Source organism: Camelus dromedarius, chromosome 23 (genome assembly GCF_036321535.1).
Source record: "Camelus dromedarius isolate mCamDro1 chromosome 23, mCamDro1.pat, whole genome shotgun sequence".
Classification (NCBI taxonomy): Eukaryota; Metazoa; Chordata; class Mammalia; order Artiodactyla; family Camelidae; genus Camelus; species Camelus dromedarius.
The window spans coordinates 782908-922668 of NC_087458.1; the positions used below are offsets into that span (position 1 = coordinate 782908).

At 50.9% G+C, this 139761-nt stretch overlaps 4 protein-coding genes and 1 long non-coding RNA gene across 9 annotated transcripts in view; 4 read left to right on the top strand and 1 right to left on the bottom strand.

Annotated features, from left to right (window-relative positions):
• The first annotated feature begins 20254 nt into the window (after positions 1 to 20254).
• Positions 20255 to 75808, top strand: ZCCHC14 (zinc finger CCHC-type containing 14). The gene is made up of 13 exons (XM_010998428.3): positions 20255 to 20836; positions 43023 to 43146; positions 52149 to 52222; positions 60730 to 60801; positions 63502 to 63611; positions 64383 to 64477; positions 64560 to 64614; positions 65831 to 66110; positions 67618 to 67709; positions 68045 to 68172; positions 68984 to 69124; positions 69206 to 70681; positions 71760 to 75808. Exons 1-13 carry the CDS (start codon positions 20285 to 20287, stop codon positions 71813 to 71815), a joined length of 3255 nt encoding a protein of 1084 aa, XP_010996730.3. The 5' UTR covers positions 20255 to 20284; the 3' UTR covers positions 71816 to 75808.
• A 1055-nt stretch (positions 75809 to 76863) lies between these two features.
• MAP1LC3B (microtubule associated protein 1 light chain 3 beta) lies at positions 76864 to 87338 on the bottom strand. Its single transcript, XM_031436628.2, has 4 exons — positions 87177 to 87338; positions 81438 to 81493; positions 79257 to 79363; positions 76864 to 78644 (listed from the first exon to the last, which is right to left on the bottom strand). The coding sequence occupies exons 1-4, from the start codon at positions 87214 to 87216 to the stop codon at positions 78470 to 78472; spliced, it is 378 nt and encodes a 125-aa protein (XP_031292488.1). The 5' UTR covers positions 87217 to 87338; the 3' UTR covers positions 76864 to 78469.
• Positions 87339 to 93893: 6555 nt separating this feature from the next.
• Positions 93894 to 126559, top strand: FBXO31 (F-box protein 31). 5 transcript variants are annotated; one of them, XM_031436626.2, is made up of 11 exons: positions 93894 to 94278; positions 105184 to 105255; positions 108428 to 108514; positions 113359 to 113435; positions 116041 to 116208; positions 116740 to 116814; positions 120278 to 120387; positions 120993 to 121146; positions 122241 to 122605; positions 122794 to 122884; positions 124558 to 124750. In XM_031436626.2, exons 1-11 carry the CDS (start codon positions 93930 to 93932, stop codon positions 124603 to 124605), a joined length of 1596 nt encoding a protein of 531 aa, XP_031292486.2. In that variant the 5' UTR covers positions 93894 to 93929; the 3' UTR covers positions 124606 to 124750. The 5 variants fall into 5 exon arrangements, with proteins under 5 accessions (XP_031292486.2, XP_064333737.1, XP_010996728.3 ...); XM_064477667.1 differs by having other exon boundaries at positions 124183 to 124701; XM_010998426.3 differs by lacking the exon at positions 122794 to 122884 and having other exon boundaries at positions 93895 to 94278; positions 124558 to 126559.
• Positions 99273 to 101600, top strand: LOC116148178 (uncharacterized). Its single transcript, XR_004131711.2, has 2 exons — positions 99273 to 100060; positions 101206 to 101600. It is a non-coding gene; the product is annotated as an uncharacterized LOC116148178 (long non-coding RNA).
• Positions 126560 to 131668: 5109 nt separating the features above from the next.
• C23H16orf95 (chromosome 23 C16orf95 homolog) overlaps positions 131669 to 139761 on the top strand; it is an 11698-nt gene continuing 3605 nt past the window's right edge. The window contains exons 1-4 of the mRNA XM_010998448.3: positions 131669 to 131929; positions 133345 to 133399; positions 134177 to 134317; positions 139469 to 139615. Coding sequence (XP_010996750.3) covers positions 134177 to 134317; positions 139469 to 139615 — 288 coding nt within the window. The 5' untranslated portion in view covers positions 131669 to 131929; positions 133345 to 133399. The remainder of the gene's footprint in view (positions 131930 to 133344; positions 133400 to 134176; positions 134318 to 139468; positions 139616 to 139761) is intronic.

Consider the following 139761-nt stretch of genomic DNA (forward strand, 5'->3'; position numbering starts at 1 on the left):
TGCATGTTATTGCCATTTTGCAGATTAGAAAACTGAGGCTCAAACAGATAGAGTAATTTTCCCAAGGTTACACAGCTCTTTTGTGGTGGTGGAGCCAAGACTCAAACCTGGGTCAGTGTGATTCCAGAATGGAGGCCCTTAACCGTTGTGTGACAGGCACAAACTTCACCAAGAGCTCTGCCCCTTCACACAAGACGGCACCTCAGGACAAGAAGGGACGTCCAGATGTCGGCCACGCAGAGGGCCCCTTGCACTGCCTAAAGGCTGAAGGCAGGAGGTGAGGACTGGTCTCTCTGGTCCTGAGCCATCAGTGTGTTTTGTGACATGAAGTGAGCACGGCTGGGCCAAGAAAGCTGATGCTGCCAGCCCAGCCGCCAGCCTCTCCTGGAGGCAGTGTTGGCAGAGGCAGAACAAAGGAAATGGGTATTCCCATGGCGCCACGCTCGCACAGTTTGGCAGCCCCCCTGCACCCCTTCTGCAGTTTCTTCTTGTTCTGCTGAAAGGAGCTCCTCAGCTTCAAGAGATACACATTCCTAACATCATTTTTTTCTCAGCTGGGCAGCCAAGAGAGCAGCTGGGACACCTCCAAGCAGGGAGGAGCGTGTTCGTTTTCTGGAATTCAGCTGAGAATCTTTTCTCCAGGAGACCCCAAGAATGCGTTCCAAACAAACAAAAAGGCTGCTGGGGAAACTGGTCGCTGGGAACTCAGGAAGGCCGGCACAGCCCTGGGGAACAGGACGGGGTCAGCAAAGGCTGGGGCTGCGGGCACTGGGCATCACTGCGCTGCGCGTCCATGGCAACAACCCTGCGAGGGGAGGGGACCGGACTGTCCCATCATCCAGAGGAGGAAAGCAGAGGCTCAGAGAGGTCCCACAGCCAGAGCCCAGCCCGAGCTCAAACGGTGCTTCGCCAACCCTTATTAACCTCCTCCGGGTCTCATGAGGCTAACCTGGGATACGGTGAAAGCTACGGCCCTGAGCTTTGAAAAAACGGGTACAAGCATTTACATGTACACGTTGTGTATAAATTCAGGGAAGTCAAGTTCTCCTCGAAAGCCCTCAATAAGAATCCCTACTAACCATCCAAGCACATGAACCTCCACGTTCCGTCCCCCAGCCAGGCATGCGCTCCGGGGGCAGGAGGGCTACCGGTCTCTACTTCCCACCCCAGCCTCCAAGAGAAGGGTCCAGAACTGCGTTTCCTCTGCACAGGTTCTGCACAGTTAGGACTGAAATTCCATGTCGGGTAGGGGAGCCAGAGCTGCCCCCCACTTCTGGCTATTGGAAGCTCTAGGCTCCCCTCCACCCAACCCTCACTCTGCTAGGCGGGCGCAACCCGAAGTGGGGGAGGGACCCCTTTGTCCAGTTCTAATAAGTCAGTAAGCAGGCAAAACCCTCTACCAAACACGTGCTCTATGCAGCAGCCTCTTCCCACCAACGAAAACCTTCCTCCTGTGCCTGGAGTCATCCCCCTTACGGAGTTCTCGATGACATAAAACATCACGCTAAAATGTCTCCTACAATCCTTGTTTGATTTGGGGTTTCTGTTTCCGTTTTCGTTTTGACAGCTACTAGACATGAATCCCTTAGGGCAGCCGTCTCCAGAGTATTTTGGGGCATGGATCCTATCAGGCAAACACCTTTCAGCACAATATATGTGCATTTTTAAATTTATGAATTATACACTTGCATCTCTGTTCTCATACTTTGTGCAGACTTGTTAGCCCCATATCAGTACGGAAATTTTAAAGTGCTGAGTAAAGGATTAAACAGTGTCCTTAACGTCCTGCTGATTGTGTCGGCTTCCATCATCACTAACAAACACCTCAAGGCGGAAAGACGCCTTCGGGTGAGGACTTTTGTTCCTGATCGTGGGCTTTTGAAAATGTGTTTCAAACGGGCTTCTTGATACTTTGGAATTTGGGGCTGTCTTTGAGTTCCGATCAGACGTGTGTCTCTGTTCCCTCTGCGGGCTGGGACAAGACAGTCGCCTCCGCCACTTTCTTGCTCTTGACTCGTGCTCCATTCTGCAGTGTTGCTTTCAATGCAGCTTCTCTGCAGGGATCTTGCTAAGGTACATGTTCAGTTAGGACCAGAGGAGATCGGTATGTAACCTGCAAGTCCACTTTATGAAGCCCACACTTCACAAATCTCTGTTACAATATTCTAGGAGCCAGCAGCCAGCCGCAGGGACTTTGCTGGGGAGGTCTCACTCCTCCCAAAGGACATGCGTTGGGAGACAGGCGAGGGGTGCCCATCTGTGGCGTAACTGGGCTCCAGGCCCAAGTTTGTGCTGCCCCCTGCTGCCGCAGGCCCCCGTCTGCCTCTCTGAAGGTGGCCTTCAGCACTTGCTCAACCAACATCCTGTACTGAACTCTCCTGCCGCAATATCCAGTGTGGTCCACTTTCCCATCTGGACTCTCATGATACAGAGGGCCAGTGTCAGTCTGTAAAGCCAGGTCTCTCTCAGTCGTCAGAAGTAACTAGGATCCCTTCCTGGTCCTCAGCAGTTGGGCTCACCCCAGGAGCGTGGTCACTGCCTGGAGCATTGAGCATGTCGGACTTTTAATGCGCCTGTGACCCCCTCCACCACAGGCTTGCTGTATTTGCACTGCAGCGGGTGAACAAAGGCCCCAAAGATGACCACGTCCTAGTCCCATGAAGATGTCACTTTCATGGCAAAGGGACTTCGCAGATGGGATGAAGTTAAGACCTTGAGATGGGAGATCACCCTGGATTATCCAGGAGGCCCTGTATCATCACATCCTTATGAGAGGGAGGGAGGCAGGAGGGTCCAAGTCAGAAGAATGGGATGGGGGGACGGAAGCAGACACTGGAGGGAAGCACTTTGAAGATGGAGGAAGGGGCCACAAGTCAAGGGATGTGAGCACCTCTGGAAGCTGGAGAAGGCCAGGAATAGATTCTCTCCTGGAGTTTCTAGAAGGAATCAGCTCTGTGACACCTCAAATTTTAAACTTGCAAGACTCTTCTCAGACTTCTGATCTCTAGAACGCTGAGATAATAAATACATGTGTTGCCTTAAGCTACTATGTTCGTGGTAATTAGTTATAGCACCCAAAGAACGTTAATACGCTCACCCAGTAGGAAACATAAGTCCACGGCATCTTTCCCAGTTCCCTGGACAAAGCAAGGAAGCTCCCAAGACCTCGAAGCCTGCACTCACAGGAAAACGTAAACTCACGTTTCAGGAGGATTGTCGGGTGACTACTGAATCAACTCGCTCATTCGAACCCACCTCAGCCACACTCAAGGTGCACTAAGAAATTGGCTTGTAGTTCGTAAAACTCAACAGCTTCATATCGGAGCCTTGACTTCATCCCACTTTTACTGGCCCCAGTCCAACGATAACGACATTCACGGCCACCGCTCCTGGGTGCCAGCCACCAGTCACGTCCCTGAGCCACATAGCAGCCCAGCAAGGCAGCACCCCACTACACAGGCAAGAAAACTGGGTGCAGAGAGAATAAGTGACATGCCCAAGACCAAGGCAGGAAAGACAGAACCCAGGTCTCCAAAGCCCTGGGCTGTCTCAGCTGTCGCACCTCTGACATCACTCCATGTTAATGACCCAGACGGCATGAAGGGGTTTCAGCACCATCATCTCAGGACTGAGGAGGGCACAGCTTGTACCTTTGCTAGTGAAGGCAGCGATGAGGATGAGAAGCTCACTGCTAAGCCACCCAGTCCTCCTTTACCTGCGGCCACAGGGCCAGCGATGGGTTGGAGGGCGAGTCTAGCACCGTTCCAGTCTCGTTACAGGCAGTGCCTCCATCCTTCTCCCTCGTCAGACTTCCCAGGGCATGCTGATGAGGGATGCGGACCCAACAACTGCCTTCCCAGACCTGGCGTAGTGGCTTGCTCTTGGAGCACTAGCCGAGGGGTGGATGGGAAGGAAGAAAGCGCAAGAGGTCGTGGAGTCCACCTCCGAAGAAGTGGAGGTGATTAACCTGGCAGGCTTGACCTTCACACGATGGTGGAATGAGCTATGTGGTTATCTGGGGCGAGACTGTATCTGCCCAGCTATAAAATGAATGATTACAGAGCATCTGTACACTCCAGAGCTGGCTCTAATGGAGTAGGATGGCCACCATGATTATGACGGTGAGAGGGTAATAACCACCCTGTTGTGATACAATCCACCCCATCCACCCTTGCCACCTTGTATAAAGCAGCAGGGTGGTCTAGTGGAGAGAGATCTGGGGTCAGACAGATCTGCGTTAGAGACCTGGCACTACAGCATTCCAGATGTGACCTCCTGCAAGTTATATAACCCCGGTGTGCCTCACTGTCCTCGTTTGTAAATAGAGCTGTGACCATATTCCAGCTTCTACACTCTGCACATCCATAGACTTTAGGAGAGGCTGGCTCCAGCCCCAGAAGGCATATCCTCATTGGTCAAGGGAAATCATGATGACTCTATTCCTCTTGCCTGTGGTTAGCTGAAGCACAGGCAAGTGACACAACCTGGTCACTGAGCTAAGGGCCTTCAGGGGAAGATTTTCTGGGTTTTGCTTTTGTTTTTTGCCCTTAGAATTGTTACACAAAGAAAGATACTCTTTCTTCTTCTGCTGGAGCTGGAAGTGATGCCTGGAGTGGCTGTAGCCACGTGTGAGCATGAGGAGAGTCAGACTAACACCAAGGCTGACCCACCAGGGAGGGCTGACTGTGCAGACAGAAGCAGCCTGGGTCCTCAGGGGTGTCCCTGAGCCAATGCACTAACCTGGGTCCTCAGGGGTGTCCCTGAGCCAATGCGCTAACCTGGGTCCTCAGGGGTGTCCCTGAGCCAACATGCTAACCTCTTCTAGCCTTTTTGATGAGTTTCCTTTTTGTCTAAGCCCTGTTGAGTTGGGTGGTCTGGTACAGTAGCAAGAGCATCCTCTGTCGTGGCAGGGCTGTGCTGAGGGCTAAACATACAAGTGCCCACTGTCACGGCTGGCAGCCAGGAGCTTTCATTGCCATGTTAGGTAGCACACATAGCAAGCCTCCATGATTCCAGGGGCTTTCTTCATTCATGTGTGCGTGCTACGCTCCCAGCTAGAGGCATAACCTCCCTAAGAGAGGCAGTGTCGTGGACCTCTGTGCTGCGCCCCAGTGCCTGCTTAATAAATGCTCTGCTACTGACCCAGGGGTAAACAATGAGGTTTGCCTCCTGTATCAGGTAACCATGGCCACAATAATGCTGAGTAAGAGATCATCACAAACAGCAATCATTACTGTTGGCCAAAGGGTACAAACACTCAGGTACAAGATGAATGAGTTCTGAGGATCTAATGTACAGTGTGCTGATTAGAGTTAATACTGTACTGTGCCCTTGACATTTGCTAAGAAAGTAGATTTTTAAGTGTTCTCACTACAGACAAAATAAAGGTAACTAAGACGTTGATGAAAGAAACTGATGACAAAACAAATGGAAACATATATAGTGCTTATGGACTGAAAGAATGAATACTGTTAAAATGACCATACCCCCCAAAGCCATCGACAGATTCAATGCAATCTCTATCAAAATACCAATGGCATTTTTCATAAAACAAGAATAAACAATTCTAAAATTTGTATATAAACACAAAAGACCCCAGATAGCCAAAACAAACTTGAGAAAGAAGAATAAAGCTGGAGGTGCCATGCATCCTGATTTTAAACTATACTACAAAGCTACAGTAACCAAAACAGTATGGTATTGGCACAAAAACAGACACATAGATCAATGGAACAGAATAGAGAGACCAGAAATAAACCCACAATTAATCTACAACAAAGGAGACAAGAATTTACAACAGGGAAAAAACAGCCTCTTCAACAAATGGTGTTGGGAAAACTGGACAGCTACAAAAAAAATCAAACTGGACTACTTCCTTAAGCCATATACAAAAATAAACTTAAAATGGATTAAACATTTAAAACTAAGACCTAAAACCATAAAACTCCTAGAAGAAAACAGGCAGTACCCTCCCTGACAGTGGTCTTAGCAGAATTTTTTTGGATCTGTCTCCTTAGGCAAGGAAAATATGCAAAAATAAACAAATGGCACATCATCAAACTAAAAAGCTTTTATACAGCAGCTATCAGCAAACTATCAACAAAATGAAAGACCTTTTACCGAACGGGAGAAAATATTTGCAAATAAGATATCTGATCAGGGGTTAATACCTAAAATTTACAAAGCACTCATATAACTCAAAACAAACAAACAAACAAACAAAAACAAATAACCTGATTGAAAAATTGGCAGAGGACCTGAACATTTTAAAGAATACAGATGCCAATAGGCACATGAAAAGATGCTCAACATCACCAATCATCAGGGAAATGCAAATCAAAACCGCAGTCAGACACCACCTCACACCTGTCAGAATGGCTGTCATCAAAAGGACAACAAATAATGAGTACTGGGGAGGATGAAGAGAAAAGGAAACCCTTGTGCCCTTTTGGTAGCAATGTAAATTGGTGCAGCCACTATGGAGAACAGGATGGAGGTTCCTCAAAAAATTAAAAATAGAACTATGATATGGTCTAGTAATTTCTGTAATACTTTTGGGTATTTTTCTGAAGAAAACAAAAACACTAATTTAAAAAGATATATGCACCCCTACATTCATTACAGCACTGTTTACAATAACCAAGACATGGAAGCAACCCAGGTGTGCACTGATGAGTGAATAGATAAAGATGATGTCACACACACACACACACACACACACACACACACACACACACACTGGAATACTACTCAGTCATGAAAAAGAATGAAGTAATGTCATTTGTGGCAACATGCATGGACTTAGAGGGTATTAATGATAAATGAAATCAAGCAGAAAAAGAGAAACACCGTACGATTTCACTTATATGTGGAACCTAAAAAATAAAAGAACAAACATACCAAATAGAAACAAACTCATAGATGCAGAGACCTGGTGGTTGCTGGAGAGGAGGGAAGTGGGGGGAAATGAGTGGAACAGTTGAGAGAGATTAAGAAGCACAAATTTCTAGCTACAAAATAAACGAGTCACGGGGAAGAAATGTTCAGTGTGGGGAACATAGCCAGTAATATTGTGATGACTTTGTATGGTGACAGGCGGTAACCAGACTTATCATGGTGATCACTTTGAAATGTACAGAAATATCACATCACTATGTTGTGTACCAGAAACTAACATAGTGTTGCAGGGCAGTTATACTTCAACTTTAAAAAAAAAAGGTAACTATGTGAGGTGATGGAAATGCTAATTCGCTTGATTGTGGTAATCATTTCCCAGTGCATGTATACACCAAATCATCAGGTTGCATGCCTGAAATGTATTTAATTTTGTCAGTTACACCTCATTCAAGGTGGAGAAATACCGACACGTGCTACAACATGGATGAACCTTAAAAACATTAAGCTAAGTTAAAGCAGGTCCACGACAAAGAGACCACATATTGTACAACTGAATGTATGTGAAGTGTCCAGAACAGGCAAACCCACAGAGATGGAAAACAGGCCAGTGGTCGCCAAGGCTGGGGTTGTTGTGGATAAATGGAGAGTGACAGTAATGGGCCCAGGGTTTCTTTTGGGGGTGATTAAAAGTGTCTAAAATTGGAGTGATGGTTGTGCATGGTTGTACTCTTTTAATTCACTAAAAGTTACTATTATTGAAGTGTACACATCAAGGGCATAAACTGTATGATATGTGAATTATATCTCAATAAAGCCATTATAAAATTTTATATTCAAAAACAACCACCAGCAACATTAATTCTCATACATCAGCAGGTAGGTCGAGGGTCAGCTGATCTAGGTGAGGCTCAAGGGCAGCTCTGAACTTGCACATCTTGGGGTCTGCTGGAGGTTGACTGACCCAGGCTGGGTTTAGCTAGGCTGGCCCTTTACCACCTGTCCCTCATTCTCCTCTCAGGACTGGCGGGCCAGTCTTCTGGTGGCATGCTTCTCTCAGGGCGACAGCAGAGGTGCAGGAGAGCAAGCCTCACCACCAGCCTTTGGTCAGACCCTGAGCACTTTCTTTCCCCACCTCCTTTGCAGCATGGACAGCCATTGGTCCACGTTGGAAAATGAGATTTAAGCAGAAATCTAGGGTTTCTCAGAAAGTGTTTGCTTTCCCACATATAAGGAGCATCTGCTGATTTCTTCCCTTCCTCTCTTTTTCCTGTATTTAGTACGGGATGTGATGCCTGGAGCGGTGGCAGCCATATGGATACCACTAGAGAAAGCTGAAGAGAATCACAGATGCCATCCCTGACATCACTCAGCATCATTGCTGGAGCGGCACTGGCAACTACCCATCTCTGGATTTCTTGTCATGTGAGGAAAACAAAGCCTATAAGTTCACTGCACTGTTCACTGTAGCCAAAGATCCTTCTCACTAAAACCCAGCGGCAACTAGACAGGACAGTCTAGTATTCATGCTAAGTGGGCCACCGGCTCAATGAGAAAGTCATTCTTGGCATTTCAATCCAAGGTTCAGCAATCATTCAGTCACCAAACATATTGATTACCTTACATGTACTGGTCACTGTGACTAAGCAAAGCTACCCTCGGGAGCTGCCAGTTAGCAGGTTACACAGATGAAGTCACATCTAATGTCAGAAGCACAGATAGATAGTGAATAGGATGTGTTATGCAAACAGTTACCACACAGGTAATACAGAAAAACTTGGTCAAACATGTAGGTGCTCAAAAATCTGAAGATGTTATGAATCACATCAATTCTCTTCAGCCCCAGCGATCACTCCCCAGAGCAGGCGAGGAGTGGGTTGGCTGGGTGATCCCTGCTAGTCCTTTACCTCTTCTCTTCATCTGCTGGCTAGGAAGCGAACCTGACTGACTACTGAACAGGTGTCAGCTCGTTGACCCAGGGTCACCTGAGCCACAGTGACCCTTGTTGCCCACGGAGCCGTCCTCCTGACCCAGCCATCTGGAGGGCACAGGGCAGCAGGGTCTGGGGTCAGGAAGCCTCTGCTCTGGGGCGAGCTCTGCCAGCACCTGCTCCCCACCCCGAGGCATGATGGCCTCCTTCGCCAGGTGAGGATAATGATCTATTGATTCAGAGCCTGTCACACGGTTAAATGAGGCATGAACGTGCTTCGTCCCTGGCGTGTCTGCTCTTCCTGCTCTCAGTGCCAAAATGCTCAACTCGGCCAGGCTTGGCAGGAGGCACAGTGAGCTGCGGGCCTCCAGGCCCAGCCTGGTCACTTTCTGTCTGTCCTCTAGCAGGTCACTCCCTGCGCTGTGCCCGATCACGGAACCCACTCCCTCAGGGCCCTACTGTTCTCTAGATGCGGGAATGGCTTGAGCCAAACTCCGGGAGCGCGTCTGTGACGTAAACACACAGTCCAGGTGAGAGGGGACAGTCCCCGCCCTGGCCTAGACTGTTCACCTGGGTTTCCAGTGCCGAGGCTTCTGTGGCGCCCCATGTACCCAGAACTCAGGGACGCAGACTCTCCTGAAAATGACGCTATTTCTTGAGCCTCCACTAAGCTCCTGCCTCACCTCATCTAACTGTCCAGCTATCTCTCGAAGTCCATATCCTTATCTCCATCTTGGGTGGAGGGTTGGGGAGGGCACTGGGAGGAAGGGGCGAAGTGCAAGCTGGGAGGTAAGGAGCCAGGTTTGGAATTTGCTCTGACTCTTAGAATCACTCTGACTTCTGGAGCTCCCAGCCTTGCCGCTCTGGTCTACCAGAGGGAAGGTGGTTCGGGAAGGCGTCTGTGGGTGGACCCCTGTGTTGGCCAGGAGGGCCTTCAGCAGCAGGCAGCAGAAAGCCCAAGGGTCCTGAATAAATACGGCTTTATTTTTCCCAGGGGAGAAGCTGAGTTGAGCGGCAGGGCAATGCCGGTTCAGGGTAACAGGATGGCAGTGTGGCCCCCCAGCCCCATGACCGTGCTGTGCTCAAGGAAGCCATGATGGGGAGGATAAAAAGGTGTGCCTAACACAGCTCTCCTCCCAGGAGAGGAGCAGAAGCGTTCCAGAAACTCCTCAGCAACTTACTTAGGTCTTACTGGCCCGAACGGGATCACAGGGTGACTCCCAGATACAACGGAAGCTGGGCACGGAAAAATTTGTTTTCCCGCCTCTGTAGTCTGAGACAGCGAAAGAGAACAGGTAGGAACGGCTTTCAGGCAGCTCACAGCAGTTCTGCACATTCACTGTGCGGCCGGCCCCACCCTTGCCTTGCAGACTGGATGGGTGTCCTGGGGCAGCCAGAACAAAGGACCACAAACCATGGGGCTTAAAACCACAGAAAAGCATGCTCTCACAGTTTGGAGACCTGAAGTCTGAAGTCCAGATGTGGGCATGGCCATGCTCCCTCTGGGGGCTCTGAGGAGGGTCTCTTCCAATTTCTGGGGGCTCCAGGCATCCCTGGACTTGTGGCCATGTCACCCCAATCTCTGTCTCCATGGCCTCTCCCGTGTGTGTTTCCTCTTTGTATAAAGACACCAGTCCTACTGGATTAGGCTCCATCCTAATGACCTCATCTTAACCTGATTATATCTGCCAAGGCCCTATGTGTAAGTAAGGTCACATTCCCAGGTGACAGGGGTTGGGACTCCAACACATCTTTTGGGGAGCATAATTCAACCCACAATAGAGACAACGTTGGCCTTCTATCATCTTCAAAAGGGGAGGTTAGGGCCACCTCTATGCCATCTTCCTCCAAGATCAGACCCCCTACCCCTGCTCTCCAGGCCTTGGGTCATTCTTGCCTGAGCAGGGCCTTCCCCAGGCCCCCCTTCTTCTCCTGCTTCACACCCCCCCCACCAGGAAGCCCTTGAGTATCCTCTGATTGCTCCTCTTCCTGTGTGAGGGGTTTCTTGGACATGTGAGTCCCGAAGCCTACCACAGACAATGGCTTTCAAAGCCCTGACTGCCCTGCTCAGCACTACTCCCTCCTCCCACCCACACCTGGCACTGCCATCAAGGTGTCCCCTCCCCTTCCCCCAATGATGCTCAGGGCTCTGGGTCATCTTTCCAGGCTGAGGCTCAGCTCCTCCTTGGCCCAGGTGCTGCACCTGTGCACTCAGAGCTGCAAGTCCCTCCTCTGGTCTCACCTTTGTGACGGGGTGGGGAGACCTGCCCTGGGTCAGGGAGACCTGCCCTGGGTCAGGCAGCTTAACAACAATGATACTGGGAGGAGGCAGTGCAAGCTGCATCCCACCTGAGAAACATGGGCCCAACTGCTAGCATCCACTGCACACCTGCTGTAAGCTGTGTCCCATGCCTGCCGGCCTCGACCCCTCAGCCCCTGCCCGAGGCTCAGCGCACCCAGCTGGGACGCGCCCGAGGCCCAGCGCGCCCGGAGCTGGGACGCGCCCGAGGCTCGGCGCACCCAGCTGGGACGTGCAAAACACTTTGCTGCTTATTCTTTCTTATTTTTATTTTTTTGGTGGGGGGAATATAATTTTCTGGGACATTATCCCAAAGGGGGAATTGACTGTGTTAAGGGACTTTATCAAGACTCCTTAGTCCTAGGAACCCATGAAACACCTGGATAGATGTGGTTAGACTCACCTGGTTCCCGGGTCTTCAGCAGTTGTTTGACCACGAGAGGGGCACATGTCTGATTTCCATCAACTTCCAGAGCAGAGGACACCCACAGCCAGTTCATTCCAGGGTCTTCACATTTGGTGCAGGGACCAGGAGCTCTCTAGACCTCGTGGACAGACACAGGAATGGAGGTGCAATGGGCAGAAAAAATGGACTTGCCTCATCCTGTCTCCACGTCTCCCCCAGACCTTCATCAAGAGCAGAGGCGTGTTTGTTTCTCTTGCAGCAGCACAAGTTACCACAAACTTAGTGGCTGGAAATAACACCCATTTATCTTCTGATGGTTCCGCAGCTCAGAAACCTGAGCAGGCTCCACTGGGCTCTCTGTTCGGGTCTCCCAGGTGAGACCCCAGGTGTCCCCTGGCTGCGCGCTCTTCTGCAGGAATGTCTGCTTCCAAATGCATTTGGTTGTGGCAGAGTCCGCTTCCGTGAAGCTGCAGGTCTGGGGTCCCATTTCCTTGCCAGCTGGAGGCTGGGGCCACACTCCACCCTGGAAGCCACTCACATTCCTTCCCACGTGGCTCCATCTGTCTTCAAGGCAAAAAAGAGGCGTTACCTCCTTCTGACCCTTCTAACATCTCTGACATCTCCTTTTGCTTCCAATCAGAGAAAACACTCTGTTTTCACAAGATTCACCTGATTGGGTCAGGTCCACCCAGACAATCTCCGTCTCTTAAGGTCACCTGACCTGGGACTTTGCATCTGCAAAAATTTCTTCACAACAGCACCTGCATTTGTGTTTGGATAACCAGGGACGTGGGATCCTGGCATGGGAGTGGTGGTGGGGGCATCCTTAAAAGTTCTACCTACCCTAGGAGGTCTTCAGGGGAGAGAGCTACAAAGAGAGCTCTGCTCTAGATCTCGGGCAGGGAAGACACCACCCTTCTCCTGCTCTGGCATGAAATGGGCCCACTTTTGGCACAGATTTTGTATGAATTCACCCCTTACACTGAAGGAAAAAGCACAACAGAGGCCTGGCCTGCAGGGGGAAACCCAAATATTTACACTGAACAAGCCTGTCTTCTATAAGCTGTTGGACAGGCTGGCTATTCGTTCAGACTTAGGAGAGCTGGCCACTGGCTCCTTTTTTCAGAACATTTTAAAGTGACAAGCTGGCAATGCTTTTCAAAACCGATTCTCAGAGTGAAGTTTGATGAACTTCCGAATACGGCAGACCCTTCGTCACTAGGCACGGACGATCCCACAGCAGCACAAGCTGTCTGGGCGGCAGGGGGAGGCGGAGGTCCCCGGGATCTCAGCATGCAGCTCCGTGCAGCTCCATGCGCTCCAGGTTGTTCTGCTCTGCCCTCCTGTGACCCCAAATTCACATCTACCTGGAGCCTATCAGCGTGACTTTGTTTGGAAACAGGGTCCGTGCAGATGTAGTCAAGTTAAATGAAGTCCCACTGGATTAGGGTGGGCCCTAAATCCAAGGATTGGTGTCCTCACGGGAAGAAGGCAGTAGGGACACAGACACACAGGGAAGAAGGCCACGGGAAGACAGAGCCAGAGATTGGAGTGATGTGGCCAGGGGCCAAGGGACACCAAGGATGGCTGTCCATCACCAGAAGCTGGGACAGAGGCCTAAACAGACTCTCCATCAGAGCCCTCAGAAGGAACCAGCCCTGCCGACACCCTGACTTCAAACTTCTGGCCTCTGGAACTGGGAGAGAATACACTTCTGTTGTTTTAGCCACCAGGTTTGTGGCCGTTTGTTTCTGATGGCCCCAGGAAAGTCACAGGGCCACTGTGTGGGTGTGTTTTTAGGTGTAATCTCTACCTAGCCAGAGACCTCACCACTCCCTATTTTATTACACCATTTCGCTTTGCTCATTAACTTTCTGCCTGGCTCTTTAAAGCATTTTAATTTGCAACCTCTGGTTTAATAAACACATTTCATAAAACCGGGTTTAAAAAGCAAACAACTCACCGTATACATAAGAGCAAACTCCAAATGGGTCAGGGATCTAAATGCAAAAAAACTGAAACCATATACACAACATAAAACATGGGTGAATTTTTCTATAACCTGGGTGTAAGGAAAGGTTTTTCTAACCACAATTCCAAATCCAGATGCAGTAAAAGAGGTGAATAAATTTAACTACATAAAGAAAAAAGTAACCTTTTCAAGGTAAAAATACCATAAACAAAGTCAAAGGCAATTGACAAATTGGGAGAGTATTTTCAATATCAATCACAGATAAAGTGTTAATATCCCTAACATACTAAAAAAAAAAAAAAACCTCTTAAAAATGGACAGAAACAAAGACCCAAAACCTGATAGAAAAATAGGCAAAAAACATGAACAGGCGATTCATTTATAAAAAGACACAAAAGTGGTGTTCACACCTGGTTCTCTGACCCTGTCAGACTCTGACTTCTCTGTTATTATTTAATAAATCTGTTTCTGCTCAAACTAGACAGAGCAGATTCTATGTTTGCAGTTTATTTGGTGAGCACAGGCTGTTTCCAGATCTCAATGCACCCTGAAGCATGAAGGCTTTCCAGCCTACAGTACATTCAAGTATCATTTACACCAGACTCTGAGGACAGTTTTAAAAGATCATGTATTTTCAAGCAATCACAGTTTTATTGCAATAAGAGGACTGCTTTCCGGGGTGACTAACTTTGAAGGAGGAGGACCTACTGGGTTTGGTGAGCTCTGGTATGTTTGTTTAAAAAGAAACCTTCCATATTTTAGAGCTACCCCTTGTCACCCAAACAATATGTTATCTGTCTTTGGAATGTGTTTTTCACCCACACTCGAGTCTGGGTGTGTCTTGTGTCTTGAAATGGCACACCAAGCAGTGAAGACTATACTGGGATGGCACTGGGAAGCAACCCAGTGCCTCCGTCTTTACCCCTGCCTGACACTTCTCAGAAACCCATGTGGAACCTAGAGGAGGCGGGTCAGGCTTCAGCTAAGTGCAAAGTCCAGGGCAAGCAGAACCGCCTTTTGAAACCCAGTCAGCAGAGCATGGAAGCAACCTGAATGCCCAACGATAGGGGATTGGTTGAATAAATCATCGTACATCCAAACAACAGGCATCTGGGCTGCCCTGGAAAACTATGATTTAGAAAAGATTCCATGATATGGGTGGACATCTGGGATATGCTGTTCGGTGGAAAAACCAGATTGCAAAATGGGGAGCAGGATCCTATTTCTATGGGATACACCATTTTTGTAAAAACAGGTGTGTGCGGACACATATGAATACAAGTGTCTAAAAAGATATATTTTAAAACGTTAATGTTGGTTATGATTGAGGGGTGACCTTATTTGACTTTTATGTTGTTTTTCAGTAAAGCACAATCTCCTCACAAGAAGCAGGTATTAGCTCACAATCAAACAAAATAAGTTATAAGCATATAGTCCCCAATTTACTTGTTTTAAATACTCTAGAAAGAAAATATGTGTATTTCTCCCACTCTGGGGAGAAACAGATGAAGTAAGAGTGGCGACATGTTATCCCTGTTGGAGCCGGGCCGTAGAGATGTGGGGAATTATACACTATTCTCTTGACTTTGGGGTATGTTTGGAAACTTCCCTAGTAAAAAGGCAAACAAAAAACCCTAAACATACAAAACTGAGAGCAGCCATGAATTGTTAGCTTTCAGAGGCTATCATTATTGTGCTGTAAGAAATGTTGAGATGTGAATAACAAGCAGATATACAGAGACATGAATAACAAGCAGATATACAACAGAAATAAGGTGACAGGGTTTAACAACGAGAATCCACGATTTATTGGCTGTGGGACCTCTTGAAGCCTGTCTCTGCACCTGTAAACTAGGGGATCCTCACAGAATGGTAGACCTGTAACACAGACTTGACTCAGATCATCACTGCAGTTGTTGACCCAGAGAAGCACACAAGAAGCCTGAAAGCATGAAGTCCATACCCCACAGTAGCTGTCCAACTTCAGTGTGCGGCTGGGGGGAGGGCGGGGGGACGGGGGGAGCAGCCACGTGCAGATCCCAGGGCCCCGACCCTAGGGAGTCTGACTCAACATCTGGGGTCAGGCTGAGGACTCTGCTTCTTAAGTAAGAGCCCAGGTGACTCCCCCTGGGGAAACTCCGCACACAGCCCAAGGCCAAAGACACCCTGGAAAGCAGGTCTGCCCTGGAGGAGCACGTGTGGCCACGCAGAAGCAGAGCCCGCCGGGGCTGGGGACAGTTGCCATTTATGAGCCTAGGTGGACCTTGTCAGCCATCACGGCTGGTTAGAACCAGCCTGCAACAGACACCTTTGGAATCTCTGTTTGGAAGACAGAGTGAATGCAGACCTGTCACCTTTGCACTTTCCTCCCTGAGGGACAGAGTCTGGGCAATTGACTTAGGTCAGAATTTAGTTCCAACATGTATGAACAGCACGCCCCCAGGCCCACAACTGACCGTCAGCATCTGCAAGGTGGGGCAGTGACAGCACTGTCAGGACCAGTGTCACTGGGTGGAGGCTGTCCCACAAGGCTATCGGGAGCCGAGGCACAAGCCAGGACCCTGCAGCAGGGATAGGGGCCCGCTTCTTAAGGCCCGCACGTTAGGGGTCCCTTTGCTTTCTCAGTCACAGGAAGGCAGGACCTAGGACAAATGAAAACATTGAAATGGAGACCACACACACACACACACACACCCCGGCGACATGCCCCAGGGGAAATAACTGGTGGGTCCATGCACAGAGCAGGCATGCATACCTCCAGCCCTGACTGTTTAAGGCACCCTTGTCTTAATCAGAGTCTCAATCATAATTGTTTTCTTTTTCCTAACCACAACCTGGCCTCCAGGCGCTTCCTCCCTGGCCAGATTCTAAACGAGAGAGAAGAAGCAGGGCTTGAGGTGCGGTGAGGGGCGAGGGGGACCGCTGCACTGGAGTCCAGGTGGCTGATCTCTTGTCTCAGCCTGGACCCTGTCTACTGCAGTGATTAGTCAGCATCACTAATTCAGACGCAAAAAGTCATCCCAGGCACATCTTATCTTCATCGCAAAATCATTTGTTTGCCTATCAAATTACCCAGGACATTTTCCACAGAACTACAACAAATAATCCTAAAATCATTTGGGGAATTTGGGGTGAACTCCAAATTTCCTTCACAAAAATAATATTAATTTAGCTTTATTCCAGCTCCATGGAAAATGCAGACAGACATGTAGCCCTACCCTAGACCGTGGGCTCCCTGAGGGCAGGGCCCACTGCACTGTCACCCCCGACCCTGAGTTAGGCATGTAGCAGGTATGGCCTGAACTTGCCGTCCTGCTCACCCCTATATGGGGAATCACTCCTTGCTGAACACATGGCCCCACCTCCCTGTTACCTGTAGCTCCCCGCTAATCCCCAACCATGGGCCCGTAGCCCCTCCACTTTGTAGACAGTGGAGAAATGTGCAAGTCCCACTGAATGCCAGTGGTCACTTTTTGCAGAGAGGGGGAAAGTGAGAGGCTCAAAATCGCCCAGGGCTGGAGGCTGCTTTAGGGAAGGAGTCCTGGGTAGGAGAGTAGGAATAGGGAGAAAACCACAGCCTCAGGGCCAGACCCAGGAGTCACTGTCCCCCCTCCCCCCTCCCTGGGGGATCCCTGGCTGTTTCCCTGGGAAGTGAAAAGCCCTGGGGACCGGTGGCCCATCTATCTCAGAGCAGTAGGTCCAGATGTCAGTTCCTTAAAGCTGGGGGATGGGGGGGGCTGGATCTCATTCTCTTTAGAAGCTCCAAACCCTTAGTGGGGTCTGGTCCTGCAGGGCAAGGATTTTAATACCTGATGAATTAAACTGAGCTGGACTGAAGTTGAGGGAGAAATGACACCGTATAAGTGTCCCAAGGCTGCTGTAACAAATAACCACAAACTTGGCTGCTTAACACAACAGAAATGCATTCTCTCACAGTTCTGGAGGCCAGAAAGTCAAAGTCAAGGTGTTGGCAGGGCTGAGCTCCCTCTGAAGGCTCCAAGGGAGGGTCTTTCCTGCCTCTTCCAGTTCCTGGTGGCTCCAGGCATCCCTTGGCTCCAAAGTTCTGCCTCCATCTTCACATCTGCCTCCCTGAGTCTCTGCTTTTTTTTTTTTTTTTTTTTCCTCTTATAAGGACACTCTCGTTTAGGCCCCTCTGGTCCAGGATCTCTTGATTCTTCCCTGAATTATACCAGCAAAGACCCTATTTCCAAATGAACTCACATTCTGAGGTTCTGGGTGAATACAACCTTTTGGGGGACACTCTTCACTCCACTACATACCTTACAGAGCAAACTGCATGGGTGGGTGCGGCCAGAAGGCAGCTGAGAGCTGGGAGACCTTGGCCCAGTTACTTGTGGCTTGAGGGTCCCAGGTGTCCAGGGCTCCCATTAGCTTCTCTGACCTCTGCTGCCAGCTGGGAGGCGGGGCGCCTGGCTCCCTTTAACAGATGAGGAAACTAAGGCTCCAAGGGGCTGAATGAACGGCCCAGGTCACACAGCTGGCTAGAGCTTGGACTGGAATCCAGGCAGACTTGGCACCAGAGCTTAGGGGTTTCACAGCCAGGTTGTACTGGATTTGAGGAAACCCTCTGCATGGATAAGGTCCCTAGATCTTTCCGTTCCAAGGAAGTTAATTTATCAACAGAAAGCAAAGGTGAATTGTTTTGATTTTCATGTTTCTTCACTTCCTCACGTGGCAGATGTTGGAATGTGGCTACTTCCCTGAAATCACTTGAGAAAGTGAGGTCAAAGAGAATAAGGATTAACAGTTATTTGTAGAAATTAGTCTGTACTGGGGAAATAAGGTGGACAGACCCTGCTAACACATGGGTGAAGCTGCGCTGACTTTCACCTGAAGGCCTGCTCCTTCCCACACTGGCCAAAACACAGGGTGGATCAGGGGAATTCTGCCCCAGGAGTGGAGGGCAAAGAGACATAGTTCTTTTCTTGTTCCTCCAACTAGGACTCTGCAGTGTCTGCTCAACTTTGAAGTCCCAAGGCTGGAAAATTTCTTGTTAGGAAGTTTCTAGTAACTTAACCATGTCCTGAAGAAATTCATTCATTTACTCAATCACTCTCTATTGTGTACTGCCCTGAGCCAGGTTGTCAGCTCCACAGGGCGGGCAGGCTTTGTTGGTGGGGGTCTCCCAGGACTCAGAACCTGGTGAACACCAGGCCCCCACATAGCTGCCAAAGCAATGCAGGTACAGATCCCGTCCTAGACCACAAGACGTCAGGAGAAGTGTTCCAGGGGAAGGGCAGGGAAGACATGAATGAATTTCTTGCTCCTGGGCCTTGGTTTCCTTCTCTGGAGGTGGCGGACCCCTGCCTGCAGTTGCAGAGAGGTGGCTGGGCCACCAGCTTCTCCCCTGCTGGTCCCCAACCCGCAATCCGTACCAGTACAAGCCCCAGGGCCGGGGCATTCCTCCTACTCCCTGACCCTGGCTGGTGTACTTGGATCCTCCCGGTTTTCAGAGCTGAGGAAATAACCCGCTGGAAGGTGGCGGCCGACTTAACGGCTCCACTTGGGCGAGGTTTTCACACAAAACTTGTTCCCGTCACATCCCCAAGGCAGGCCAGCCGCTTCAGATACCGGCGCCAGTCCTCTGTGAGCTCACGACCTGCTCACGGGCCACGGGGAGCGGCTGTCATGACCCTCATTTTTGGGAGAGGCGCCCAGGGCTCAGAGAGGCCAAGCCATTCGCCCAAGGTCACACAGCTTCTGAGGCAGAGCCGGCATGAGGATGGCCCCGCTCCAGAAGCTTCTCGAAGACAGCCGCTACCTCCCTATTGTGACGCTCAGGAATAAAACAGCAAGGCCAGACGCCCTGCTTTCACCTACGACAATGCTCCACGCAAATCTGAGGGAACAAAAGCAACCAGGATTCCGCCCCGGGTTTTCGGCCCGTCCGGCCCGCCGGCCAATCGACTCCGCCGGCCGCCGACGGGTGGGCCGGGGCGGTTCCAACGTGATCGACAGCCCTGGGGAGGCGTGGCCACGGTGGGGGCGAGTCGGATTGGGGACCCGGCACAATCACGGGCCGAGAAGGCGCAGCCCGAGCCAATCAGCGGGGCGGGGCGGGCCCGGCTGCCCGGCTGTCGCGAGAGGCGGCCACCCCGCCCACTTGCGCCTCGTCCCGGCGCCCGTCAGCAACGAACGCGGCGCTCCGCCCGGATCCGTCCGCGGCGCGGGGAGCTGAGGCGCGAGGCCGCGGCGAGTGCCGGCGCAGATCCCTCCGCCGCCCGCTTCCGAGCGCCGCTCCCCAGCCCGCCGCGGCCTCCGTCCCGAGTAACGGCCGTCGGCCCAGCGTGGCGGCGTGGCGGAATGGCCCGGGCGGCTCCGTCGGGGGGCGGCCCGCAGTGACAGACCCTGCGGCGCGGGGGGAGATGGGGGCGGCCGCCTCCCGGGCGACGACGACGACGACGAGGAGCAGCCGCCGCCGCCGCCGCCGCGCACCGGCCGCCGCCGGGGACGGGCGCGGGCCAGGAGCCCGCCCGTGAGCTGGGGGCCCGAGGCCGCTCGCCGCCCCCGGCCGCCCCGGCCGCCCCGGGCCCCCCCAGCGCCCCGCGCGCGCCCGCCCGCCGGCCCCTGGCGGGGGTCTCGCCCGCGCCGCGCGCCCCCGGCCCCGGCCCCGGCCCCGGCGCGGCCCGCGGCGCTCGGCCGCCCTCGCCCTCGCCCGGCCCCGGCCGCGCCCCCGCCCGCGCCCGCCCGCGCCCCCGGCCCCGACCCCGGCCGCGGGTGGCGGCCCCCGGCCCCGCGTGGCGGCGCGGCGCGGGCGGCAGCATGGTGGAGAAGCGCTGCCCGCTGCAGAGGGACGGCGTGTACCGCTGGTTCTCGGAGCTGCCGTCGCCGCAGCGCGTGGAGTTCTTGTGCGGCCTGCTGGACCTGTGCATCCCGCTCGAGCTGCGCTTCCTCGGCTCGTGCCTCGAGGACCTGGCCCGCAAGGACTACCACTCGCTGCGCGACTCGGAGATCAAGGCCAACAACCCAGCCGACCTGGGCAGCCTCACCAACCTGACGGACGAGGTGGTGCGCAGCAAGCTGCTAGTGTCGCTGGCGCTGCTGGGCTCGGAGCAGCGCGAGGCGGCGGGCGTGCTCTACCGCACGCTCACGCACATCGACTCCATCATCCACAACTACGGGCTGCAGCTCAACGAGGGCCGCACGGGCGATGAGTTCCTGCTGCTCTTCACCATGGCCTCCAACCACCCGGCCTTCAGCTTCCACCAGAAGCAGGTGCTGCGCCAGGAGCTCACGCAGATCCAGAGCAGCCTGAGCGGCGGCGGGGGCCCGGGGGGCAAGAGCGCGCTGCCCACCTGCCCGGCCTGCCACAAGGTGCGTGCCCGCGTCCCAAGCTTTCTCTCCGGGCCCCACCCCGACCGGCGCCCCCAGACTCTACCCCCACCCCAAGCTTTCAATCCAGGCCTGAAGCACGGATCCGTGCCCCAGGCCCCTACTCGCACCCCAGGCTTTCACTCCAGGCCCCAAGCCCTGACCGCACCCCAAGTCTCCACCCCAAAGCCTTACCTCAACCCCAGCGTTCACACCTTCCACCCCAAGCCCCCAGTGGCACCCCAAGCCACCGCAAACCCCTACCCGCACCAGAAGCTTCCATCCTGCGCAGCCAGGTATCTCCTCATCACCTCGATCTCCCACTGCAGGGCCCCACTCGCACCCCAACCCTCCATTCCGCAGTTCACCCTGCACCTCAAACCCCACCCTCACCTCAGCCCCCTGTCCCCCCTCACGCCCCCAAACCCGCACCCCAAGACCTCGCCCAGCTCCCCCATGCCCCTTCGGCGGCGTCACAACCGCCTAGGTCGGACCCAGGGGAGGGGGCTCCGCGGTTGGGGAAAGAACACCCCGGGCAGAGTTCGCGGCCCGTCCGAGCCTTTGGTACAGTTCTTCCGCTGAAAGCGCGATAAGGCCTTTGTCCCCTTAATCTGGCTCTTGGGCGACAGATAACCGTTACACATTGTGTCGCCTTGGTTTCTCCAAATCTGGTGTTTATTATCAGGAAAGGAAGCCGCTGGTGAGATGGAGATTAGAAGGCGCTGGAGCCTTAGGAGACCCGCGCGGTGCGGTGCTGGGGCCCCCAGGGCCTGTGTGTCCATTTGCGCGGAGTGAGGCAGGTGTCCCCTGGAGGAGCTTAGGGTCGGGGTGAGCCGCAGGCCGCCGTGTGCCCGTGTATCACTGTGTGTACATGAGTACACGTGTGCATCATGTGTGCGTTGTGTGTATATGTAAGTGTGTACACGTATGTGTAGAGAATGTGTGTGTATTTTTAAACGTGTGTGTATATCTGTTTATACTGTGTATGTGTGTACGTGTGTGTCTGTGTGTGTAAGAGCAAGCCTACTGTAACAGACAGGAAGACAGGTTTGGAGCGTTCTGTGCATGTGAAACAGTTACTTCTCCGTGACCTGCCTGCCTTTGTAGAAACAAATCCCAGGCTGATTTGGAGTCGGACTAGGATTAAGGCTCTCCTGTCTCCAGATTAAACAGGAAGGGCATAGTGGGTATTCACTTAGAAATGTGAACTTTTGTCTGAATGTTTCAAAGCTATGTAAACACAAAGTGTTTGGGGCTCAAACTTATTTTTAACAGTCCCCTGGGACCCAGAAAAGGATTTTTCTTTGACCACGTGTGGTGTGTGTACTTGGATTAAAACCGACTTTCTCTGGGAAGTGAAAGATGAGCAGTCGGACCAGTGGTCTCAGTGCCCTTGACAGTGCCTGAGCTCTCTGAGAGGAAACCTTTGATACTGTCTGGTTTGCGAGTGGCGGTTTTCAGGCTGTCTTTCAGCCGTGGACCTGTGGCTTTTCTCTTTTAATGCCTTCCTGTAAGAGGTGACTGGAGTACCCACAGTGGTTTTAATCTCTGTCATATCTTTCTGGTGACTAACCTCTGAGTCTGTGGTTTTCTTTCTTGTGTGTTCAGATCTCACTCTAGATCTGTGCATTGGGCAGAAAAATGTTCTTGCAGCTACAACCAGGGGAAGACAGGGTCCTATGAAATGTGATTGTCCTTAGGGAGCTCAGGAGGCTTTGAGGTGCCAGTCCCTGGCACCTTCAGTCCCTGGGGCCGGTTGCGTGCGCTTTCAGCCTTCTGCTAGCATTACTAACACTGATAATGTCTGTAGCTGTGACTCTGGTTGTGTTCAGCCCTTGAAGGGGATTCTTTTGTGTTTGCAGACGCATCACTTTGTAAAAGCAGAAGATGGCAATTATTTTGGCAGGGCAGTGAGCTAAAGCTAGAACAAAAATATCTTTTATGAGAGAGCCTTTTTGTCAAGCCAGAAGTCCCTTTGATGAGATGCAGGGTCTTAATCTGCCCCACCTCTGCTGGTGTGGGCACAGAATTGACCAGCTTTGTGACCTTGGCCAGAATCCTCTCCTCGCGGGGCTTCGCTTTTGGAGTAGAAGGTAGGTTACCTGCCTCACAGGCGTGTGTGAAGGGTAACATGAGGTCACGTGTGAAGTGCCTGCAGACGTGAAGTGAGTACTTCCTGCTCCGCCCTGTTCTCTCTGGTTTTTTATGGAGCAGCCCTGACTTAAGCAAGGCACATTGTTATGGAGTGAAATACTTACATCTCAGAGTGGTGATATTTTCTAAGTAGATTTTTGAATACATAGTTACCTGGAGCTGACAATTTTTTTTTTCATCTGTAGGAAATTGGAGAATTCTGCTTGATCTTTAATAATGAGATTATAGTGAGTAACCCTTGCTTCTGTATTTCAAAAACAGTCATATGTCTAGTTTTACTTAGAACATCCCCCGTGTCACTGCTAAAGTAACTTCACTCACATTTATTTAATTTTCTGTTCCTTTACCGTTTTCAAGTTAAGGCCTGACACTGATACATCCTTTGCTGCTTGATGTCGGCAGCTTTTTAGTATCTCTTTAGATCTGACGTGTAGTGCGATCCTGGAAGAGTCCTGGTAAAGCTCTGTTTGCATTTCTTCTGTAAGATGTTATGTTTTGTTTTGAACTCTCGGAGCTGAGACTTTGTTTATCTTTTAGAGATGAGGATGTTGATTGTTCCATGTTTTTCATTCTATTTAAAGAGATACTTCTTTTAACTAAAGTTTCTGATACAGTCATTATTTGCAATTGTTTCACTGTGTTAGTTTAAAATGCTTATTGGTCGGAGGACTTGGAAAAGAGGTTTAAAAGTGTGAGGAATATAAAATAGACATTTTTACTTTTAGAAAGGAAAGTGTTCATAGCAGTAAAACTGATGGTGTTCATGGCAGTAAAGTGCGGTAGCTTTCCTGTGCTCGGCAGCCAGCAGGTACTGTGTGTGTGTGGTACGAACTAGTCATGATGGTTGGTTTGGACTTACACTACTTCTTTCTTTCCATTTTGTTTAAATATAAAGCCATAGTTTTGGGAAAAGTTTAAATTTATCCTTGGTAGTCTTTTATCTGTGTAAGTGATAAAGTGCTGTGGTATATACTTGCTTTTTTAAGTAGCTGCTTTATTGAGATTCAATTCACATATTGTAAAATTTGCCCCTCTAAAGTGTATAATTCAGTGGTTTTCGGTGCATTCACAGAGTTGTGCACCCCCTCACCGCTGTCTAGTTCCAGAACATTGTCATCAGCCCCTGAAAGGAACTGTCACTTCCATTCCCCCTCGCCCAGCCCTGACAGGCACTGGTCTGCTTTCTGTCAGTGGGTTTGCCTGTTGGGGACATTGCATGTAAATGGGATCACACACTCCCTGGCCTTTGGTGTTGGCTGCTCCACTCAGTGCACTGTTCTCAAGTCTCGCTCCTGTTGGAGCTGCGTCGGCCCTTCACGCCTTTTAGGTTGAGTAATATTCCGTTATGTGGCTGTACCCCATTCTGTTTGTCCATCCATCAGTTGATGGACATTTGGGTTGTTTGAGGTGCTTCTTTCTAGGCTTCTTTCCTTCGTGGCTAGGAGGCTGCTGTCTTATACCCAATATTTACCCAGTCATCTTTGGAGTGTCGCAACGCACAGCTGTCCTGCGGGACCCGGTTCTCATGGTCAGAGTGCACCTGGCGGATTGCTGGACATCATGGCAGTGCCCTGCAGGTCGTTCCCTGGCCTCCCAGAGGAACTGCAGAGGAGACAGTGGGGGCTTACAGTGCAGCCCCTCCTGCCTTGGTGTTTCAGAACCCTCATGATAGGGGTCATGAGGGTGGTTTTTAAGGGAGTGCTGAAACCGTGTTTTTAAAATGCTAGAGCAGGAGTGTGGTGGAGAGCGGTCTTCCTTTGGGTGCGTGTCCTCTGGCAGGGTCTGGAAGGAACTCCATCGGGGGTGCTCCAGGTAAGCACTGGAGGAACTTGGGGTGCAGGCAGATGCTCGTAATCTCTTGCCTGAGGCAAGGAACAGCTTGCTTCATCTCCTCGTTTTTGTAAGCTGTTGGAAATCATTGCAGTTCAGAGGTGAGAGTTGGGAAGTTTGTCAGGTGAGGTATAAATGGCTTCTTCCGGTTTCTCCTTTAACTGTAACTTGGCCTGTCGCAGCTGAAAGTCCAGCATTCTGCCAGAAGGGACTTGGGAGCAGCTGTTGTTCCCGCTCACGGGCAAAGGAGGAGCCTCACGGCCCCGCTGTTAGCACTTGTTCGGCAGCTGAGGCCTGACCGCCGGCCTCTGAGCAAGCCTGGCTTCCTTCATTACGCTGCAGCGGAGGCTATCCTGAAACAGACTGGATTTTTTTTTCCTTTGCCAGCTTTTATAGGCCCCAAGGACTCCTCTTTTTATAGTGAGGTTCATGATATAGGAATTGAGACATCCTGAGGTGCAGCTTTAATTGCTTTGCTGTTGCTGATGTGGTCATTGAAAATGGAAGCCCAGTCACATCCTCTTGGAGTCGCAGTACTGCTGGTGTTCTGTATGACAGCTTGGATTGTGTGGCACTTTAATTACTGTCCTTTGCCCTCAGGTTAAATTGAGGCTATTTTCTTTCCTGTGAGCTAGTTCACATTTGCTTTACTCAACTCGGACATTTGTACTCCTAGTCCATATTGTGTTCTGGAGTGTGGTTGTAGAAACGGGCAGTTTTATGTCATATTAGGGTATAATGAGCAATGTGGTTGTGCTGCTGATGGAAGTTAGATCATATTGCAGAGACACCAGCATTAGCCTCGTTTCTGCAGGTTCTGAAGTTTATCTCTTAGGCTTTAGTTTACCCATTTTCTCCTCAGTCCTGTGTGCTGTATTTACCTTCCTTTTGGATTGAGGACATTTTGGGTTGTCAACAAATTTTCATCAGTTTTACAACTTCATAGGAAGCTAGGAGAAGGGACCCATGCTGGTACACTTTGTTTGCTAAATTGGTGACTGCTGACTTCCTTAGAGACTGTTGGTAAGTCAGAAGAAAACTTTTATTCTGTCTAGTAAAAATAGTTTCTACGTACGTATTCTTTTTTTTTTTCCTGCCTTACGTGGATTAGATTTTCGAAAAAGATCCTTTGGGTGTCTTTTTTTTTTTTCCTGAGAAACCCCCACTCAGAACACTACTTCTCCCATTAGTTTTAGTAAGAACTGTTGCCACAAATTCGCTAATTAGTTTACAGTTTACTGAAGGTTTCTGATTTTGGACTTTAGCTTTGACATGCACAGTTTAGAAATTAGTTTCAACAGGGTAGTTTTTCTCTAGTCTCTATGGATATTTTGCCTCTGGCTCACTATTTATAATAGCCACTCTATTTTATGGCTGCCCTGTAAGACCTAACACCTTATAGAAACATTTCCTATCAAAAGTAAAAAGCAATAATCGAGGATTATTAATTTGGTTAATTCTTAAGCAGTTTGTTTTGTTCTGGGTTAAAAGGCCTGAAGTTATTTAGAGTGAAGAGAAGATAAGGGCAGACAGTATCTTTCAAGTAATTGATCTCTAGCAGCTGTCTGCAGTGCAGTCTCTGACCAGGGCGTCAGGATGGGGCAGAAGACGCTGTCCCCGAACGCCTGGCCCAGAATCACTGGAGGGCTACGCAGGCCGCGCGCTCTAGGGACGTCAGGACGCTTTTTACTCGCTGACTTGCTTGGGAGGGGTGTGTGGGGTTTGGGGCGGATGTTTGCTGGTACGTAGGAAAATTGCTAGTCCTTGAGATGTCTTATTGCACTCGTCCTGTCCCTGATCTCTCTTCTCCTGTTTCGGGGCAGAGGTTTCCTTTCTGTCCCAGGCAGTCACTCTACTTCTGTTCTGGTCACATCTTTCTTTTCCCTCAGGGACATTGTTAGGTCACATGCCTGAACTTTGCCACTTCCTGCCCTCCCCACCTCCCCCATGCCAACCTCTGACCTCTGCTGTTTCCCACTTGGCCCATTAGCACTGGTGGAAACAAGATCCTCACCCCTCCGTGTCCCCCCTGTCATCCACTCCAGTCTTGGTTCCTCCCCACAGCAGCCATGCCTGCTTTCCAGGGAGAGTCCGTTTTCATCACTTTGTTGTGTATCCTTCTGACTTTGTAGTGCGTGTAGACATGCAGACTCACACACCATTCTAAGACATCACATGCACAAATCAGATACCCATGGGAGCTCCCGTCCCTGCAGTTCTGCACACATGCCTCCCCCAAACGATGCAGGACACAGCCAGCCTCCGGGAACCAGCTTTTGCCCTCAAGCTGTTCAACTAAAACAGTTTTTTTTTAAATGGGAACTCAGTAATCTTTTACATGAAAAAAAATTTAATAGATAATGAGAGGTAGAAAAATTGAAAGGCTACAAAAGGATATTCAAGGACCGGCCCCCCCATCCCCAGGTAGTCGGAAGGACACACAGGACATTTCAAGTTTCTGACGACATTCTATTCCTTTACCTGGGTATTGAGCCTTTTATTTCACATTTAAAAAGCAAGGTTTTTCACTCTAGAACCCGTGCAGTTCCGTTCCCCAGTCTGTTCCTTGTGGAACCTCCCAGAGAGACTATTACTGCCGCGGGTAGCTGGTGTCTCACAGGTCTGCCCCTCTGGGCTCGTCCTCGTGTCTTCCTAGATGAGCATCGGTCCACAAAGCCTCTTCACTCTGTGGCTGCCCTGTGTGTCTGTTGATGGACACGTTGTTCCCATCTTCCTGTTACATACAACCCTGTCACTTCCACACTGTGTATGTGTCACCTGCATGTGGTGCACCACACGGGTGGCCTTTCACATTTTGGTTAAGTGTGTCTGCAGAGTGGAAACCTGGATGAGGAGTTGGTGGTGGGTCAGAGGGTCTGCGCTGCTGTAATTATTTGGGGGATTGCCAAGCTTCTCCGTTTGGGGTCCCCACGGTGAGTGTGGGCACCAATGTGTACATTCACCTCTGGGGTCAGCACAGCGCCGGCAGCCACGTGCACTCTGGTGGGAAACAGCGCTCAGCGAGAGGTGCAGCCCTCCGACCCATGAGGTTGAACCTGTTTTCAGTTGACCCGTTCTGTTTGGCTTTGTTGAGTTCTCCGTATTCTGGTGGGTTGTTGACCTTTTCCTTGCTGTTTTTAGGAGCTCTTTAAGTTTCAAGGAAATTGTCCTTTCGTCTCTTTAGTAGAAGTTACAGGTATTTACTTTCCAGGTTTTGTTTTTTTCCCCTTGCTTTTTGACTTTATTTTTTTCAATGTCATTTTTCTCAGTCTCGTGTGGCTTCTGGGTGTTGTGTTATAATTAGAAATGTGTTACCTATCATGTATCGTACTTACACACGTGCATATATACATTATGCTCATACACACATCATGCTTTACACATTATAGCCATTCCTTGTGGTGTTGTCTGGTGCAAAACTTGTTTGGTTTCTCATTGTATATTTAACAGAAGATACATCTGGAATTTATTTGGTATAAGGTACAAAGCTAGTCTTACATTTTCCAGATGAGGCAACCTCATCTGTCCCAGTGCCGTTTGTTGAATAATCCACCTTATTCCTCTCAGATTTGAAAGACCCTTTGTTACCCTGTGCCGCATCTCCTGCACATGTTGGGGTTTACTTCTAGACTGTTATCTTTCACTGACAACTTTATCTGGATGACTTTTACTTGCTAGATTCAGTGGAGACTTTTCAGCCCTTATCTTCCTTATCTCTCGTTTGTTCTTGGGTTCCCTGCACAGGGGAATTTCCCAGGGGGTGGTGCTAAGGCCCCGGGTGCAGGGTCTGAGCGTGGCCCACTCAGCCGGAGGACCGCGCGCCCTCTCCGCTGTTTCTCTGGCACCGCTGATTTTCTCCTGCTTCTCTGAATGTTTTCTGTTTCTCTCCTGCTTTCCTGCCTTTTTGATGATGGCATTCCTCAGACTTCTCTCCTCCTTTCTCTTCCCTTGTTACTTTATAATTTGTGACATTTTCGGCTGTGATTTTGCCACTCTTGCTGATGAACCCAAAATCTCTAAGCACCTGGGACTGAGCTACAGCTGAGGGTCCCAGGGAACTGAGCATATCCAGAGGCAAGTTTCTCTCTTCCCATCCTTGTCCTTCCCCTCTAGCCAGAAGCCCATGCCTTTTACACAGTCTGCTGTCTTTCCTATTCCTCCAGCCAGCTGGTTATCAGGTCCTAAACACCTTCACAGGTTTGTTCTCTGGCCACACGGCCAGCTCCACGTTGTTCCTGTCTATCGGCCCCCTGCCCTCTCCCTGCCACACTCGGCCTGATGGTCATGTATGTGGAGCATTTCTTTGTAAGTGGACTTAGGGTGATTTACCAGGGAGTCAGGGCGTAGATTAAAATAGTCTTCTGGTAACAAGCACAGCGCTAGCCACACTCCCTCCTCTCCATCCCAAGTCAGGAAACAGGCTGGAATGCAAGCGAGTGACGATCGCCTTCTAGAATTAACTGATGTCATTGTTTTAAGTTCTGCTGTTCTGCAGGAGACAACTTTATAACTACTCTCTTGTATTAAAATCAGTTTATAACAGACACTTTGGTACCTTAACTCTTTTTAGAAAGAACAGTGACATGTTCAAGTTCTGACCTTGACCTGGGTCCAATCTCCAGTGACACCCGTAGTTTCCCTGGCCCCACCCGCAGCCTCTAACAGCAGCTCCCGAGGTGTCACAGGAATGGTCCTGGTAGGGTGCCCGTGGGACTGTGTTCTGGTGTGCCGTCCTCAGCATGGTGTGCCACATCCCTCGTGGTCTGCCCGTGGCCCGACCCCTCAGTACCTCATGCGCGCTGTGTCCCCTCGTCCCCTGAGCCTCTGCAGATGCTGCTCTCTCAGGTGGGACACCTGCTACCTGGGGCGCCCCAGCCCCTACTTTTTGGCTCACACATGCTAAGCCTTCTGCTGGCTCCTTCTGTCCTAGACCTCACCGTACTGTGTTACATAATAGGTTTGCTTACATGTCCATCACCAGACTTCGACCTAGTGGACGGCAGAGGCTGTGCCTTTCTCTTACAATCCCAGAGGCTAGTGGTCCCTGCTACTTCACAGAGGCTATGTCCTGAGCACCTGTGAAAACCCAGTGGAAGGGACGTGTTGGGGTCTGGGAAAGGCCACCCCAGTGGAAACATCTAGTGCTGTTTTCCTCTGTGACCCTATTAGTCATATCTGTCACCAACTCCCACTCTTCCTTGATTGCCTTTATCCTGTGGCTGCTTCTCAAGCATTACATAGCTTGAGTAGAATCTAGTGAATTTTAACATCTGCACCCTACTTTCTAATTTTTCAAAAGCTGGCATGCAAAAGCTTCCACTGGGAGAAACTCTTTGAACCTGATGGTTTGGCTTTATATTACCCCAGGGCAAAACCAAATTTATGTGGACAGGACACAGAGCTGGGGACAGAGCGAGTGGTCTTCTGAGGCTCCGGTGAGCCTGCCACCAGGGGATCTGTGCACCTCAGAGTGCCGTTTGTAACTCAGAAAGTAAGACTGTTTGATTGCATTCCTTCAGGCTTGCACAGCGGTGAGTCGTGGTGAGCCTGGGTGTGTCAGTGTGCTGCAGGATGGCCGTAGGCTGAGCGACTGCTTCTCATCCCAGGTTTCAGTTTGTTTCTTTTACGCTTTGACCATGGACATCAGAGTCATTGTAAGGAGCTGGCATTATAGCATTTCCTGATTATTTAGGACTTTCACATAAGAACTGCAATAGAAGTACTAGAAAGAAATTAAATCCTCAGTTTTCTGATTCACAGCGAATCTAATTAAAGCATGTATATATAGGCACTACTAGAAACATAGTCTAGACTGGAGAAAAATAACTGTTTGGAAAAAGAAGAGAATTAATTTATGGAGAAGAGAAAAAGGCCCTTCTCCTATCACTTCTGGGCATTTTAATAAAATTTTATAAGGTTGGGAATAACGCTAACAACCAAACTATATAAAAGTAAATTAATGAGATACTTTGCAAGTGTCGGGTATTGAGGCTGTGTGGGAAGCGCTGGTGGGTGTGCCACCTGCACACAGGTGAGTATTCAGATCCTGCTTGGAACTCCGCGCTTCCTGCTGACTCCAGCTTCCTGACAGTGTCTTTCTCACGTGGGTACTTTGCAGGGTCATATTTTTCTGAAAACACTTATTTGTGCGGGTTTTTCCTTTATTTTAAAGACTGTTAGTATTTTTGTTGGGGAGCTTGATTGACAAGTCAGAATGATTTTTTCCTCCCAGGAACTGTTACTGGGGAGAGGAGTAGAGGACGGGTCATCAGCAAAGGGTGAGGCCACTGACCACTCATGCCCCCATGGCCACACACGGGGCTCACTCCTCGGGGCTCCCATGTGCGCCCAGTCTTCCTCACCACTGGTGAGCTGGGGTCTATTCTGTCCCCTTTTAGTGGTGAGAAAAGAGACACAGAGGGATTAAGACAGTGAGTGGCTTTTTTAATTTTTATTTTATTTTTTACCTCTTCATTAAAAGTGAGAGGAAGAACCTGCAGAGTATGAAACAGAAGGAAAAGGAGGCTCAAGCTCTGTGGCCTGGGTGGGAGGAAGTGGCCATTGCTGGCGCTGGGTAGCTTTGGCGCCCAGCCAGCTCTGCGCGGCTCTGGCTGCTGTTGGAGCCTCTGTCCCTGAAATGTGACTCTTCTCCCAACCGCCCCGCCCCTGGCAGTGCCTTTTTCTTCATCAGTAACCTTTAGTTGGTAATCAGTCCTCAGTAATGCACCCCAGGATGTATAGCTCAGTTTAAAAGTACGACTTGCATTTAGTGAAACATACACATTATAAGTGTATCATTTGAGTGTTTGTTTTTTTCCTTCACTTCGCAGTTGAGTTTCAGTGAATGCATGAACCTGTGTGAGCAAACCCCTACCAGGATGGAGAACGTTACTGTCACCCCAGAAAATTGCCTCTGCCTGTTTCTGGTCAGTCCCCGCCTTCACCAACAGCCACTCCCACGGCTACCTCCCACCTTTTCCTTTCTTTTTTTTCCCTTCTGCTTTTCCCCACCATTGACTAGTTCCCTCCATTCCGGAACTTCATTTCAGCAGGTGGTAGAACATTGTCGTGGGGGCTTGCCTTCCTGCACTGTCTGGCGGCTGGTCTAGGGCTCCTGCAATCTCCAGGTCTGCCTGGCTGGGGTTGGCGTGGACGTGTGGGGCCCTGCAGTTACCGCCCCCCATGCTGGCTGGTCTGGGGCTCCTGCGATCTCCGGGTCTGCCTGGCTGGGGTTGGCATGGACGTGTGGGGCCCTGCAGTTACTGCCCCCCGTGCTGGCTGGTCTGGGGCTCCTGCGATCTCCGGGTCCGCCTGGCTGGGGTTGGCGTGGACGTGTAGGGCCCTGCAGTTACTGCCCCCCGTGCTGGCTGGTCTGGGGCTCCTGCGATCTACGGGTCTGCCTGGCTGGGGTTGGCATGGACGTGTGGGGCCCTGCAGTTACTGCCCCCCGTGCTGGCTGGTCTGGGGCTCCTGCGATCTACGGGTCCGCCTGGCTGGGGTTGGCGTGGACGTGTGGGGCCCTGTAGTTACCGCCCCCCGTGCTGGCTGGTCTGGGGCTCCTGCGATCTCCGGGTCTGCCTGGCTGGGGTTGGCGTGGACGTGTGGGGCCCTGCAGTTACCGCCCCCCGTGCTGGCTGGTCTGGGGCTCCTGCGATCTCCGGGTCCGCCTGGCTGGGGTTGGCGTGGACGTGTGGGGCCCTGCAGTTACCGCCCCCCGTGCTGGCTGGTCTGGGGCTCCTGCGATCTCCGGGTCTGCCTGGCTGGGGTTGGCGTGGACGTGGGGCCCTGCAGTTACCGCCCCCCTGTGGTAGGGTGAGCGGACCTGCCACTTCTGCGCTTGCTGTGCGCCCCATGCCTAGACCCCGCTTGTCATGTTATCCCTTCAGTCTGGAAGTCTTTCCTTCAGCGTTTTTTGGAGTCCAGGTCTGCTGAGAAGAAATTCTCTTTGTTTTCTTTCACCCAGAAATGTCTGTTTTGCCTGTGTTGTGAAAGGGTATTGTCACTGGCTGCGGGATCTCTGGTCACTGCTCTTTTTCTCCCGGCATTTAGAGAGGCTGAGGCATGTCTGGCCATCTTCCACTGTGTGGTTCTGCCGTGTGCTGTTTCCTTCTGGAGCAGCTTGGGTGTGGTGTGTCCAAGTGTTGCTTTCTTGAATTCATCTTGTTTGGTGTTCTCTGAACTTACTGGATCTGTAAATTTATGTCTTTTACTAAAATGGGGAAATCTTCAGCCATAATTTCTCCATGGTTTTTACAGTTTCAGTCTCTCTCCTCTGGGACTCCAGCTGCAGGACATGTTAAACCTCTTGATATTCTTCCACAGGCCCTGGAAGCTTTGTTCTTTTTTTTTTTTTCCCCAAATCTTCTGTGTATTGGATTGGACACTTTCTGTTGATCTGTTTTGAAATTCACTGACTCTTCTATTAATTCCAAACTGCTGTTAAGTACATCCAGTGGATTTTTTAAACTTCAGAAATAGCATTTTTTTTGTTTCAGAATTTCCATGTTAAAATTTCTTTTTACTATTTTTAGACAGTTTTTTAAGAGCACTTTTAGGTTCACAGAAAAATTGATCATCATAATCACCTGGAGTCGATTGGTCATGTCAGGGCCCACGCTCGGTGTCGCACGTTTCCTGGGTTTGGATGAATGTGTGGTGACGTGTGTCCACTGTTAGGTGTCACACAGACTGTCTTCTTCTTTTCTATACAGAATATTCTCCCTGTCCCTAAGTCCTCTGCGCTCCACCTGTCATCCCTCCTCCCCTGTCCCTCGCAACCACTCGTCTTCTTACCGAGTCCGTAGCTGTGCCTCTTGCAGGATGTTGCAAGGCTGGCCCTGCAGCCTCCTCGCAGGGCCCTCTCACTCAGCAGCGCGCATCTGCGTCTCCTCCGTGTCCCTGCATGGCTTGATGGTGCGTGTCTTTTTAGTGCTGAGTCATACTTCATTGCCAGGAAGCCCACCTTTTATTTATCCATTCAGCAGTGAAGGACGTTCGGTTGCTTCCTGAATTGCCATTTTTGAAAACGGTTTCTGTGTCTCTCCTGAGATTCCCTCTCGGTTCACATCATGAGCGTGTTTTCCTTCGAGGTCTGGAGCCTGGTCACAGTACCCGCTTTGCACTCCTCGCCTCTGGTCCCGGCGCCCAACTCGTCTTGTGCCTGCTCTTCACCGTGTGTGTTTCCTTCCATGTCTAGTAATCACGGACTGCTTCTTGGACTCTCAGTGAGATGCTGTGGAAATCGAGATTCTGTTCTGCCCCCTTGAAGAGTCTCACAGACCTGTCGGCGCCCCCGGGCCTCTCCCGGTGCTCGTCAGCAGTCTGTGCGGTTGGCTGGTCTTAGCGTGACTGCCAAGAGCCTGCCTGTGATGCCCGTTTCAGGGCACGCGGGGATGTGGGCCCACGTCGTGTGCAGGCTTGGGTGGCCCCCTTCCGGGCGCTCTCCTTTCCAAGTTTCCCCCTCACTTTCCAGCTGCTGGAGCCCACCAGCATTCTGATCTCTGGTTTTGCAAGTCGGGAAGATTTGGGGATCTGTCTAGTGGGAACTGGGCCCACTGGACGTGAACTTACGGGTGCAAATTTCGTTTCCAGTGTAGGCCTGGCTCTGGTTTCTGCCTGGTTTGGGTTGTGTTAACTGTACTGTTTTATATACTCTGTCCAGAGTTTATGGTTACCTCTGAGAAGATTGGTTTGACTACTCAACCATGATTGAAAGGAGAACCTCCTGCTTTTTATAATCCAAGTGTTGTGGTGAATACAGACCATGTGTTCAAGGAGGATTAACTCTATCTAAGGAGGTGTGGCTGTGAAGGAGTGCTTTACGCTAACTGTGACATTTGTCGTTATGAAGCGTGGGGCTCTGGGCAGAAGAGAAGAAATGACTGGCCTGGCGCCTTGAAACTAGTGTCGTTTGGAGACTGTACGCGCGATGATTATTTAACTGTTCTGGCACTTAGAAGGTGCTGAGTAACAGGAGGGTCTGAAGTGTGGAAGGGTGGGCTCTGCTCTGGTGCCCATGGTCCTGGACTTCACTAGGAAATGCCATTTACCTGTCGTGTGCAGCTCTGGTTACATCTGCCGTTGGATGTGAATCTTGAATTTCTTGACCGGCGGGTCATCTCTGTTCCAGTCCTGACAGAGACCCACACGGCCGCCTGACCGGGAGAGACTCTGGGAGCACGGGAGCAGCTTTGCCTTGCTCAGGATGGGCGTCTGCCCAGTGGCCGCGTAGAAAGAATCCCCAGGGTCTGTTTGACAGAGATTGCTGGATCTTTGCTCCGTCCTGTTCTCAGCTAGGTGGGGCCTGCTTGTCCCCATCCTGATGCCTGAGTGTCCTGTGACCAAACTTAACGCGTGGCCAGCACCAGGGCTCACAGAGCAGCCGTTTACTGTGCACCCTGCTCTGCGTGGTTCATCTCAGGCCGCGGATGTTAGATCAGGAACCCAGGTGGTCACTAAAGCCCAGCTTACTTATTATGATTAGACACTGAGCCAATTCCTCAAAGAAAACCCAATATTTTAGCATACTTCTGGCCAAAATATGCACAGTAACAATACTGTGTGTAGTGTGCACTTCACGTCAAGAGTCCTGAAGGTAAAAGTAACCTACAGCGAATGCCTCACCTGCTGCCCTTTCGGCTGTGACGTCCACAGAATGAAGTTCTACGTGGTGTGCAGGGAAGGGATGACTGCAGCCCTGCAGCTGAAGCGGTGTCCACTGCTGCATGGGTCATGTGGTCTGCGTTTTTCCTGACTGGGGAGTGGGGAGGGCTGTCTTCCTGAATGTATTTTACATACACGTGGTGTTGCCTTCGCGATTCCCGCCTGGCTGTGCCTGTTGAACTTCAGCTTTGAAAATGCTTCTGCATGAGCCCTCGCCGTCGCTGGCGCTCCTCACTGCTAACACTGCCCCTTCTCTTGCAACCACTGATTTTTTAGCACTCCCCTGAGCCCACCTGAAATCTGCTGCCCGTTATCTGCTCTGTTCTGGAAGACACCTAAGCTTTTGGGATTGTTGCGAATAAGCCTTCAAATGAGAGGCTGGTAGGTGCTCAGACGAAGCCTTTCTTGCCACACAGTGCACCTCGCCATGTCACCAGCCTGGATGGTGGTGGCACCTGCCGAGCCATGGGCTCTGTGAGAGCCACTTTCTGGATGGCCCGGTGCCCTCTCTGCATCGCCAGGCTCTGGTTTACGCAGCCTGCTGGGGTGGCCCGTGGCCCGTGTGTGCGGTGGGGCAGGAGCTCCTGGTGGAGGTGGCACCACTTGGCGGGCTGCTTGTGAGGAACTTGGCTTTACAGTCCCTTGGCCGGAGTCAGCGAGTTACGAGCTTGGTACCTGTTCTGAGGTTTTTGAGCAGTAATCTTTTTTCTCTTCTTTTCTTTCTTTCTTTTTTTTTTTTTTTTTTAATGAGTAGAGCTCTAGGATAAGAAATAGTAAAAGGAATGTTTTTATGTGGAAAATGGTTTTGGTTAGCATTGGCTTCCACTTGTCCTAAGTCAGCAAATAGCTTTCACTATTAAACTATCTATTTTCTTGTTCTGGTTTTTAGAGACACATAATCACTTTTTTAGTAAAATGCTTATAAATCACTTTTTTTTTTGATTTTTATGTATTTTTTCCCATTGACGTAGAAGTATTTAGCATGTCATTCTTTCTAGTATGTATGTGGTAGTCAGAAGACAAGTTGAAAATCAGGGGCTCTGTGGATGTTGGAGTTTGTGTTTGTGCTTGAGCGTCCCCGGGGTTCATCAGCGTGGGCCTGGGAGGCCTTTCTGGCCAGCTCTCGGTGCCTGCTTCTGTCCCTGCTCTGGAGGCCCCTGCAGGTGTCCGCTTGGCTGCTCCTCCTCCAGGGAGGCCTCATCGTGTCTGCATCGTCGGGGCCGCTCAGCACCTCCGACAGCTCCCTGACAGCGCTGTCCTGAGGGGAGACGGCACAGCCAGCCAAGGGGTGGGCAGTGCGGTTTTCGCAGTTGCTTTTCTTTTACTTTTTCACGTTGTTCACGTTGTGCAGGAAGGCGCTTGCATTTAGACTTGAGAACTTCAAGTGTTTTTCTAGTGCTAATGATGATCCTCGCAGAAAAATTGAAAAGCAGAAAAATGTATTTTTTAATTGCTCAGAAGTAGTAAGCACTAATATTAATATTGCGGTGTGTTTTCTTCTTTTCTCAATGCCTGTAATGTATGGATACACACAATCGATGTATTACAAATTCTATTTCCTTTCACATATCTAAGCGTGAGCATTCCTCATGCCTTTCATTTTCTGAAATTATTTTTAAAAGACTGCATAATATTGTATTATATGGATGTAAACTAATTTACATGCTTAAATATTAGTCTTGCCGGATATTTATGTCATTTACTTTTGCTTCTTTAAAACTAAGATGAACCTCCTTGTACACAAACCTTTGTATCACTGGTTGTGTTAGGATAGATTCTTCCCAGTGGGGTTAGTGGGTCCAAAGATACAGGGGTAATAAAGTTTGTTACGTACACCTAATTGCTCTCAAGACAGGTGTACAGATCTGCACACGCCAGTTGGGGAGGAGATCCCTCCCCAGTAAGCTTGTACCTGCAGTTCAGGTGATTACATAACCTCTCACGTTGCAGAGGAGGCGAACACTGGTCATGGCAGACTCCATTTGTAAGTGGAGTGTCTATTAGAGGAGACAGCAGCCCCATATTCCAGGAAGGGGACACGGAAGCTGTGGGGTGTCTGAACCTCGTCCCTGGATGTGGTCACCGGCGCAGCGCTGCCTGCATGCTCCACTCCAGGCATGGGCAGTGGGGTCGAGCACAGACCGCCCCCCCACCCCGTGACCTCCCAGGGGAGCTCCTCTGCGGGACCTCGTGGGCCTGCCTCCCCTGCAGGGGTCCCCGTGGAACTTGAGCCTATTTCATTGCCTTCCCAGCTGGTCTGCATGTGCCACGGTCCCAGCAGCAACTCATGTTTCACCAAATCCTGACCCGTCTGTCCAGCACACTAGCTACTTTAAATGCTTTCCGTTTAATTCTCACAAAAACCCTGTGAGGCGGGTACAGTTATTCCCACTTTGCAGTGGAGGAAGCTGAATTCTAGCCAGATGGGGTCTTGGCCATGGTCGCACAGAACCGCAGCCTCCACAGCTCTGATTGGATTGAATCCACACCCTCAGCCGTGGCCTCTGCAGTGCAGGACTGCTCCCTGCCGGCCCGGTGGCCTTGGGGATACCACCGATGAGCACGAGACATTGTTGGTGTTAGAGTGGAGACAGCAGTTTCTGCCAGGGTCCCTGAGAGTAATGTGGGTGCAAGGGCCCCCAGAGTGTGGTTCTAACAGTAGTATTTTCATGATTTTATCCTTCCCAGCCTCTCATAGTGTGATCACATCTCAGATGTCCAGTGTGCACCTTGCCTGTTAAACTCCTATTTTAATAGTTTTTTCATGTTGGAACCTAGCCTTCTCACACCTACTTTGGTTTACAGCTGCCTAGTATTCCAAAGAGTAGCTGCATCCTTTTATTTAACCAGCCCCAGAATAACAGCCATTAGTTATTCCCAGTCTTTTGCTGTTACACACATCATGGTCGTGGGAGCCCTGTGCAGACGCCATCTTGAATTGTCAAGTGTAGATGTGGCAGAATTTGGAACTTCAGCCCGCACGCATGAGGGGAAGCCAGACATTGTCTTTCTGTCGGAGTACTATTCAAGTACAGGATGGGGGGGTACTCCTGATGTGGGGTCCCCAGCACTCTGGTCTGGGAGGGAGAGAGGCTGGCACACACCCTAGCCTCAGGTGCCCTCCCCCTTGACGGCTTGGGTGGGAGTGTGGTCTGCCAGCCCTGCCTTGCCGCTGGGGCTGCTCTGTCCCCACACTGCTGGGAGACATGGGGAAGAGCCTGGAAGTGTAGCACCTGCCGCCAGGACGAAAGCAGGTAAGAGACCCCTTTGGGACTTATGGTGCATGTGACCTTGTCCCTAGTGGAGACCAGGTGTTTCCATGTCGCAGTGGACGAGGCACCGTAAATACCATTTATGCTCGCCACTGCCTCAGATCATGTGACGCTCGGTTACAGAATGTGAAAGAATCTCCTTTGTCTTCTAAGACTTTGAGAACCGTTTTCAGTGTTACTAGCTTTCTTTGGAATCCTGTATGTTTTTATATGCTTAATACGAATTTCTGAGAAAGGGTTGGTAGGCTTCACCACACACCACAAAAGGGGTTATTTGTTTTGAGAAGGGGTTTGCACAAAGAAAGTTAAACCTCTGCTCCGGGTGCATAGTACCATTTTCTGCACCATTTCAAGTGCCTGTTAGGGGCCGGAAGTGAGACTTTCGGCAACTCAGACCCCCCAGGGGCTTACCTGGTGTGATCATCCCACTTGGATGACCGTAAATGACCTGTAGTGAAATCGATCTTTAAAAAGTAAAAGTCTCTTCTGAAAATTATAGCTCTGTTCTTTGAATATTAAGGTGAGTTTTAGACTCAAAGCTTGAAAGCAGCCTGTGTGACAGGAGGACTCTCTGGCCCGATGTCCTGACTGAGGTGGGCGTGAGAAGGAGGCCCCTGGAAGGAGGGGCCTTTGAGTCCCTCTGATGGGACTGTCCACACAGCACTGGGCTTCCTTTTCACATCCCACAGGAAAGGAGGCTGTTGGCTTTGAATGCTCTGACCGTGGTGAGCACCTGTATCTGGAAACACTCTGGAAACACCGGGAGCTGGTTAGAAATGCAGAGTCTCAGGCCCCACCCCAGGCCTCCTGAGTCAGGACTGCGTTTTGGCGTGCCCTGGGGGTGTTTTGTGTATTAAGTTTGGGAGCAGAGGCCTGGTCTGTGTTTAAACAGCTGTCCCGATGGGAGGACTAGCACTCAGAGAGCCAGGCATGAGCTGCTGAGTCAGGTGCCGGGATTCTAACCATCACCTTTCCCCTCGGTGTGCAGCAGATGCCAGACCGAGTCACTGTCCTGGGAGCAACGCAGCGTGCTTCAGCCAGATTCCACGCACGGCCGTAGCTTTTCAGTCCCTCGTTTCATTGGGAAGGATGCTCAGTAACTGTGTAGTACATAATTTAGACTGCAGAAATTTTACTTTGAAGTAGACACACTTTTTTAAAAATTAATCCTGAATTTCATTAAAATTTGTGAGGCAGTCAGATCTCACAGATACTCACTAAGTGCCTGTTTTGTGCCAGGCCCTGTGGGAAGTGCAGAGGATGCGGCAGTGAGTGGAGCAGACAGCCCCGCCTTGCCGAGCTCCCGCAAGTCCTCACAAGAAGGTGACATTCGAGTGTAGACATGCAGGCAGGGAGGGGCTGTGCAGAGATGGAGTTGCGGGTTCCAGGCCGAGGGCACAGCCAGGGCAAAGGCCACCAGGCAGATCCTGGCCATCCACCCCATCCCTGGTGGGGCAGAGGGAGAAGTGGGGGACCTCCGAGACCTGAGGGCAGCCCGGCCCTTGTAGGTCGTAGGAGAGGCGGCTGTGAGTGGAGAGAGATTCGCTCGGCAAGGCACGTCGGACCCTCATGTAGAGATAGAGCAGGGTGCTTGCAGGAAGAAGGCCTTTGAACGTAATGGAACACAGCCGTCAAGGTGGAGCTGGGCCCTGTCGTTGGAGAGTGCTCTCACTGCCTTCCTAGTGGCAGCAGAAGGCGACATTTGGAACTGATCAGATCCTCACGCTGGTGTCTGTCAAGCTGATGACTGGGGGGTCCTGCTTGTGAGCGTGAGTCAGTGTTTAGTGAAGCTGTTTAGGTCACACGGGGCAAATTAACTTAACCAAAATTAACCCAGAAAACAGCATTTCTGGGAAATGCAAGTGAAGACGGCTTTCAGTGTAAACAAAGGAGCAAAGTAAAGATAAAGTCTTGGTTGGAAAAAGTGAACATTTGGAAAACTAAGAAGAAGTGCGTTGGGAGAGAGGCCCAAGGAGAGCAAGTGCTTCCCCAGCGGTCAGGGTTCAGGCGCTTTCTTCCCTGCGTCTGCGTCAGGTGCGGGGCCTCCGCCTGCTCCGCGAGCTGCGTTCCCCCAACCACAGCGCCGACCGCTGGGCCTCGGGGCCTTCTGTCCGCTCCCACACCCGCCCCGTGGCCTGGGGGTCCGGGGGCTGGCTTTCTGCTTGTGGCTGCTGGGGCTGCTGTCGGGCGGGCCGCGGTCTGTGTGTGTGTCTGCTTGGGGAGGAGAGGCTCGCCGCTGGCCGGCAGGGCCGGTGCTCCCCTTGTTGGTTTTCAGGTTACTGGGCCTCTCTCCCCGTCTCTCCTTAGGAGCACGACTTGGCATCACCTTCCTCATAGCTGAGGGACCGTGGAGGTCCGTGTGAGCCGGGCCCGGTGGGCTGTGATCTGCCTCGGTTGTGTTTGTTATGTAGTTAAAGGTGTTAGTTCCGCCTCCTGAGCTGTCTCCCAAAGTGGTGCTTACTGTCTGGGAGCTGGGTCTCGCTCCCCGAGCGGCTCCTGTGCCTCTGGGTGCTGCTGTCTCACCTAATAGGGAAATTTGCTGCTGGGGTGCTCTTGACGATCGGATGATGAAAGAGACTTTCCAGGCCTGAGGGAAACAATCCAATTTGGTTAAATTACAAGTAATTTAAAATTTTAACTGTCTTGGTAACATTTTAGTAAGTGTTACCAGAATTAACACTTTGGAGGAGTACTGGGTGGTTAGGGTTTACTTCCTGGAGTTATATAAACTTCCACGTTAATCAGACTGAACCAGTGTTGAGTTACTGAACCTGCGTGGCATCAGACCCATCGTCTCGTGCTGAGTGCACAGCAGGGAGGCGTCCCTGCCCCAGAGGCTGTGACAGAGGTGGGAGCAGAGGGGCTTGTGTGTGGTGGGAGATCTCACTGCAGCTCTGTCTGCGGAGGGCTGGGTGTCCTGGCTCCTCCAGGAGGCCAGTCCAGGTCCACCCTGCGGGAGTGGTGCCACCTCTGCCAGCCCCTCACCCTCTCTGCCCCTGCCTGGGGACCCAGGCCAGGCCTCCCACGGCAGGTGAGGGCCTGCACTTGCTTCCACCTGGCATCCAGGTGAAAAGGTAAACCAAGGACACGACGGCCAGAGAGCCTCAGGACACACGTGTCCCAGGTCGCCTCCGCATCTGCGGTGAGACTGAAAGTCACGCTTCTCTTTCTCCCAAGCCTTCTCCTTTCCTGGGTGTGCAACACAGGGTTTCTCCACTTTTTAAAACCCATGTCTCTTTTGATAAACTTTGAAATCTTAACTTTTCTCTGCTGCCCTTTGAAATGTTGACATACATTAAATTGTGACTCTGAAGATGTTGAAGCATTGGTCATTTTTCAGATTGGTAAAATTTTCGAATACTGGTCATTATTAAAGGGGAAAAAAAGGGAAGGTTATTGCCAACCCCCCCCCAAGAAAACTGCCTGTCTCCTGAGGTCACTGTGGTTGAGGTTTTGCGGCATCCTTCCGGGCCCTTACTGTTTCTTTGCACACAGTCACGTTCACCTTACACCCAAGGCAGGGGAGGGGAGGAGAGGACGACACCCCCTGACTTGCTTTGGGAATGCGGTGTGCTTTGAGCCTTCTTTGCCGGCGCAGAGTGTGGGGCTGTGGGCGGACAGCCCTTGGCTTGTCGGGTCTCATCGGTGGCCATTTAGGATGTTTTCAGCTTCTCGCCATTGTAAATGCTGCAGCGAGCGCCCCTCCACACACACCTTTTTCACGTCTGAGTGCTTTGTATGATGGATTCCTAGAAATGAGATTGTGATGTAATTTTAGAACATGCTTTTTTAAATGTACCCCCAAGTAGATCCAGTTGTATTCTATTCTTTACTGCTGGTTTTAGAGAGTTTTATTATTTTTTTAAGATTTTAAAAAGACAGTGTTAAGTCTGGCTGTGTAGTTGATTATATAGGAAACTATATGATTTGAAGAAATGAAAAATAAGGTTCTGCCTTGGACGTAGGAATGTAATTCATGACAGCTTGGTTGTCAGTTTCGACCCAGAAGAGTGGGTCCCGGCACTGAACATGAGCGCCCATGTTTGCTCAAACTGGGATGTTTTTCAATTTCAGCGGTAGATGGTGGATTGGTAAAATTTTTGTCTTTTGTGGGACAAAAGATCACTTTTATTATTATTACACTAGTAATACATGTTTTATGAAAAAATTAGAAACTGCAATAAATATAAATGACTTTTAAATAAAAACGAAAACCATTCCTTATGAACTAGTTGGAAGGGAATAAGATGATTCTGTTTCTGTCCCCTCAGGTCACTCCACGGACAGAGACCCCTGTCAGCAGTGTCAGTAATAGTTTGGAGAACGCCCTGCACACATCCGCACATTCCACTGAGGAGTCACTGCCCAAGAGGCCCGGAGGAAAACACTCCAGAGGTGAGCCTGTCCATCCGGGCTCAGAGGGAAGACGCGTCGGTGCAGAAAGGAGGCTTTTGTGATGATGTTTGGTTAAATGATTTCAGATCTTTTGAAAATGCTAGTCTTAGTAGAGTCTATTATTTGTGTAAATTCTACAGGTTATACCTGAATGTATCTTGGCTGTAAAGATTTCACATATTGGTGTTGGTTAAGGGGGAAAAAATGAAAATTGTTGTGCCCTCTCCGCACCCCACACCAGAATAAGTCCTAAGTTCTAGAGCAACGCTACCTGTGGAACTTTCTACGGGAATGGTGTGTCCTCTCTCTTCACTCGCCCGGTCACCACCAGCCACACGTGCCTCTGAGCGCTTGAAATGTGGCTCATGCGACTGAGGACCTGAAATTTCCATTTCATTTCATTGCAGTTACACAGCTCAGTGTGGACAGTGGCTGCCGTTTGGACATGCAGCTCTGGACAACAGGGCGGGTCTGGGAGGAGGCTGAGCCTCCTTAGTTCTTGCGCATCTGACTTTGTGCAGCTGGTGAGCTGTGTGGCCTGAGGGAGCCTCGCCAGGAGGAGAGCGGGGGTCGCGTGTGAACCCCAAGACTGCAGGGAAGGGGAGGGCCAGGGCGTGTGGGCTGGTCCTGGTCTCTTCTGGACTGAGCCACCTCGTCAAGAGCCAAGTCCTGCTGGCCCGTCGCCTCTAGTCTCGGGCACAGATGCCGACTCCCCCGACTGAGGTCAGCGTCCGTGACCTCAGGCTGTGCCCGAGGTGTGTATACACAGATGATGGGGTGTGAGACCATCCACTGTCCCTGCAGCCCTGGGGGCGCACAGTTAGCTCCTCCATCGTGCTCTGCCAGAGGGACGGTCATTCTAAAGTCCGGCAGGGCTGCAGCTCCTGTGTTGGGTGTTGTCCCTCAGGGGAGGGTCCAGGTCCTTCTCTGAGTCACCAGGGAAAAGTGCTTCTGGGTGGGGCCTTGCTTCCTTTATCCCCACCATCCCCCATGGAAGCTGTGTCCTGTGCCCTCCCCGTCTTGAGGGCTGGCCTCTTCCTCGCCAGCGCTGCTTCCTCTGACCAGTTACCATGACCCCTCGTTCCTGTTTTTTAATGGAATTACAAATTATGTGGCTGTTCCTCTGTCCTTCCCTCTCTAGCCTGTGTGCTGTGCTGGGCCGAGAGAGCAGGAAGGTGGGTCTGCAGTGGGTCCCTCATTCTCTGTTCTCAGACATCGGTCTACCTAAAAACATCGTGAACTGAACATGGTTCATTGTCTGCAGTAGTCTCCATGCGGTGGTCATAGCACCTTGGTTCCTCCGCCCAGAATTTGACACGCAGGTTAGCTAGGTTTGTTGGCCATGTTTCCCCCAGCACTTTGCTGGGCCTAGGTTGCTGCTCTCCTGAAAGTCTGAAGCCACCCTGTCATTACAGTTTCCTTGATGTCTTTCCTGTATCCTACTTCTGTTTTGGATTTTCTCTAGGCTTCTTGGACATCTTCAGTGACACAGTTTAACTCACAAAGAGTCACACTTTTGTATTTCTTCAGTGTAAAAGCTCATGGGACAGCAGTAAGGCCAGTCTGAAACCCGACTGCCCCTGCCATGCAGCGTTCCAGGCTCACGCATTAGCCCGCCTGATCTTCCCGAGAGCCCCGTGGGGCTTACTTACACCTGGTCCCTTCTAACAACGAGCCCCACTCCACAGACGGGAGAGCCGAGTCACAGATGAGCAGCGTTCCTGAGACAAGCTGGGACCCCAGCCCCGAGCTGACGCTCTCAGCCGCTTGTGTTAGGCGGAGGAGAATAGAAAAGGGAGGTCGGGGTGGGTGCTGGAAAGCCCAGATTAGGAAGTGAAGGCATTGCCGTTTTATCAGGACGGTTGATCGTGAGGCCCCAGGGTTCCTGTGGGATGGCGCCTCCCTGACCCCGAAGGGAGCAGAGAGTAGGAGCCACCATTTGCGGATGGAGACCAGGGCCTGCACTGAGGACGGACGGGTGCAGGAGTAGGGGGAGCAGTACAGCAGCCCCAGCGTCCGGCTCCAGTGGCAGGTGACTGACCGTGTGTTCCCTGTGGAGCCTCGAGTCACGCTGCCCGTCAAGCTCTGGGAGAGTGCTGCTTCATCCAGGCCCTGCCCCTCCTGAAACTTGGGGAATCGTTCATAATGCACAGGGTGAGGTTGAAATTGCTTATAATAACATTCTGAATGAAAGGAGTTCTGTGACTTTGTTCTTTGGGCTTTGAGTAATTATTTTTTAAAATTACCCTCTGTGAGACAGTGAAGGAAGCAGAGTTTCATTCAACTTAATTAAACTGCAGATCGTTTACCAGCAGTTTGGAACCTTTTCGGTCTCAAGACTCCTTTGCATTCTTAAAAAATTGTGAACAGCTCTTGTTTATATAGGTTATATCTATATTTACCATGTGATAAATTAAAACAGATTTTTTTAACCTAAATAAATGCTTTGTGTCATGTGCCACTGAGGTTTTTCTGTTTGTCATGCAGCATTATTGTGATGAAAGCTAATAATTCAGTTAAGGTTGAATCCTGAGAGTCTTGTACTTGGTAAATAAAACTGAACTCCAAGAATTAAAACATGAATTCTAGTAAGATAAGAATTACAGTGAAACCAGATTCTGACCTGCCACTAGTGTATCACCGTTCTTGGGCTGCACCGGGGATTCTAATGTGCGCTTGGAATCGAGAAGCCCTGATAATTGTCATTTCTCTACTGCTCTGTATTCAACCTTTTATTATGAAGACTTCGAAACGTACAGTAAAGTTCAGAGGATCTTCCAGTGAACACCTGCCACCTAGGTTCCAGTTTCGCTTTACTTTACTTCTTCCCTTGTCTGCCCATCTCTCCATCCGTCAAGACATTGCATTTTTTGATGCATTTCAAAGTAAGTCGTTTTTTTGGCTTTTTGCTACACTTTTGTGCGTTATTATTGCTGTTTTTTAACTGGTTGCTTGCAGCCTTCCTCAGCCAAGGATTTTCATTTGAACCACACAGAGCGCAGAGGTATTTGAGCAGCTCTTCTCTCAGTCCCTGAAGAGAATGTTGTTCGAGTATAGGGGTGGGGCTGATCCGGCCTTAATGGCTTCTCTGGGGCCGTGGGACTTGGTTCCCTCCATGAAGCCCCTTTGAGATTCACAGGAGGGATCACAGTGCACACCTGGGGCTTTTCAAGCTTTGCTGTGCGTTGGCGGCGAGCCGCTTCATGTAGAATGCAGCAGTTTTGCAGCTGTGCTGTTGGGTGATGTCCTGACCCCTGGGAGCAATTGTCAAAGCTCAGGAATTTTTGTAGCCTCTTGATGTCACATCATTGATAGCAGGAGCTCAGCTCTGGTATTTGCACCTTGGAAATTGGTAAATGCCACAAATTAGGGGCTGCTCCGCTACCCCGGCCAGTCATGAAACATCTACCAGGGCACCATTGGTGTGGTTCTCCTGCACCTGTGCTCTGTGCTGTCATTGTCATGTGTGTACCATTTATGCAGGACACAAGCCACAGCCCCCAGCCCAGCTCCAGGAAGAGACCTTGCACCTCCGACTTGAGCGCCCCTCCCCCGAAGCTGCCGTTGTGGTGACAAATCTGCTCTCACTCTCTTTGCTTGGCCTTGGTGGTCGCCCCTCTCCAGCCTCCATCCTCCCTTGGTTTCTTTGCTTTTTACATCGTGGAGCCTCACACGTACAGAAAGCTGTGCACCATGGGCTCCTGGTGGCGCTCAGGCGGGGCTGGCTTCTGGGCTGTGCTGTGGCCACTGCTGCTCTGTTAGTGACTTCCAGATCTGTGGGTCCAGCTGGACCCCGAGTATTTCCACGGAGACGCCTGCTGGTACCTTAGACGGCATGTGGAGAGCGGAGCTGTTACTTTGTTGCCACCCATAAGATGCGTTTCCAGGACTAGTGATTGATACCAACATTCAGGCACTCAGAGCAAAGCCCCGAGGGTCTCCCACGTGAGGGATCTCTGCTCTCCCAGCCCTGACGGCTCGGCCGTGTCTTCGGGTCCCCCGGCCACTGTCCTGATTCAGGCTGCCTGTGTTTCTCCTCTCCGGTCACCTTCCAGCCAGGCAGGCGGCGGCCGGATCACGGTTCCCGCCCTGGGAAGCTGCCGGGCATTGGTGGGAGCCGCTGCGCCCCGTGCTCAGGACTCAGTGGCTGAGCCAAGGTCAGCCTGAGTCCAGCTGACTGCCCAGTGGGCTGGGGGCGGCCTGCCCACCCTGCGCCCTGACTGGACTCCTTGCTCAGGGACGGGGGCTGGGTCCTGGCCACACAGCCCTTCCCGTTGAGCCTGGCTCAGCAGTGCTCTGTGAACTTTGTCATACTTTTGTCAGTATGGCTGGTTGTGTCCCGTACACACCAGTGCTGGATGAAACGTTCACCTCAATACGTAAAGAAGTGAGTTCCTCAGGCCCCTAAATTCAGGGGCCACATCACTAACCATTAAAATGGAATATGGGTTCGTTTCCTGTTTTTCCTACATTAGAAATGTCTCTTACCAGCTTTGAGTTTTCTGGATCATGTACTGCTTTTGTTTGTATCTCTGTTTCTGGGGAACTAACACATCAAATACCGCAGGGTAGCTAAATGATAAAAAAAAAAATGGAAGAAAAAATAAATTGCAGAGTTCTTAAATGTAACATGACCTAAAAGGTGCAGGAAAGAGGACCGGCTGCCACAGCGTCATAGCGAGTGTGCAGTTTTTAACAGCAGGTAAAAGAAGCAGTGTTTTAAAACTCACTCCCGTCAACACAGTTGACGAAGTGGAGGGAGAGAGCGAGTTGACGTTTTAGGAGCATCATTTTCCAGCCGAGACTTCAAGAATAAAGGTTTTCAATTTTTTGATGGAAACTAGATTTCAGTGATAAAATTTTAAAAGAGGAAGCATCTTACAAGTTATTCTCTTCACTTTCTTTATAAAAGTGCTGAGTTCTGTTACGTAGAAATTGAGAGCAGAAGGTGTTTTGCTGGAAGTGATTTTTCAGTTTTCCCCTGTTATAAATAATACCCTTTTTACTCTGATTTCCTTTAGCATAGTTTTGGTGATTTTTGAATTGGTTACTTTGGGCACATAGAATTAAGCTATTTAATAAAGATACATTAAAATCAAGTAACAGATGTATTTGGCAGAAAACTACCAACCACCCAGTTTTTTCCAGAGGACTTCAGGGTAGAGAAGGAGAATGTTTCAGAAGAGTGACTCATTTCTGGGACTTAAAGCCATTGTCTATAGGTGTCTTGTTTGCTCAGCACCAACTCAGCAGTCAGCTCTTGGGAATCCCTTGGAGGCGCCTGGCCGTGGAGGCGGCCCCCAGGCTGTGGCAGTGAAGTCCAGGGAGTGTAGTGTGTTCCTGTCCTGTGTGGCTGCTGGGTCAGTGGTCGCCCGGACAGCGTCTGTGACCGGCCTCTCAGGACGCCTGCTGAGCTGATACCACAGGGGGCTTTGTCCTGTCTCTGCTGCACATGTCTCCTCCCTCTTCCCTCAGCTATGCTACGGTTTTAGTTTTTAAATTAAGTATTGATCCAATTACTAAAATGGTGGTTCAGTGAAATTACACATCGTAGTGAGAGCTATGTGCTCTAACTTGTGAGATTTGAGGAGAATGCCTAGTGTACATCTTGAATGAGAAAAGGAGAAAAGTTTGAACACAGAAAATTTGAAAGGAAAAAGCACACTGTCTTTTTCCATCCTGCCACGTGAGCAGGCTGGCCGGCTTCGTGTCCCCTGTCCCCCAGGGACGAGCCTGTGCTCAGGCTGGATCCCAGCCCCGTTTCTCCCCAGGTGGGCACTCCCATCCTTCCCAGCCCCACTCAGAGGGCCGTCCCCAGCCGCGGCCTGCTGGCCCCCAGGTCCCCGGCCTTGCTCATCCTGTCTTTGGCACTCTTCTCTCCCTTCCGGTGATGAGTGGGCACCCAGCCCCTCAAGTTGACGCAGGTTTGCTTGCACTTTCCAGAAAGCATTGGGCTTCGGGTGTGACTGTTAGATGGCACTGAACAGTCTGCAGGGCCCACAAGGGCGGTGGGAGGAAGGGCCACTTTGTCAGAGGGCTTTATGTGTGTCGTCAGCAGGTATTTGTGTGCGCACAGGTGTGCGCTCTGAAACCATGAAACCACGCTGCGGGAGTGTGGGGGAAACTACCCACAGTTCTGCCACCAAACACAGCTAACCCTGTCATTCTTAGTGACTTATCTGTAGTCTGGTTTTCTTTTCCATTTTAGACAACCATAGTCATGTTACAATACAAATCACAGTTTTTTCAGTTAGTATTACAAACATTTTTTCATGTTTCTATTTTTATAAGTGTGGTCTTTAATAGCTTCAAAATTGAGAGCGTGCTTAAACATCTTTTAAGCCTCATCAAACGCCACCCGCCAGCAGGCCATCCTCTTTCCTGAGAGCCCTGTGTGACCCCTGGCAATGCTGTCAGGGAGGGTGGTCCCAAGGGGAAGACTGGGGATGGGGTCCGAGCTGGCCTGTGCGGGGAAGCCCGGAGCTGCAGTGGCGAGGCCCTGACACGGCCCCGCTCCGGAGGTCTGGCAGCCTAGAAGAGGTCTCACAGCCGTCTCAGTCCTGCGGTCCAGAACGTCTATTTGAAAACAGCTGAGTAACACTCATCTGCTTCTCACATTTTCCTGTCCAAGTACGAGTCACTTCCCGCTCTCAGTCCAGTTGGGGTTTTTTCTTTTTACTGTTTTTTCATAAGTCCTAACGTTCAGTCCTGGAACTTTTAGGTGCACGTTGGTGTGTGGCCCAGAAAACGCCGAGTACATTTTTCTGTATTCGTTGACTTGGTTTATTCTGTTGTTTAAAAAAGAAAAAGATCTGTGAGGTCATTGTGGGTAAGTTTTTTAAAATACTGGTTGGGAAAAACATAAAAGCTGTTTATTTGCTGACAGTCTGACGGAGGAAGTCAGGCAGGACTGTGAGTAGATTCACTGAGGGAAATACGGAGGTGCACAGCTTCTAAATGGAGTGTGTTCTTTGTTTTGCCAGAAAGGAAGCAAACTTTTTTTTTAGAGTAATTCCTTCCTGTAATGTGCTATTTTAAACTTAAAATACTCTCAGCCGAATGGGTTCTAGTGTCTCCCAAGATGCATGTCAACCTGGCGCAACTTTACAAAATTAGGGAGGAAAGTTCAGGGCGTGGAAGGTCTTTTCCCTGGCAGCCCATAGCCTCTGTGAGCGCAGGAAGCTGGAGTGTGGCCCAGGGCACAGCACAGCAGTTGTTGGTTAGAGCAGGAACTGGCACGTGTTTTCCTGCAAAGATCCCGACAGTCGGTATGTCTGTCCGTGGGAGGTGAACGTTGACTTGGCCCCACCATGGGCTCTGCTGGCGAGGGGCAGAGTGCAGCCACGGACACACAAAGCCACGATGGGGCTGAGCACTGCAACACGGAGGCCGCCTGCGGTCGGTCTGCCCGTGCCTGGCTTCAAGCAGCGCTGTCCAGTAGAACTCCCTTCATGCCCAGGGGTCTGTCTGTGCTCTACAGTGTGGTAGCCACTAGCCATGTGTGGCTGCCAATCACTTAAAATGTGGTTAGTGCGACCAAGGAATTTGATTTTTAATTTTATTCAATTGTAATTAATACCAATTTAAATGGTCCCCTGTGGTCAGTGGCTGCAGTAGTGGGCAGTGCAGTGTTAGAACCTTCCTTCAGGCCTGGTGCACAGAGCTGCTTGTTCTCTTTTGTTCTTGTCTCTGCTCAGATACATTAAGGGAGGAAAGAGTTCTGTGGCCAAAGAAATTGGGAATTGTGGTTAATAAAAATAGATTTATTTGTTGCAGGACTTCTCAGAGCCTTTAACATGCTAATACGCATGTGCGGTCTAGAAAAAGGAATTTCTCAGATTTTTCCTCAAACTTCTGACCACAAAGCTTGCTGAGGGTGGCCCTGAACATCTTACAGAGTGATGCTCCTTGGAGAAGACTGGGTGGTGCAGCCACCAGGAGGTGGGACGTCTGCGCGACGTGTAACGTAGTAGTTTGGAGGAGTTATGTCCAGTTTGTCGTATTAGACACTAACCTTTTGAAGACCTATGGGACTCCCCACAGCCAGGCAGCCTCTAGAAGCCCTGGGAAGAAGTAGCTCAGGAAGGTGTGTGTGCTGGTCAAGGGGTAGAGTCTCTCCCTTGGTCGCCAGGGTTTTTCCGAGTTTTCCAGGAGAGCTGGGCTGTTGGACTGTCTGTGCCTGACAGAAACCCATAAGCTTGAAAAATCCGTTCAACTAGTACTTCAGGAACATTAGTGTTTGAATCAGAAATAGGACACACATGTCTTAACGTGGCTGGGGAGTTTGGAGACTGCATCACGTTGTATTTTCAGCAGATATTTGTGCTCAGGTATTTGCATCTTACAGACATAATTTGCATCTTCAAACTTAAGCAATTGAAGACATCATTGTATCATTTTCTTTCTGAGGAGAAAAAGATGCAGGGATGTGTGAAAAGGTGTGGGGAGGCGGATGGCCCCGGGGCTCTGGCGGTGCGGACGTGGGGGCTTTCCTGGTCACCACGCGCCTCTGCCCTGTCCTGCCTGTGGGGGCAGCCGGGGGACCAGCGGTGTCTCTTCCACGGCCGCTGTCCTCATCACCTCCAGCCTGGCCCTGTCCCCAGGGGGAGCTGAGAAGATGCCATGAGAGACCCTGGGCTGCTGTGACTAAAACGGTCACAGTTGAAAACGTTGCGCGTTCGCTTTTCAGAAATTAGAGCAGATCATAGCTGGTCTTCAGTGGTGATCATGGTCTGTGCTCGCGCGCGTTCAGATAAGCGTATGTTCTCTTTTCAAGCACCGTTCTCTTTCTTTTCTATGATTTGAGGGTTTTGCCTGGTTTTTCTGTTCAACTGTTAAATTCCCCTCCCTTCCTGAGCACAGAGAACGTGGCACTGGATGCGGGAGTCGCCCAAACGCTGATGATGTATTGATGCAGACTAATCACGCGTACTTCAAGCTTTCATTTCATTTTTATAATTTTGTTTGTTGTTTGTTTTGTTTTGTTTTGTTTGCTTTTACAGTGAGTGTTGAAAAGATAGACCTGAAGGGATTATCACACAAAAAAAATGAAAGAAATGTTGAATGTTCCTTTGAGGTAAGACACTAAGTTTTTTTTTCCCCTTTGCTCCTCTAAGGGATAGGAAAGAAACTTTTTCCACGAATAGATACTTTTGTTTATCTAAATAAAAAACGGGTCTTTTTGCAAAGCACTGTGCCAGTGCTGTGGGAGGTGGAAGTAGGGGCTTGTCAGGCGTCTGGCCTGCGGGACGGCAGCCTGCACGGGGGCCGGGGGGTGGCGGGGGGGGGGGCAGGCTCCAGCCAGCCTGGAGTCAACAGTCCAGTTCTGTCCCTGTTAGCTGTTTGGCCAAGGACAGGGCTGAACTTCTCTGTGCCCCACACCTCCACGCAGTTGAAGAGGGTGGGATTTGGGAGAGAATTAAATGAGACAGCCCATTCAAAGCACTCAGTATGGGGTCTGGACTCAGTAAATGCCTGCAGAGACGGGCTCTTCGGTACCCAGTGGACAGCAGGACTCCTTGGTCTGCGTGGGGAATATTCTCAAGACTGACACACTCAGCTGCTGGTGATTGGTCACCAAGGTCGGCCACAGTGGAGGATTGTCAAAATTGAGACACAAAATTGTGTTGGGGTTAGAGACCTATGATACAGTGGCCGAGAGGACAGACTACACAAGGAGGCGCCTGGGGCTGGGTGTGGCAGCTGTGCTCCGTCGCGCCCACAGGGGTCCCAGCTCCCTACACCTGCTGCTTTGACAGCCCCGGGAGGTGGCCCTTAGCCTCGTGGTCCAGGATGGCAGCTAGGGATCCAGTCCTCACATTTTCATTCCATGCAACATTCTAAGACACTGGACGAAGAGGAGGGTGAAAGGTTACTTTTATCTTTAAAGGAATATTCCTGAAAAACAGCCACTAGACATTTACGCTCATGTTTTATTGGTCAGAGTTAGTTTCATGGTCCCGCTTAGCTGTGGAAGAAGTATTCTGGCCGGCTGTGTCCCCAGAGTTGTTACTCACCCGTCACATTGTGCGAGGTCCTCCTTTGACCACTTGCATCATTGGGAACCAACTGATGAGGAAGATCTGCTTCCAGCATTGCTGGGGACTTTTCTCAGGAATGACGGTTTCTGGTTAGTATTTAGTGTGTGTGCTGCCTGCAGTTTACTAACTTTTCAGAGTGCAGCAGTGTCGGAGTCCTCTAAATACTTTCACTACTACAAGGATAAAATGTTTGTTTGATTTGGGAGGTGCTGCATTGTGCCAGTCAGTCGCTATGCCACAGATGTGACTTTTTAAAAGTACAGGAAAGACTTCCCTTCTGTCTCAGAGGTTTTTAAAGCTTGTGACTGGCGCCCAGGTATCAGCACCCGGAGAGTCTTGGAATCCCAGCAGCTTCCAGGCCTGGTAGAGGTCGGAGAGCCCAGCGAGTCCCTGAAGCCCTGGGTATGTTTTCTTCTCCCTCTGCAGGCTGCCTCTGGCTGTCAGGTGTCCCCTGCGGGGCCGAGGCAGGCGTGGTCCCCCTGCAGAGGGGCTGCCTGTTTGGGGACTGCTGAGCATCAGGCCCTCTAGGGCCGACACCCCACTCGCAGGCTGCCTGATCGTGCTGGGCTGGGATTCGCCCTGGTCCTCGGCCCCATCTCCTGGGGTAAGGGAGATGGGCTTGTCCAGCCTGAGCTGTGGAAGCTGCGCACAGGTGACTGCCGGGCAGCCTCTCTATAGAGAAATGAGCTCTGGCAGAGGAGACACATGGTCTCGCACGGCCTCTCCCCAGAGGAGGAGCTTGGGACCAGGATGGGAGGCAGCAGCCTGGCAGGGTGCGGACACCCTGGGTCTTCAGAAGAGAAACTAGATGATCCCAGAACGGGCCTGGAGCCTGCGGGCCAGTCACAGCGCTGAGGTAACGGTCACACGGGGCCAGTGTGCAGCACAGGACGTTTCTCACCCCCCACGTGGTTGAGCGGAATGAAGTGCCTTATTAGTAGTTAAGGAAGAAGCTTCGATTATCTGAAAAGCTTACTTTTCCTGATGTGGTAACTGATTTAAAAAATTCTTGTGTTTAGGAAAGTAATAATCCTTCACTAGCCAGCAGTGCAACTAGGTTTTCTTTTAGGGCACTAACTTGATCTGCCCTAAGGAGTTTATAGCCAAACTGCATTTGTTGGATGGTAATTTGAGGCACAAAAGAAAGATAATATCAGCATTAAAAAAAAATCTGTTTTCTTATTTCTAAAGCGCATTGTTCATTTGCACAGCTCGAACTGTGTGCTTGTTCTGTGCAGGTGAGTTGTACGCTCCTACTGGCAGACAGGTGGCTGCTTGTAGGGGACTGGTGCGCAGTACGCATGTACCTGGGTTCCGCACTCCTGTCACAGCAGAAAAATGAGCTGCCGTGTGGGTTGACAGCTCCTGGCGTTTACCCGCAGCCCCTGTAGCTTGCTGGGGCCAGAACTACGGTTCTGGAAAGAGGCAGAGCTGGTGGGCAGGCGTCTTCACACCTTTGTTGAGAATCACTTGACCGTAACCGTGTGGGTTACCTCTGGATGCTCACGTCCATTGTGACCTGTGGAGGTGTTTTGCCAGTGCCACACTGTTTTGAGCACTGTAGCTGTAGAGTAGACTTTAAGTTGGGGAGTATGAATCCTCTGAGGTTTGTTCTTCTTTATCAGTATTGTTCTGGCTCTCCTGGGCACCCTGCGTGTGGATTTCAGGACCAGCTGGTCTGTTCTGGCGCCAGCACCAGCAGCAGCTCAGGCACCTGCTGCCTGTTGCTCTGTGCTGGGGTGGCCCCTGGGGGCTCGGGGGCCAGCAGTGGTGACGGTGTTGTCCCTTGGGCCAGGCTTCATCTGCTTCAGGCTAAGAGCCCCGCATGCCGCACCATCCTGGTCAATTGATTATTGACAAAGGTACAAAGGCAGTTCAGTGAAGAAAGGACATTCTTTTCAACAGATGGTCCTGGAGCAGACAACCATATGAGAAGAATGAACCTTGATCAATCAAACCTCACCCCTTATATAGAAATTAACTCAAAATTGATCACAGACCTAAATGTAAAACCTAAAACTATAAAACTTCTAGAAGAAAGCATAGGAGAAAACTTTGTGACTTAAACAGAAAAATATTTCTTAGATAAAATACCAAAAACATGATCCATAAAAGATAAAATGAATGAATTAGACTTCATCAGAATTTAAAACTTGCTCTTTGAAAGGCACTGTGGATAAAATGAAAAGACAAGCCACAGAACTAGGAGCAAAATACTTGTAAAGTGCATGTCTGATAAAGGATTTGTATTCAGACTATTAAAAAGTACTCTCAGAACTCAGTGATGACAGTATAACCCAATGACAAGTAGGCTGCAGATTTGAACATTTTACCAAGGAGGATGTATGGATGGCAGGCAGCACATGTGAGCGGGTGTTCAGTGTCATTAGTCATTAAGAAAACACCGAATAAATCCACAGTGAGACAATTCTCTGTGCCTGTCAGAGTGGCTGAAATCAACAAGAAACCACTACACCAGCCGCTGGCAGACACGTGGTGGGACCGGGAGTCTCCCACACTGCCAGTGGGAGGGTGAAATGGTGCCACTACTTGGGAAAACAGTTTGGCAGGTTTTAAAAGCGTTAAACATGTCCCTAAAATGTGACTCCTCAGTTCTGCTCCTAGGTAAATGCCCAAAGGAAACCAAAGCATATGTTCACACAAAGATTTGTACATGAATGTTTGTAACAGCTTTGTTTGTAACACCCCAGATATTCGTTACCAAGAGAATCGATACGTAAACTGTGGTATCATGTCCATACAGTGGGGCGTTCAGAGTAAAGGGGAGTGAATTACTGATGGCTGAAACTCAGTAATTGTGCTGTGTGAAAAAAACCAGAACCCCAACCCCACAAAAACAGAGTTTATACTGTATGGGCTTATTTATATAAATTTTTTAAATGCAAACTAATCTTCAGTGACAGCAGATCAGCAGCTCCCTGGGAAAGGACAGGAGGAAACTTTGGGGGTGGTGTTATGTTCGTTATATTGATCAGTGAGCGTGATGGTTTGATGGATGTATACATGTCAGAACTGATTAGATTATATGCTTTAAATACGTGCATGTCGTTGTCAGTTGTAACTCAAAACGTTTTTTGTTTTTTTTTTGTGGAGAGTAGTAATTAGGTTTGTTTGTTTTTTTAATGGAGGTACTGGGGATTGAACCCAGGACCTTTTGTGCATGCTAAGCATGCTCTCTACCACTGAGCTATCCCTGCCCCCTAAAGCTTTTTTTTTTTAATTACTGAGAATTAAACCTTTATTTTTGTCTATAGAGCCCTAAATAACGAGGCTAAATAAATTGTCCTTTAGATAGGTTGTCTTTTAAACATGGAAATAAATAGCATTGTACTGTGACCAGAACAGCAAAGAACTGTGAGGAGTGTCTGCCCTGCCGCAGTGAGGTGTAGCAGTCTGTTGCTAATAGTAGGAAGACTCGAGAGATAGTCCTTTCCGACAGCTTTCACTAATTCAGGGAGAAGTCAGTGACCCCGCCCCCCGACCCCGTTTTCTCAGCCTTGTTTATCTCTAATTTTAATTTTTATAATATATCATTCTTTTCCAGGATACAAATGAAAGGTTACTATTTTACAGGAAGACATAAGTTTGAGTTTCCTGTTCTTTTTCATGGAGTTGGTTTTGTTTTTGCTGAAGTCTAATTGCTAGTTACTAGTTATTGAGGAAATCAAATCAGTATACAGGAAGCAGATGACAGAATCTTTTAAATTGTAAAATTAGTTTGTATCTATGTACATGTGAAATGTCCAAATTTTACCAGCTTTTCCAAAATTCACTGTTTAGTTATTCACTGTTGAATAACTAAGATTTAAAAAAAAAATACTTATGTAATGCTGTACACCAGAAGTTGACATGTTGTAACTGACTGTACTTCGATAAAGAAAGAGAATTCCAGACACACACACAAAACTTACTTAAAAAAAAAATATTTATTACACATGAAGGACAGGGAGGGGAAAAATATCGAGAGATTTACTGAGACCTTCGAAATGCCCAGTAGACTGGAGTGTTTACTGACTCTGAAAGAACTGTGGAGCAGCATCTAATAATGACTTTTAAAAACCCACCCTTTTTATGCTATTCTTCATCAAGAACCCAGACGTTACATTTTAGTGCTGTATCTTTTTTTTAAAAGTTTGCTTTTTCATCTCAAAACAATCTTAACTGCTCTGAGTATTTTAGCACTGTTAGCTAAGGATGAGTTTTGGCAACTATTTTTTAATTTGTTTTTGTTCTCATCCCCTCTGTGCGTGCAGAGAACCCGTTCATCCTGCATACGTCACCAGGAGCACGAGGCACTGCTCCTTTTGATACCCTCCCTCAGTGGTTGTGTGATAAGCAGCCTGACTGTGTGAAGACTGTAGGTACTGGGGCCAGATGGCCTGTGCTTAGTGCTTTTCCTTTCTGGTCCTTTGTTTTGCCTGCTGTTCCCTCTTCTTGTCTGGTTATTTGTTGCTTGGGGAAAAGTACCTGTAACACAACTTCAGTCCTGAAGTTGCCCTGATTGTTTTCGGCTGGTTTCCCCTTTGGAGCTGTGGCCCTGCTCCGACCTGGGCTCGACGGGCTTCAGCCTGGGGTGGCTCTCCTGTGGGGCTGCGGGGTCCCCCTCCTCGGGCCCCAGTCATCTGTTGTCTTGGGCTAGTATCTGCTCTAGTAGCTTCTTAGAAGGAGTACTGGGGAGGTACAGTTTCTGTGTCTGTGCCTGTTTGGAAATGACATGTGCCTAAGAGTACAGTTCTGGACGGGCGTCATGCTTCCTTAGGAGCTTGTCCTTTGGTTTTTGTTGTTTTTTTTTCCCTCTATTTTCTTTTCCTTTGTTTTGTTTGTTTGTTTGTTTGTTTTTTGATCTACCCTATGGAAGATTTTCTCATCTTCCATCTCTTGAACTAAATTTTTCACTTCTGTCCCATTTTCCATTATGAAGGACTCTTGTTCACTGACCATTCTTTTTTCATAGCATCCTGTTCTTGGCTATGCTTGCTTCTCTTAATTCAGAGACTATTAGTGATAGTTTTGAGGGTTTTTTTTTTTTTAAGTTTCCTTTTCTGCCCCTGGTCTTGTTCTATGTGACTGCTCGCCTGTCTTTGTGTTCTGCTTCAGAGCTCCTCAGCGGCCTGGTGGCGGGTCTGGTGGCACTGGGCCACCTGCTCACTTTCTGGGCGCAGCATGAGCGGTGGGCAGGAGCCTTGCCCGAGCTGTCTCCTGTGCGAGTGCAGGGAGCTCCGCTTCTTGTGCTCAGACAGTGGGTGCTGAGGACTGAGTTGGGAAGTGAGTCAGAGGAATCAGGCTAGCAGTGTGAAGAAATCCTGAGTGTGACTTACTGTTTTGTGTGTATTTTGCTTTCTTGTGCATGTTTGAGATAGGCTGAGACCTGTCTCAGTGAGCCTCAGCGGCTCTTTGAGGACGCACAGGTGAGGGAGAAATACCTGTCATCCTTTGGTTAGCAGTGCTTCTTCTTGGTGCAGAAGACAGTGGGGACGCGTGTGCTTGCTGCCGTCTTAGGCTTGATGGAACACGTGCCCCTGGCCCCTGGCGTGATGTGAGGCTGTTCTCCCATAGCCACGCCCTCCCGGGGCCTGTCCCCTCCCCTGGCACAGGCGGGTGGGTGAAATAAACCCGCAGCAGCTGTGGAGGGTAGTGGTGCTGAATTCAGCTTGGAAGTGGACCCCCGCTGTCCAGTCCTTGCTTTCTCTCTGCCCTTGGCCGAAGTGTTAGGTCCAAGTGTTAGGTTTGGAAGTGAAAGAAAACGTATCAGGAGTAGACAACCTGGAGTATTTGTACCTGTTTAAATACACAGCTGTCAGGGAAGCAGATTGACTGTTGCAGCGCAGAATGGTCTGTCCACACTGCACTCACTGTTTGGGTGTTGGATTTCGTTTTTAGCTGGGTGAGGATGCATTCATGCGATGTGAATGCAGCGCATTTTACTTTGGAAAACACACGATGTCAGCGGTGCTTCGAGTCATGCATCTAATGTTAGAGAGTTCTCACCTTTAATCACGGGTATTAACGGCGCTTTATGTGGGTAGCAGCTCACTCTCCCCCAAACTTCTTTTTAGTGTTATTATAAGATTTGATTACTTCAGACAGAAAAAGATGGTTTAGGTATTTTCGTTTTAGCGTAGGTAGAGCTTGGATGGCACAGCACGCTCATTCAAGGAACGCCAGCACTTGCCTTGGTGAATTCTGGGAGGCGCTGGGAATTCGGAGATGAAGAAGGGAGGTCCTTTTCCTTGCCTGGCTTGTATTTTACCGGAGCTTGATGAAACTGACACCTTAGTCATTGTTTCGTGGTGTGACAGCTACCAGAAGAGAAAGGGACTCTGTGAATTTCAGCAGACAGGAGAGTCGGCCAGCCCCTCGGGCCCAGAGAGACAGTCAGCAAACATGCTGTGCTGCTTCTCAGTAGGTGAAGGCGGGTGAAGGGGGCAGGAGAGTTATTTGATATCTCCAAGCTCTGTTTCCTCTAAATCAGTGCAAATATAATGCTTTCCTTTTGGTAATAAAGTACAGTGGTCATGTTGTTTCCTGACTTGAAATCCTCCAGTGGCTTCTTCTAGATTTTAGGCAAAAGATCCTCTTTCATAGTTTAACCGTCCTTGTTCTGGGCCCTGCCCCCCTCCCACCCCGTCCCCTGTCTGTCTCGCTCTCCTGAGTTCAGCTCGTGCCCTCCTCAGAGCAAGACAGCCCTGTGACAGGCCCCGTGCTCACTCCCTTCTCCCTCGTCCTGGTAGTGAACATTGTGGTAAGTGCTGGGAACCCTGAGGAGGAAGGGCCAGCATCCCAGGGAGCTTGCAGTCCCTTTGGGAAGACGGACTTTGTGAAGTCATGGAATAAAGCCACTCGCTGTCAGAGGTGCAGGCAAGGGAAAGCAGACATCCCGGGCTCTGCAGAAGCTCTTCCAGAGAGACCTCTCTGTGAGCCCCCCCAGATTCTTCCCTCGCCGCCTTGCGATGGAAGGTTTTTTCTGCTCTTCTGGTGCTGACCGCCCTGGCCTGTGGCTCCTGGTTCACCCCCACGGCACCCAAGTTCTGTCAGATGCCCGAGGGCAGGGCCCTTGCCCCACCTCACCGAGCGCCCCTAGCACCCAGCGTGTAGTGAGCACTTCCTGCGGGGAGAAGTGAGCTCGTTCCTGGCAAGTTCTTGATTCCGCACTCAGAGTCACGTAGACTGACCTCAGGAGAGGAGGTCTGCCTGAGATGAGGTGTCCTGGTTCACACACGCCTTTGAAATCATCAATGACTTTGTAGAACTTTGAGGAGGAAGCCTTAGACCCCATGCTTGAGTAAATCAGGGATATTTGAATAATTGCACAGAACAGTAAGTCAAGCTTTGGTGGACTTGAGCTCCATGAACAGTCTTTTGGTAGCAGGTCAAAGGTACATGAACAGTCCACTCACAGGGCACAGGAGGGCTTGTCACACTGCTGCACCTGTACCAGCCACGAACACCTGGACAGGGCTGTTGTGCATTAAGTATGTGGTGGTGTCTGTTTTTAAGGCTTGTTTGTTTATTTGTTTTTAAGGTCTTGTGGTCTGATTCTTCAGTAACATCAGTAACCAAATCTTCCTCTGAAGTGACGGAATTTATTTCAAAGGTAAGTTGATTTAAGGGCTCTTATCAAAATCTAAAGGGTCTCATTCCCCGCGGGTGGCAGTCCTGCAGAGGATCTTGCGTGGTTGCTTCCTTCAGCTCGAGAGGTGCCGGCAGTCCCCCCTTTCTGCCGTCCAGTCCAGGTCCACCCTGAGAGGCGTGCTGCACAAACGCCGGGTCCTGAGGGCCTCGCCCACGCTCCCTGTACAGGGGCGCGCCTGCCGGAGTGGGGTCGGGGACTTCACTGCTTCCACTTATATCTTTTATCTGTTTATATTGGATTTTCCTGTTCATTTTTATCTTTTTTTTTTTTTTAGTATTTTTTGTTGAAAATTGAAATACAGGCGATGTACATTCTGTTTGTTTTTAAATTGATTCAGCAAATACCATTTGAGAACAGGGTCCACTACTAACTAAGTACTCTTTTCCTCTGTCACACGGGTACACACCCATGTCCCCTGGCCTATCCTGTGCCGCAGCAGCGAGCCACTGTCGTGCCACAGCCATGCGTCCGAAAGTCACCTCCGTACATGGAATAACACATCTAAAACCTCTCCACAGTGTAGCTTGCATTTTGGTTATAACGTGAAGGATATCGTCCGGTAGGAGATCCAGTTGATGGCTCCAGTTTGAGAAGCCGAGGGGCATGTGAGGAGGCCCGTCCTCTAGGCTGGCAGGCATTGGAGAACTGCCCAGAGCGTTTCCAGGGTCACTGGTCCTCCCCGACTCCCTTCTTCCCCTGCACCACTGGGAGCGCCCCCTTTCCCCCCAGTGCCGACCCCCTCGTCCTGTAAAACAGCGGTGTCTCCAGACTAGCTGATGTTGGCGGGCCGGGTGTCGGCAGGGGCTGACGCTCACCTGGCTTCGGCTTCTCTGCCCTTCCCAGGTATCTTGTTTGCTGTGTTCCAGTAATGTTCAACACTTCTTGTCCATCGTCTCTTCAGGTACTTCTTCTGCCCCAGTCCCTGTCCTCACGGGCCTCAAGTGGCGTGCCTTGACCTTTGAGGCCGGCCACAGCTCGCGGCCGTTTGGGTGATTTCTCTCACTGCCCTGTCGTTGGGTTCACCTGTGTGCCCTCAGCTCTGCCCAGGGTGCTGACGGGCCTGTTGACTTTGCTGAAGTCTTCTTCTCTAGTACCGCAGCTTTTTGGGTTCTTGTTCTTTTGTTTTTCCTAGGTTTTCCATTTGATGTGACTTCTAATAAAGTTTCTGTCTCTCTGCTGAAATTTCCATTTGGTTCATGAATGTTGTTCTTTGTTTTATTTTGTTTTATTTTACTTTATTTGTTTTTACTAAATCCTTTATAGTTGTTTTCAAGTTCCTGTCTGATAGTTCCAACATCTGGGTCGTACCTGAGCCTGGTTCCGATGATCACCTTGACAGCAGGTTTTTTTTTTTTTTTTTTTGGTTTGTGATTTTTGACTGAATGTTAGATATGGTGTTTAGACACTGGACTAGAAGTGGGCCCGTTGCTGCATCCGTCAGAGCACTGCGGGATGAGCTCGACAGCAGCGGAGCTGGGCTTGGGTTTGCCGCTGCACCGCAGGCATCCGGTTCTCCCGGGAAAGGCCTGCTGCTGCCCTTAACCTCAAGTGAGGCCTGGAGGGGTCCCACTTCTCCTGTGGCACAGAGGGGTCTCCCTGCTCCGTTGACCGCTCCTTCCCCGGGGGAGGCTGCAGGGCTGGTGGTGGGTTTGTGGTGGGCGTGGGCAGGATTCTGCCCATTTCTGGTCCAGCCGTGGCTCCAGACACAGGGTCTTTGGGGGCTTTCTCAGTGTCCTTGCCCCTTCCTTCTCCAGCAGCGGCTGACCCTGTTTTGTCCTGGTGCGGGATCCCCAGCCCAGGAGGGCTTCCTGCCCCGTCCTGAGGGTCACAGGGGTTTCGCTTTTACCTTTCCCGAGAAGCAGGGCATCTCTGCCTGTAACCTGGTCCTAGGAAGATGTTCTCCTCTTCCCCCAGAGGCAGGAGAGGCCTCTGCCTCATCCCTGGAAACTTGGGGTTTTGTTGGGCTCTGGGAGCAGGAGCAATCTTGTCCCCCCTGTAGCGGCTTCAGGGCTTTGGGCTCAGATTGAGAGCAGGCTGCAGGGAAAGGCGTGGGGTTTCCCATCTGGCCCCCAGGGGCAGCCAGCCTGCACCTGGGCTGCCTGTGGTGGCGCTCAGCAGTCTCTGCTGGCAGGAGGGAGCTGGCATGAGGGCGCACCCCCGTGTCGGGGTCCCGGCTGACTGCTGTCTGACCCACACTCCGCCGACCTCTTCCTGCTCGTGAGGCAGCCACGTCTTCTAGTCTCTGCTGCGGCTGAGACGGAGCTTGGGTCCTGCCCCTCCTCGGGGGTGGTGGCCTTGCCTCTCCACTCGGGGATGGACTTAAGAGGAGGCACAGCTGTGTGGGGTGCCGGGCTGCTGCTGCTTTTCCAGTGGGGGTTTCGGGGACTGAACCCAGGCCTCATGCACGCTAAGCACGTGCTCTTACCCCTGAGCTCTGCCCCCGTCCCAGCTGCTGCTTGATGTCGCAGTGGGAGCGCGATGTTCTTCTGCGGCTTTGTGCGTCCCAAATGGACGCAGAACCCCACGTAGCTCGCAGAGCAGCCTGCTGAGTCACACCGGCGACGGCACCGTCTCGTAGCTGCCCACATTCCTCTCAGGGTGAGGAGGCCTGGCTCACGTAAGGTGGATTCTGATGTCCACGTGCCTTTTCATCTCTTTCAGTTATCTCAGCTGTATCCCGAAGAAAATCTGGAGAAGTTCATTCCTTGCTTAGCTGGCCCAGATTCGTTTTATGTAGAGCGAAACCACATGGATCTGGAAGCGGACCTGAGGTAATGCTCCTCACCCGCCCAGGTGACTGATGGCCGCCTGCGGGGCCGGGGCCAGGCGTGACTGCCGGTCATCTGAGGTGCTCCCTTGGTGACGCGTGGCTCTGGCTGGTTTGTGTCTCCTCTTTGCCTCTAGAGATTTTCATCAGTTGTGGAGAATTTGGAGGATCTTAAAGACCTGGCCATGATTTTGAGGATATAAGTAAAGGAATTTCAAAGTACATGCCACCATTTAATATAGTTTTGACAGACTTAATGAAATAAAATCTGATCACTGTTTCTGTCATACAGTTAGTTGAAAGGTGAGACTGTTCCAGGTTAAACCTAGGACCTAACTAAAAAGTCTCCCTGGCCAAGTATCTCTGGACCCTTGACTGTGTCCTGACACACTGGTTGTGTAAATGTGCAAGGAGGGGCAGGCCTGCCCCGGGGCCCGGACCCAGGACCCAGGACCCAGGACCCAGGACCCAGGACCCAGGACCCAGGACCGAGGACCGACGTCTGAGTGCAGCGTGGTGACTGACAGCGGTGATTATGCTGGCTCACGACAGCTCGTGGCCACGTCGTGGGCCCTGAGAACTCGGTTCACACAGGGCAGTACGGTGTAAAGGAGGACAGTTAGATTGAAGCAAAGCAGGAAGAGTACAGGTTAAGGCACTTCTGTTTAATTCTCTCTGATACATATTTCTCTTAATCAAAAATTAAAATTTCTCTCCCAACTAGTTTTTGGAAATACATTTTAATGCTGATAAAAGCACTTTGTTTAATTTTTAGGTATTTGGCTTCCTTACCTTCTCACGTATTAAAAAATGACCATGTTAAGAAGTTTTTCAGCACTTCATCTCCCACCCAACAGCTTCAAAGTCCAAGTGAGTTTGTAAAATTTGAGTAAATAAAAACAGAAGCATTTTTATTGTCTGTAAACTTTATGATATTTGTTTTAATTTATAGGTCCTGGCAACCCTTCCCTTTCTAAAGTCGGTACCATGATGGGCGTGTCTGGAAGGTGAGACTTCCACCCTGTAACCAGCAAACACGTTTCAGATCAGCGTTGTAACAGAGGTTATTTTTCATTGCATGTAAATAATCATTTTTAGACTTAAGCCATTTCTGGCCTTAGTCTTGAATCATTGTGAGAGAATTAGATAGAGGTAGTCCACTTTTTGATTCCTCCAAAAAACAAAAAAACAAAAACAAAAGTAGTTCTCTGAATGCCTGGAATTGGAATTCCCAAGGACTCTTATTGCAGGTGCCAGTTTCTGGGCCCTGCACATTCTAGGAAGCCAGAATTTCTGAAAATCTTCACTTTTAAAAGCTCCTGGGATAGGGGAGGATATAGCTCAAGTGGTAGAGCAAATGCTTAGCACGCACAAGGTCCTGGGTTCAATCCCTGGTACCTCCTCCAAAAATAAATAAGTAAGCCTAATTACCTCCCCCTGCCAAAAATAAGTAAATCTATTAAAAAAGATAAAATAAAAGCTCCTTGAGGAGCAATTAAGCCCATAAAGGGCCAGAGTTGCTGCTGTAGGGGTCCTCCACCAGCGCGAGCCTGGCAGTGATGGACGTAGCTCAGGTGACAGGCAGAGTTCCTGTCCCGACTGACAGCTGAGGTTAGAATGTGCTCACATGACAGCCGGCGCACGCACGCTCACACACACCCCCACACACACCCTGTATGAGGTCTTTGAAAGTGCTGACTGTCTTCTTCACCCTCTGCCTGGTGTGTAAGCACGGAGGAAATACGTGGGCTTGCAGTTTACTGTGGGAGGGGCACGGACAGACAGTGGTGCTTTTGCTCCTTCCAACCTTCTAGGATTTACTTTTTAAAAAAAAATTAATTTGAATATTAAAGTTTTTGGAGTTAGTTTTGATACGTGATTATCCATATCATCCTGTGATAGGACTCACAGAAAGTGACTAGGCAGCTCAGCCAGAGTCTGGTTGACACACTCGTGTACGTGCACATACATGCACACACGTATTCTCAAGCACAGCGGGTAGGTGGGTGCACACAGACGAACAAGCACGCACACGCACATGCCTCCCGATGGGAAGCTCGGGCTGGCAGTTGCTGGGCAGAGGCAGCAGCTGGGTCGAGGGCTCTGACGTCAGCGGCGGACACCAGCACAGACGCAGGGCTGCCCCGCCGGCAGGAGCAGACTCATGGTGTCCCCAGGGGAGGCTCTGGTCCTATGAAGACAACCTGTCCGCTGTTCCCGCAGGCCCGTGTGTGGAGTGGCCGGCATCCCGTCCTCTCAGGGCGGTGCCCAGCACCACATGCAGCACCCGGCCAGCTCGGCCGCCCTGCCCCACTGCTCGCATGCAGGGGGCGCGGGCTCAGCCCTGGCCTACCGGGCCCAGATGGACACCTCGCCCGCCATCCTCATGCCTTCCGGCCTGCAGGCCCCTCAGACCCAGGAGCAAAATGGGATTTTAGATTGGCTTCGGAAGCTGCGTTTGCACAAGTACTACCCCGTCTTTAAGCAGCTCACAATGGAGAAGGTATGCTGGTCACTGCTCATTTCTCCTGTAACCAGTCTTTTTTTGGACCTTGTTCCTAGCAGAACTGAGTCGGGTTTCTGAAATGCGTATGCTGTGGAGATCATGCCCTGTTGTGTGACACTGGCAGGTGCGGGCCCCAGGTCCGGGAGTGCATGGAGGTGTTTGGGGATTTGAATTTGAAGGCTGCCTGCAGCTGAAGCAAACACTGGAGCACAGTTGTAAACAGCTTTTTAAAGACAGTTTGGGATCTTCACAGATTAGATACTCCGTGTGACCTGAAGGATGCTGTGTCCCCAGCAGCCCTACCGCAGGCAGAAGCACTGAGCTCTGGAACCCAGGCCCCTTTCTGAGGCGCCCCTCAGTGCAGGCCAGTGCGTGCGCTGGAGCTCAGCTCAGGAAGCCGACTTTACAAGAGCCCCTTGTACTTTGATCCAAGGAGGTGGCTGTCTGGTGCTTTTTCTTCAGTTAGGGTCATAGAGCTAAAAAAAAAAAAAAAAAAGTGAATTTGATGGTTTTCAAGCGATCCTACATAGAAATTATTTTTTATAATACAGAGTTTTGATGAGGAGCATTTTTTTCATTGTTTAAAAAGTTTTGAAATAGCTTAAGTCTCACTGTCAGTGATGAAAGTAAATTAGACCTGTACCTGGTATCTGAACTCTGAGCGCCCCCTGCTGGATAAAGTGACTTGGTGGCTTTTATCTTTGTAACATTTTGTCCAAAAATCTGAAGAGTCTAGAAATCAAGCTTTTACTGCATAATAAAAAACAAATTTTAAGTGTATTTGCAATACTTTCAGCTTAGGACTTGTAAATCTTAAAACCAACAGATTTTACTAACCTTGGTCGTGATAAGTTTAAAAAGTTTTAGTCTAACGTATGAGTTGAAATGGCTAAAATCAAAGACCATGTCTGAGAACCAGGTACCATCTTCTTGCTAAGTATAAGGCCAGTGGGTTAGGTGGCCATTCCAGTCGGATGGCATCTACTTTTCTGGGTCACTTGCTACCCAACAGTTTCTGTTGTCCCTAAAATGACTGTGATTTCAAGAAGAAAGAGCCATTAAAAGAAGATTCTGTTCCTGTCTGTGGGAGGACAAATGGCGTGTGTTTGATGGGGGAGCCCTGGGATGGGGGGACATGTCCACAAGCTGCATCTCTGCAGCAGTCGAGGCTGTAGAACAGCGTCTTTAGTCACCGGCCCGCACAGCACGTCCCTTTGAGGGGACGGGTCTTCACCAAGCCGTTGCTCAGATGCAGGCTCCGTGCACACAGCCTGGGACCCTCAGACGCAAAGTGAGTGAGTGTCTTGTGTTGTGAACCGTGGACACCAAATCATTTAGCGAGTGAATGGTTTAGTGTTCCCTGGCCTTCTGTTGTCTAGGTAAGGCTCAATCTGTTCACATGTCCTAGAGGTAGAATACATTTATTAAATTAAGCTACAGATTCTTTGTTTTCAGAATCCTAATTCATTCTTATTAACTTTGTAATTTGTTTCCTCTGTGTAAGTTTCTGAGCCTTACGGAAGAAGATCTAAATAAATTTGAATCCCTCACCATGGGAGCAAAGAAAAAACTCAAGACCCAACTGGAGCTGGAGAAGTGAGTGTGAGATCGTGTGTGAGACGGGCGTCTGTCTCAGCGTCAACACGCGGGACGGGCGCTGGGGCTTAGGAACTGTCAGTGACTGGGTTACTTTTGATAGCTTATCAAACCTTAATTAATGCTTTAAAAATGCTACAAATGCGGCTTGGTTTGCTAGGAAAGGCCCTTGATAGAGAATCTAAGTCAGAATGCGTTATCTTCCACCCTGGAGATTATTTTGATGGAAATCTCCTTTTTATGGAATATGTGTACTTAAGCAGAGTTTGTGGAACACTGAAAGGTTCTTCAGCGAAGTGAACACTTGCGTACTGCTATGCTTTCTTGTTGCACAGGGAGAAGTCAGAGAAACGGTGCCTGAACCCCTCGGCCCCACCCCCAGCCAGCGGCGGCGGAGTGGCCCGCGTCCCCCCCACCAGCCACGTGGGGCCAGTGCAGACCGTGCGAAGCAACCATGCTGCAGGTGGGTGGGCCGGGCGCCTGGGCCTGCCGTCCTGCTGATGAGCCTCAGACCTGCCCTATTTCCAGTTCCATTTTCTAGTATTTACAGTTACTTTTCATTATTTTAGCTTCTGTAGCTTCTACCATGGGAAAACAGAAGGGATGTATGGGTTAGAAGCTGGAGACTGGTGACTCGCCTGAGGTTGTCTGGGCAAAAGATTAGATCTAGAAACGACTATGTTGAGAGCAAAGCAGCAGGAAGTACAGGAAATGGATGAAAATCTCAGCCCCCAGAGGCACGTGCAGGGAGGTCATTTGAGGTCATTGCCCTGCAGGTGGGTCCATCTGGAGGTCCTTACTGCCTTCCTCCTCACCTCAGGAAGAGGTGGAGTGGACAGCTGTTTTCCTTATGCCCTAGAAATACCACAAGTGACAGTAAGCTGGCAAGAAAAATATGTCAGCGTAGCTTTTCAGTGGTTATTTGACTGAAAAGGTCTTAAGTCCTTGGGCCTCAGAGAACGGGGGTCTCCGAGCTGCTTTTGTAGCGCCTCGCTGCCCTGGGAGCCCTTCCTTCTTATCTTGCAGCGATTGCTGGGGAGGCCAAGAGCACACCATGGTGCACCTGCTGCAGGGCCAGCCTTGCGAGCCTCGGCCCTGTGTGAGTCGGGGCAGGGTCGCCCTGCCTCCTCGGGTGGCTGTGAAAATGAGGGCAACAGGTGTGCCTGGAGGGGGTGAGGAGGGTACAGTCAATGCTGCCTGCATGGCCCCCTCCACGTCCTGAGGCGCCTGGACTTGGGCGCCACCTTTGGACTGTCACTTGTCCCTTCTCGCAGCACTGCGGGTGGAAGTGGAGCAGCCCCCTCACCCGACGGCCCGGGAAGGCAGCTCCTCGGAGTGCTCCAGCTCCTCACCCAGCCCAATGGGGGTGCAGGCCCGGGAAGAGAGCTCGGACAGCGCAGAGGAGAACGACCGACGTAAGGATGCCCACGCGGCCTGCCTGTGCGGCCCGGCCCGGTGAGCCGGGCAGTGTGCTGACGCCCTGTTTCCGACTCTAGGTGTGGAGATCCACTTGGAGGGCCCGGATAAGGAGAAGCCCGTGATGCTTCTGAACCATTTCACGTCCAGCTCCGCCAGGCCCACGGCCCAGGTTCTCCCCGTGCAGAACGAGGCAGGGTCCAGTCCATCAGGCCACCACCCGCTGCCTCCCCAGATGATGCCCGCAGCGTCGCACATCGCGCCCATCCGGATGCTGAACTCCGTGCACAAGGCGGAGAGAGGGGGCGCCGACATGAAGCTGCTCTCGTCCTCTGTGCACTCACTGCTGTCTCTCGAGGAGCGGAATAAAGTCTCTGGACCAAGAAGCGGCGTCAAGGTGGACAAGGGCTTCGGCAGTGCCATGGTGGATGTGCTGCCCACGCCCGCCCCGCATCAGCCTGTGCAGGTCCTCCCTGGACTTGCCGAGAGCAGCTCCGTGTCACCCACCGTCCCCTTTGGTCCCCGCACCAAAGTTGTCCACGCGTCCGCGCTCGACAGGGTGATGAAGCCGGCACCACAGCCGGCCCTGGTGGTGGAGACCAGCAGCGCCGCCACGGGCACGCCGAGCACCGTCTTCCACGTGGCCCGGCCGCCCATCAAACTTCTGGTGTCTTCATCTGTCCCTGCGGATTCCGCCATTTCCGGGCAAACCTCTTGTTCTAATAACGTGCAAATAAGTGTGCCCCCGGCAATAATCAACCCCCGGACTGCCCTGTACACAGCCAGCACCAAAGCTGCCTTCTCTGCGGTGAGCAGTGTGCCCGTGGGCCCCCTGCAGGGCAGCTTCTGTGCGAACAGCAACACTGCCGCCTCCAGCAGCCACCCTTCCACGTCCTTCGCAAACATGGCCCCCGGGCCCAGCTGCCCGGCCCCCAGCTCCAGCCCTGCGCTCTCCTCCGTCCCCGAGAGCAGCTTCTACAGCAGCAGCGGTGGCGGTGGGGGCAGCGGCGGCGGCTCCCCCGGGAACATCCCTGCCTCGGCCCAGAACCACCACCACCACCACCACCATCAGCAGCAGCCAGCGCCCCAGCAGCCCGCGCCCGCCCCGCCGCCCGGCTGCGTCGTCTGCACGTCGTGCGGCTGCAGCGGGAGCTGCGGCTCCAGCGGCCTGACCGTCAGCTACGCCAACTACTTCCAGCACCCGTTCTCGGGCCCGTCCGTCTTCCCCTTCCCGTTCCTGCCCTTCAGCCCCGTGTGCGGCAGCGGCTACGTGGGCGCCCAGCAGTATGGCAGTGGCGCCTTCCCGGTTGTGCACTCGCCCTACGGCAGCGGCGTGGGCCCTGAGCCTGTGCTGGGCGGCCAGTCTGCCTTCGCCGTCCCGCCCGTGCAGAACTTCATGGCGGGGGCGGCGGGCGTCTACCAGGCCCAGGGGTTGGTGGGCAGTAGCAATGGTTCCAGTCACAAAAAGAGCGGGAACCTCTCGTGTTACAACTGTGGGGCCACCGGTCACCGCGCTCAGGACTGCAAGCAGCCGTCCATGGACTTCAATCGGCAAGGTAAAGGCTCCCGAGGCTAGCAGTGCGGCGCGCCCGAGGAGAGGGCAGACAGGGCTGTCCTTTTACTGAAAATGGTAGTCAGCTTTCTTGTTTCTAAAGCAAACAGTGATTTTTCACATGCTCTCTGCAAAAGCATGAAATTGTCGATAGGCTGTGCAGCCCCGATGGGGCTGCTTTGGTTCCGAGACTGTCTTTACGACCTCCGCCTGCTCCCGGTTCTGGAGCGCGGCCAGCTGGCTGCGGAGGCGCCACGTGACTGGGGAGCAAGTGTGGGTGATTTACTGCCATTGCCGGCGTTTACCTGAGAACCGAGGGCGTGGCACGTGAGTTCAGAGGCTGCAGAGGGAACTCGCTGTCCCTGCTTCTGTCCCCGCCGTCCAGGGCGGCTGTGGCTGTGGCTGCTTGGTGTCCTCGCTCCCTGGGCTGCATCTTCTTTCTTGCCCCTTTCCTCCTCTCTGTCTCCTTCAGTCAGATTCCAGTGTGTGTCTGCTGTAGTGACTGCACCAGGTTTGTTCTTGCTGCCTGTCTTGGGAAGATGAAGCTGGCATTGGGCAGGCTGGTTCCAGCCTGTGACTGCTCGCTGCAACCGTGGAGAGTCAGTCACTCGCTTTCTGGAGACTTGAGGGTTGCTCCAGACCTGCCTGTGCCCTTTAGTCACCTGGAGAGCTTTACAGACAAACAGGCAGCAGGTGGGGTGACTGTGGGCTGCGGCCACCCCTGCTGATAGAGCTGTGCTGCGTCTCCTGACGCGGTGAGCCCAGGGCCCCGGACCCCGTGGTGGTGGCCAGGCCTCCTTGCCCTTGTCCTGGGGAAGGGGGCTGCGTGCCGTCTGAGCTCCCAAAGAGTGAAGAAATGGAGTGGGAACTCTTCAGTCATTTCACTCCTTGTCTGATTTGATAAACTTAAAAAGTATTGTACAGTTTGGGGTTGGGGGAGGGAAGTTGGGTGTGGTTAGAGCAGGTGGTCTAGATTTCCGGACCCAGTGTCTTGACCAGTGTCTCTGGAAATAACTTTGGACAGTTCATGGCAGTAATTCTAGTGATTCAAATTTGATCTCTTTTTTCTCCCCCCTCTCCAGGTACTTTTAGGTTGAAATATGCCCCTCCAGCAGAGAGTCTGGACTCCACAGACTGATATTTTTCTCTGGCAGCAGAACACTATTAAGCCATGGAGACCTAAGGAAAATTAAATACAAAACTGAGAAGTCTAGTTGCTATCGAGCTTAATATTTTTAATCCAAAGGTGCTTTACTTTTACTAGACTGGATAGAAAACCTAGCGTAGGAATGCATCAAACTCAGTTTTATTGCCAAATCCTAGATGGGAGCTTGATGTCAGGACTGGCCTAGTGGGTGTCTCCACTGTGGGTGAGAATTGGCCACCTCCACTGCTGGTCGCAATGCAGAGACCTCCCGTCCCCCGAAGAGCATTGCCAGGATTGGTCCTTCTAGGCTCACACGTAATTCCAGGGCAGCTACGTGAGGCTGGAATCGAGAGCTGCAGGCCGGAGTTTTCCAGGTGGAGCTCCAGCAGTCGGACTCTTGACGCCCCTGGTGAGGGAAAATGTCGCCTTTGTTCTGTTCTGTTCTGTTCCGTTTCGTTCCTAAAGTGGTTAGGCACTAATCCCTGGGCTTCTTAAGGACTGCACTTCCGAAGAATGTAAACTGATGCCAATCTCTGCAGCTCTGGGAGACAGACTCCCTGAGACCAGTCAGTGCAAGACACTCAGAATCCGTTTTTAAAGAGTTGGCACCAGCAGGCTACATGAGTTAGTATACAACAGAGATTTTAGTATTTCCTTCCCTCCTTAAAACACTTGTAGCAGTTTCAGGTTTTCAATTTTTTTTCTGCAGATAAATTTATTAAACTACGTTATTAGATAGAAATAGTTACTCGCAACAACTTAATTTCTAAGGGTCCAAGTCCCAGAGAATCCCTAGTTGTCAAGGCTTTGAGGACACCTTCCTCCCCAGCCCTGCAGAGCTTTGAGCCCTGTCGTCTTCCACACAGAGGAGCTCGGGCAGAGACATAGCAGCACAGCCTCGTGAGTGGCTCTGGTGGATGCCGCACGCCCTTAGCCCAGTGGCAAGTTCTTTTATCTCCCATGGACTCCCCGAGGACCCCAAGGCTTACTGCTAACGGATTCACACTCGAGACAGACATTTCAACAACAATTAATACAGTCCTATAATTTATGAGCAAAAGATTTGAAATTTTCTCCTGTCAACTTCTTTTGTATTAGACTGTGTATCAATAGGTAGTTCTGTTAAAAATTACCTGGAAAACTACAATAGAAAGTGGTAAGACTCTGAAAGAGACCACACCGACAGGACAGAGCCACAGGATCTGCAGAAGTCTAGTTGTATCAAGCCCACCACACAGCTCTCAGCTTCACCCCACTGCAGTGAGAGCTTTTGGTCTGAAATTTAGGGACTTAAAGCTTCAAGGCTAAAGGGAATTTTCTGCTCAAATAATACTGTTTTAAATGCTACAGCTTTCCATATTAAAATAGTGATTGGTAAGGCCTTGCCCAGGGATTTTTCCAGTTGAATATTAAACAAAGAAAATCACAATACTCAGACCATTCTTGGAATGGGACAATCAGCCTCGTGCAAAATTGGTGTTAACTCACAAGAATGCGGTGGAATTTGAGGCGTTGTGACGTGAGCTCAGTTTCCTGGCTTCATGGGAACTAAAGCAGAAAGCTACTACGTTTTTTTAATGAAAGGCTTTTAGTAGAGTTTTGTAGAGTTTTATTTTAGTAGTTTCATTTCTATGCAATGCAGAATTGACAGCCCTCTGTACTCTCTCTCCCTGGTACACAGTGTTACATATGGTTTTGAAGTAATGATGATGCTCACAGCAGCTTTTGGGGGGACTGTTACATTGATCTCTTAAATTATAAACACTACAAAATGTCAAGATAATGAGAACTGACACAACCTTGCCTTAAAGCGTACTAGACTGGAGCTTGTCGTGTTGTGTTTAAGGAAGACTTGGAGTGTTCATTGATGTTTACGATTTTAATATTTCTGAAGGCCATTACAGTGGCCTAGATATGTGCTGAAAGCCAAACTTTTAAAATTTTTGGTTTTTTTAAACAAAGAAATATTTTAAATAAATCCTATTTCAACACAGTGCAATTGTTGAAAACTGTCTCATAAAGAAAAAAAATCATATTTAGGTTTTTGGTTTTAGTGGTCAGTACTGGGGGATGAAAGTGTCTGCTGTTACCCTTCTAACTATTTTGATAATATAAATATGAAAGAGGGTAGAGTCAAATACAACAAAAAATTAAAACAAACTTCGGTTTTAAGTATGACACTCAAGTTGAGGCCAGTAAGTTCAGACACTGACTGTGTTCCAGTCATCAGAGGTCTTGGAGAAGCTCCCAGCTGTCTGGGCCAGTGCGTGTGCAGAGTGATGCCTCCAGCGAGGCCATTCAGAGTCTGAGACAGGACACACGGCATTCAGCTGCCAATCCGTGAGACCTCTTCCCGAGTGAATCCCATACTTGGGAACATTTGTTAGCAGTATTCTCTCTGATGAAATTCCTCTCCGAAAGCAACCAGGCAGTAAGCCTAAAGGTCATCTGGCATTTCCTTAGAGCACATCTTCATCAGCTAGAAACACAGGTCAGACGGACCCTTTCAGCTACTTACCCATCTTCTTGAAATCGTGGGCAGGTTCCAGGCGCTGTGGCAGCAGGTAGGTGTGGCACAGCCACTCCGCTCTGTGTAATTTGTCATATTTTAAAGTTTCTAGCCCCATTTTTCATCTCCAAGAATGGGGAGAGTGGAATGTACAGATTCAAGTAGAATACAATGTTGGGATAAAACACTAATCTCTTTGTTTTTTAAGCAAAACATCCAGTTTTCTACCTTATTTTCTAATTTTTATTTCATGGTAACATTGAAAATCGGAAGGTGTATAAATGTTAAACCTTTTAACTGCTAAAGAGCACTGAGGAAATGGGAGCTAGCACGTAGAGAGAGAGCTATTTTCTTGAAAGCAGATACGCGATTGGGTATTTTAAAAACCAGCATCACCTATAATCTCCAAAAAGCTACAGGAGTCAGCTTGTTAATACAGTAGTTAGTCGGTTCAGTATTTTAATTCACTATTTAGAATTCTAGGTCCTTTATCGCCAGGAGCCCACACAGCCTGCTCACGCTGCACAACGTGTACAGGGGCGCACCGCGGGGCAGTAACTGCCTGACGGCTGCAGCTCGTTCCCGTGGAGCCCGGGCTGGCGAGGCTCGCCTTAGTCCAGCCCCTCCAGTGTTGCCAGGGAGCACTCACCGAGCACGAGTCGGGTCGCCCCCTGCTCGCCCCCTGTCGTTTTGTCACTCTCCCTGCTTCTGTGATGGCTTACTTGATGCCTTGCTAGTTTTACATACTGATAACCGATGGCGTTACACGTTGAAGAGTCTTAAAGGTTGTAAGGGAAACCGTGACCCTGCTCAGCTGGACCACCCATCCCGGCAGGGATGGGCCTGTGGGACCTGAGCAGGTTGGCCGTCCTTTCCAAAGTGCAGGTGACTCCCAAAGAATGAGGCAGGTGACACTTAAAGCCATAGGTTCTGAAGAGGCTTAATTACTGAAAAGTCCCGAGGTTCTGAATGAAAGTGAGTGTCTTAATTCAACACTCTACACTGTGCTGGTTGAGCCCAAAGGTCAACATCACTACACTGTTAATGGAGGGAGGGGCGCGCTGGCCAGTCCATCCCTGTGTTAGAACAAGCCCCGCACACGGGGAAGTTCTTAGATGCACAAAGACAAAGGCTTTGGTCCTGAAACTGAAGACCTCGTATACTCAAGAATCTTCACAGCTTCTATTGGACATATTTTCTTTTTAGGAATGAAGGAAAATTCTCCCATTTTTGAGCCATTCTTTTATGTCAATTCTATAAAACTGCATGTAACTTTATAAATATTTTTAAAAGATATAGTTTTGTAAATATTTAATATTCTGCTAATTTGATTTTGAATTGTAAATGTCAAGTATTCTGTTTTTGGGGTTTTTATGTTTTATTATACTTTGTTAAAAAGGAAAAAATTGTACATTTTTAGAATGTTTTTATGAGTAAATTTAATGTACTGAAAATAAAAAATTTTAAAAAATCTATTAGGTCTCTGTCTCATAGACTATGAAGCACACATCTTTTTTTCCTTTTTTTTTTTTTTTTTTACTCCCATCTTTTCAAATTGGAATTCTTATCTCCAATCCAGGACTGCGGTGCTATCCTGAGCAGTGCCAGGCCCCAGAGGGAGAATTCTGGTGCTTTTCCTCCAGCAGGAGCCCCCAGTTTCTCTTGGTCAAACCGGAGGTTACTTGGAGGAAGACACTCCTGGCAGGTAAATGGCATCAGGAGACAGCTGGTCCCACCTGGCACCTGCTAGCAGCCCCTTGGATGGGGAGGGCCTTCCTGTCTGGTCACCTCCAGGGTCTGTGCTCTCCTGAGGGGACCGTACAGGCCAGGTCAGGGTGGGGGGGCGTGTGCACATCTGCTGAGTAACAACCTCAGGGAAGCAAAGCATTTCCTCCACTAGCTCCCTATATTTTTCTGCAAACTTTTTTTTTTTTTTGGTGGGAGGTGGGGGAGATAATTAGGTTTATTTTTTAGAGGTACTGGGCACTGAACCCAGGACCTCGTGCATACTAAGCATGTGCTCTCCCACTTACGCTATCCCCCACCCCCCTCCACAAACATTTAAGTGCCTATTTCAATCTGAGTTGGGTCCAGAGTTTTCAAGTGACTATGCGGGCCACTTGGCTGGTGTCTGTACTGTATCTTTACCTGCTGCAGCTCCTCACACGGCCACTGGGAGTGCCATGCACCACACAGTGCCTTCTGGACCGCGGCCCCCACACTCAGTGCCTTTTGTTTGCTGTACTTTGTTCACTGAGAGCAGGTTTTCAAGGGTTTATCTCCACAAAACTCCTAGGTCCCTCCCACATCTGTCCTCCTTCCCCATACTTTGTGGTGTGTCTAAGTTCTTGAGAGGTAAGCAAGGTGCCCATGACAAAGCAGAGAACTTCAGAGGTGGGTGTCCCTCCATCGGTTGTTCCCAGCACGGTGAAACCAGCCTCCCAACTTGTTAGAAAGGATATTACCCACATTTGGATTTGGATGATACAGACTGAAAGTCTTAAATATTGATCCATTAAATTGAACTTGATGACAGTTTTTAGTTGTGCCTTTATTCACCTTAGTTCATTAAAAATGTACTTGTTTTAAAGATCCTATAAATAGAGTGCCCACCCACTAATCTGGGGTACAAATCACCCCTCTTAGCATGGTATTTTTCTTTAAAAAGCAGAGTTTCTTTTAGGAATCTTATTGATCACGCAGTAGTTACAAGAATGTCAGATATAATGATGTATACAATCTAAACAAGACAGGCTGATGAAGAATTTACATAATGTAAAAATATACATATTAAGAGTTAGCCATGTGGACAGATGCATGCAATGGGAGGAGGAGCTGCTGGGGTCAAGGGCCCATACGCAGTGATACTGCTGCTTCCTCCATTGTAGGGAATAACTTCCACTAACAGATACAGGCGATCCACACACACCTAAATACACAAGGGTAAATGGTGACCTGCTACAAGTAGTCTAAGTGGTCACAGGCCTTTCTGTGCTAAGTCCCACGTGGAGAGTGAATCCCATGCAGGTAGTAGGAAGTGTTGGTTATTTATTCTAGTTGGCCTTGGAAAATGGAACTTGACGTTAATATTCGTGAAGAGCATAGTCCTCCTTTTGCTGTTTTCAAGACGGACATGCATGTAGAGGGGGGAATTCTGATGGCTGCTGACCTAACAGTGACAACTGAAATACTCTTAATTAAATTAAAAATACGGTAACATTTTAATCCCATACTTAACATAAAACATGGATCAACTACAGCTTTTAAGCCAGAAGGTAGAGGAAATGCGTCTGAATTCTAATGCTTTTAGTCTCAGCGTTCTGTAGTTTTCTACCTCTGTCCTAAAGAAGGAAGTGACGTAGCTGTTCACCAAAGCAGGCACCGGTTTGGGCTCATACAGATCATTATTCAAAGCAGAAGAAATGTCATTCTTTTTCTCCAGGCCTTTTAAGAAACTTAACCAAAATTATATTCAGAGTTCCTGTTAAGCAGTGTTTTTCTGTGTTACTGTCTAGAGAACAAACCAAATGTGAACATTATAACGTTAAGCGCGGACGTGGAATACACTCATTAGCGATCAGGAACCATCAACAGCAGCTCAGTTTTCTCAACCCCCCCCCCCACCTGCTTTCTGCCAACTATTACGGCAAATGTAGGGTTTTTTGAGGGGTGGCGGGATTTGGCTATGCCTGACAACTTATGCTTAAAAATCCCCTTAGGGAGATTTCTCCAGCTGAGTAGAAATCCTACAAAAAGTTGGCAGGTTCTGTGAACGCAGAGAGAAGACAATGTCTCTCTGAATGCTCAAAATGCAAGTTCCTTTTGGGGAAAGAGCATTAAAATAACTTGACGGTCTATCTTACTGGCAACTTAGAGTGCAAAGTATTTTATCTTTAAACTTCTGAATTTGAAAACAAGACAGCCTAGCTTAAATAATAAAGTTTTCCAAAGCTGAGTGTGCTCACTTGGAGCTGTTTTTCTGCTTGAAATACAAAAACAACTCCCTAAAACTCCTAGGCAGGAGCACTGCTGTTCTGATGATCTGATTAGATGGCCTGACCTCAGCTGGTAACATCCCTTTTTCATTCCTTGGTAAGGGTTTAAAAAGATTTTAGAACAGACGCATTTTTCTAGTCTTACACAGACAATTTCACTCCGAAAGTCTCCTGAGAGGCATACACCATATACAGGAACCCATCTTCGTCCTTCTCGCTTTCGTACACTTCACAAATTGGTGTGGACACACTCACCATGCTGTGTCCGTTCACTAACAGGAAGAAGGCTTGGTTAGCGTTGAGCTGCAAGCGCCTCCTGTTGAAGGAAGCGTGAAGAAATACTGAGACACCAGTATGTGGGGAGGGCGTGTGAGAACACCACCCACTCCACCCACGGAAGCATGAAGACTCTGAACGCTGCTTCTGCCAAGGTGGGTGCGTGCCTTACTGACGGTGACTTTGGATAGTTCTCCTCATAAAGCACAGGGTATTTTCTATGATTAGACGCATGATCAGTATTGATAATAATCCTTGCTAGGTCACTCTTACTATACTCCCGAGGCCAGTTTTAAACTAGTATGCTGCCTGAATACCCACCAGTGTTTAATGTGTGAAAAATAGTTCAAAATATAATTTACAAACTAAGATCTAAGCTGGTGCAATTACCAGTGGACTAAGTTTACACTGTCTTTTACTGACTTTGTTACACAAAACTCATACAACTTTTCAGATTACGAGACAACATCTACGTAGACGTTATGATGAGAGAATCAGAACAGACATGAGATTCAGAAATACAAAAACTCAGAAATGAAACGTCTTCTAGTTTCATTAAGTTTGCACAGATTTTTATCAGAACTAAACATTTATCTGTAAGTCTGAAAGAATGAGAAGCTACCTGAAGAAATAAAAAGGTGATTTTAAGTACCTAATTATCTTGATGAGTTCACTCATATTGACATGATCAGGCACCAGAAACTTTGTTTTATCCAGGACAGGAAGCTGCTTCTCACCCTTGTATCGTTCTATTATTACCTAGAAAAGAAGCCAGAAAAGTGATTTTAAAATGGCCATTACAATGAAAAATAAATAAAATACTTCCCATGTTGTAGCTGGCACCTGCCAAAATGGGGTTTAAAACAGCATTCATCAGCCTCCTCCTCATTCTCCTGAAGCTCATTTATCAGCTTGGACTCCATCCCTTATGAAATACGCTGCCCAAGGGACAGTGGGGCTACCTCCAGGGAGGGGGGTGCAGCAGCTACTGGGTAGGGAGAGCAACCTTGCTATGAACCGTTATTTAGAAACATGAAAACATACTACCTAGTCAGAAAGAGGCTTGGGGTCTGTCATTTTGATAAAGTATCCTTGATAATTCTTTAATGAGTTTTAAAAGAATCCTGAACTATGCAGGGAACAAAATTAGTTCCACATCATGTACTGAAATAAACCCATTAGCTCCTTGTCACAGTTCCTTTCTATAATTGTAAAAAAATAATTTTTTTTTCTAGTGCTAAGCCACTATACTATACAGTCGCTGACTGCAGCTTGCTAACTGCTCCTGAGTCTCACCACTACCTGTTCACTAAGTACCATGGACACCCCTCTCCATGTACAGCAACCCTCTACCCTGTCACAGAAAGTTGAAGGGTAGGAACGGGAAATATTTAGGAGAGGGGAGAAGTTTGTATGTACTTAGTGCCGCTGTATGGTGCCAACATGAGGCTCTTTCTGGGTTAGCCAAGTCAAGCTGCCATCATCTTCCTTGCTGAAATCATTAGCTTTATCTATGAAGTACGTTCAGAACATGATTATTACGTACAAGGAGGTATGAATGGGACTTCTGTTAAAAAAAAGCAACACAAAAAAACCCCCAAAACCTGAAACCACAAAACAAACCAGTAAACAAACAAACAAACAAAAACCCTTAAAACTACTGGCAGAAAGAGGACTCAGTGTATGCAGACATTCACACTTTACTAGGAGGCTGTGGGACAAACGCCGGCAGACGCTAGGCCGGCCGCTTGTTCCCAACAACGAGTGCCCGCTAGCAAGCAGACACAGCGGGTGCTCAAAGTGAAGAAAACCTTAAAAATAAGGAAATTCCCCAAAAGACTCATCCCCAGACCAGATGTTAACCCTGAGGGCAAGGACATACTAAAATTTCCAACCACTCCATGGAACACAGGGAACTACAAAATCCTACGTCGTGACACTGCTTTGCAGACCCACCCTCTTCTGTGCACCTCGCAAACCCCACCTCACAGATCTCCCATCTCTTCCCTCACTTTGGTATGAGATCATCAGTCAGAAAGCCAAACGTGAAACTTCTACAGAACTTAGCTGTAGTTTCCTCTAAGTGGTCTGCAGGCTAACAATCACGTCCTTAGAACTGTGCAAATTTTTCCAGCAACCGCTTGAGATGGTCTTCCCTCCCCATTTTACAGATGAGAATATGGTAGCTCTTCCCAGAATTTCGGTACCTAGCCCAAGGTCACTGAGTAACCCTGAACCTAGAGCCTGAACTCAGCCTCTGTCTGAGACCAAAAGTTCCCTTTGGCCATTTCTCTCCAGACCTAGTGCCTCAGCAGAAACCTATTTAAGGCCCACCACCAAAGGATCCAGGGCAGAGAGCAATAAGCATCTGAGGCCTCTACACATGACAAGAGCAATGTCCTTCCTCCCATCTCCTGCAAAGAAACCGAACATAACAAACATAAGGAGAGAATTCTCCGGGACATCAAAGTCAGGCAGTCTAAAATGTGTAGTCACGGTTAAATCTTTAAATCCTTTAGAAGTGTGTGGATACCATCCTCCATTGATAAAATACCAACAGATCTAGCCCCTCTATCCCCAGGCAAATGCATCTGGTTTGTGAAGTGTATACCATTAAGGCAGCAAAGGAGGAAGCAGAATGATTAGATTAAAAAGTTGTCTAGTACATTAAGATGTCTCCATTCTAGGTCATGAACCTAACACACTGGGGCTGCATGTTTGCGGATTCCTGCAGAAACTCCTGCTACGTAGTCGCACACAGTAGCCCTGTACTGAAGTTGCACTTAAACAGTGATCTCTTCTGCATACACGGACTGAAGCACGGACTACCTACCGGGATTTTGGTAGGGTGCTGCTCTCGGATAAGTCGGACATCTTCTACTCTTTGTTCTGCAAAGAAAAGAAGAAACACAGGCATTACTAGAGCCAAAATGCAGCCTCTTTCATGAATTTTCCCTGGTGACTTCCATATCTGAATTCACCTATCCCTAGCTGTGGCAGAGCTGAGCAGCAAAGACATCTTCCCTAGAACTGAAAGAAACCAAACACTAACACTTCATGTCTGGCAAAGGTTGGCATGTAAGAACAGAGACAACTTACATGGAAACCAACATGCAATTACACGGCTCTATCAGGTGGTATGCCATGAGACCAGGAATACAGAATAAATCAAGTAAATGAGGGCTTGGGACCCCAGGGTCCTAGATACAATTACCAGTCTTTCCTCCAAGGCCTCCTACCGCCCATCAATTTATGAATTTTCCAGCCTAAGTTGGTATAAATATCCGTAATAAACCCTTCAATGCAGTGTTACTACTTCCAGCTTTTTAATGATATAGTGCTTTAAAAAACTACCCAAAAGAAAAGAATATTGAAAAAAATACCTTATTTGAGTTTTACATAGTTTGTCAGTGCCCAAAAGAAATAAAAAGTTTACAGCACAAAGTCTACTGCTGAATACTTTTCAGTAAGTCTCTGTATTCTATGCCTTAATATAATCACTTTATATTTTCAACAACTGTACTAGGCTTTTTGGGGAATACAGGAAAAAAAGCCAAGCCAAGTCCAGTTCTCAATAATGTAACAATGTAAGTGGAGTCAAGCTACGACCTACACAAAGAAATTAATCCTAACATCATTGCCAATTTTGTTTGGATTTTCAAGAAACCACTTCAGTATCATTCTTCATAAAAACCATTGAAGGTGGGGAGGGTATATAGCTCAGTGGTAGAATGTGTGCTCAGCACGCGTGAGGTCCTGGGTCCAATCCCCAGTACTTCCCTTAAAAACAAAAAAAAAAAACAAAAAAAAACCCCTAACTATCCCACCCCCTCCAACCTCCCCCAAACTGAAATAATTCCTATATTCAAATATGGACATACAACTTCTATTTTCCCACCCAACATTTCTGTATCAGCTTCTAAGATAAATCACTAAATATAAACATTTTTGCTACAAAGACTGCAGACTCATAGATTCCTGCCAGCTCATATTTCTATTCACTGAGGCTAAAGATAAATCTAGTGATTATTTGGTCCTGGCACAGAGCTCCCAAAACCCCTGGAATTTCCTGGTATGTGTCTCTTGTTATCCATAACAAGCCCCTTCCAAACACACCTGAGTTTTATATGACTCTTGGAAAGCCTGTGAAGATGAGGACTGGTTGCCAGGGGAACCAACAAAGATTAGCAGGTTGGGACTTTAAGCCCCACCCCCTGACTACAAGGGAAGAGGGAGGTGGTTGAAGACTGAGCCAACCACCACTGGCCAATGATGCTAAGAAGGGAGGCCTCCAAAGCACCCAAAATGGTTTGGAGAGGTTCCAGGTGGCATGAGTGGCACATACCAAACTCCAAAGACAAAAGCTCCTGTACTCAGGACTCCTCTCCGTAAGTCTCTTCATTGGGGTCTTCACTCCTATCCTTTAAATATCCTTTGCAGTAATCTGGTAATCTAAAAGTTAATGGGTCTTCCTGAGTTCTGTGAGCCACTCTCAAATGTGAGGGGGTCTTAGAACCTGATTTACAGCCAGTCAGAGAACAACCTGCACTTGAATTAGGCTTGGGGAGGGGGCAGCCAGGTAGGATGGAGCCCTTAACCCCCTGGATCAGGTAGTGCTGGAAATGAGTTAAACTGTAGGATACTCAGCTGAACTGCTTGATGTGTGGAAAGCCCACTTGTCTGGTGTGAGAAGTGGAAGCGCAGTGTTTAAGGAGGACTAAGGAGACACAGAGGGAGGAGTTTTCCTTTACATCCTCCTTCGAATCCCTCTCTGTTTCTGAGGGTTTCACTGATTCCTCTTCGTTGTCTCTCAACTCTAAGACCTGTTCCTATGTCTGTCTTAGCCCAGAAAAGATGCTCTACCATCAGACCTCTTTACAACAAAAACCTCTATTACGTCAGTAGATTTCAGAAGCCAGGGGAAATCACAATGTCATTGATTCACTGTAGCAAATAAGTAATAACTCTTTTAATATGACCTGGAATGTCTCACATTTAATAGCTTGTCCTAATAAATCTAGAAGTGGAACTATTCAGGCAGAAGGGGAAGAGATTTTTTAATAAGGAAACAAGTTTATTTGCTAAGTGGAGAAGGAAAAAACTGGTCTCAATGTGAGGCATCAAACTGTAGTGCCAAGATGTATCTTGACTTATCCCCAAAATATGGTCCAAAAAGGAAGGCAAGAATGGCAACCGAAGGTGGGGGAAGGTGGGGGAGCTGAGGAAGTCGAGTGACTTCCTTAAGGTGAAAAGAGCAGTACCAAAGTCCCGCAGGGACGCTTCAGCGTCTTGGCCAATTGCAGTGAAAACCCAGTGGTGCGCCCAGAGTAAGTAAATATTGTACCTGTCGATGCTGGTTTTTCAGCAGAAGGCCATTTTCAGAGGCTAACAGTATATTTAACAAAAGCATTACCAACAACACAGAGCCAAGGCCCATTAAGAGCAATTCATTTACTCAATTATTTTCTTAATGCTGTGAAGATCTGTTTATCATTTGCCTTTCTCAACAGACTGCTCCCGGCAGTCAGGACCCAGCTCTAGCCATGCCCGTGCTCTCCCAGGCCTCAGGCTTGTACACCTAGATGCTAGTAACGAAAGGAAAGCTGTAAAATGGAAATACTATTCCAAGTCCATGTCAAGATATACTTCCCCAAATTCCTCTTCTTGTCCCCAAGAACTCATAATAAGCCTTACAAAAAGAAGAAAAACAGAATAGGAGTCTAAGCTGTTTTATTTGCAAAGTTGCTTTGCAATTCCCTAGGGCATCTAAAGTAAAACTTACATATATTTTCCAGGACTTAATTCACTGAAATGGAAGCATATTTTCCCCAATCTGTCTATAAATCATAAATGTAATATCCCATCCATCAAGGGGAGACACAGCTTAAGTTCACTTATTCTAGACCAACAAATGCACTCCCCCCAGAGACATGCAGACCCTTTTGTTATCAATGGTGAAACTTAAGATCTAGGTTTAACACTGAATCTCAGCAGAATAGTGCCTGGGAGATGGATCTGTCATTAAAGAAACAGGGGCAACCCTAGAAGAAAATGGAGTGAAATGATTACATTTAAGACTGAATCCAAAATTTGCTCAGATACAACTTTAAAAGTTCATAAAATTTTCTGCAAGGACACACTATGCCCCTTGACTCAGTGTTGGTGTACTTCATGTTTAGGAAATGTCGGCTACCTACTGGAGGATGGAAGAATTTCTATCACAAGGTTAAAAGTACAAGTCCAGACTCTGCCACTAGGTGGACCATGATCTTGACCTCTCAGGGTCCCACCCAGTTTCTTCAGCCACAAAAGACAGTGTTTTTGGGGTGAACCCCAAGATCTAGCTCAACCCTCTGGATCCTGGTAGATTAGAATATATCAGCAGAGCTATACTTTTTAATTATCCTTATCACTCACTTGGAAAGAGCACAGCACAAGTTAAGGAGGATTGGTTCTACAAAGGTCCTTCCAAAGAACTGATTTTTCCTCATTTACTGTGCTACAAATTTCTGAAAATTGCCAGCGCTGATTATCATAATCAACAGCAAGGAAAGGCAGCAGCCGTTACATGATATTTGATACTTTCCTGCAAAATGACCATCAAAGAGCTCTTTTTAAAAAGGTGGAAGGCAGTTCTCAACACAAAGAGAAAATTTTCAGGGGGAGGATATAGCTCAAATGGTACAGCGCATGCTTAGCATGCATGAGGTCCTGGGCTCAATCCTCAGTACCTCCTCTAAAAAATAAATAAATAAACCTACTTACCTCCCCCAAAATAAAAAAACAAAGAAAAGAGAAACTTCCCTTTAATTTTATCTATATAAGATGGATGTTGGCTGAACCCACTGTGGTAATCATTTCACAATATATGTAATTCAAACCATTATGCTATATATGCCTAGTGATAAATGTCATTTCTCAATAAAGCTAGAGGAAAGCCCACAAGTGCAGTATATGGATGCACTAACGGAGAAAAGAGCCAGCATTCCTTGCCTTTACCCTCAGGGCCACAGGCTCCAGGGTAAATAAATTCCTTCTAATTCACAAGGTGTTATTCTTACTTTTCCTACTCTTATTACCCACCCTTCTTCAGAGACTTTTCTAGAATAACCTAAAAATACTCAAAGCAAAAAGAAACTATAGTTTCAGCCATGAGAAAATGGGCATCTTTCCCATACAAATATCCCCAGTTAACTTTCAATGCCAGTCAATAAGGACAGTAGCCTGATACAACAGCAAATCTACTTCAAATGCTGCTCTCAAGGCTGCACATAAACTAAGCAATGTTCGTGAATATTGACTAGTTCAGGAGAGTCACTAAAGAGAAAATCTCTTAAAAAAAAAAAAAAAAAAAGGCAAGCCCTAAGTCTTGCTAACCAACCAACTGCCTCGAGGGGCTGAAAGGATATATGCTCGGAAGGCCAACGTGAATTTCGGTAACTGGAGCTTCGCAGGCACAAGAGATTAAATAATCATCAACAATGAGATCTACCAAATCATATCCAAGCTCAAATGTGTGCCCAGCCTCCTGGACTCCACGGAACTAGACAAAACTAGAGCAGTAGTATCACAGCTTAAGATCCTAAAGAAGATTAGGCCAGGAAATTCTCTGTGGCTGGAAGGAGCCCTGGTCCCGCCCTGCTCCACCTGGACTCTACAGCTGCTATAAACAAGCACCATACGAGGATCTCCGAGGAGACCACGCTGTTATTGCGGTTAAATGTCTTGCTTAAGAGGGGCACCAACCACTTCCTTCTCATGGTCTTTTGCGGAGAAGTAAGTATTGTGATGTTACTTGCAGTTCCAACCAAATGCCAATAAGCTAAGCGGGAATTCTAGCCCGAACTGGGAGAGATCTGATTTACCGCTGGTGTCAAAGACTGCTGTCGCAAGCCAGTTAGAAAAGCCACCCACCCTATCTCTTGTGTCACAAATAGGATCAAGACGTCCCCGCCGTGCGGGGCTGCTCGGGAAGGTGCGGGCATGAGGACGGCACGGCTTCTGAGTCTCTCCTCCGCGAAGATCCCGACGCATTAAGGGACCACATGTGATCGAGACGACCTACCTGAAGATGACTCCCTTGCACCTCAGTGCCACCACTTCAAAGGGCCTGTCCCAGCCCGACGTCCAGGCCAGGCTCCCGCCCAAGGACGACTTCCCTGCGCGGCTTGCGCGTGTCGGAGGAACCGTAACACCCCAGGGCTGGAGGGCTGATGGGGCTCGGTGCCCACAGCCCGCCAGGGGCCAAAAGGTGATTCAGCAGCTCCACGCGAGCGCGCCCTCGAACCCCCGCGCCCCCGGCCCTCGGGCCCGCGGCCCTCCGCCCCTGAGACCTCCAGGCCCGCAGCCCTCGGCCCTTCGGCCGCCCCGGGCGCGGCCCTCCGTCAGCCCCGCCTCAGCCCGTCTCGACCCCTCAGCCTGGCAGCCCCCCTCGCCCGCCTCAGTCCCTCAGCGCCCCGGGGCCCGGCCGTCCTCCGCCCGTCAGGCCCCTGCCTCGGCCCCTTGGCCCGCCGCCCGCTCCCCAGCCGCCGAGGCCCCGGCCCTCCGTCAGCGGCCGGCCCGCGGCACCCACCGAAGGTTCGGCGCTGTTTGAAGGTTTTCTCTGACGGCATGGCGCGGCAGGCTGGGCAGGAGCGGCGAGGTGTAGGGTCCCGACGGCTCCAGGCGGCGGCGGCGACAGTTCCGACTGTGGCGACAGCGACTCCTCTTGTGCCTTCTCCACCCGCAGCTGCGTCAGGTGACCCGCGCGGCGTCCCGGAAGGCGGGGCCGGGGGGAGGGCCGACGCCGCCGCCATGGCGGGCGTGGCGGAAGCCGGCCGCATGCAGCGCCCGGGGCGGGGCCGGGGCGCGCGCGCGGCGGGGAGCGCGTCGTGCGCACGCGCACGGGCCGGGCCGAGTGGGCGGGGCAGAGGGCGACGGGCGCGGGGAGCGCGAGTCCGGGACCAAGCCGGCCCCGCGGATACGCGCCCCGCTGGCAAGCTCGGTTCTGCCCCGCGGCGGGGCTGCCGCGACGTGGCCTCGGTCCTGTTTCCCGCGCCGATCAGGTGGGCTGAAGATGTCTCCACCTGAAAATAAAGGAGTGACTGTGTCCTGAGAGCACCCATCTGGGAGCTGCCAGTTCTTGCTCCGCCGTCCGTGTTCTGTGTCTGTTTTCCTTGGCTTTCCACCACAAGCACATCGCAGTTTTTTTGGTGTTTTTTGTTTTGTTTTGTTTTGTTTTTATTTTTATGACTGGTTTATTTTACTTGGTAGTTTTTTTCTTTTCTTTTCTTTTTTTAAGGAAACTATCCAACGATAATTTCCCTGACACTTTGTCCCAACGAGGAAAAGAACCGCAACTGCATTATTTCATTTATGGTCAGTTATGGTCAGTTACGGTCAGCAGAGTCTGGCCTTGGAGAAGGTCGGCGCTTCGCCTCGGCATCAGCCTCCAGGTGGCTTCGGGGCGCCCCGAAGCGCTGTGGCTTCTGTTGTCGCATCTGCGGTGGCCTCACCTGGGGCCCGCCCCCCACCTAGCAGAGGCCACTGCGTGGCTCCTGGAAGGGGCATTTCCAGCCCTCAAACACAAAGCCTTACCCGGCTCCAGACCCCTCCGTCTTTCAGACCCTGCCTAGCTGAGCTTCCTCGAGCACCTGTGCGTTCTCAGTCTCGGGCTCATTTGTGAAGAGCAACGCCGCTGCACGACTCCACGTGTTCTCTCAGGAGCAGCTCAGTCCTTGCCCACCGCAGCATCTGGCACACGTATTTCTATGTGAGCAGCACTTGATTCTTTCGCTGTTTTTGCCCTTTAATATCTAGTGCTTCGAAATACTTACCCCCTTTTGTCTGTAAAAGCCTTTCTTATATGCCTGTTTGATGAAGTAATTGGATTGTGTTAACATACTTTTTTTATACAAACATGTAAAACATACTAAAATATATTTCTCAGAGTGGTTTCAGTGCAGCTGAGATTTCTTTCCTTTTGTAAGGGGGAGGGGGAGTTCTTTCTTTTTAGAGAGGCCAAGTGCCCTGTAAATCCTTGTACAATTACTCCCGCCCCCACCAGAACAATGATGTCCGTTGTAGCTCTTTATTCTAACATTGTTTACAAAAGAATAGTGCTTTTGTGCACGGGTCTTTTTCCCAGGTCCCCCCACAACCCGCCCTGTCTTTCTGTCACACTTCTTCACCTGGAAAAATCTCTGCTTGTACCCAGTTAATAAAGAGAACTTTAAACATTTTATCTGGTTTCCAAGTTTCCGAAGGAAGGTTTTAAGCTCCAACTGTACTATCTTGCTTGTTTTGTATTTATTCTGTGAAGCTGGGGGGGGTGGGGTGGGGAATAAATTCCAGTAAGTGCTTATTACGTGCCTACCTTCTGCCAAACACAAAATGATCAGTTTTGAAGTCTTAAGAGACTGTGGACTGTGTGTTGCTTTTTTTTCCCCTGGGTTTTTATGATATTAAGTATTGACTGGTGAGTGCTTTTTTGGCTTAATTGCTACTTTGTAAGAAATAGACTTTTCGTTCTCTTGTTGGACAACCGTTCCAAATGCAAGAAGAGTGAAAAAAATCAATGTCAGGCATATGGAGGTAGGGGGAAGGGAGGGAGAGTTTCATATCTTCTGGTCCCTTAGGCATCCAAAAAGCTTTACCAAATTATCTCAGGGCTTGGGTTCACTGCCCTAGGGATTCCCTCAAGGGCTGTGCTGGTGATGGGACAGGATTACACTTTGCGGGTTTTCCCATACTGAAGCCCACATTTACAGTGACTGTTACACCCTTACCTTGAATTCCTACTTGAATATAAAGCCACACACCCCTCTGGGTTTCTCAGAGAATCATCCAAAGCAGTTGGCGTGTCAAGATGTCTCATGAGCATGTAAGAAGAGCATATTGAAATAAACAATACGTAAATTATATTTGTTTACCAATTTATATTCATATGCAAATAATCAGTCGAGAAGTCCTGTAACTTCATGTCACTTTTGAAAACAAGTATGCTTGAGTGCATGTAAAAAATTTCACGTGCCCTCAGATTACAGTTTAATAGAAGTTGGATGTAGTGAACAATATTCAGAGTGGTAAATCCATTACTCGTGAATTATTTTAAGCTCATTATTAGTAAGCATAGTATGGTTTATTTTTAAATGAATAACATAATTATCACTGTTCTTTGAAATAAGCCATATAAAGTAGAAAAGAACACATCTGTCATGTACATTTATTCAGTTTTCTCCAGGAATCTCATGGTGCTTTTATGTATGTATGTATTTATTTATTAAATGGAGGTACTGGGGAATTGAACCCAGGACTTTGAGCATGCTAAGCATGCACTCTACCATTGAGCTGTACCCTTCCCCTTCATGGTGCTTTTAAACTATCAAATAATCATTCTAGAAAACCAGTGTCCGTTTTAAATAACTCTTGCCATATTCCTTTTTTTTCTAACTTGACATGAACATAATCGTGGGGGATCTGAGGTAACGCCTAAAATTGAGTATGACGTCCCAGCATTAGTGAAGCCACGATGTCCAGCTATTTCTAAGAACCTGTTAGATGAGGCATGAAACATTAACTAGCAGTGCAGAATGCATTCGGGTTATTTTGCCACACTCAGTATGGAAGGCACCTCACACTGAGAATGAGTTCAGCTCCTCAGGCTGGCCGGCCCGGCCCACCCCTCCTCTTTCTGATTGGGGGAGAGATCCCACTCTCCTTGTGGTCTGGGCCTCTGTTGGCCGGTGCTCCAATCAGTCGAGTGTCATCTCTGCTCTTTAGCACAAGTAAACAAACAAGTATTGCTCAAGAGCTGTGTCCCGGCTATTCTCAGAAAGGACTCAGCCAGGAGCATTGTGAGTCTGACGTTCCTTAGCTTGCAGTTTTTAGGAGTGTCTGCACCGGCTCCAGGAGGGGTTGTCCGGAGCGAGAGAGGCCCTGTGCCTGAGTGCCACCTCTCCCAGTGACGCTCCGGCTGTGGTGTACAACTCAGAAATCACACTCGCACGTGCGGGAAGGCCATCTTAAATCCCCCCGAACAGCCCAGTGTTACCTCTTCAGTGAATATGTAGCCACTGATGGAACTGCCTGGGGTTCCACTGGTCTGATGGCTTGTTTGCTTGCTTGTTTCATTCTAAACAAATTCCGAAGGATAGCTGTTCTTCCAGCTTTTGCCCATGTATGAGACTAAAGGAGGCAACCTTTGAGCCTCTTAATTCACACCCTGAATCTCTTGTTCAGCCTTTGAATATTTTCCCTTCCTTCTGTTCACCTTGACCGTTTCCTTCTGAGCAGTGGGCAAGATGCCATTTTCCACATCTGGATTCTGAGAACAAGCACAGGTCAGGTTAACATGGTTTTCTTAAGTCCAAGAAATACTGCTTTCTATGGCTTCTGTGGCAACCTATTGAAAAATGCCTTGGCCTGTACTTTATTTCCTTAGACGTTATCAGTTCTCACTAACAAAGAGTTCATTCTTGCAGGCCTGTCGTGGTGTTGGAACACATGATCTTTTCTACCCAGTCTTTCCTCACTTTGGTATGAACGTATCCCTCCTAGTATTCTTTGTAAAGGGTACAGCTCTGTATCACGGTTTGAAAAAGTGTCAAGGGCACAAAGCTTGCAGGGTTCAATGTGTGACCGTTCTCTCCTACAGCCTCCGTCTTCCTCTCCGGTTCCTCTCCACCAGCGTGGATTTCCCAAGCTCTCACGGCCATTCTTTTCTTTCTGTTCTGATGGGCACACGAATTCAATTCTTTAACATCTTTGTGGGTTATTGTACACAGCCTTCAGCTGTCCCTGCTGTCAAGAATATACAGATACAGATATATGTCTTTTCACTGAATTATGCATCATTCAAATTATGAACACAGTTTAACCATTCCAAAGATGGACATTTAACCAAGTTATTTTGTACGTTTTAACATACTCTAAGCAACTTGAGGAGAAAGGCTATTTTATTAATAGGACCTAGTAGGGAGTAGATAGGTTTAAAAAATTGATTTAAATATAATAGCGGCAAGTCTCATGCTTTACTATCTATGGACCCACACAGAACATACCACATGGGTTAGTCAGTCATTCTTAAATATTTATTACATTAGTGGATGCATGTTTGTTTGCTGAGGCTTTTTGGCTGGGATCGTGATGGTGATAATCCACCAGCCTTCTCTAAATCCGTGTGGTTCATGTTCCTCTCTTTTTAGCCTTCTAGCCAGTTTGTACTTTTTTCATTCGAGAAACATTTAGTCAGTACCCAGTTGCTGATTCCATGGTGTGTGTTAGCATATCTGTTACGTGCTGTGGATACATCTAGTACAGGGGCCACCAAAGGAAGCCAGTGTTTGTAATAAAACAATATGATGGTGCTGCACAGACTGGGGAGAGGGTCTTCCCGGCACAGGACATCTTGAACAGGGGATAGAGACATAGCGAGGCATGGCTAAGGTGGCTCCCATTGAGGGATATGTGGGCATAGGAAATGAGGCCAGCCTGGGAGGTCAAGACAGGGTTGTGACACTTTGTGTGACATGGTAAGGAGTCAATGGGGCCATTAAATAGTTTAAGAAGGTGAGTAAAGCAATGAATATGCTTTTGTTTGTGTGTTGCTATTTGAAGGAAGAGAGTTCTGATGAACAGGGTGGAGGGTGGGTTGAAAAAACACCCGGACGGTTGTTTTTCAATTGCCTGGAGCTGAGATGATCATGATTATGAAGTACAGCATTGCTATTTCTGTCAGAAGATGCACGTCCTCGTTTAAGGGATTGTGTGGACCAGAGGAGGCAGCCCTCTTTTCTGCTTGGAGGCCTTCTTATGGAGGTGGAGGTGAATAGCCACGACCTTTTAGAGACCGAGCCCAGGGACGTGGCAGGGTCACTATCTTCTATCTGAGTAGTAAGACCTCACATCTGACCAGAAACACTGGGGTGAATTCCTAGATTCAGGCTGGACTCTGGGCAGTTGCTTCAGCACCTCAGGGCATTGAAATCAGTCTTGAGCAGAAAGGAGTTGGGCCTACACAATGGAAGACCCTATAATCCCATAAGCCTGTGATCACACCCCTGGCCCTCCCCCTCTGGAACCCAGTTTCTCATTCTTAGAGCTACTTCGGGTGAAGCGATGGTGCAGAGATGGCTTCGTGTGCTCTACACCCCCACCCCAGTCTGCCTCAACCCACGCCCTGAGCACAGTAAACAAGGTTACTAGGGACACACCTAGTGTGATTTCCCCTTCTCAGTGCAAGCAAGGTAGAAAAGACTTAAAGTCAGCTTTTAGATAAAAGAAAGGGCTGACCCCAGGCACAATTCAGGGTTCTACCTGACTTAAGCAGTTCCAGGTGATGTAAATTTTGCATCACTCCTCTGGCCCCCTAATCACCCATTCTGTGACCCTTCTGGGCCATCAGGGGTGGGGGGTACCCTTGGGCCCATCCTGGGGAATTCTCTGGGAGGGGTCCTTGAGATGTCCTCTGGGGGAGTTCTCAGAGGGTCCTGAGGGGACTCCTTTGGGCCTCCTGGGGAGGGCTCTGTGGGGTGGGTCCTTAACATTTATACGGGGTTCTCCGGGGTCCTCAGAGCCTTCATTTGGGGTTCTTTGGGGAAGGGTCCTCGGGGTGTCCTGAACCTTCCTAGGGGTTCTCCAGGGGCTCCTCAGGGCTTTCCTGGGGGGGGGGGTCCTTCGGGGTGTCCAAGTCAGAGTTCTAGGGGGACTCCATTAGGCCTTCCCGAACGGTCCTGGGGGGTGACCTGCAGGCTTTCCTGGAGGGTTCTTAGGGGGTCCTCAGGGCCTACCTAGGGGGGTTCGTCAGAGAGGTTTTCAGGGCGTCCTGGGGCGTTCACCAGGGGGGTGGTCCTCTGCAGGGTCTTCAAGGCCGACCTAGGGTCAAGCGCGTCAACTGCCCACGTGCTAGTTCTGTGCCAGGAAAGGGAGGCCGTCGCGACTTTTGTCGGTGACATTCTTTTCCCGTGCTCGGTCCGGGCACGGGACAGAGGGAGCTTAGCCGATCTCAGGTGAGCGGAGGCCGGGGTCGCCCAGGGGTCGCAGGGCCGAAAAGAGAGGGTACGGAAGAACCCTAGGCTGGCGGCATCCAAGGCTTCCACGGCTCAGGTCTTCTCCTGGCGGGCGGGGCGGAGCCCGAGATGACGACAGGGAAGCGTGGCTGTCCTTTGGGGCGTGTCTCGGCTCTCTGGCGGGGCGGGGTTCTTCCGGGGCGGGGCTCGGCTCTCCCCCGGAGGGGCGGGGCTCGGCCCCGGCGGGGCGGGGCGTGCCGGGCAGCCGGCTCCGGGCTCGGCTCTCCGGCGGCGCGTGCGCACGGGCGGCGGCGGCGCGACGGCCGTCAGTCGCCGGCATGGCGGTGTGCGCTCGTCTCTGCGGCGTGGGCCCGTCGCGGGGATGCCGGCGCCGCCAGCAGCGCCGGGGCCCGGCCGAGACGGCAGCGGCAGACAGCGAGCCGGACACGGACCCCGAGGAGGAGCGCATCGAGGCGGGCGCGGCGGCGCTGTCCGGGGCGGGGGGCGGCCGGAGTGCTGGCCCCTCGTCGCCCCCGCGCTGCTCCCTGCTGGAGCTGCCGCCCGAGCTGCTGGTGGAGATCTTCGGCTCTCTGCCCGGTACCGATCTGCCCAGCCTGGCCCAGGTCTGCACCAAGTTCCGGCGCATCCTGCACACAGACACCATCTGGAGGCGGCGCTGCCGGGAGGGTGAGTGCTCCGGGCGGGGCCTGGGCCTGGAGGGGGCCTGGCCGGGAGCGGCTCTGGCAGGGGTCCTGCCTCAGATCGGGGACCCAGGGGGAGGGTCCTGGCCGGGGGTGGCGGTGACCCCGGAGCCCTGCCACAGATTCTGGCGCAGGGTCCCCGCGCGGTTGGGCTCCCGGATGGGCAGCGGACCGGGCTCTGCCCGCGTGAGGTGCTCAGAGAGGGTGAGGGGTCCCCTGGCTGCGGGACCTGCATGCCGAGGGCAGTGACGCGAACTGGGGCTGGGTTTAGGCCAGGGAGCAAGCTGACGTCTGTGGTCCCCAGACCGTGGGGGCGGAGCTGACTCGCGCTTGAGGGTGAACTTGAATACTTAGGGGAGCCGAGGGAGCCCTAGTGTTCGGAGGGTCTCCTGAGGGCGAGGACCTGCTCTGTGAGGCGGTGGGGATGCCTCGCTTAGGGATTTTGGTGGCCGAAGTGAGGATAGTGAGTAGTTTTGTAACAAATTCCAGGACGAAAGGTTTACTTAATCCAAAGTTCAAGGCTCTCTGCATTTAAACGTTGACGATCTCTGACGTTCAATAAGCTCCCATATTGGTAAAAAGGATAGGCAAGGAAAAAAATCAAACAACGAAGGACAACAAAGGGAAGAAAGGGAAAATCGGAGATACCTGCAATCAAAGATAAGCCACTCATAAAATTTTGGAAAACATTTTTCTCTCGGTATTCACATGCAGAGCCACGTCAAGTTTTTACTTAACGGGATCATACCGTTTATGGTCTCTTAGAGACGGTTTAGTATAAAAAAGCTTCGTAGTGTTCCACTGCCTATGCATGCACTAGTCCCTTACTGATAGACTTCTAAGTTTGCAGTTTTTCCTTGTTATAAACAGTGCTGTCAGGCCTGCCTTTGTGCATTTCATAGGAGCTTATGGGACTTACACGTACCTTTTACAACTTCTGAGATTATCTTCTCAGGGTGCGCTTCCCAAAGTGGCATTGTGGGCAGTAAGGTGTGCACATTAGTAACACTTTAGATACTCATTGCCCAGTTGTTGGTATTGGCACCCCCAGGAAGCCTGCATAAGAAGGCCTCTTTCCCCAAATCCTCCCCAGAGGAGGATCAGCCACTCAGCTTCTCTCTGCCACAAAGCTCTGTGGTCCAGGCTCCGGATTTGTCATCAGTGTTTATCTGCTGTGAGATCATGGACTCTGCTGCTTCACCTTCCCAAGTGTCACTGGGAAGTGCTGCTCCCATAGGGTGACTTTGAGGGTTAAATGAGACAAAGCAGGTGAAGCCCTCACCACCTAAATGGTAGCTCTTTGGTTATGATGCTTCTCGGACGTTTTTATTTCTCCTCGTTTGAGTTCCCTATTTGTAATTTGTGATTTTTTGGTCTCTTTCTCTCTTAGGGAGTTTATTTTTGTCTTACACATTTGTAAAAGCTCATTGAATGCTAGTAATATTAACCTTTTGTCATGTATGTGGCAAGTGAATTTCACTTGACATTTTAAAACAGAGGCAAAGAGAGTTCTACCTTTTCATTTGCTTTGTTTTGCATTTTGTACACTTGTGAGGCCCAGATTGATCACAGACATCCCTTAGTGCTTTGAGGCGTTTCTGCGTCAGTCTGCCGAAGCTGTGTGGTAGTCTCCAGGGTCGTCTCTGGGGACACTGTAATGTATGTATCAACATTCTAGGAACAGAGGGTAACAGAAGACTTTTATGTAGTCAGAAAGCTCAGAGATTTGCCACAGAGTAAAATCAACTGGAGTTACAGCTCAGGGCAGATTCTTACAATTGCTAATGGAAATATAAAAAGTCCTCCTGAAGATGCAGAAGGGTGCTGGGGGGCAGACATAAGGGGACTCTTCAGTGCTACCTTTCCCTCTGCCGCAGTTCTCAGTTCCGCTTTCCTGGGACAGCAGACATGGCGACAGTAGAATCAAGGCCTCTGTTTACCAAGGTGGCCTGACAGCTAGGAGAGTTTTCATTGGAAGAATTTAAAAAATGAAAGACAAAAATGGTAAAACAGGCATATTCCTTGTCACCTCCAATAAATAACATTTGAGTCTTCTGTCATGTTTGCTTTTGATTTCTCAACTTTTTTTTTTTTTAAGAAAATATCTCAGCTGACATTCAAGGCCCTACTGATGACCCCTGTGCTTCTCACCCCCAGGAAGCAGCCACTGTTGTGGGTGGAGTTTGCTTGTGTATTTGTGCACCTGTAACATCCTCAAGGTATAACAGTGCCGTGTGGTTTGATTTTAGAAATATATCATACTGTAAGCACTGTGTATCCACTTTTCCCCCCGTCAACTTGTGTTTTTAAACTCTGTCCATGTAAATACATTCAAGTCTAGTTCAGTCTTAAATGCTATGTGATGGTTCATAATTTGAAGAGGCCTTGTGTATTCGTTTATTTATTTTTTTCTTGTTATATACAGCGTGACAGCAAACAATTTCATATGTTTCCTTGTACGCAGTTAAATTTGAAATTTTCTCTAAGGAATATATCCAGAAGCAGTGTTGCTGGGTTCGTGGGCTGTGAGATTTGCAGTTTTACTATATACTGGCTAATTATTTTTTGAAGTGGTTTTTCGTTCTAAATATAACAGTTATAGTTTTCTTTTGCACACCTGTCATGAGGGTGCACATAGACAAGTCACTAAAGGTGACAGGAATGCTTGGTGTGTGTCTCAAAGTAGCTGCCTTTGTGGTCTGGGTTCTTTATCTCATTTAATCCAACATCCACTAAATTCTGCCTAGTTTGAACAATCCATTCCTCAAAATCTGTGCCAATCTGGGTGAGAAACAGCATCTCATTTTAATTTGCAAGTGCCTGTTAACTAGAGAAGATGTACATTTAAAAAATATAATTGGCAATTTGGACTTATATTTGCATACCTTAATCTTTGCCCTTTTTCCTCCATTGTTATTTTTTCATACTGACTGTGGGTTTTATTTATTTGATCTGGAGTGATTTCTGTTTAATACATGCAAAACATTTTCTCATAGTCAATAGTCACTTGCCTTTTAATTTCATTTATAGTGATTTCTGCAAAAGTTACAGTGTTAAAGTGATGAGCTTTTAACTTTGGGTTTAAGTAATCATTATTGTCCCGAGGTTATGAAGATCGTCAACAACTAGGTCTTCAGTTTTGCTGGTTCCTTCTGGTAGCTTTAATTTCCAGCTCATCTGGGTTAAACACTGGATGGTTAGCAGTCCGTGTGGCCTTCATAGGCATCTCACAGGGTTAGTCTAATTGTGACTGGATTATGTAAAAGGACAGTCCTGTGTGAGGCAGGTCTGATCTCATTTCTCGAGCCCCGCAACTTCACCCATCCTGAACTAGACATTCGGTTATGGTGGGTGTAAAGGCCAAAATCAAGTCCACAGAGGCAAACACCAAAGTGCTCCCAGCCTTGGTGAGCAGGAGGTGGGTGTTCCCAGCCCATCAGGTTTCCTGGCCCTGGCCCTCCAGGTCCGGCCCTGACAGGTTGTTGCCTCCATGTGTTAGTGACCTGGGAGGGTGAGGGAGACTAGTAGTGAATCTGCACGTTTGCTACTCAGTGTCGGTGTGTTTGCTTTCTGTATTTTGATAATTGGCGTTTCCAGAGGCGAGAACAAGTCACAGGAAGGGTGTGGTGACGAGGATGCTTTATCGCTTCAGGGCCTTTGGGGCTGTGACCGGACCTCCAGGGTGCGGGCAGGATGGGATGTCAGGGGCTGACTGTGGCAGGCAGCAAACACTAGAAACTTAACATGAGGTGGCTGTTTATAATGCTTGATGGGAATCTCACAACTTCCAGTTTCCTAGCAATAAATAGGCAATAATGAATCAGTTATTTTGATAGAACTTGGTCTTTCTAGCGCCCTACGTATTGGAGCTGTAGGAGTGAATATTTTCTGGTGATACTTCTCTGGGCCGGTGAAAGAAAGTTGTGAATGAGAAGCCAAACCCCTGCTCCTGTTTTGGGGGCAAGCAGACACCAGGCAGCTGCTGTTTGTCCTCTTGCAGGAAACCTGCCTGAGCAAGCCCAGCCCCAGGGCTGCTCTCCTGCACCGCTCCTCTGGCTACAGGCCTCCTGCAGCTACTTGCGCCTGGAGCTATAAATAGACCAGCGTTTCTCAGAGCAGGAGGGTGGACGCCAAGTCGGCTCTTTGCCTTTGACCCTGACCAGGCTCGCCTTGGTTAATACTTCACCACTGAGTTTGTGAATTTTGAAGTGCCAGCCATTTGTGACACTGCTCATTCAGGCAGCACTTCATGAAGTCTACCTGAGACTAGAAAGTTTGGAAAATTCAGACCGTGGCAAATCAAAACACTGAAGTATTAACAAAAGATAAATTTAAAAACAAGGGAAATGCTCACATGTATATCTTCCTCTCCATGCTAAACTCTTAAGTATTGAGGCACAAGCATTTCATATTATTCAGCTCAGTACCTGCCAGTGTCAAGGTTTGAATTTATAATATGTAATTTGCCTGTTTTTTCCTGTGATGGTGTTTTAATGACATCTGGAATGATATTTGTGGAATATTTTGATCAGTTTTAAGTCTAAAGTGGGTTTAGATTCCATCATAATTAGAAACATTCGTTTCCCATAATGTATGGGCTTTGTGACAGAGCTGTGAAATTACAAACCGATATTTAATTTCTTGTTTGCACACAGAAGAAAATGCTATTTCTGTTCTGGTTGATACGCTGATGTGAAATGTGAGAACTGGAGCTTCTGTTAAGTTCTATACGACTGAAATTGGAAGGGTCTGTCTAGGGGAGAGGTTAAGTGGCCGAGGTGTTGGTTGTAAAGTTGGCTTTAGGAATATTTTGTTTGTTCAGCATTTGCTTGTTGGGCCTACTTGTTTTGGGGGTGGGGTGGGCAGGTCAGCAGTGGCATAAACAAGCTGTCAGGGTGACAGAAACACGCCTGCTTCAGCCGAGAGATGGAGAGCCAAGCCACCTCCTGGACACACAGCCGGACCCAGAATTGTAAGGACTCTTGTCCTTTTCTTCAGCTTTGATAACTGTCAGGACTACAGCCTCTTCCTTTTTGGAAGTTGAATCTCCTGTGCTGCTTCACAGAGAAACCCAGTCCTTCCAGTTAGCAAAGTAGGAAAGGGTAAAGGAAAACGGTACCTCTTGGTCATTTCTAACCTTAAAAAAGTGAGCTGGCAAGTGGACCTGGCCCCCAGAGGGCACTGAGTGAAGACTTGCCCTTGGCCGTATTGAATTGGACACACTGGTGCCTTGCCAGCAAGGGGCCAGAAGGGGCTGATTGGCCGTTCGGGGTGCAGGCATAGCCGTTTTTCCTGTTGCGTTGTGTTTATGAAGGGATTATGTAATGCATGGGCGGATCTTGGTTTGTCTTTGGCTGGGAAGAGTGGACAAACGCAAGGATGTCTTTGGGACTTTGAAGAGGAACAAGTGTCGTCTCAAAACCCCGGGACCTTTGAGGGGGTAGCCTGGGGTCAGAACTGATGAGTCAGCATACTTTGCCCGTGATGCCCTCTGTGTCCACCGAGTGTCGGCAGAGAGGGGTGCAAACCCGGAACTGCGCCCGCTGTGGAGTCTCAGCGGGGAATCCGGAAGTGTCTGGAGTCTTAGGCAAGGTCCCGGATGAGGTGAAGGCCAACCCAGTCAGATTCGGGGCTCACCTCCAGGGCTCATGTGCACCAGCAAGGAGTGTCGGGGCCTGACCGTCGGGCCTCAGTGGGGAGGGTCTCCCTTGGCCAGTGGGTGCCTGTTGTGGGAGCTGCACGAGGGTCGGCATCCTCTGGCTGGACAGGTGAGGCTCCTCGGGGTCCATCCTGGCCCTGAGGCTGTTCATCTCTGGGGGATGGGACTGGTTGGGAATAGGTCACACTGATCTCGTAGGTGGTGTCAGCTGTCCTTGGGAACTATTTGTTTCGCTCCTTGAACACTCTAGGTGTTTAACGTGAGATGCCTATCAGCTGTGTTCAGGTGTTGTTTTTTACTTTCATTCCCATCCTGAGATGAGCTGGCTACAGTGTTTTTTCCAGACCTGCTACATTATTTAAAAAAAGGAAAAGAAAAAGAAAGAAAGGTGTTTCATGCAGCTTTGGTACTAACTAAGGAGAGTGGCACGCAGGGGGCCGCACGGGGCTTCGGAGCCTGCGCTCTGTGGCTGGAGGGCTGTCCTTGGACGTTTGCTCCCAGCAGCTGTGGCAGGACGCCGGGGCCAGTGGCCTGACTCCTCCCTGAGCCTGGTGGAGCCCCCTCGCCCACCAGGTCCCATGCTTGCCTCTGCCTCCTTGTTCAGCCTTGGGAGTAAAGTTTTAACCATAATTTACTAGGGGTTATAATTATTCTCTAATTTAGAGAGAACAGAAATGGGCTAAATTTCCAGTCAATACTGCCTTTGGTTTTATTTGGAAAACTTTACAGCAGGTGGGAAATAAGCCAGCAGCGCTCCTCCAGTCCTTCCCCTGCTCCCTCCTGCCCATCGCTGCCACATCTGGTTACGCCACCCTTTCTCCTGCCCCTGCCTTACGGCTGTTGTGTGGCCTCACTGGACCCCCCCTGCGTCTCCAGGTGCATCTGCTGGCTCCACCCCTGCTCACCCAGCCGCACTGCTTTTCTGCAGAGGTCACTGCAGTGCCTCCGCACTGCCCGTGGACCCCCCCACGCTGGCCTTGGAGTCCCACCAGCACTGGGAGAGAACCGCCTTCCCGGACGTATCTTGTGTGCCCGCCAGCTTGCTTTAGAGACCGTGTTAGTGCTGTGGGTGGAGGCCCCACAAGTTGTGTTTACTGGACGCGGGCGTATCGCCCTCTGACTGCAGGCTCCCGGCTGGTGCAGAGCATAGTGTGATGAGTGCCCTTTGTCACCTTCTGTCCCACTGCAGATCGTGCACATCCCAGCCAGCCTGGCTCCAGTCCCGTCTCTGTTAATCTCCGTCTTCTCTTCCAGGGAAGGGGCCTCGGGAGCAGAGCGTGTCCACTGGGTTCTCCTGTCGGACAGGAGAGTGGGAAGGAGGAGAGAGAAAACTCATCCGCTCCCACCCATGGAGACTGACTAGATTCGATTCACGAGTGTGCTGGGGGCGGGGCTTCTGCTGAGCCCACGGATGTGACTGACCTCGCTGGGCAGGAGGCAAGTGAGGGGTCTTGGAGCCCCTGGCCCTCAGCTCCCGGGAGGTTTCAGCTTCAGCTTCAGCTTCGGCTCAGCTGAAGTTCCTGAGTCGACCTTCCCTCTTGGAAAAACATCTGTTAAATAGCTTTTTGGAAATGTTCTGATTGGAGTATTTGAAATGGCAATTTAATTTTTTTGTTGTGGTAACACATACATAAAATGTACCATTTTAACCACTTTTGAGTGTCCAGTTCTGTAGCACTCAGTGCATTCACATTTTTGTACAACCACCCCCATCCATCTCCAGCACTTTCCATCTCACCCAATGGACGCTGTTTTCCCCCAAACACGAACAAACTTCCCCTCCGCATCCCCCAGCCCCTGGCCTCCGGCGTTCTACTTTCTGTCTCTGTGAATTCGACTCCTCTAGGGACCTCATGAGTGGACTTGAACAATATTGTCCCCTTGCGACCGGCTCATTTCACTCAGCACGATGTCCTCAAGGCTCATCCATGCTGTAGCGGGTGTCAGAAACTCCTTCCTTTTTAAGGCCGAATAATATTCCACTGTGTGGATGGACCAGGTTTTGCTTACTCACTGTCCGTCGATAGACACTTGGGCTGCTTCCACCTCTTGGCTGCTGTGGGTAGTGCTGCTGTGAACATGGGTGTCGAATATCTCATCCAGTCTCTTTCCTTTGTTTTGTGTGTACCCAGAAATAGGACAGTAGCTGTATCACGAGGTGAGTCTGTGTTTAATTTAAATTTCCTCAAGTCCAGCTCACCCATTTTTCTCCCGCTTCCCAACTTTTTTTCTTTCCACTTGTTGACATTTTTGGAGTAGAGACAGTTCAAAAAAGACTTTCACAAACTACCTTATGTCATGGATTAGGACAAAAGTTTTTGAATTGACAGCCTGCAACACCAAATCCAGCACTTAGAAAGCAGCTGTGGACATCATAGTTAGTGACTTTTAAAATTTATTTTTATTTTTTGGGAGGGCGTAATTAGGTTTGTTTGTTTATTTATTCATTTTTCAATGGAGGTGCCGGGGATTGAACCCAGGACCGTGCATGCTAAGCATGTGCTCTGCTGCTCAGCTGCACCCTCCCTCCCTCATGTGCTGACTTTCCGTTGTCTTGGTCAGCGTGGCATTAACACTGGTAAGTTTTTCTGGGAGGAGGGAAGTGCACTTGGTGCTGCAAGCACACTGGCATTAACACTACTTTAAGGGCATTTTTCCCTGCTGACTTATGGGAGAGTTTACAGAACAGTCAGAGGATGTGGAATTGTTCTTAGCCACTGTTTAAAAAAAGATTTTTCCATCATGTGGAAAATACGAAACATTTCTTGCAGGAGCAGTTGGGTAAGAGCAGCATTGTTCCACTTCGGTGAATTTATTATCTTTTGGGAACATTAAGAAAAATCCACTAAGGATTGCTGCATTTATTAGCACCACATCCTACTTTTGCTTTTCTGATTGTTGACGGCGTTTTTGTGGGTGGCTTGTCTGCTCGTGCAAGTTGGTCTGCTGTGTAATGACAGCGGCACCCTTTCCTGACACCGTGTGCAGACGTTCACAGTGATGTGGTCGTCCTGGCCGGAAGTCTAGGACTCCCTCAGATGTCCAGGGTGGGTGCAGTGCGCTGTTCTGTCAGCTTGGAGCGTCACTGGACTCAGATGCAGAGATCACAGACCAGGTCGCCTGCCTTCAGCCTCCTGACACCGGGGATGCCTTGCGTGACAGCATCAGTGCCATGCAGACGCCCGGCCTCCACATCATGCGCCTCAGGCGGCCAGGGCACCCCCGGATGTGTCTTAGTTCTGTGCCCTCCATCTAACTGCCAGAGTGTCCACACGTGTCACAGAAGTGCACAGTTCAAAGGAGAAGACCCCCCAGCCCCTAAACTGCCTTGTCGCCAAGGCAGTAAACAGGTGCAGCTGGTCTGCAGCCGCGAGCGCCGGCAGCTGCTGGAGCCGGGAGGGGAGCTGCCCTTCCACACCACACAGGAGACAAACGAGGCACCAGTCTTGTGCGGTAGCAGTTTTGGAGCTCATCGCTGGTACGAGGGAAGGACAGTGTGTTCCTGGAGAGCCACTCAGGGTGGTGGCAGCTGGCGGGGAGTCATGAAGACAGGTCAGCGTGGGGCAGAGCTCGTCTCGAGGGGAGCGGCCAGACCACCTCCAGCCTGTTTGCTGGCAAGGGCGGATGTGGCCCTCTCAGCTGGCCCCCCAGATGGTCTGCAAGGATTTTGACAAACTGGGGCCCCTCAGTTGCTGGTCACTCCTGTTTCATGCAGGCGTTATCCTCGCCCCAGGTTCACAAACAGCTTATTTCGTTATCTAGTTCTTGCAACTTGCATAATCCTCTAGAATGGAGTCCATGTTCTTCTTGGCAGAGGAATGAAGTGTGTGTTTTGTCTGGTATCGAGCAAGGCCACGGTCTGTTCATCAGCAGTGGAGGCAGGGAAGGCAGGGCCCTGGTTAGTAACCACCTTGCCACCGATGGGCTCTCCACCATCTGCTTTATGTGGTATACTGTCGGAATCCTCCCAGCCATAGAGGCATAGAAGCATTTGGGGTTAATATCATCCATTGAAAGCACCAGGCCTCGGGGTGGGGGTCTGTGACTGGTGAGCTAGATGGCACTTTGCTGGCCTGACTGCAGTCCACCTTCCAGAAGGACTGCCGAGTCATCACCCTCACCGAGCTTGGGTTTCCCTCCCCGGGGTGTGGGCAGAGCACCGGCCTTGGAGGTGGGTGTCAGGTTTTTGTTATCCCATTGTCCTGGGCAGCCCTAGCTGAACACCTGCACAGGGTGAGCACAGTGTGTGAGGGTCACATGGTGATGACCGTGGGGTCCTGGGGGACCCCTCCATTTCTCAGATGCCTGCTGAGCACACTGCCGGGCTGTGCTCCCCACTGAGAGGGTTCCCTTCCAGGCTTTAGTTCTGGGCCCCCGTCACTCACTGCCCTGTGCCTGTTTCTCATTATTAAAATGGGGATGCCTCTGGTGGGCTGCTGGCAGGCCGATGTCCAGCAGGACCTGGGCCTGGTGCCCAGCGCACCAGGGCCTGGACGTGGGGTTGCTGTCATTTATCAGCTCCTGGCAGTCTGTTTCTGTGCACTACGGAGAGGCCTGGCAGAAGGGGTGGGGGTTTCCTTTGGGAGGTGCTGGGGGCAGTGGGTGGGGGTAGGGGGCCAGGAGAGGAAGCAGGAGGGACTGGTCAGCCAGGCATGTGGGGTGGGGAGACAGGGAGGGTGTCTGGCATCCTTTTTGCTGGCTGCTGGCTCCGGGCAGCCTCATGCAGAAGGGACAGAGGGTCCTGCTCCTCCTCCTAGTGTCCCCCCTCCTCGGTCTCTGATTGTGGGACCTGTCTCTTCATTTAAGAGAGTCGGTAGCCACAGTGGGGTTTTGGGGGCCTTCGTGGAGCCCTGACACCAGGGGCTTTCCTTTCCCGTGGGAAGGTGCTTCATCCTCCACTCTGAGTCTCCGCCTCACCGGGCTCGTGAGTTGGGGCTGTGTGGCGGTGGGCTTGTGTGATCAGGCTTCTAGGGCTTGTCGGAAGAGACTGGGCAGATTGCTGTTTCATTCAGAGCTGTGTCGTCCAGAAATAGAACGATGGCTTCGCTGGCGAGTGAGGGTGTTGGCTGACTGTGGAGAAGTCCCTGCAACGAAAGATAGACTCAATCTCGGAAGACAAGGCCCAGGCTGAGGAATGCCCCCAACCCTTCTCCCACCCCCTCTGCCCAGTCTATTTCTGCTGCTTTTGTTGTTTTCTTGACTGTAATGTCCAGCAAATGTTTCTTGTTACAGAGTATGGCGTTTGTGAAAACTTGCGGAAGCTGGAGATCACGGGCGTGTCTTGTAGAGACGTCTATGCAAAGCGTAAGTTAATCCGTTACCATCTACCCTTAACTTTGTTCCAAAAGCAGACACACGGTGAGCACCAACTGTGGAAAACAGAAATAATTTGGCCCCCAGCCTACAGGTCCTCTCTCAGACACCCTCTTAAAAAGTCACACTTGACATTTAAAAGACAACACTGGTAGTGACAGCGCTGGAAAGGGAGGGGCTCTTTTCTCCCCTTCTGGCCGTATCACAACCCTGATTTTGCAGCCCACACAGGTCTGGGGAGCGTGGCTGCCCGGGAAACAACCCTGGTGTTCCTCTGGAGGTGTCCCTTTCTCTGCATCCTGGGCCACAGCCTGGCTGGAGACGTGGACTGCAGCTGACCCCTCCCCCTGCCCGGGCCCACACCAGCCCCAGCCCCCCGCCTTCCTGCAGGCTTGTTGAGTCCCGCAGCCCCATCTTTCTTGTTCTGTGCTCCTTTGCCAGCAACGCTCTCTGGTGCTCCGAGTTCCCCACCCTCCCCTCCAGGTCCCAAGTATCTTCCCCACTGGCCTTTCCTCAGTGCCCTTTGCCTGAGGCTGTTGGCAGGGATGTTGCCCCGGGCAGTGCACTCATGGTGGGGGTGTGGCCTGCTTTGTTAACACCTCAGGCTGGGCATTAAAGAACCATGGTGACTCACTTCTCTTTGGCCTAAAGTTGACCTTTTGATCTCTCTGAAAGGACCTTAAGTGTTCATCTTAAAACCGTCTTGTTAGATTTTGGTTTTCATGTTCTTTTGAACTTTGTACCCAGTTCCGTATTGAACACTTAGACCAGGTAGTGCTTCTTAAACGCCTTCCCCGGGAACCTGGGGCTGTGCTCCTGCCTGGAAACACCTGTCATTCAGGACTGAGGACAGAGGCAGCGGGGCTTCCTGTGGGCCAGGCTGCTGGGCCTGCGCTGATGTGCTGGAAGCTTCCTTCCAGGGTCTGGGGGCTTGCTAGCTGTTGTCATTTGCTGTGTACCCTCTTTTCAGTGGGTTTGTCCCTCTCAGAGGCCCCCTGGAGACGCCCCTCCTTCACCTGCACCCCCCAACCCCCACCCTGCACAGGTAGAGTGTGGACTTCCTGTGCGGCTGGTCCCTGAACCGGGCTGGTTTCACTGGCACGTTTCCTTATCCCATGAGACTTGTCCCCACACTTATCCTGTGGGGTTGTTGGATCACCCCGTGTTCCTGGGTTAGGGTTTGCCCTCGCGGTGGGGATCTCCTGTCAGAGGCTCTGGGTGCCTCGTAGACCTTCCATGAGGAGCCTAGCCGCCCTGGGCACGTGCAGTTCTGGGTGGGTGCTGGCCCTCCTTGCTGCCTCTGGGAGCCCTGCATGTCCCAGCCCCACTTCTGCCACCCCCCCCCCCCAGCACCCCTTCCCCCCTGTCCCCGAAGGCCTCCAGCTGCGTCCTCACCCTCGGCCGCCATTCCCCACCCGCCGCCTGTGCCCCTGTCCTTGGTCCTGGGCCCAGTGTGGGGCTGGTGTGCGCAAGACCTCCCCCTCCTCCTCCCTGGGCGCTTCAGACTTTGCTTTCTTCTCTGGCCTTGCTCCACAACCCACCAACCCAAGAAGCCTAGTGCCTCCAGGAGGGTGGGTCTGGGAGCCTGAGTGGCCCCGTCTCGTGGAAGTGAGACTCCTTCCTGTCTTCTGGCCTCAGTGGCGAGAGCAACGCGGCTTTGAATCCTGTCAAGCCGAGAGTTCAGAGGCAGAAAGCTGGTGTGTCCCCTCCCCTGTACCCTCTGCTCTGGGGGTGCCCCCGTGGCCCTGGCTCCACTCTCGAGTCCAGCGTTGCTCCCCAGAGCTCTGTGCCTCAAGTTTGCCGGAGTGTGGAGTCTAGGGCTGTGGGCGTCGGTGCCTGAGTCAGAGCCGGCCTGGCCTCAGCAGTCTCTGAGAATGCTCGCCCGAGAGGTCTGCTGGCTTTTTGGACGGTCAGCTGTTTTCACGAGGATCTGATACCACAAGCTCTTATCATCTGACTGCTTTTTGAATTAGTTAGGCCATTTGATGACATCTTTTTTTTTTTTTTTTGGTATATATGTATTTTTATTGAAGTATAGTCAGTTTACAACGTCGTATCAATTTCTGGTGCACAGCACAATGCTGATGACATCATCTTAAAGCAACTCGGTTTCACTCTAAGTTGTAAGCACTCAAAATAGCATCCTGGAGGGAGGCAGGAGCTCACACCTGCCAGGTGTTAGGAGCTGAAACCCAGAGGAGAGCACAGGTGGGGAATTAAGGCCCCTGCAGAGCTCCTCTCTGCTGTGGGCCCGGGCGGGGGGGGAGCAGCTGTCCTGTGGCGGGGGTGCCTGGGCTCAGGTGGGCAGACAGGTGGGTGGTGAGTGCCTGTGAGCAGGAGGAGAGGGGGAGGTCCGGGTGGGTGGTGGTGGGATGGTCACACAGGTGTGCCCAGGCGCAGGGGGGCACCTGGAGACTTCTTTGACTGCTGCTTCTCGACCCCTTGAAAATGGTTACAAGACCCAGAGAAGAATTCATACTGACTGTTGTTTCACGTCCCAGACTGTTTAACTGGCCTCGGCCAAAGTGGCTTCAGTTTTCATTTCACAAGAGCAGGAACTGTGTTTTTGTGAATTTGCCCTGAAGGCCTCCTGCAGAAGGAGGTCACTTAGCTTCTGGAATAGGTGGTGGAGGACAGTCAGCCCTGGTTCCTGTGTAGGCGGCAGAGTCAGCTACCTTGACTCAGGAGGGAAGGGGTCTGACTGAGGGGGCTGGCGAACACTGTCCCTCATCACAAACAGCACACACACGGAGCTGATGGAGGAAAATGCCAGGTGTGCACCGGGCAAGCGGGTGTCCTAGTTGAGGCACAGTTTCCTGCACGGTCACCTCAAACATCCCCAAGCCTCGACCTCTGCCCTCTCAGCTCGCAGGCCCCATTGGTGGTGGCGGGTGATGGGGAGAGAGCCGGAGTGGGTCCCGGCTGGCCTCCGTTGGGACTGTCTGGTGTGGATCATGACTTGGAAGAACAACTGTCACCACCACCACCTTGGCTGCCAGGCTCACCACCTTGGCAAGCGCCTGCCTCCCAAGAACGTGGGGGTCGAGGAAGTGAGGGAATTGTGTGATGTGGGTGAGGGAGGGGTGTCGAGTCGTATGAACACTGTTTCTGCAGTCGTGAAGGCAGAACCATCTTTAGCCCTTTCCCTGCTGTGTCCGTTCAGGTATAAACCCTCGTGTGAAGTCAGGACGTTTCATGAAAATTCTTCCCGATTATGAACACATGGAGTACAGAGATGTTTACACCTGCCGTACGTACCTCCTGCTGGCTTCTGCTTTCGTGGGCGAGCACGGCCGAGAAGCTGCATGGAGAGGGCCCTCCCACCCAGCACGAGGACGACTTTGGTCCCGAGAGCAAGCTGACCTCCCTGGCTTTTGCTGTTCTCACTGTGCTGTGGGTCCTTTCTGGCTCAGGGTGACCTGGTCATCACGGAGTGGCTGCCCCAGGGCAGCTGCACGGATGGGCCGGGCTTCCACAGCGGCTTTGGGTTTTTGGGTCGTACCAGCCAAGGTCACTGTGTTGATGTGCAATTTAACATGTGTTACTTCTTGAGACAGAGTAGCAGCCTAAAAGCCTTTCTATTCCAAAATGAAAGGTCAGTGTCCACATCCGGGCTTTGCTGGTCAGCCACGTTTTAACAGCATGTGTCAGTTTAAAAAGCGTCCGTGCACGTAACACACACAGCAGAAGCGTGTGGAGACAGCTGATTGTTTAGCTCCTGATTCCTCTTTTGATTGGCGTTATCTGAGCTCTGGAAATTTCCCTAAGCCGTTTTCCATAGGCGGTTAATGCTGTCTCTGCTTTTTCTTGGGTTGAGCTGACGCACTGAGAGCCATTCTCACATTTCTGGAAGCACCCGGACACCCTCCTGCGCTTCACGCCGGCCCCTCTGAGCGCTCCTCACGTCCGCCTCCTGCACGGAGCGGACCCCCTTCTGAGTCTTAGAAGTGCACAGCTCCCCACAAAATTGCTCGGAGCAGGGGGAGTAGAGTCGTTTGTGGAGTGTCTCCTAACCCCCGGCCACGTGGCTGCTGTGTGCTGGCTGGCCCCACTCTACTCAGGGGGTCACCCGGGGGTTGGGACAGGGCTGCCCAGGTGTGGGCAGCATGCTCTGGGGTGGCCTCTGAGGGCTGCACACGACTGCTTACAAACCCACCGTGCCCAGGCCCGAGGTGGCGAGGTGGGAGCTGTCACCTCAAGCCTGGGGTGGGCTGCGCTCGGAAGGGAAGGGGGTTGGGCTGGCCAGGTTTGAAGGCATGAATTCTGTCCTTTTCCAAACCCTCTGGGAAATAGCCTCTCTAGAACGTCCCGTCATAGACTGGCCTGCCCTCCCTGCTTAGCGGTCAGGCAGCCGGGTCTTCTCCAGCCCCGTGGGAGAACTGACGTCGTGGGTGGGCAGATCGATGTGAAGCTGTGCTGACGGGAACCGGGTGTGCGAGCTCTTAGGTCCAAACAGACAAGCGCTGAGAGGTTCATGACGTCACACGGCTGACCCAGGATTCTTCTAGAACAACAGCCTACCCGAAATGTACACCACAGAGCTAGCGTGGGGTTCTGACCCACCTCTGGGTGCTCGGAGGCTGGGACCTAGAAGTGCCCAGAATTGTGTTGGGGGTGCGCAGAAGCTTTCTGTGGCTAATGAGGACACACCGTGAGTCCAGACTGTGACCACGCCCCTGGGAGGCCTTGGCTTGCACATCTGGGCATGGTAGCTGCGTACTGGGATGTCCCCTGTTGGTTGTGGCTGATGGCCGTATGGCCGACTTGTTTTAGTTGGGGCCTGCTGTCCCCTTGAGGATTGGGTGGGGTAACAGAAGCACAGCAGTCATTGTAGAAAGTGTGGAAGCTCCTAAAAACAGAATGGAAGTAAGCAGTTGTCAGCACTGGTTGCCCTTCTCCGTGGACATACTTACACTGTGGTGGGTCTGTTACCTTCGTGGTCTCCTAGAATGTCAGGGGATGCGTTTCCATGTGTGACAAGAGAAAACCAGTTTCAACGCGATCTGAAATGTCTGTGTGCCCAGGTGTTCAGTGTTCCCATGTCCTGGTGTGTCCTAAGGGCAGCTGGAAATCTGTCCTCTGACGCTGGCCAAGGCTCCCAAGGGGCCTGCGGTGACAGCTGGCTTGTAAGGGGCGTGGGACCTGCTGCCATTCCTGTCTCCCACATCCGCTTGTGCTCCTCGTGGAGGTGTTAGGACCTGCGTCCTCTGGTCTCCTGAAGTCCTCCGGGCCACATTCCCCAGGTGCCGAGAGATGCTGTCTTGGGAGAAACGAGTCAGCTTTGCGTGAGGCTGCGGTTCTTCCTGTTGGGAACCGCGTGTTGCTGCCTGATGGTCTTGGTAATTCTTGTCTGCTTGGCTTCGAGGGTGTCATGGGGGCTTCGTGGTCTTCACTGGGGATCTGACACGTGTCCTTGTGTGCAAACCTACAGTGACCGTCAGACTGCACTTTGACCTTAAAAATAACTTGCTATGACTGTAGGGCTCTGGGGTTTGCGGTCAAACCTAGAATTCTGGCAGGGCTCCAGGTTGTTCCAGTAATGCAAGGAATTTGGAATGTTGCCCACCACAAGTGAGGGGGCGGGCAGGCAACCTTTAACCCTCAGGGCAGATGACAAGGGGTGTTCGCTGCACAGGATGGAGTCTGACAGGAAGGCCCCCCAAAGCCCAGTCTGCCAAGTGGAGCCAAGAACACAGGTGGGGATGGTTACTGAGGGAGGAAGGAGACCACTGGTAAGAATACAGCAGAGGGGTGCTCCTGGAAAGGCCGCGGGGCACCCGCCGGAGGTACGTCTAAGAGAGGAGAGAGCCTCTGCTGCCGACCTGGCTGGGTTTCTTCGCGCTGTTTCTCCTGATTGTGTCCTGCGCAGCGGTTTTGTACCCTGCGGCTTAGCTGAGTTTGTGTGCTAGTTCTTAGCTTTTTGGTGGTGTCTTTAGGATTTTCTAGAAATAGTTATGTCATCTGCAGATAGTGGCAGTTTTACTTCTTCCTTTCCCATTTGGATACATTTTATTTCTTATTCTTGCCTAATTGCTCTGTCTAGGACTTGTAGTCCTACAGCAAATGAGAGTGGCGAGAATGGGCATCCTTGTGTTGTTCCTGATCTGAGGGGAAAGGCTTTCCGCTTTTCACTGTTGAGCCTGATACTGGCTGTGGGTTTGTCATGTGTGGCCTTACCACGTTGCAGTACCTTCTCTCCTAACCCCCCATGGGAGAGTTTTCATCATAAATGGATGTTGAATTCTGTCAGAAGCCTTTTCTGCATCTATTGAGGTTTAATTTTTCCTCCACCATTTTACCATAAAAATTTAAAAACATACAGAAAAGTGGAAAGAATTGTGTGGTGAGTACCCATTTACCATCACCTGATTCCATCGTGCCCTGCTTCACTTTGCTCTCACACATCTGTCCATCTGCCCGTCCTATTCTGCGATGCATTTCAAGGTGAGTGGCAGGCATCGGCCTGCTTCACCCTTGAACACCTGAGTGTGTGTTGCACGGTCTGAAGCTCGCTGTTTATGGTCTCTGCTTAATGCTGCTTGTGTGACACGCATGAGCCCAGCAGAGTGTGGCCATAAAATAGCCACGGGCTTTAATGTGTGCCTGGCAGGGCGGCTCAGAAGAGCGCACACAGGGGGGCGGCAGGTGTCCTGCAGTCAGTGAGGCTCGCTTAGAGACGTGTCCTCAGGCCGGAACCTCGGTAACAACTGGTATTTTTCCCACCAGCCGCCTGTACGCCCGGCAGCCTTGGGATGGTTCTGGCCTCGCCTTCCTCTTCTCTGTGCCCCCGACCAAGTGGTCACCAGAGGGCTGCTGTCCGGGCTCAGGTCCCTCTGGGCCTGTCGCTTGGTCTTCCTCCTGCAGACTGGTGTGACGGTGCAGACCACCCGTGGCCCCCACTGTGTGTTAGCCGGGGTTCTCAGACGCTGAACCGCTTTCTTTGTATATAGAGATTATTACAAGGAATTGGATCACACAGCCAGGGAGGCTGGCAAGTCCGAGGCTCTCCAGTCAGCAGGCTGGAGACCAGAGGAGCCGATGGTGTAGTTCCAGTCTGCAGTCCAGCAGGTTCCAGCCCCAGGAAGAGCCCATGTTTCAGATGGAGTCCGAAGGCCAGGAAAGCCCAGTGCACCAGCTCAAGGCACTCAGGCAGGAGAAGATTGCCCCGTGTTCATGGGAGGCTCAGCCTTTTTGTGCTGTTCAGGAAGAGCCCATGATCTACTTAGAAAACACGATGTCCCAGCTTGCAGCCAGGCAGGCGGAGCTCCTCCATGCTGGTGGGAGTGCCAGCCTTCTTCTGTCCGGGCCTTCAACTGATTGGACGAGGCCCGCCACATGAGGGAGCGCATTCTGTGCTCTCTGTCCACAGATCTCAATACTAATCTCACCCAGAGCACAGGCAGACCAGAATCATGTTTGACCAGAAGTGTCTGGACCCCTCCATGGCCCAGCACAGATGACACGTAAGATGCACCAGCACATGCTGGCTGCAGAGAGACCCCAGGCCCTCTGGCTGGCAGGCAGGGCCCTGCATAAGCTGCTTGTCTTCTCTGGGCAGTCTGCTCATCCCTTCACTTGTTTGCTCAGCAAATACACGAAGTGAGGGTGGTTCCTGTGGCGTTTACCGCGCTGGCCAGCGTGGGCAGTGGGATCTCAGGTCGGCATTAGGTGCCTTTTCTCCGTTGTTGGATACACATGTGTTGCTTTTGAAATAAGGGGGAAATTTTTTTTTAAAGACAGATGAGGCAACGTAAATCTCACCGCACAGCCCTGGACGCTTTGGATTCCACCTCCATCAGAGAAGCCCACGCCTTCTCAGCTGGGTGCACCGCCGGGAGGCTCTGCTTGACGAGGGCGCTCACTCTGTGTCCTCTGAGGCAGCGGTTCCCGGTTGTTGGAGCTGGTTGCAGAGGCTGAGGTTCCGAATGGCCCATTGTGTAGGGATGGTTTGCTTGAATCCACATTTGTTCCCGAGGCCCTGTTACAGGCCTTTGCAGCTGGTTTCCTCACCCGCGTGCCTTCCTCCCACCCTTTCCTCCGATTCGCTGGAGAGACGGCGCGTCTACAGCGAGGTCCTGTGCTCTCTCCCTGTAGTGCTTCACCGGTACAGACACATCTTGGGACTGTGGCAGCCGGACATCGGGCCGTACGGAGGACTGCTGAATGTGGTGGTAAGTCCCGGAGCGCTGCGCCTGCATTCTCGGGGACGGCGCTCCGTCCTCCACAGGAGGGGCAGGCCAGCAGTTCCTGTGTGACGAAGTAATAGGTTACTTTTTGGGAGTCAGGTGTCATTTTCTAAATGAGCAGAGATTCATTTGAGGTCGCTCTTGGCTTCTGCCTCATCTCCGGACTCTGTGGTGATGGGATGCCAGCTGCTGTGAGGGCATCTTCCCTTCCCTGGTCCCTGTCTCCCAGACACTGAGGGCCACTGCCCTCATACCGCAGGACGCTCTGGTGTTGGGTCGTGCGCTGGTTCGTAGCCCTGAACGGGGGGTCCGCAGGTTGAAAGAAAAGGAGGCTGTGTGGGGCACTCGGAGCCTAGTCCTGGATGGAAAGCATAGGCCCGCCCACTCCAGGCGACCGCGCGGCCCGGGCCTGGTGTCGTGGCAAGTGTCCGTCTCTGTGCCTTGATCTGTCACTACTGCAGTGCCTTCTGTTGTCCCAGCGCGTGTGGAGTGCTTGCTCTATGAATCAGACACAGTCCAGCATGGGAGATGCTCTAGGGTGAGGCGTTGGCATGGTCTCCCTGCAGGCATGGCCTCGGGGACAGAAGTCTTAGAGCAGAGTCAGAACATGGGGTTTTAAATATTTCCTCACCCTCATGGTAACGCTGGAGCCGGGCCAGGGTCCTCGCTGGCTGGTGAAACCAGCAAGTGAGCGCTCTTTGGGAAATGGGGTGTGTCCAGGATCTCAGAGCCTCTCCTCACAGATCGCTTATCACTCACCATCTTAGCGTCCTGGGGCTCTTGGAACAAATTACCATGCACTGGGAGGGCTAAAACAACAGGATTTACTCTCCCAGTCTGGAAGTCAGAGTCTAAAATTGAGTTGTCCCAAAGGGCCTGGTGTCGGCGCCTCGCAGGAGCAGCCCTCGCCGGGTCTCTGGCTGCGCGCTCTGTGAGCCAGGCCTCTGGATCGGGAGCCAGGACCTGGGCGGGCATCACACTCGTGGAGCTCTGGGCCGGCACCTGGCCTCGGATGTTGCCGCAGCAGGTGGTGCAGTGAGAGCAAAGTCAGGTGCCCTTTGTGCACGGCTAGTGTCCTGATTTTTGTTCCCCTCTTGGCACACACGCCTGGAAGGCCAGAAGCCAAGTCTGGGGGCCTGGCGTTGCCTTGTGTCCCTGTGCGTGGGCTCTGCTGCGCCACGGCCTGGGTGTGGGCTCCTCTGAGCCTGGTTCACGGGGGCCACTGGGTGACTCTGGTTACTCTGTCACTCTGTATTTTGCTCACCAGGTGGGGTTTGGGGCAGGGATAAATATTGCTTCATATTCTCTAATTTGGTGGAAACATCCATTAAAGAAACACTTTACGTTTGTTATGTTTAATGTCACTGGGGGAGCCTTGCTTTTAGAACGTTCTCCCAGGGACAAGCCATGCAGCTCCCTCCCGTCATGGCCAGATTCTTTCCTTCCTTTTAGTTGGGGAGGGTGATAATTGTTTTTCTTACTGGGAGTGAATAATAGAGTTAAAAAAAAAAGGGCTTCTGAAAGCAGGAGACAGGGACGTGGAGCCCACGACAGAACAGCACCACCTGGCCCTTGTCTCAGACAGCTCGCTGCAGAAACGGCCGAGTTCTCTCTTCCTCTGTCTCCAGAGCTGGAAGCTGTGGATGCTGGCTCCCCTGGGGGGCAGGAGTGTCCTCTGGGTCATCCGAAGCGGGGATGCAGAGTCCCCCCGCCCCAGCTGAGAACGTACGTGCGTGCGTTTGCTGCGTGCCCGTGTCTGGGGGCCGCTCCCTCCTCTGACCTGGTCGCCACCTTTATCGTCTGTCGTTTGCGCACACGCACATGAGTAGTGAGAAGAGCAGTGGGAACACCCCAGGTTCGGCAGGCGGCTGTGGCCGGGTCGTGGCGCCTGTGCTTCAGTGGGGTTCTCTGACCACGTGGGTGTGGTCTCAGAGCTGCCTGTTGACAGCTGGCTGGTTCGGATCAGGATCTAAACCCGCCCTCACGCTGCAGTGTCTGCTTTGCCTCATGTCTCCTGCCGAAGCAGCATCTCCAGTTTTCCTCTGGTCAGTGCCCTGCTGGGTGTCCACTTTGTGGGTCATTCTTGCTTCTTCCTTGTATCTTCCAGCAGGTTCCCCCAGCCCCTCACCTCCACTTCAGACCTGGAAGTTCTCTCTAAAAGGCTTGCTTGGATTCAGATCTAACCACTGTATTTTCTATTTAAAAAATTTGTAAGATATGTACAGAGGACACCATGGTGATCTGACGTGCCTGCACACTGTGGAAGGATTCTGCCATCTCGTTAGTTAACACACCTATCACCTCTCTGTTTTTAGCCTTTTTTGAGGGGTAGGGAGAACACTGAGTTCCATTTCTCAGCGGATTTCAGTGGTATAATACAGTGTGACCAGCGTTAGTCAGCAGGTGTTATTTTAGAGAACCACTTCTCAGCTAACACACACTGGTGTGCGGGGCCGTGCTTGTCCTGCTGTGCTGGGTGGGCCCCCAGGTCCTTGCAGGACTGGAGTGTGGAGACGAGGGTGGTCCTGTGGTCAGCCTTGGGGCGGGATGCTGTCCCCCAGCCTCACCCTTGCGTGGACCTGTGCCGCAGGTGGACGGCTTTTTCATCATTGGCTGGATGTACCTGCCTCCCCACGACCCTCATGTGGACGACCCGATGCGGTTCAAGCCCTTGTTCAGAATCCACCTGATGGAGAGGAAGTCGGCCACGGTGGAGTGCATGTACGGCCACAGAGGGCCCCACAATGGCCACATCCAGGTGAGCACGGGGCTCCTTAGACGCAGCCGCTTGTGCGTGCAGTGAGGGGCTGGGTCTCCCCCGTTCTCCTGAAGCCCCGTGCCGGCTGCCTGCTGGGGCCTTTCCTTGCTGGCCAGCGGGGGGGGGGGGGCTGGCCCCCTGTGCGCCGTCGGTGCTGCTCTTACCCCTCAGAGGGGCACTCGCTGGAGCCCCCCTGACTTTGCCTCCAGTTAGAACCATGTATTCTTCCAACCACAGTTCCTCACTGTTCCTTTTTATCCTCTTTGCAAGAGTGTCGGCTTGGAGTAAGATATTCTGCTCTGGGACATTGGCCGGGCAGCCGGCCACCCCATAGCAACCCTGTTATCCCCCCTGGAAGGCAGCCGTGCTCGGAGGGTTTCTGAGCCCCCTTCTTGGACCGGCCACGGTCTGGCAGCTTTGAGCTCACGTTCATGAGCGGGGGCTTCTGTGCAGGAGGGCCTGGTGGTGCCCCTGTCTGGTGGGGTGCTGAGGGTGACTTGTGACCCTCTCTCCTTGGTGTGGATGCCCAAGATCATGAAGAAGGATGAGTTCTCCACCAAGTGCAACCAGACGGACCACCACAGGATGTCAGGCGGGAGGCAGGAGGTAAGCCCGGGCCTTCGGCCTCCGGCCCCTTTGGAGCCTTGTTCAGGAGGGAACCGTGGAAGTCTCCCCCACCCTAGCCCTCTCATCCACGCCCAAAGCAGCTCTGTGTAAACTGCATCGTGAGGCTTGCCAGCCCCCCACTTCCTGCACCCAGACTCCAGTTCTGGGATTTATGCCAGCCTTGTACACCTTCGAAGGCCAAGTCCAGACTGTTCTGTGGCAGGATCGGGCACCACGGGACTGCGGTGTCCTGCTTGCTCCTTAGGTGCCCCTCCCAGGCACTCGTCAAACTGCAGCCTCATCTCCTGGGTCCTTGAAAGCAGTGCAGGCCCTCGCCCGCCCAAGACCCCAGCCCTGAGTCTCCTGTCTGGCTTCCTGGTGCAGTTGCTGCCTGGTTTTCTTCACAGGGGATGGGCAAGGCTGAGCCACCACCTCCCCTCCCCGCTCCCTGCCTGTCCGGGGCCCAGCCTGAGACTTCCGGAGATCTGGGGCTGCATGGAGGAGCGGGGTGGGGGGAGGGGGAGGAGGGTGGCCTGGCCCAGCCCGTGGTGTGCTTGGCCGCAGAGGCTTGGGCGCTGGGCTCCCGCTAGTCTGCTTTCCTTTGTCTCTTGTGCTTTCTCACCCCACCCCTAAGGTGATACCTTGTCGTTGTCAGATACGAACCCTGAGAATCAGGGGGGAAGGGGTGTGGACGCAGCCCCGCCAGGAGCGGCCTCCGTGCCTGCTCTCCCTCACCCTGCGTGCTTCCCTCGGCCTCTGTGACGTGCATGAAGGCGAGCTGTCTCGTTCGGACAGTTGTTTTCTTCGGCGTAACTGCTGTTATTCCAGAAGCACTTCCCAGGCTCCTCAGCACTCTTCACAGGCTTTGTCCTTAGCACGGTGTTCTGCCCGCCGTCTTGCCGTGATGCCGCGACTGCTCCCCTACGGCCAGGCGTGGTGTCGTTTCCCCTGTTACTCTCCTGGCCAAGTGCTCGAGGGACTTTCCCTCCTGGAGCCACTGTCCTTGTTTGCAAAGTGGGGCCAGGAGATTGCCTGCAGCCCCGAGCCGTTTGGAGGCTGGGTAGGCCGTTGCAGGAGAGTGACAGCCAGTGTCAGGCCTGACTGGAGCCCGGCAGAGACGCAGGCTTCTTGCTGTAACCTCGCTGCCTGAGCTCTGCAAAAACCTTATGTAGTCTTTGGATTACACAGAAATGGAGTTGCCCTGAAGACATCCCAGATTCTTTTTGCACGTTGTCAGTTTGCTGGTCCCCATTCACAGCCCACCAGGGCACGTGACCCCTGCCTCGCCGCGCTCCTGCCAGCCCTGGCGCCAGCCCTGGTGGGGATGAGACCAGTAAGCACGTGGCCTTTGCTTAGCTTTGATCCTGCCACTGGCTGGCTGGGTGACTCTGGGAAGGTTCCTTACCTTTTCTGAACAGGGAAAATCTTAGCGCCCCCCTCCGAGGCCACCACGCAGATTGAGGTGGTGGTTGTGCGGTGCCGTCTGTGGTGAACAAGCCTGGATCCATGGTGCACTCGCTCTTGTCTGCTGTGCTCTAGGCCCTGTGTGTGTCCTCGTGGGTGCACATCTGAGGAGGTCATTTCACAGTAGGTGTCCATCAGAGGTCTTTGCTCTGAGTAATTGGGTCTGGCTGGTGTTGCTAATGACTGACCTTCTCTGCAAAATAAATAAGATTATGAATGTTCACAGGCCATCTTCATGGTATTTAGCTCAAGTCTCATTATTCACCATGGCAACTCAGAAATCCTTGCTCACTAGTTCACTCACTTCCATTTTTATCTGTTATTTCTTTATCTGATCTTGTTTTTAGGGCCTTTCCTTCATGAGTTCAGCCACTTTTAGTGGAAGGTTTTGACTTTTGGTTAAGTCTAACTTGTTAAGTTTTTCTTTTTGTGGTTACTGTTTTCTGCTTCCTCCCAAGCTGTAAAGAGAGTGTCTCTCGCTATCTTTCTAGAAGTTTGGTAGCTTCACACTGTGTTTAGGTCTGTGGCCTGGCTGAGCTGCCTCCTGTGTGAGGTGTGAGGTGGGATGGGGCTCACTTGCTGCGCGTGGCTGTCCAGCTGTTCAGGCACCGCTTGTGGAGGAGACTCCCTTTCCCTGCTGCATCACTCGGACACCGTTGTCGAAATCAGCTCAAGAGACAGACATGTCCGTTTCCAGGCGCTCTCCTGAGCTCTGTTGGTGTGTTGTCAGTCCTTATGGTCCAGCACCATCTTGATTACCGCAGCCTTATGTAGGTCGTGACGCAGGCTGGCGTGGGTCCCCCAGCTTGGTTCTTCTGCAGGGTTGCTTTGGATGTTCCCAGCTCATTTCAGAACCAGCTTGTCAGTTTCTATAGAAAGCCTGGCGGGGTTAGGATTGGCGGCCGTGGAGTCAGGACATCCGTTTGGAGACAGTTGCTGCCCAGTACTGAGTCTTCCAGGCCACAGCTGCCTCTGCTCCGCAGGCCTCTTTCTTCACTCCCTTGTGGTTTGCAGAGCACAGAGATCACACGTTTTATAGTATTTATTCCTGAGTCTTGCGTTTTTTGAGGCTGTTGTAAATAGGATTTAAAATTTTTCATTTTCCAATTTTGTGCTGATAGTTATAAAAATTCAGTTGATTTTTTAATATATTGGCATTGCAGTTCTAATAGTTGTTTATTTCAGTCATTAGTAATTTCTGTTCTTTGCCAGGGTTTGGGCAGTAACATATTAAAGCAATTGACAGATTGTAGCTTTTTTGTTTTTTTGGAAATTGCTCTTGCTTCTGTTTGTAGAGCTGATTTCAAACATTCATTAGAAATACTGTGTTGCATTGGGAACTCAGAGCTGTGGATTAATCGTATTAAATGTACATAATGAAACTATTAAGCACTGAATATCCTTTGCATTATTTGATCCTGTAGAGTTATTGGGCTTTACTTGGATGTGGTGTTTATAAAAGCTTTCTTTTTACAAATATACCTTCCGAATATGACATGATTATGAAGGGCACATTTTAAAATGGAAAATCTGCCACACTCCCCACCCCACCTGTACCTGTCCCATTCCTCATCAGTGGCTGCAGAAGGCAGTTCTGCTGACTCGGCCGGCACGGGGCTGGGTTGTTGGTGAGTGTCAAGTCCGGCCATGCCCGCCCCTCTAGAAGCCCGAGAACCAGACTCCGTGTAGACGCCTCCTGTCTGTGGGGACCCAGAAGTGAGGCTCGCGCAGCTGGAGCTCTGGACGCAGGCTGCGGCCCCAGCCTTGCCCAGAGGACCCCCACGGTCCCTGGGCTCCCTTCCTGTGGACGTCTGGGAAAGTGGGGACCAGTGCCCCTGGCTTTCGTTGGCATCACGCCTCAGCAGGGACGGAGACCAGGTTCTGGGAGACCAAGTGCACGGCGGCTCTGCTCCCTCCTACCCGCCCACCAGCATCACAGGGAGCAGCCTCTCCGCACCTTGTGCCGTGGTGGTTTTCATGTCCTGTGTTCTCTTGGAAGGAGTTCCGCACATGGCTGAGGGAAGAGTGGGGGCGGACGCTGGAGGACATTTTCCATGAGCACATGCAGGAGCTCATCCTGATGAAGTTCATCTACACCAGTCAGTACGAGTGAGTGCAGCCCCAGTGTGGGTACTGTGAGCACAGTCGCTCTCTGAGTGCTGTGCCTGTGGTCCCTCCCTCAGGTACCGTGGGCCTGGCCCCCCACTCTGGGTGCTGTGAGTGCGTCCTCTCTCTGGGCACTCTGAGCAAAGTCCCTCTCTGGGCACTGTGTGCACAGCCCTGTCTCTCCTCCCCAGCCCGCCTTGGTGTCTGACCACCCTCACCCACCAGCCATGTGCTCTTGCGGCCTGTCCTGGGTATTAGAGCCTCGTGGTTGCTTCCCCACACCCGCTCGGGAGGCCTCTTGGCCTCCCCACTGCTGCAGCCTCTGGCCCTGTCCCACAGCCCGTTAGCCCCTTTGCAATGTCTCCTTTGTGTTGTCCCCCTTGCAGTCTCAGGGCTCCCTGTCCGCAGCCGTTGGAGGCAGTGTAAGGTGTGTGTGCACATGTGGGTGGGGGGGAGCGTGGCTCAGGAAGGTGGGGTGCCCCTGCTCCCTGCTGGCCTGGCAGGCACCACCACCGCAGCATGGCTGGGAGAGGTGTGAGCCCTGTGCTGCCCAGGCTGTGGGGCTCTGCCCGTTGCACACTCACGCTGCCCACACCCCCACCCTGCAGCAACTGCCTGACCTACCGCCGCATCTACCTCCCGCCCAGCCACCCGGACGACCTCATCAGGCCTGGCCTCTTCAAGGGCACCTATGGCAGCCACGGCCTGGAGATCGTCATGCTCAGCTTCCACGGGAAGCATGCCAGGGGCACGAAGATCACGGTGAGTCCAGAGGCCGCCTAGCGGGCCCAGCGCTGTGTAGACCCCGTCAGGTTGGCATGGTGTGGCCTGACTCGGGCTGCACCCCAGCTACTCAGGGTGGGACCCAGACTGCAGGGAGTTTGCTGGGAACATGGAGTCTCAGACACCACCTGGACCTGTTGATCTAGGATCTGCCTTCCACGAGATCTCCAGGGGATTCTGACCATTTCCAAGGCACCTTCTCACATGGCTCTCAGCCCCGGCCACATGCTGGAGTCCCTGGGGAGGTGGAGAAAATAGTGATACCCGGGCCCCACCCAGAGTTCCTGATTTAATGGGGATGGACTGGGTGCGGGGCTCCAGGCGCTCCCCAGGTGACCCTGAGGTGCAGGGTCTTAGCTAGTACTTGGGCTCCCGCAGCCTGTCCTGGCCTCAGCAGCTCGGGAAAGCACGGGGAGGGTGGCTGAGCTGTGTGGGGGTTCTGGACGATAGGCCCCTGTCCCTCGCTCCAGGGGCTGTTGTTCCCTGTGCTTCCATCCTCGAGCAGGTGTGGGTGAGAGCATCCTGGAGAAGCAGGGCAGTGCTCGCTCCTCTGTCAGCTGGGTGCCCTGTGCGCTGGGAAAGCTCTCTATAGATGAGGGCCTGGTACTAGGCTGCGTCCCTGCACGGTGGGCTGTCCTGCAGCTCCTCAGCCCTGTGTGGAATGGCAGGGCCTGGCTGTTCTTCCGGGATCATGCCTAGGAGCTTTTGTGTTCCAGGCAGACAGGCCTGGGCTGGCGTTTCAGGCCTGCCACTCACCTGACCCGGCCGTGGGCCTCTCCAAGTCCTGTCTCTTCAGTTGTCTTTGGTTCAGAGGTCGCTGGGTGCAGATGTACCCACCGCCCTCATGGGCACCACTGCTCCCAGTCCTCAGAGGCCCTTCACGGAAGGCTGCCTACTCTGGGCGCTGTCTTTTAAAGGGTTTCTAAGATACTCTGACCTGTATGTGGTGCTGCCAAACCAGAAGGAACGACGAGTGAGCGCTCTTGGCCAGAAGTGGGCCGGAGGATGGAAGCCGTGCAGAGTGTGTTCTGTGGGTCTCTGAGCCTGCTGACCACTGTCTGCCCGCTCCGCAGGGTGACCCCAATATCCCTGCCGGGCAGCAGACAGTGGAGATCGACCTCAGGTACCGCATCCAGCTGCCCGATGTCGAGAGCCTCCGTGACTTCAGCGAGCTCTCCCGCATCGTCCTGGAAGTGGGGGAGCAGGTGCGCCAGGAGCAGCAGCAGGAAGGCGGGCCTGAGGACAGCGAGGGAGAGCCCCGGCCGGGCCCTGTGCAGCCCCATGCGGAGCCGCCCGCTGAGCAGGGCAGGGAGCCTGGGGATGGAGAGGCCTTGGCCGCAGCTGAGCAGCCTGTCCAGTCTGGGCAGGGGCAGCCGTTCGTGTTGCCCGTGGGCGTGAGCTCGAGGAACGAGGACTATCCCCGGACTTGCAGGATGTGGTGAGGATGCGGAATGGCGGGTGGGGCTTCCGGGGGCCCGGGCTGACCCCACGCTGGGCGCTGCACTGGTTGGGAGCTCTGTCCGCCTGGTCCGCTGCCAGCTTGGCCCGAGTGCCCGGTGCCAGCCCTACATCCTGGGCGGCACAGCCGGGTCTCAGATTGTGGGCTCCTGTCTTCTCACTCCTCAGGGGCCTCAGACGGGGACTGTTAGAGCTGCTGGCATGGGGCCTCCACCCCAGCGCCTCGCGCTGCACAGCTACTGAGTTGAGAGGTGGACAGGTGAGGCGGCGAGCAGCACTGAAAGTAGGCTGTGGTGGCCCTGCCCACACCTCCCCCGGGAGATCTTGCAGTCAGTCTTGTCCTGGGTCCCCACCTTCCTCCTTGTTTCTTCCTCTGGCTTCTCCGGCTTGGACAGCCTCCCCACAGAGGCTGTGGGCTCCAGTCTGGGTCAAGGCCTACCCCACTCAGCCAGCTCCAGGCCTGGCATGCTGTTCACACGCTTCTGTCCAGGCCGCTCAGTGCTCCCTGGTGATGAGTGAGGAGACCCCAGTCTCCTCCACTCTAGGGCTGTTTACATTTAATTAACTAAAGTGAATAAAATTGAAAGTCCAGGTGCTCAGTCGCACTGGCCACATTTCATGCTCAGTAGCCGCTCTTGTGTGGACAGAGCAGGCCTGGAACATCCCGTCACCGCAGAGATCCCAGTCAGTTGCCCAGGGTGCGTTTTGGTGGAACAGGCTCTGTGCCAGCCTTTGTCGTGTTGCGGGTGAGGGTTTGCTTTCTTTACCTCTGGGCCAGCTGCTGTCTCGTGTGTCCACAGTGTTCTCCCGGCTCCCCATGTGTAGACTGACAGCGTGAGTGCACACCTATGTGGGTATGATGGAAAAACTCATTATGTTCTCTCCACGTATATGGTTGTGATAAAAGTGGCTGAGTTTGGGTTTTCCAGAGGAAGACATACACATAGTGTTCCAATGGAACTTCACCCGATGTAAACTTTTGAAAGGTCATAAAGGAATGGGCTCTGTTATCCCTGGGAGCCTTGACAACTCACAGCCTCTCACAGCCAGCTCACCAGTGTGCAGGCCTGGAAGCTCTGGTCCAGCCTCCAGTGGAGCCACACATGGTCCTCCACCCAGTGCCGAGTATCAGGGGTTGGCCAGGAGGGGCGTGTGTGCTCACGTCTCTGTGTCTGAGGTCAGTGGGTGTCACTTTGCCTCCCTTTGGGCTGCAGTGCTGCTCCCCATCCAACCCCAAGAAACCCTCTGAGCCCCTCGTACCTGGGGCTGCTGTCCCCCTCCTGCCCGGCAGAGCCTCTGTGTGGCAGGCGGAAGTGGGAGTCCTGAGCACCATTCCACGCACTTGGAGGCTTGGACCAGCCCCCAACTCCTTGTCTCCTGTCAGAAACACTGAGTTCTTCGTAAGAAAGACATAAACGTATTTCAGCCTGCCGCTGATCTAGAAACTTGGCTGTAATGGGTATTTGCAAGTTCTGGCTTCTCAGTTAATGTCAGCTGCATGCTGATAAGTCATTATGTTACATATGAGTTGTTCATATGTGGATGTAACTGTCCCAGGGACTGAGATCTGTCACCTGGGTCACATCATGAAGATGCGTACTTTGGGACAGAGGTACAAGGTGAGGTTGCCTGGGCCCCTCGTCCTCTAGTTGGGTGGGTGGCTAGGGAGCAGCAGTCGGTGGGGTGAGCCCAAAAGTCTGCCACGTACTGAAAGGCATGCTTCCTGAAGGCCCGGGGCCCACCAGATGGCTCTCTCGGCGGCCTTTAACTGCTGTTTCTCAGCCTCCTGCTGGCAGGTGGTGGAAGTGGCTCGTGTGGAATGGAGGGTGTTCCAGAACACCGGGACGACAGGGTGCTTGGTATGGGTGGCACACGCCCTCCAGGCCCCGCTCACCCCTCTCTCCCTGTGTCTTCCCTCTTGTCTTTGTTCAGCTTCTATGGCACCGGCCTCATCGCCGGCCATGGCTTTACCAGCCCTGAGCGCACCCCCGGGGTCTTCGTCCTGTTCGATGAGGATCGTTTCGGGTTCATCTGGCTGGAGCTGAAATCCTTCAGCCTGTACAGCAGGATCCAGGCCACCTTCCGGAATGCGGATTCCCCGTCCCCACAGGCCTTCGAGGAGATGCTCAAGAACATCCAGTCCCTCACCTCCTGAAGGCTCCGGCCCTGCGTCGGGCAGCTGCAGGCCCCGGCCCCGTGTCGGAAGAACAGCAGCATGCACTTGGGAGACTCTGCCTCTGACCCGACCCCCGTCTTCTCGCAGGAGCCTCGACGCGGCTGCCCCAGACGCTTCCATAGAGCGCCCCGCTGCCCGCGTGCTTGTCAACAGCTGATGGGAATGCTGAGCACACCTTACAAAAACAGAAGACCACAACTGGACTGATCTAGAGCACCGGCTGCAGGGCGTGCAGATAAGTGCGTTGGAGAGAGTGGCCGTTTTCTAGGGAAAACAAAATCCTCCTTCAGGGAGGTTCAGGACACAAGATTCTGCCTCCAGCTGATGGAACACTGGCTCCACCGTCCTCTCTGCGGGAAGCAAGCCAGAGGGCCTGGGTGAGGGCCTTGGTGACTTGGACTCAGCTTGGGCGGGTAGGGGTGTGTGTGTGTATGTGTGTATGTGTGTGTGTGCGCGCGCAAGAGGAGCTCCAGGGAGTCAGCCGCATTGGGGCCTTGGCTGCAGCCATTCAGACGGCATTCACTTAGTGCACGCCATGCCCCTGCCCCGCCCGCTGGCGTCAGACCCCGAGCTGCACTGCTTCCCAGAACTGGGACGCGGCCCCATGGGACGGCCCTGCGCCTGTTCCTCCTGCGTGGTTTGCGCAGGTACCGCTCTTGAAAGGGGCGAAGCACCAGAAATGGTTGTGCTGGGCGAGTCTGATGCCTTTTGCAGGGAGAGGGCAGCTTTCCGGAAGCATCACCCACACGTGTGGAGGCGCACTTTGGAGCCAAGCACCCTCGGGGGCCCTCCAGCATGGAGACCCCAGGCACTGACCCTTCCTCCCGCGTTGTGCCCAGGTCATGACGCCTGCATTTGGGGACCCCCTCTGCGGTCTGATCTTGGCATCTTCTGAAGAACAGAGCCCCAGCTGCATGTACACAGGCCTCCGGAGTTGGGTTTAGCTCTCCCTCCAGCCTATAGAGCCGTCACCGTGCCTGGCAGCCGGGGCGTGTGGCTTCCTGGGGTGGGCATACTCTGTCCCGCCAGTTGCTCATCCTCATTGGATGGAGTGTGCTGAGCTCTCATGCCAGGTGCGGGGCCCCAGGGAAGGGAACAGCTTTGTGGTGCCTTCATGCAGAGACCAAGCTGAGGTGCCCCATGAAACGTGTGCTGTGTCTCCTGATGGATTTCTCCCTGACTGGCCCTTTTCTAAAATGATAATCCCCCACTGCCCTCGCTTCAGTACGTTTGGCAGCTTTGGCCTTCCTTTGCTGCCCAGAATCACAGAAGTGATGAGCTCTGGGCACGGCCCTAACCGGCACCGGGGCCTCCCAGGAGGCTCTGTGGGCACCCCCCCAACCCCGAGCAGCTGCCCGGCCCTGTTAGCCAAGTCTCATCAGAGGCACCGCAGCTCACCTCCCAGATCCTTCCAGCAGGACCTGTAGTTGGTGGGGACGTCATCCCAGTTCCTGCATCTCTCGCGGGACTGAGCCTAAAAGCCTGTCACCTACCTCCCTCTCACAGCGTGGCTGTTCTCTTGTGCCAAGCATGGCCGTCCCCAATGGTGACAGCTGGCCTCAAAACCTTGAGGACAATAACGGAGGACAGCTGGGCGCTAGGCTATACCTCCATTCTTTAAATAAATCAAGAAAATGTCTTTCATCCAGAGCTGAGGCCTGCTCTGAGGGACTGTCTCCATCCGAGGCCCCTAGCATTGTAAAGTGCACGCAGATTGAAGATGACCACTTCGGATTAAAAACCAGTCTCAAATCTGAATGATGTTCTGCGTCTAGTGTCTGGCCTACACGTGGTTTCCACGAACAGTGACTAAAATAACCCTGGGCTGTTGGATGCACTCACATTGGCCTCTGTCTTGGGTGTCAGGCGGGGCCGCAGGGCCTATGGGTGGGTCCGTCCACCTGGCAGTGGCCTGGGTGGTGCCAGGCAGGACAGCAGCAGTGACGGGCAATGGCTTGTCATCTGCACAGCTGGTCAAGCAGAGGTCTCCCCCTCTGACCTGTGCTCAGCTGGCTTCTGGTTTCCGGTTCAGTAGGTGAGATGCGTGGACAGTGGCGGTTCTGTGTGGAAACCCAGTGCCAGCCACTCCCCTTCGTGGCAGATGGTCAGCCAGCTCACATGGGGAACTTCCGACTGGTGAACTCAACGTAGGTGAGGATTCAAAACGGTTGACATCATTGTCCAAGGCCTAAAGGCAACTGGGATTTTGATAAAGCATGTTTCAGTGGGGAACCCAATGACCCAGGTTAGGGACTGGCTGCGCCCACATGGGACTTAGTCTAGGGGTGGCAGGTGGCCCTCGACGGGTCTTTGGATGTTTCCATGGCACCACTTTCATTGCCGCTTTGCTGCTGTGAGGTTGGGGAAGTCTCAGCGCACCTCTGCATACCTGGGCGTGCTCTGCTCTTCCAGTTGATGGAAGTCATGTGATTAGAGATTTCAAACACGGGTCATTGGGGAGTCTTCTGTTTTGGGGCTGAATGTTTTAGGTGTGAGGCTGGGGCAAATAACCTTTTTTTCTGGCTATCTGATGGGGGTCTGGCTCCATACCTGGATCTGTCGGCCTCCGGCGTCGAATACCAAGTGAACAGGTTTGGTGGCATCATTGCAGGAGGGTTTCAAGCTCCTTCCTCCCTCGGTCCAGACTGGTACCTCCCTTCCTGGCCTCGCCTGGGTCTGGGACAGTCCAGCTCACTGTGGCTGGTGCTCATGGGCACAGCTGCCCTGCTCCTCCTACCCCAACACCAGGCTGCTCCGTGCCTGGTGCCTGCATCCCTGGCCAATGCAGAGGGCGGGAGGGTGCACGGCAGTCTAACTAACTAGCCACGTGCTAGCTGGGCCTCCGCTCCTGCTTCCCGTAGGGAAAGCCCAGGGGTGGAGCTGTTGCTCTGAGAAAGCAGCTGCTTTCTTGTTCTGACTTTTCAGAACGCTTATGGGAATGTTCTTATACAACCCTCACCCCCAATTCATAGTCCATCCCAGTGCCGACCAAGGCTGACTTCTCTGTCTTTACTTTTGGGAGATCTGAAGTGCAATTTGACTGTCCATTCTCAGAATTATTTAGAGTAGAAGAAAGCCACAAGGCAGTCGGTTTGCCTGAGACTGTGAGTGGGAACCGAATGGAGCTCTTTGTCATTTACAGTGTGCTGGCCTGCAGGGCCATGACTCGCAGCAACCCCTGAGGGTCCCCTCTCCGGGTCCTTCCTGTGCTCGCAGGGAGACCAGCCAGAACATGTGAAGGGGTCAGAACCTTTTGCTTTTTTAGCCTAATTTTACTTTGGGTGGTTCTTTGAGATCATATATCCCTCTTGAAGAAAAACATTTATCTTGTTTGATCTAAGCCCCATGCCCTGACTGGTGAAGATGGCAGCTGAGATGGGAGGAGTTGTGGTCACACTCAGGCATCTGCCCAGGTGTTCCGGGTGGGGCAGGGGCTGGGATGGGATGGCTGTCGGGGGCTGCTTCTCCATTAAGCAGTTTTTGAACCTTTATAATTTCTTTTGGGATGCAAAATACTTAAATTAAAAAGTACCTCATGTTCCCATCCAGCTGGGCCTGGACTGCTGAGAGGGGTTGTGGCTCAGTCCCCTTCCCCGCCTCCCCTGAAGGTACTGCGCATGGCCTGTGCCCTGCACGCAGTGGCAGGCCTGGGGCGCCTGTGACTTGGTCCCTTTGTAGCCCGACCTCTAGTGGGTGCTTAGGGTCACTGCACATGTGCATGGACACCGCCCCCCCCCCCCCCAGCAAGGTGAAAAGAACAAAGAAAGGCCATTTGGGTAAAGTTTTCAGACTTTTTCCATTTTGACTTGAAATCCACGAAGGAAGTCTGCCTTTCTGACTCCTTCCAGGGCATGAAACCCTCTCTGGCAGTGCAGGGAGGGCTGACAGCTCTGCTGGCCCTGAGATGAACAGGTGCGTCTCTGGGAGCTGAATCAGAGGGAGGGAGGCAGTGGGCCACCCAGGACACACGTGGGGAGCCTTGGAGAGAGGCCTGAGCAGACCCGAGGTCCACCCCAGACGTAGCTGTCCTTGGCACTTCAGTGGGAATAGCTGAGCTGTCTTTTTTTTCTTGGTTAGCTTTTTGAGATATAATTTTTGTAAATTTTTAACGTGAGCCTATTTCTTTGAGTTGACCAACACACAGCTGTGAATAAGAACCATAATCAAGATACAGAATGTTCCATCCCCCTCAAAGCCCCTGGTGCTGCCCCTTCATAGCCAGCCCCCACCTCCAAGACCACTGATCTGTTCTCCAGTCCCATAGCGCTGCCTTTTTCAGAAGGTCAAATAAATGGAATCACATAGTGTGTATAGGTTTTTTAGTTTGGCTTCCTTCCTTCAGCAGTTTCTCAGCCTTCTTTTCATCATCACCTTTTTGGACAGTGTCCCCTAATATTCCTTGTGAGATTTTAATTCTCTGTCCTGTATGCATTTGTGTGGTTCTATGTGCGTGTGAGCCCAGGTGGACCGCCCCATCGCCATGGAGCATCTCTCCTGTTCCCTGTGTTCCAGTTCTATTGGAAGGCAAGTTCTCCCAGGGCGCCATGGGTACGGGGGACACGGTGTGGAGGCCTCTTCTCGGGGACGCTTCAGTGATCTCAGGGGAAGCACTACAACAGGGTCCTTGGTACTGCAGGGGTGGGGGTGAGGCGATGACAGAGGCATTTGGAAACAATAAACCCCCCTAGCCTGGCTGCCTGGCTCAGCTGGGCTTTGCCCTTTTATAGTGTTCTGATTTCCGTGTGGAGGACGGTGACAGTGGTTCCGTGTCCCCCAGCAGATTGCAGGAGCTCACACTGAAAAAGGGAAGGGAGGCCACGATGCTGCTGTCACAGCCACTGAGGAGAGAAGTCTAGGTGTCACAGTTGGTGAGGGTGATGATGAAGCCTGTGATTCCACGAGGAAAGGGTAAGGCTGGGGACAGCAGAGTTGACAGAATGCTGTCCACCCGTGGGGACCCAACACATCACCCTGTGTGGGTGAGAAAGTGAGTCCTGTGTCCAGGGCTGTTAAAATGGTGGCACCTGGTGTGATCTTGACCTAAACCACTGTGCACCTTGGGCCAGGAAAGGATGACTGCTCAGCGTCAGAGGCCCAAAAAGTCCTCTGATGGGGGACATGAGAACTTAAAAATGACAGTTTTTACTTAGATTTTATTTGAAAATTATGATTTCATGTAACCCACAGGATTTAGAATTGTTGAACTCCTGTTCTCTGCCTGTTCCAGGTCAGTTAGTAAGGTTATCCTGAAATAACAAGTCAACCTCAAAACAAAAGCACAACTTTTTGTTCTTTTCTGGGTTACTAGTAATACACGCTTCTACAGAAATGTTCTCAAGATATGGATATGGACACGTGTCTTCACACGTGGGGAGTGGCCAGCCTCCAGCCGCTGGCTGGGGCAGTGCTGTGTGGCCAGGGTGCCTGAGGACAGTGTCATTCCTGTAGGACTCACCCCTACCCCTGCCCTTGGCTGTCTGCCCACCCACATCCATCACTATGGTGGGCACCAAGCCCTTTGTCTCTGGGACCAACTTTCTCAAGTCCAGAGTTGCCCCACCTGCCCTCATCCCCAACCTCCCCAAACACCGCTGAGGGTCAGCCATAGCTGTCTGCTATGGGGGCAAGTCCTCGTTTGAAGCAGATGACAGGCTTTTCCTTTTCTTTTCTCTGAGAGGAGGTTCCCATCTTTGGGAAATCCAGAGTCTGAAACAAGGGGCTGGTGTTTTGGAAACCTCAGCTGGTAGTCTTGCCTGCAGCCCCTGGCAAGGCTGCTGTTGCCCTTTCTGCTCGCTTCCCTGCACCCACCCAGGGTTTTAGAAAAGCTTTTATCAGCACCTGCTCAGCCTCATCTTGCCACAGCCTGCCACCCTCACCACGTGCAGGAGTGACGACGAGAATCCACCTCTGCCACCAGCTCTCCAAGGGCACAGCCAGCCTCAGCTCTGGGCCCTCTCCTAGGCTAGGGCAGCACATGGAGGTATGGCCCATCACGGGTAGGGCTGCTTAAAAAGATCTGGGCAAATATCGATATATTAACTGAGAGTATCAAAATTAGCATGAAAATACTGAAAAGCTTGTTTCCAAGAAAAAATCTTTTAAGAACAGAGAGGCAGAAAGCACTTGGTTTACTAAAACGTGAAGACAAACACCCTGTCTTCATTTTGGTAACTGTCCAGAGTGCATGTGTGAGGGCGGAGGAAGGGGAGGCTGAGGGGAGTAACACAGTCCAGAGGGTTCAAAACTGTATCGGCACCCTCTGGATGCAGCTGTTTTGAATTCCACGGACTTTTAACTTCCAGGCTGCTCGAGAAATGCACATTCTCTCGTCACAACGGGAGCCCATCGGTAGGGCTGCCGGATTCAAAAAGTGACTTGCGGGACGCTCAGTTCAATCTGAACGTCAGAAACACAATGACGTCCCAGGTACCGCGTGGGACACAGTCCTACCGAGATGCTTGCGGTGCCCGGATCGGCCCCGGGCCGGGGTGCGGGTCCCACCTCCTTCTCTCCTTCTAGGGCACAGACACCCCGGCTGGGGCGCCCTGCGGCCCGGCAGGCCCATCCGTCGGAAATGGTGAGTGGGCTTCCCCGGCTCGCGGGAGGGAGGGCTTCCGGGTCCAACGCCCACCCAGGACCGCCGGGACCGGACAACCGAAAGACAGTTGCGGGCGCCAAGCCCGACATCCCCTCTACTCCAGAGCGCGGCCCGACCCACTAACCCGCCGGCCCGAGCTCCGTGCAGCCAGCGCCCAATCATCCGCCGGCTCGGCGCACATACCTAAAAGGCAGGGCCTGATTGGCTGATAGAGGGCCAATTATCTGGGCGGGGTGGGGCGCGCCGCAGGCTGTCAGCAGGAAGGGGCGGGCCTTAGGGAGGCGAGCGGGCGGAAGAGGAGGGACCTCAGAGGTCGAGGAAGGGCCCCGGGCCTAGAAGGGCGGTGGGAGTGGCCGGTCCTCGGGAGGAGTGACACGCGTGAGCCAGCCCTCACTTTCGTCATGGCCGACGCCATGAACATCGTCACCTCCTTCACCACGACTTAGTAGAGCCGCGGCGGGCCCTTCCCAGAGCTCTCGGGTGTCCATTCCGTCTGTCAGCACGCACTCACCCCGAGCGCGTCATGACAGGCAAGTGCACCTCTGAGTCCTACACGCTGGGCCCGGCGCCGGGTCACCTGAGGGGAAACAGACCCCGAGTCACCTGGGGGCCCGAACCCGGGTCGCCTGAGGGGCCCAAACCCGGGTCGCCTGAGGGAAAACAGACCCCGAGTCACCTGAGGAGCCCAAACCCGGGTCACCTGAGGGAAAACAGTCCCCGGGTCACTTGTGGGGCCCAAACTCGGGTCACCTGAGGGAAAACAGACGCCGGGTCACCTGGGGGGCCCCCAAGTCACCCGTCCCACAGTAGTTTTTACAGGTAGACAGTGCAGACACCACACCTACATCATAAAAGTTCAGTTCATTCTTTCACTGAGATTGTCAGGAGCAAGTCGTCAGGCATGACTGTGTCCAGTGCTCGAGAACTGTGGTCAGGGACTGTTTGTCTCCATCTTTCAGCTTTGCTTTCTTCCCCTCCCAGAGGCAGAATGACCACCAAGACCTCCAGAGGCTTACGACCTCAACAGAAAGGGACATTTCCTTTCCCAATAATTTCAACACGAAGTCCCAGAATGAGTTTCATTGGGCTGACTAGGGTTATGACACCATTCCAGGCCCATCTCTGAGACAAGCTGGGTTCCCCTTCCAGGCTGGGGCTGTGGGCCCCCCAAGGAAACAGCAGTGCTGTCGTGACCAGTCGGGGGCTTGGATGCTGTGCAGGGCAGCATCCCACATCCTCTGTGTTTTCAAGGGTCATCTGGGGGAGTTGAGCTCCGTGACCTGAAGCTCTTGTAATAAGACAGCAGCAGTAATGATTGTTGCAGTGACTCTCTCTCACTGTTTCCATGTTAAACATCACTCAGGGAAGCTGGGCTCTGCTTCGAGTTTGATGTATGCCCACTGGACACTCTCCACACGGTGGCCCACATTCTAGCAATTTGTTATGGGGAAAATGGGGAAGAGTACCAGTCTGTGTAGCCCCAAGTGCTTCTTCATCCCAGAAACAAAGTACCCAGGTTTTTATAGTGCAAGAAATTGTGCTAGTTTTGACAATATTTTCCTTCAGTATACCAGGTAAACTCAGGGTGTCTGATAAAGCATAGGTGTGATTGGCAGCTCCATGTTTCAGAAAGTTCTCAGCAGTTTGGAATGTTCCTGTCTTTCCCGAAGATCCTGGCACAGGTTTAGCTGGAGTGTGCCTGAAGCAAGTAGGTCTGGGGATGCAGGATTCCACAATATAGCTTGGCATCTGGGAACCCCCAGACTTCAGCATGAGAGCACGCACATACCTGCTTCTGTTGTCACCCCTGCCCCCTCTTAGGCTCAGAATGATGACCCTTGGGGTTTAGTGAGATGAGTCAGGCTGGCCCAGGCCTTCACTGTATTACCCCTGTCCCAGTTTACAAACAGCCCAGAACTTTCTAAGTCTTCCTGTTCTTTTCTAGGAAAAGAAGCACATTTCAAACCTTTGGGAAAGAAGTGTGCCTCACAGATCATTTGGTAAGCAAAACAAATGCCAACTACTTTGCCCAAACCCTGATGGCCCTGTGGCATAGGGAGAGCAGAGAACGTGGGTCCAGAAGCAGCATCTCATGAGATGGTGTTTCAGACAGGGGATCTGTGGTTGCCGGGGCCATCACCAAGCCCCCAAATCTCTATGTAGGGTGCCCCACTGCCTCCCCCACACCCCAGTTCCTCATGACACCTCGAGACAGGGATTTAGGAGGCCTGAGAGAACCAACACTGCCCCTTAACATATATATTCTTTGGGCGTTAGCTCCATCTGCCCCTGGAGAGGATGGCTTTCCTCTCCTTCCTGCCTGCCTGTGGGTTTGGGGAGGATCACATGGGGCTGATGTAGAAACCTTTGCAAACATAGAGCACTATGTAAGCAGACTGACATAGAAAACCACAAAAAGAGCAATCTTTTCCCCACTAGAGTTGGTTGTACTTCCCCATTTTTCGTGGGGAAACCTAAGACTTGCTCATGGTAATATGTCTGTAAGTGGTCACAAATCCTAGCATACATGGTCTGTAGGCTCTGCTGGTCCCCCACTACGTGACTTTGGAGGGTTTTAGGGCAGGCCATGATAACCTACCTCATTGTGAGTGGCAGGAGTTGAGGCCCCTGTCCCTGTCCCTGTCCCTGCCTCTTCCCCTGGATGCCTTGTCTCAACCTTGTTTCCTCTGAGCACGGATTTACTATTCCAGAGTGTGCCTTGATTCACATCACTAATGCAACATCAAGTTCAATTCTCTTTTCTGGCTCTTGCTCAGATGTGCCCCGTCCCCAGCACTGTTCGCCAAGAGCTCATCTGCTGTGAGTGCCAGGCCAAATTTGGGGGCCACCTGCCAGTGCCCAGGGCTGAGGCAGTGCTGCCTTACTGGGTCCCTCTGTCCTTGAGACCCCGAAAGCAGGTAGGTGACTTGAACCAGAGGTTCAGATTTATGGGGATATGATTGACATTTATATATACCCATGAAACCATCACCACAACTGACATAAAATACAATCATCCCTAGGTATCCCGGGGTTGGGGGCTGGCTCTAGGACCTTGTGGATACCCAAATCCTTGATGCTCAAGTCTTTTGTGTAAAATGGTGTAGTACAGTACATGTGCATAACCCTAAAAGGTCACATTGTGCCCTTTTGTTTTGCAGATCATTAGATTTATTCACTATTATATTACAAATGTTGTTGCTCTTTTGAAGATGTTCTTTTTAAAATTACATTTTCTATTTGATAAGTAAGAAATTTCTTCATTTTTTTCCTTGTGCCCTTTTGTAATTCCACTCAACACTCTCTGCCCTGCAGTCCCCAGGTAATTGCTGATCTGTTTCTGTCACTATAGATTTGTTTACATTTCCTTGAATTTTGTATAAATGGAATTATACAGTATGCTTTTTGTCTGGCTTATTTCACTTAGCATGGTTATTTTTGAGATTTATCCACGTGGTTGTGTGCATTGATAGTTCATTCCTTTTTACTGCTGAGTAGTGTGTCATTATATGGATAGATGACAGTTATCCATCCATCCAGTGAAAGATATTTGGATTATTTCCAGTTTTGTCTATTTTGTCTTCACAAATAAAGCTGCTATGAACATTTGTGTACAAATCTTTGTGTGAACATGTCTTCATTTTTCTCGGGCAAATACCTAGGAAAGGAATTGCTGCATCTTACGGTAGGTATATGTTTAACTTTTAAAGAAACTGTCAACTGTTTTCCAAAGTGGTTGTACCATTTTACAATCTCATGAGCAATGTATAAAGTTCCAGTTCCTCCACATCTTCACTAACACTTGGTTTGGTCAGTCTTAAAGTTTGGCCATCTTAATAGGTATGTATTTCATTGTGGTTTTTAATTTGTATTTTCATAATGACTAATGATGTTGAGCATCTCTTCATATGCTTTTGCCATCTGCTTGTCTTACTTGATTTATGTCTATTCAAGTATTTTGCCCATTTAAGAAAATTGGGTTGCTTTTTTTTTTTTTTGGTGAGTTTTGAGAATTCTTTGTATATTCTGGATACAAGTTCTTTATCAGATATTCAGTTTGCAAGTGTTTTCTCTATGTCTTTGGCTTGTCTATTAATTCTCTTATCAGTATCTTTCAAAGAGCAGAAGTTTTAAATTTTGATGAAGTCCAATTTATCAACTCAGTCTTTTCTGGATTTTGCTTTGGTGTGCCTGTCCCCAGCGCAGCAGTGGATCATGCTTTCTAAACATTTATAAGAAATCTTTGCCTAACCCAAGGTCAGAAAGGTTTCTTCTGTGCTTTCTTCTGGAATTTTCATAGTTTACATTTTATATTTAGGTTTGTAGTCCATTTTAAGTCAGTTTTTGTATATGGTGCAAAGTTTGGATTGAAATTCATTTTTTTTACACGTGGATGTCCAGTTGTTCTAACACCATATATTTTAAAGCCCATCCTTTCTCCGCTGACTTGCCTTTGCGCTTTTGTCAAAAACCAGTTGTCCATATACATGTGGGTCTGTTTCTGGTCTGGTATTCTGTTGTGCTGATCTAATTGTCTATCCTCATACTAATACCACACTGTCTTGATTACTGTGGCTTTATAAAAAGTCTGGAAATCAGGTAGTGTTGGTTCTCCAACATTGTTTTCCTTTTTTTTTTTTTTTATTTAAAAGACTTTATTCTTTTAGAGCAGTTTCAGGTTCACAACAGAATTGAGCAGAAAATACAGAGCTTGCACATAGCCCTCCCCACCCACACATATATACTCCCCTACCCTCAACATCCCTCATCGGTGTGGCATATTTGGTACAACCGATGAACCAACATGGGCACATTATTATCAACCAAAGTCCAAAGTTTACATTAGGGTTCATTCTTGATGTTGTACATTCTATGGGCTTTGACGAATGCATAATGACATGTAGTCACCACTATGGTATCATGCAGAATAATTTCATTGCCCTAAAAAAATCCCTTGTGTTCCATCTATTCATTCTTCCCTCCCTTCCTCTCCCCAAACCCTTGGAAACCATGATCTTTTTATTGTTTCTGTAGCTTTGCCTTTTCCAGAATGTCATTTGGTTGGAATCATACAGTTTGTAGCCTTTTTAGACTGGCTTCTTTCATTTAGTAATATGCCTTTTTAGTTTCTTCTATGTCTTTTATGGCTTCATAGATCTTTTTTTTTTTTTACTGCACATATATTTTTTAATTTACATATATGTACTGTTCATTGTTTCTAAGAACGTTTAGAGCTTTAGCTTTTTAAACTTACATAGTTATCAAAGGAATAAAGCCAACCACAAAATAAGAATTAACTCAAAAAGATACATACACCCTGCTATTAACAGCAACATTATTTATAATTGCCAAGATATGGAAGCATCCTAAGTGCACATCAGTAGTTGAATAGATAATGAAGATATATATATATATACAAAAAATTATTTATATATATATATATGTAAATGGAGATGTCCAGAGAGGGACAAGGACTCGTCCAAGGTCACACAGTCAGTCTGTAGCAGATCAGGGATTAGAATCCAGGTCTCTGGCTCTGATTCTAGGACTTTTCCCACTGAGTTTTGCTGCTGGGCATCAGGAGGGAGGATGGAAGAAATATAGAAGTCAAAGTGCCTAGTCTCCCCAGGAATACTGCCCAGCCTCCCAGCTGGTCCCCCTGCCTCCATCCTCTTTCGCTTTTACTGTCCATTTTCTGATCTGTAGCTGGTGAGCTTTTAAACTGTGGTTCTGGTCCTGTCACTTTCCCATGAAGCTTCATTTCCCTCAGAATGTGGACCAAACTCCCTGACAACTCCTGGTGCCCTTCTGGACCTTGGCCCTGCCTGGAACTCCATTTCACCCTTCCATTTGCCCCTTGGGCTCCTGTTCCATCCCAGGGGAAGTGTCAGGAGCAAGTAACAAAAAACTGACCCACAGTGGGTTCAACCCGGATCTTTGGTACAGAGAGGATTCTTCCAGGATTGGTTTTATGGCACGGCTTTATGATGCCTTCTGGGACCTAGGTTTGTTTCACCCTTCTGCTCGGCGTTTGCACTGTCCTCTCCAGTGTTTCTAGATGGTGGCTGCAGGTCCCTGTCTTACACCGTGATGCACATGGCAGAAAGTGAGGCTTTCTGAGTCCTTTTTACATGTGGGCATCTAAGGCTTACTCTGCTACCCTCTCTTTCTTATCAGGGGTAAAACATTCCCAGAAGCCTCTGCTGACTTCTCTCTTCATCTCTTTGTTCCTGCTGGACCCTTCCCCTGGCAAAGCCTGGACTGGCTTGTGCTGATCCCTGGGCCTGGGCATTTTGCTTCGTGAGCAACATTTTTTTTTTTTTTAAACAAGATGGGTGACCTATTGGGTCCGCCCTGGTAGTCCTGTTGCCTGCGCCCTTGGGGATCTCAACAGGCACGAATTGCTCCCCCACTTCTCCACCCAGCCAGTCCTCTTACCTGGCTCAGTGACACTTTTTCAGACAGCCCCTCTGCCCTGAATGTTCTCCCAGATCCCCACGTCCTGGCCTTTCTTCCTTCCCAGTGCTGTGCAGTGAGCTTCTGTGGGCAGGACGGGGTCTTGTTGCTTCTAGCGCAGTGCCTGCCACAGAGAATGAGCCCAGCAGGTGCAGGCAGTCTGGGTACAAGTGGCCAGAGTGTCCTTATCCTGCTGGGCAAAGGGTCCCTGGCAAGAGGTGTCCTGTGCTGTGGTGGTGAGGGGCCTCGGTACAGGGAGGTTCCCATGTCTCCAGGCCTTGTCTCACCTCCTCTAGAGGAACCCTGGGGCCCCCCGAGCTCCTTCCCCCATGGCAATGTTTGTGCTTTGCCACACACCTTACATGCATGGTCCAGTTCAGTTCTCTCTCAGCCTCGGGAAGTCCCAGCAGCCACTCAGAAGTAGTTTTGATTATGTTTTATAATGTGTGCCACGAGCACATGGTTGGAAATTCCCACAGTACAGTGGGGAGATGGTGTACATACCTCTCCCTCCAACCCACCCTTCCCCCAAAGGCTTCCTCAGCTGACCTGGAGGTTTTCCAGGCGTGTGTTCTTTTGCTAGGAAGGTGCAAGTCACCTTAAACACCTGGCTTTGAAACAACAGTCACTGAGATTGTTCATGTGTCTGAGGGGCTCTGTTGGGTGGCTCAGCCCCGCGTACCCCTGATCTTTGGGCTCAGGCGCTGTCTTCTGTGGCCGTGGCTGAGATATGAGAGCAGCTGGAAACCTGCAAGTCCCTTCAGCCCGTCCCAGATCCAGCTGCTGAACCCAGTGCATAGTCTGACCAGAGTTGAGGTGTGGGGTCTACCCTGCTGCTCCACTGGATGGAACTGAATTGCGGAGCAAAGGGTGAGGCTATGGGGAGGGGTGAGGAACTGGGGCAAGGGTCTGACTCACCACAATTCACATACAAGCAACGTTGCACACACATTTTTTTTTTAATGTAAATGGTAGGATGGTGTACTCATAATGCTACATTTCCCACTTAATACCACATCTCTGTGTTCATTCTTTGTCAGGAAAGACAGGTCTGCCTCATTCTTTCTAAAGACTGCCCATTCTGCCTGTTCCCATGACTCATTTATTGTCCCTTATTATGGGCATTCCAGGTTGTCCGGTCACTACAGTTGATGCTGTACTGAGTGTTCTTGAGCAAACGCACACATGTCCTCCTGGAATACAGTCCCAGGAGTGGAATTGCTGGACCAAAGACTATTCTTTTCAGACTCTGACTGACGTTTCAAGATGCAGGCAGAGCCCTCTCTTTAGCCGAGAATACTGAGGCTCAGAGAGGCTAAATGTGCCCAGGGTCTGCTCCTGGTAGCTGCCAGGCTCAGAATAGAGCTAGGGTCTCACAACTCCAACCCACAGCACAATGTGGTCCACTGCACAGGTGTAGATGGTGGGTAATGAGGGTGCCAGCCACCCCTGGAAATATCATGAAGGGGTGACCATTCTCCCTCAGCCAGGGGGTGGGTGTGCTGTGGGAGGGGTTTGGGAGAGGGGCTCTCCAGGGCCCCGTCCCTGAGGCTAAGGTTGTCTGGGCTGTGGCTCCATCCCCCTTTGGACCTTCTCTTCCCTTCCTCTGTTAGATCCAAAAGATGGTCCGGTTTTATGTCCCCCAAACCACCAGGGCATGCCCCTGCCCATGCCACCGCTTTGGGGGCCGCCTCCCGATGCCTAGGGATCAGGCCATGATGCCCTACTGGGTGCCCCAGGTCCTGAGGTCTCACAAGAAGGTAAGAGGGAGGCTCGCATGGGCAGCAAGGCCTGAGAGGGGTGGGCTGTGGGGGGACTAGAAACGAGGGGGAAGGGCTCTGGGTTCTTTCCCCACAGTAACCTCAATTACTGTGTAGGGGTCCTCTGGAAGCCACGGCCCAGGGCA

Bases quoted from the DNA above. Each gene is read 5' to 3' on its own strand.
- ZCCHC14 (XM_010998428.3), top strand. From the start codon at position 20,285: ATGGTGGAGAAGCGCTGCCCGCTGCAGAGGGACGGCGTGTACCGCTGG. The intron at 20,837-43,022 runs GTGCGTGCCCGC...CTGTCCCCTCAG, and splicing joins CCTGCCCGGCCTGCCACAAG to GTCACTCCACGGACAGAGAC. The intron at 43,147-52,148 runs GTGAGCCTGTCC...TTGCTTTTACAG, and splicing joins CGGAGGAAAACACTCCAGAG to TGAGTGTTGAAAAGATAGAC.
- MAP1LC3B (XM_031436628.2), bottom strand. From the start codon at position 87,216: ATGCCGTCAGAGAAAACCTTCAAACAGCGCCGAACCTTCG. The intron at 79,364-81,437 runs GTAGGTAGTCCG...CTTCTTTTCTAG, and splicing joins AGCACCCTACCAAAATCCCG to GTAATAATAGAACGATACAA. The intron at 78,645-79,256 runs GTACTTAAAATC...TTCCTTCAACAG, and splicing joins GAACTCATCAAGATAATTAG to GAGGCGCTTGCAGCTCAACG.
- FBXO31 (XM_010998426.3), top strand. From the start codon at position 93,930: ATGGCGGTGTGCGCTCGTCTCTGCGGCGTGGGCCCGTCGCGGGGATGC. The intron at 94,279-105,183 runs GTGAGTGCTCCG...TTCTTGTTACAG, and splicing joins GAGGCGGCGCTGCCGGGAGG to AGTATGGCGTTTGTGAAAAC. The intron at 116,209-116,739 runs GTGAGCACGGGG...TGGATGCCCAAG, and splicing joins CCCACAATGGCCACATCCAG to ATCATGAAGAAGGATGAGTT.